The 144,179-nt window shown below is 38.2% G+C and overlaps 2 protein-coding genes across 2 annotated transcripts in view; both read right to left on the bottom strand.

Annotated features, from left to right (window-relative positions):
* Positions 1–40,959, bottom strand: part of LOC113446441 (macrophage mannose receptor 1-like) — a 47,578-nt gene extending 6,619 nt beyond the window's left edge. Inside the window, exons 1-24 of the mRNA XM_026716096.2 lie at positions 40,494–40,959; positions 39,587–39,760; positions 34,423–34,587; positions 32,178–32,291; positions 31,192–31,335; positions 29,508–29,690; positions 28,993–29,150; positions 27,166–27,279; positions 26,111–26,226; positions 24,784–24,932; positions 24,482–24,681; positions 23,058–23,179; positions 22,365–22,443; positions 20,822–20,960; positions 20,158–20,193; positions 18,677–18,846; positions 18,012–18,079; positions 16,334–16,434; positions 10,898–11,040; positions 9,052–9,166; positions 7,924–8,069; positions 5,632–5,734; positions 4,210–4,439; positions 134–299 (exon numbers count right to left, since the gene is read on the bottom strand). Coding sequence (XP_026571881.2) covers positions 134–299; positions 4,210–4,439; positions 5,632–5,734; positions 7,924–8,069; positions 9,052–9,166; positions 10,898–11,040; positions 16,334–16,434; positions 18,012–18,079; positions 18,677–18,846; positions 20,158–20,193; positions 20,822–20,960; positions 22,365–22,443; positions 23,058–23,179; positions 24,482–24,681; positions 24,784–24,932; positions 26,111–26,226; positions 27,166–27,279; positions 28,993–29,150; positions 29,508–29,690; positions 31,192–31,335; positions 32,178–32,291; positions 34,423–34,587; positions 39,587–39,760; positions 40,494–40,959 — 3,601 coding nt within the window. The remainder of the gene's footprint in view (positions 1–133; positions 300–4,209; positions 4,440–5,631; positions 5,735–7,923; positions 8,070–9,051; positions 9,167–10,897; positions 11,041–16,333; positions 16,435–18,011; positions 18,080–18,676; positions 18,847–20,157; positions 20,194–20,821; positions 20,961–22,364; positions 22,444–23,057; positions 23,180–24,481; positions 24,682–24,783; positions 24,933–26,110; positions 26,227–27,165; positions 27,280–28,992; positions 29,151–29,507; positions 29,691–31,191; positions 31,336–32,177; positions 32,292–34,422; positions 34,588–39,586; positions 39,761–40,493) is intronic.
* Positions 40,960–64,983: 24,024 nt separating this feature from the next.
* On the bottom strand, positions 64,984–125,826 carry LOC113446440 (macrophage mannose receptor 1-like). The gene is made up of 30 exons (XM_026716095.2): positions 125,703–125,826; positions 124,774–125,175; positions 124,249–124,422; positions 121,818–121,982; positions 120,662–120,775; positions 119,773–119,916; positions 118,283–118,465; positions 117,768–117,925; positions 109,740–109,853; positions 108,989–109,104; positions 107,305–107,453; positions 107,000–107,199; positions 100,387–100,508; positions 99,725–99,803; positions 97,222–97,354; positions 94,455–94,490; positions 93,461–93,630; positions 92,286–92,353; positions 81,579–81,679; positions 81,049–81,191; positions 79,282–79,396; positions 76,144–76,289; positions 74,909–75,011; positions 73,583–73,812; positions 72,405–72,570; positions 71,624–71,776; positions 69,967–70,077; positions 67,743–67,949; positions 66,644–66,682; positions 64,984–65,593 (listed from the first exon to the last, which is right to left on the bottom strand). The coding sequence occupies exons 1-30, from the start codon at positions 125,761–125,763 to the stop codon at positions 65,370–65,372; spliced, it is 4,326 nt and encodes a 1,441-aa protein (XP_026571880.1). The 5' UTR covers positions 125,764–125,826; the 3' UTR covers positions 64,984–65,369.
* Positions 125,827–144,179: the final 18,353 nt, after the last annotated feature.

Genomic DNA, 144,179 nt, shown 5'->3' with positions numbered 1-144,179 from the left:
AAAATTATTAGGCATGTATTATTTTTTAAAATTTAGCTTATCACTTTGTTGATACGTATAAATTTTTACTAATTTTGCACTAACTGAAATTAAAATATAAACTCTATTAAAACAGACATATTAATTTACTTACCATTATATCTCTCGCAAACAGAATAGTATTTTTCACTGCAGTTTCCTGTTTTCCAATAACCATCAATGTCTAGGTAGACACAGGCGGTGTTATGCCTTGGTTCTTCAGCAGCCCAGTTAGTGTACATTAGCCTCCAATTACTTACCCACTTGTACCCAGCATCACTCTAAAACCAAAAAGCATAAGGGAATTATTAGAGGAAGTGCAAGTAAAAGTATTATTTATTTAATCTAATAATTAAATTAATAATTAAATTAATTTTAATTAATTAAATAATTAATATAATTGATACTATTAATTAATTTGGCACCAAGGTAGTGCTGCAGATGGCAACCTTGGTGAAATGCTCTCTGATAGCTGTTTTTATCATTCTCTGTGATTTACTACAGATTTCATATTCGAGACCAACTGCTAAGCATCAACAAAGTTTCTTTGACGCACAGCTTTCTATGACATCAGTCTCCCTTGTCTTTACAAATGCAGAAGAATTTCTAACACAGGAAGAAGCAACTTCCTCTGAACAATGGATAAACAAAAACAAATGGAGGAAATGCCAGAAGCAAAGAGGCGAGCAAGAATTTTGAATAGATTAAGGAAAAGTGGGTTAAAATCCCCTCCCCCGTCACTCTTTCTGACTAATTTACATTCACTCACTAATAAGATGGATTAAATGCTTATTTTAAATAGATGCAACTGATTTTTACAACTCAGCAACTCTCAGACACACCAACAATAGCCAAGCCTCTTACAACTGACCCCATCCCATTGGCCCCACCACCTCTGGTGATTACAGAAAATGAGGTACAAAGTCTATTTCACATACAAAAGCCAGGAAAAGCATCAGGCTGAGACAAGATAACTCGTTCTTGCTTAAAAGCTTGTGCTGAACAACTGGCCCCCATCTTCACTTGAATCTTTAATAAATCACTAGAGATGTGCTATGTCCCTTCTTGCTTCAAATGCTCTACTATCATCCCAAGAAACCCTCCATCAAGGAACAGAATGACTTCAGATCAGTAGTAATGAAAACCATTGAAAGGCTAATGCTGGCCCATCTGAAAACCATCACAGATATGCTGTTAGACCCCTTACAATTTGCCTACTGAGCAAATAGATCGACAGATGAGACTGTTAACATGATTCTGCACAACATCTTGAATGTCCAAAGACCGATGCAAGAGTCCTCTTTTGTAGATTTGAGCTCAGCATTCAATTCCATCATTCCAGATATTCTTCCAACTAAACTAAATCAGCTAGTTGTACCTGACCACACTTGTAAATGGATCATAAGCTTCCTAATAGATAGGAAGCAGTAGGTGAACCTAGACAAATTAGATCAGATACCTATACAATTGGGTGGTGTGCTCTCTCCACTTCTCTCTATATACCAATGACTACATCTCAAAAGATCCCTCTGTTGAAGTACTGAAGTTTGCAGATAAAACAACAGTGATTGCTCTCATTCAAGACAATGATGAATCCGCATACAGATAGGTGGTTGAATAACTAGCCTTGTGGAACAATGATGAATCCGCAGACAGATGGGAGGTTGAACAACTAGCAACCAGAACAATCTTGAACTAAACTCACTCCAAACAGTAGAAATGGTGGTAGATTTTAGGAGAAACTCTCCTATACTACTGCCTCTTACAATACTAGACAACACAATATCAACAGTAGAGACATTCAAGTTTCTAGGTGCTATCATATTTCAAGACTAAAATGGACACCTAACATCAAAAATGTCATCAAAAAAGCACAACAAAGAATGTTCTTTCTGCATCAACTCAGAAAGCTTAAACTGCCCAAGGAGCTGCTGATTCAGTTCTACAGAGGAATTATTGAGTCTGTCATCTGCACCTCTATAACTGTCTGATTTGTCTCTGCCATCAAACAAGACAGACACAGATTTCAATGGGTAATTAGAACTGCAGAAAAAATAATTGCTACCAACCTGCCTTCAACTGAGGATTCTCTTCTTGTGTATACTGCACAAGTCAAAAAGAGAGCAGTGAAACTATTTACAGATCCCTCACATCCTGGACATAATTTTTTCAACTTCTACCCTCAAAATGACGCTATAGGGCACTGAACACCAGAACAACTAGACACAAGGACAGTTTCCCCCCGAATGCCATCACTCTGTAAACAACTAATTCCTACAACACTGTCAAACTATTTACTGACAGTATTGCTATTCTTCTTCTCATCCTTCTTATTACCTATTTCATCCCACTTATGACTATAACATTGTTGCCTGTATCTCTATGATTTATATTGTTTTATTTGTTTCCTAGTATAATTTGTTTGCTTATTTAGTAACCTATGACTGTCACTTTGTATTTTTTTCTTTTTATATACACTGAGAGCATATGCACCAAAGACAAATTCCTTGTATGTCCAGTCATACTTGGTCTATTCTATTCTATTCTATTCCATTCCGTTCCATCCCATTCTATTTTATTCTATTCTAATTTCACTACAGCTAGTCATAACTTAATAACTTTAATTGGGATAGGAGGTTGATATTGTTAAGCAAAGCACTTATTAGGTGAAAAGCATGTGAATTATTAGTACCACTTTATAAGGCATTGATAAGATCGCACTTGGAATATTGCATCCAGTTTTGGTCACCAAAATATAAAAAGATGTTGAGATTCTAGAAAGTGTGCAGAAAAGAGCAACAAAAATGATTAGGGGAGGAGACTGAAGGCTAAAATATATGAAGAATGGTTGCAGGAATTGAGTATGTCTACTCTAATGAAAAGAAGGACTAGGAGTAACATGATAGTAATGTTCCAATATTTGAGAGGCTGCCACAAAAAGAAGGGGGATTAAGCTATTCTCCAAAGCATCTAAAGGAAGGACAAGAAATATATGGAAAGTAACCAAAGAGAGAAACAATCTAGAAATAAGGAGAAATTTTCTGACAGTTGGAATAATTAATCAGTGGAAGTTCTGGAGGCTCCGTTGCTGGAGGTTTTTAAGAAAAGATTGAACAACCATTTGCCTGAAATGGTACAGAGTCTCCTGCTTGAGCAAGAGATGGACTAGAAGACCTTCCAACTCTGTTATTCTGTATACATTTGAAGACACCACTTAGAGCAGCAGTTCTGACAATCCTAGTTGCGAGACTGCATCATTGTAAGGCAGCAACCTCATATTTTTCCCATCCTGCCACATACACCTCTGCTTCTACTCCTCTCACACACACTCTCCCTTCATTCTACCCTTTTGACTACCCTGCACTCAACTCTTGTGCCATCAACTCCACAGAAGGCCAGCAGCTGGGCCTTGTCAGCAGTAGAATGAAGAAAAGGAAAGGTCAGCTGGGACAGTGAAGGGTGTCGGGGTAGATGTAGGCAGGGATGGAGTCAGGGCCAAAAGGGCAGGGGGAGATACAGAGGTAGGGGAAGTTGAAGCGCTTTCTGTCATCTGAAAGGATGGCAGGCTGCCAAGAACATGAAGTTTGATTATGTGACCATGGGGATACTGCAATGGACATAACTTTGAGGACCAGCCATCACTACCATTGAGACCTATTATAACTTCAAATGATCACTGAGTGAATCGTTGTTAAGTGGAAACTACTTGAACCCCTTTTTCATTGCCAACTGGTCTCCATGTCCTCTTCCTTAATTGTGAGAAAAAGCCAATCAGAGCTGCTTAAAATCGGAACAATATAAATCTTTTACAGAAATAAATCAATTCTGTGAAAGCATTTAGTCTTCAAGATCCATTTAGAAAATTGTCACATATTTGTCATGTCAGAGGCCTCATTTAGTGACCATGGGAACTTACAGCAGTAATGAAAAAGAAACTTTATCTGTCATCTTTGCATTTACAACCTTTGCCGATCAGTAAAAATAAAGAAAACCTGAAATAAGTTCATAAACAGTTTCAATTTCACTTAGTGGCCTCTTTGTTTAACAATAGAGTTGCCAGACCACCTCTACCCATAACACTTTCTACTCTTAGAAATCCCGTTCTTGAATTCTTTATGTATGTGATCATTTTTCCAAGTCTACAAATTTAAATATAGGGCTTCATTGTGAATGTATAGATTCTGTTCTTACCTCTTGGCTGCTTAGTCCAATCCATACAGGCTCCGTGTACTTGAGCACTTGCAGCCATATGAATGATTCTGCATAGGGGTCTAGAATGGCGGCCAGTTTTGAATTTTCAGATTCACATTTCTTCCTTGCTTCTTCCCAGGTCATCTTGGGACTAACCATAGAATAGCTGCTATTTCCATAACTGATATAGTGAGATGCTGGATCCGTTGGTTCAGAGTAAGGTTCAGGACCTTTGAAAAAAATCAGCCAAGATCACACATAGTGTAACTGATATTGTGAGATGCTTTTGGATCAGAGTAAAGTTCAGGACCTATTTTGTTTTTTAAAAAAAATCAGCCAAGATCATACATAGTTCTGCTATTTTCTAATTCTGAAAACCCTTAACATTTAATTTAATTTTAGTTATTTAATCTCTCAGATCCATACTATGACCAAACTTGATACAAAAAATGAAGAGCACATTAAACAAATAGGTATAGTGAGTCACTTTAAGGAGACCTTAAGGTATACATTTATAATATAAATGTATATCTTTAGTTACCCCAAATATGTGAACCTTTAAAGTCAGGACATCCGTTGAATACTTTTTGGCTAAATACCTGATTCAATGCTACTAAAAGCCTTTATATTGGGCTTCTAATATTTGGTATCATAATTATGTTTGTTAGTTCACTTTATTTAAATACTTCCTGAAATTGATGGTAATGTGATTTAAATTTACAATTTCTATACATTCCTTCACAATGTATTTTCTTGGTTACCATATCTGGCTTGTTGCAATCTTATTTGGCTCAATCATGCTTTTTCACCCAGGTTTTTCTTTTGATATGTATAATTTTTATTAAAACTTTTTAAAACGATAATAAGTCTAACACAAACATAAAATGGGAAAAATAAGAAAAGGAAAGAAATATTATATTATAAATAAATATTATATCGATGTAGTTATATGCTTAACCACGCCGATTATCCTAAGTTGCATCATGCTGCTAAGTTGCTTCCTAGAATCTATCCTATCTAATGATCAAAATCATAGTTCACAAATTCACTTTTTTCAAATTCTGATACTGATCTGTAGAAGATAATCTACATCAGAGTTCTCCAACATTTCCGGCTTTGCAGAGTGGGGCAGTCGGTGGTTTGTGCAAGCGCCACCAAGCACACATGTACACAGCTCCATTTGTGTGAGCAGCATGCATGTACACCTGCTGCTCATGCAAATGAGTATGCGCACCTACACTCACCTGCTGCTCACAAAAGTGAGGATGTGAACACACGTGCACATGCTCACTGGCCATTTCCAAAGCAAACCCCTTACAACCCACCAGTGGGCTGTGGCCCACAGGATGGGGTCCCCTGATATAAATTACACTTCCTTATTCTCTGAAACTAAATTATTTTCCAAGATATCTACAAACTTACCAGTATTTTTTTGGCAGATATAGGACATATTAGAAGAACAGACTCCAACTTTCCAATATCCTGCAAGCCTTTCAGGTTTTGTCAGCATAAAAACACAGTCACCCTATAATGTTTTTGCATAACAAGAAAGCCAAATACAGTCACTGGTATCATGATTGGTACAGTCTTTCTGGAACCCCTCTTTTATAATCTCAAAATAAAAGAAATGTGTTTTTCTCCTGTGAATTTGAAGGCTGAGCAAGTTTTATGTGTTAGGCATTCTAAATCTGGCAGGATCCTTACTTCTCTATACTTATTTTAATTTTATAGATCTTTTATTTTAAATTTCATTTTACTGGATTTTTATTTTCTTTAACCGAGTGTTGAAAATAGTAAAATTCTCCAAAACATAATATTCATGGCATATTTTTCATTTATAAGAAGAGCAAGAGGAGTAAGACTGATTTTTTTTTCAGTATGATATCACGCTCTATTGATGAGCCCAGCAGACTTTTTTTATTTAACAGACAGAAAAGTTATCATATCACCCTGAAGGGCTGGTTTCAAGAACCTCTTACTTTACATTTTAAATGTGTGTGTTTGCTTCTAAAAATCCTATAGAAGATTTCAGATAGGATGCTCCTAAGCTGCACATTCTGCCTCCTTTGCTAAGACAAGCTGAACACTTGTGACAACAGAGATTTAGTGTACACAGATGCAGGACAGTTGGGTTGGAGGGAGTTAACTCTGATACTTGATACAATATTCTCCCAGTGAAACTCTTACCCCAATGGCAATTTGGAAAAAAAAAGATAGAAAGGAAAACTTTGTACTGCAAGCACCTAGTTTTGATGCTTAGATCATATTTGAAACTCAAAGGTTTCAAATTCCTCCCCCCCACCCCAAATAAGGGTTCTTTATAATCCCTTCACAATCATAATGCTTGTTCCAGTTCCAGTTTATTCATTTGTGCAGATTTAACAGATAATCAGAGTTGGAAGGGATCTTGTAGGTCATCTAGTCCAACCTCCCAAATGGGAGACCCTACACCATTTCTGACAAATGGCAGTCCAATCTCTTCTTGAAAGTCTCAAGTGATGGCACTCCCATAACTTCCAAGGGCAAGCTGTTCCATTGATTGATTGTTCTCACTGTCAGAAAGTTTCTCCTTATTTCCAGGTTAAATATCTCCTTGTTCAGTTTCCATCCATTATTCCTTGTCTGGCCTTTGAGTGTCTTGGAAAATAGCTTGACCTCTTCCTCCCTGTGGCAGCCCCTCAAATAGTGGAAGACCGCTATCATGTCTCCCCTGGTCCTTCTCTTTACTAGACTAGCCAAGCCCAGTTCCTGCAACTGTTCATTGTATGTTTTAGCCTCCAGTCCCCTACTCATCCTGATTGCTCTTCTCTGTACTCTTTCTAGAGTCTCAACATCTTTTTTGTAATGTGGTGAACAAAACTGGATGCAGTACACTAGGTGTGGTCTTACTAAGGTTTTATAGAGTGGTATTAGTACCTCCCTTGATCTTGGTTGTATCCCTCTGTAAATACAACTTAGGATTGCATTAGCTTTCTTGGCTGCTGTTGCACATTGCTGGCTCATATTTAGCTGGTTGTCCACTAAGACTCCAAGATCCCTCTCACAGTTACTGCTGTTGAGCCTGGTTTCACCCAGTCTATAAGTGTACTTTTGGTTTTTCTGGCCTAAGTGTAGGACTTGACTTTTCTCTACATTGAATTTCATTTTGTTAGATATGGCCCAGTGTTCTAGTCTGTCAAGATCCATCTGGATCTTGAGCCTATCTTCTTGGGTGTTAGCTATTCCTGCCAGCTTAGTATCATCTGCAAATTTGGTAAGTTCCCCTTCTATTCCCTCATCTAAGTCGTTAATGAAGATATTGAAGAGTACTGGGCCTAAGACGGAACTTTGTGGCACCCCACTGCTTACTTCCCTCCATGTAGACTTAGACCCATTAAGGACTACTTGTTGAGTACAGTTTTCCAGTCAGTTGCAAGTCCATCTAGTGGTGGTGCTATCTATTCCACTTTTTTCTAGCTTACTAAGAAGTAGGTTGTGGTCTACTTTGTCGAATACCTTGCTGAAATCTAAATATATTATGTTCACAGTATTTTGCTGATCTACTAATTTAGTCACTGTGTTAAAGAATGAAATGCATTCATTCATTAAATTTATATGGCCAGCCATATCACAAAAAGAAAGATTTTGTATCATTGTAGGAATTCAACATCAAGCAGATTAATTCCACATTTGTGGGGAAATAGAACAGAAAAAAACCCAACAAATTGGACTTACTTTATATGAACGAGGTGACCCTTTAGCCCAATTTGTAAAATAGACTCCACTCCCATCAGTCCAGAGGAAACGTCCCCCCCAATTCACGTCAGTCAATCCAGTCCAAGTATTACCACTAACACTTTTCAACTGCACTGTGAGGAAAGCTGGGTGGAGAGAATATAGATATATTTTACAACCAAGTATTGTCAGGCTTATCACCAATTAAATTTTGTTTCAACTTTTCAAAAGTTCATTTTGATTATGTTAGATTTTAAAAAGTATCTCAGAATACCAGATCAAACTCTGCTCACATACAATATTTATGACAGCCATTTCTATGTTCCCATCTTAAGGTGATCATCTATAAAGCCTTTCATGGCATAGGGCTTGGCTATCAGAGGAACCCCCTCTATTCAATTGTTTCTGCCTGCCAGGTATATTCTGGCAGGAAGAGTCCTTCCTTTTGGATACTAGAAGGTACCAAGACCATTGACAGAACAGAACAGAATAAAAGGAGGATGGCAGAAGAAATTACACACAATTTAAACTGTTGCCATAAACTGAGTTATCCAGATTGCAGCTTCCATCTCTACATGGTGGCTCCTTCCCTCTGGAACATCATCACCTCCTTTTCATGATCCCATAATCCCTTGTGGGGTAGAGTCTGAGCAACTGAATGGAGCAGAATGTTTACTGGCCGGATGCCCTTCCTGTTACCAATGTGGAATTTTATTCAGCAGATACCCTCTGGAACATTATCTTTCCTGGAAATTAGACTGGGCCCCACTTTTGACACTGTTTCTTAAGGCCTGAATATGTGCTGGAGAGCTCAGAGTGGCATGGAGCTCATTAGATGGCTGATTTGAGTGTGTGCTGTCACTGAGAGTGGGTGGATGGAGTTGTTATTTTATTATTACTTTATTATTGTTATTTTTTTCTACATTGTGTTTTGATTGTCTATAAACTGCCTAAAGTAACTGTGAGTAAATAGGCAGCTATATAAATTTAAATAAATAAATAAATAAGTAAAAAATTAAATAACTTTTCCAACGGGCAAAAGATTATATAAACTGGAAGTTAGGAAAGAAAATTGGGCATAGACATTCTTATAATTAAAGTAAATATGGTTTAGAGAAATGATTGTACCTTGAACAGCTTTGTTTGGTATACTAGCCAGATTTCCTCCTAGGTTTCTGCAGTGATCACGCGCAGCGCTCCAGTTTTTCTTCTCCTCTTCTCTGAAGCCAAATATTTGAAAGCACTAAAAGGATGAAAAGAGATTAATTAATACCTTGGTTAATTGATTAATTAATAAATCAAGGAAGGATTAATTAAATAAAATAGAAACAACATATAATCGTCAATCATGAAATGAAATCGTAATTTTTTTAGCAGAACGTATTAAGCAATTCTGTACTAGTAACAATTAAATTCTCCACTTTCTTTTGGAAAAAATATGAGCAATAATAAGTTAGCATTTTTGTTAGCATAGTTATATGCATCCTTATCTATTCTTTGTTATGTAATTGACTTCTTAATATTTTTATATTAATGATAGTTATACAGCCAGATTTGTCCCTGCTATCCTAGTTCTGATAATATCCAGCAGAAAGGAACTGATGAAAAAAAAAAGTGCTGAAGTATTTCAAAATCTTGGTGGCCTGCCTTGGGGATACCATGCAAAGAAGAAAGATTCAAATTACATTGCTCAAGGATATGTACCACAACACTGTAAGTTACAGAGAGACTTCCACATATAATCTGTGACTTAGTCACTGTTATGAGTAGCTCCCCAAAAGGTAATTATGATCCAGATTTAATGTTCCAATATCTATCTTCCTCCCACAGCCATGTGATCACAATTTGAGCATTTGGCAATGAGCCTACACTTATGGACATTTGCAGTATCCCATAGTCACAAGGCCAAAATGTATTACTTTTTTTTTTTTTGCTGAAAACTGATGTTTATTTCTGTTTTCCATTAAAAAATTGCCCAATGCAGGCAGTGGGTTCATTTAATGACAATGGCATTTGCTGCATTCACTTTACAGCTGTCACATTTACTAAACGATTGCTACATTAAAAAAGTTGTAAAATCAAGTTGGTCGTATGATAACCAGCTTAATGATCAGCATGACTCACGATGGTAAGTTGTTGTTCAATTATAGTTGTAGGTTGAGGACTACTTATAATAATAACATAATATATTATTATTATATTGTATAAATAATATAAGAATTAATAAAGAGAAAACATTTAAAACACCATTTACATTTATGGAAACAAAGCAAAAGTCGCATTTAACTGAAATGTTAAATCTATTTCTAAGAAATGTGGCTGTTTTTGTACTGATAACATTCATATTTTTCATTTTTACTATTACAGACATTTCTGTTTTGTGGCATGATTACTGTGTTCAAATATTGTACCTAATACAGATGTGATGTACCTAGATGTGATGTAGCACCATGGAGTTATCTTTCTCTGAACTACCTATGTTTACTGAGAGGTCTAAAAAGACTACTGGCTACCTGTGGCAAAATTCAAGTATTTTGCATATGTACAGGGAGTCCTCAACTTGCAACAGTTCATTTAATGACTGTTCAAAGTTACAGCAGTACTGAAAAAGAACCATTTTTCATGCTTATGACTGTTGCAACATCCCCATGGTCACATGATTTATATTCAGATGACTCATATTTATGATGATTGCAGTGTCCCAGGGTCATGTGATCCCCTTTTGAAACCTTATGACAAGCAAAGTCAATGGGGAAACCAGATTCACTTAACAATTGTGTTACTAATTTAAGAACTGTAGTGATTCACTTAACAAATGTGTAAAAAAGTCGTAAAATGGGGCAAAACTCACTTTAACATTTAAAATTTCTCACTTAGCAACATAATTGTGCTCAATTGTGGTCGTAAATTAAGGACCACCTGTAACGCCTCTAGGATGTTTTCTTGGTATATTTGTAATTGCTATATTAGTTACCTTATCATTATACCAAAGCCAGCCTTCACTGCACCCTTTTGGAGTTGCAGGTAATGTGGGCGCTGCAGTTGTACGGATAGAGCTATTATGTCTTTTGCAGATGAAGCTTCTCTCAGCACCGCAGTTTATATCATTCCATACACCTGATAAAAAAAACATTGTCACCTGGGAAGATTAAATTATTCTTAAAGTAAATAGCAACAGTTCATATATATGCTGCAACTAAAATAATGAGGATGAGAACAATAACAGAAAGTGCAACAATGCATACTGGAATCTTACAGTATTTGTGAAACAATAGAAGCAGTTATCCCTTATTGACCATTCAGTAACCATTTAAAATTGCAATGGCATTAAAAAAAGAGATTTAGAACCAGTCCTCAAAGTAGCGGCCATTGCCATGTCTTGATGATCACATGATTGTGATGCAGGGACAGGGCAATTGACATACATTTAAGACTGTTTCAGTGTTCCATGGTCACTTGATTGTCATTTGTGACTTTCACAACCAACTTTCAACAAGTAAAATCAATGGGAAAGATTGTGGAAACCTGCAAGTCACAAATATGACATCATGATTAATGACTGCAGGCAACTGAATGAACAAGTGCAGCTGGAACCACCATCATAAGTCAGGTGCAGCCATGTGTGTTTCATCTTATGATTGTATGGCTTAGTGATGGAGTTGCCAGTCCCAGTTGTGGACAGTAAGTGAGGACAACTTGTTTCTTATTTTTGTAGTCTGTATGTTAATAATTCCAATATATGGTTCTATAGAAGATATTGATAGGTGATTTTCGATCTGTTTTGGAATACAATTGCTTTAATCCCTGACCATTAACAAGACTATTTGGTAATATAATTGAAAAGAGAAAAGAAAAGAAGTTTGAAAAGTGGAAAGTGATATATCGCCATCTAATGGTTAAAGACTGTTTTCCTTCAGAATTTTATGGAAAATCACTGGTCTTATAATTGTTATGAGATAAAAGACTAATAAAATAGCAAGAATCCCGGAAACTTAAAAAAGGTGGGAGAAGCTGTACTAAGAGGATACTTGAATGCAATTTCCTGGAACTGTTGGGTGCTGATTGTGATAAAGAGACAGAAGGATTAATAAGGGAAATAAAGACAAAAGGAGACTTTTGGCAAAGATCACAAAAAATGGTTTTGAATTTTAATAACTCAACTGATTAACAAAAAAAATGGAAGAAATAAGCAAAAACTTTAAGTAAGAATTGCAAATTTTGAGAGGAATGTTGAAAGAAAGAAGAGAATTATTGGACGTACTGGCAAAAAAATAATAATGGTGATGCAGTCCGTACAAGAACAAAGAAATTTCACAGAGGAGGAGTTAAAGGAAGAGGAAAGTGCCTCAGATGAACATGGAGAAAAAGAGATATTGCCAAAAGATATTAAAGGAACTAAAACTATGTCACTGATGATAGAGTTAATAAAGAAAAGAAAAAACACTCCCAGGATTAAACAACAGAAGAAGAAATTCTACAAGAAGAAACTTCAAAAAAGAAAACAGGAAAGGGTGGGGGAGAAGTAGGGGTGGGATTCAAATTTTTAAACAACTGGTTCTATGGGCATGGCTTAGGTGTTGGGCATGGCTTGATAGTCATGTGACTAGGTGGACGTGGCTTGTGGTCATGTTATTGACTGGGCGTGGCCAACTCAACATCACTCACATCGAGGCACGCATCTCCTCACCTGGCCTCTCATGACTGTGGGGATGCTGCAACAGTCGTAAGTGTGAAAAATGGTCATAAGTCACTTTTTTCAGTGCCATTCTAACTTTGAATGGTCACTCCACACAAGCAAAGTACCAACAAAGGAGGGGGGAAAAACTCCAGAGAAGTTCCTAAGACAGGAAGTCTAGTCCTGCCAAGAATGTAATAAGGGTTAACGGAGAGGCAGTTTCTGTAAGCAACACGAGAATGTTTCCTTCCTGCCTTCCTTACAGGATTAGGCCAGTAATTTCTTCTAACAACCATTTCTCTAAACTGCTTAGAATGTTAACAACCGGTTCTAATGAATAGGTGCGAACCGGTAGAATCCCACATTGGGGAGAAGATGGGTGACTGGCAGATGGAAATAAAAAGGAAAGATCAGGAAAATTTAGAAAAGGGAAACCTAGCTAAAACCAAAAGAAATGACAAGGCCGAGAGATTTAGAGATAAGGGTTAGATATGATATAAAAGGGCGATGCCACATGGAATGTATTTGGGTATTTTTTTTATTAGGAATTTAGAATGGGGAGATTTGAAACTCAAAATTGAATTAAGAGATGTTAAGAGGTTTTATTATTATTAATCCATTCACGTACACAGCCAACGACCCAGGAGATTACAGCACAAGGCCCAGGATGTCACAACAACAGAACTCAGAAGATCATCACACAGCCCATGACCCAGGTCATTACGACCCAGGAGATTACAGCACAAGACCCATGATGTCAAAACAATAGAACTCAGAAGGTCATCACACAGCCCATTACCCAGATCGTTACAACACAGGAGGCTGATAGACACACAGCCAATACCTCAGAACACATGTTCTTACGAAAAAAAACAGACAATCTGCAAACATCAACTCCATCAACAAATTAAGAAGTGACAACACAGCCAACCTCCCCACCAGTATATACAGGGAGATGGCAGCTCCGATCACGCTTTGCTCGCACAAGCACAAAGCTGAAAACACCAGCTGAAAATGGTGAGTGGGACCTCATCGAAACGTTGCCAAGATGCTCTCAACTTTACATGGGAAAAGACCCGAACACGCCAAGACCTTCATATGTGTGTGTGTGTGTGTGTGTGTGTGTGTGTATTTTTCTTAAGTTTTCGTGGGTATCTATATGTATGGTATTCAGCTTTGTTCGGGTATTTTCCCACGTCATTATAGTTGTGCTTTTAAAGTTGTACCGACGTCTCAGCAGAATCTCATCTGTCATCATCAGACTTCTGTATTGTGTTCGTCTGTGAGTCAGGCTTTCACAACTGTTTCTGTTTTAAATTTAAACTATTCACTTAAGTCCCGATAAAAGAAACCCTAGAAATCATCAAAAATAAATACCAACCACCCAAACACCTCATGGAACTAGCAGAACACTACTTAACCAACACATATTTCATATACAAAGGACAAAGATACAAGCAAATTGAAAGAGCCCCTATGGGATCACCACTGTCACCCATCATTGCAAACCTGTTCATGGAAGAATTCGAATCCAGAGCCCTAGCCAATGCCACCCACAAACCCAAACTATGGCTAAGATACATCGATGACACATTTGTCATTTGGCCCCATGGAAAAGAAAACCTAAACAATTTCCTAACACACCTAAACAGCACACACCCAAAAATCAAATTCACCATAGAAATGGAAATAAACAAACAACTATCATTCCTACATGTACTAATCTACAAAAAAACAGATGGCACACTAGGACACACCATATACCAGAAGAAAACACACACCTACCGCTACCTCAACGCCCAATCTCACCACCACCCAGCACAGATAAACTCCGTGGCCAAAACACTAGTTGCCAGAACCAAGCACCTGGCAGACAAGACACACATAAAGACTGAACTATGCACCCTGACTAAAGTACTGACAGCCAACGGCTTCCACAAAAGCAAAATCACAGGCCTGATCCACAAAAACACACTGAGACATAATGGAGACCTAGAAGATTAACAGACCTATGGAACAGCTGTCCTGCCCTACATAAGAGGTACTACAGACAAAATCAGTAAGATACTACACAGGCATCACATCAAGACTGCAGCCATCCTAAGAAACCCCAAAGATAAAATTGACCTGGAAAACCAAGGCATATATGAAGTCCCCTATGCATCATGCCCTGTCACATACATCAGACAGACCAATAGAAGAATAAGTACCCGCCTGGATGAACACAAAAAATGCAGTAAAAAAGCTGGAACACACTTCCTCATTAGTCCAACACATGAAAGCCACAGGTCATAGCATCAACTTCAGTGGCACCAAAACCCTAGCCACTATAGAAAACCCCAGCTACAGAATTATCAGAGAAGCCATAGAGATTGAAAGAAGACCTGAAAGCATGAATAGAAGAGATTACTCCACCAGACTGTTGATTATCTGGAAGCCTGCACTCACAAACAAAAAAATCTCCACACCACAAGCCAAGCAAACACCTGGGCACAAACAGACCCCCCTTGATATCTCCAGCTCAAACACACCCCAACCAGGTACCCAGATGAAACCTAGCTTCCTAATAAAGAACAGCCATCCGTTTACTCGAAGCCAAGCTGCACTAAAGGCCTCCGATATAGGAAACACAATGTTGCCAGCCAACCAAGACAACAACACTACAAAACAAACAGAAGATATTAGAAACACCAATCAAGCAGAACACAGCAAACTCCAAGACCAATAAACACAGACCAAGATTCCCAACCAATCAGCTTGAAGAAAAAAACAATGAGGAATATACCATGTGGATCCTAAATACATTGATTTTTTTTTTATTTTTTTTTTTAGTGTTTATTATATGTTGGTCTTGAGTTAATTAATGAAGATAATAATGTATAAGGCAAAACAAAATAGGTGTTAAGCTGAAAATGGAAATAATAGGGGATAAAGAATTGGAAATATATGTGAGGAAATTATTTTGATATTGAATTAATGAATTGAAATATGAAATAGAAATTTATTTAAAGGTCAGTGGAGTGGATAATAATTTGATGTGATATTAAATAAGAAAGTTGGAAATGTAAGTATGACTATGTATAAATGTAATCTGGAATCACGTTGCTCACGTGAAGAGATGTGTAAAATATAAAAATAAATAACTTTTTAATTTAAAAAACCAAGACTATTTGGGGTATCTGAGAATTGAAAATTGGTTTTCCCTGGGATAGTATAATACAGTAAATAAGTAAAGTAGAGTTGGATCTATGGATAAAACTATAAATTCTTGGTTGGAGAATATAGCACTTAGATTTATATACCACTTTATAGTGCTTTACAGCCCTCTCTAAGCAGTTTACAGAGTCAGCATGTTGCCCCCAATAATTTGGGTCCTCATTTTACCCACCTCAGAAGGATGGAAGGCTTAGTCAACATTGAGCCTGGTGGGATTTGAACTGCCAAATTACAGGTGGCTGGCTGCAGAAGTAGCTTGCAGTACCGCACTCTAACCACTGTGCCACAGAGGCTCTTCTAATATTATAATATGCTACAATATTATACTTTTGTTAATGTCAATATATCATAATGTAAAACATGCCAATTAGAGTTACAAAATAATGGTTTTCCGATATATATATATGGTAGAATCTATGAAAATGTGTGCTAGTTAGCCCAAATTAAACAATGCTGTACCTTATCCTGAACATATACATACTGGGAACTGTGAAAAACATGAAGTTTTTGTTTACTTGCCTGAATTATGATACATAACTACACAATTTTCATCATCATTTGAAAAGTTGGGTTCACCGGGGGCCCAGGCTTCATATGTCACGGGAGTTCCATCCATCCAACTGAAGAAAAATATTTGTCAGTCATCTACAATGCATGAATTTATTAAACTTACTTTTTTATTATTCCTTGTTTTGCCAAAGAGATAGCAGGATGAAGGGGAAAAAAGGTAGCTGTTGAAATATCTGAAAAATATTGGCCTGAAACTGTTTCTGACCATTCTAAGCTTTGGAAAAAGTCTGTTTCAATCCTGAAACTTCAAAATCCAAGCAAAACCATTTCCGAATCACACCACTTATGAAATGGTTTGTACAATGATAAAACATTCCTGTTGAGGTCCAAATAGTTGCTCTCAATGCACAAAAACCGCTGAAAGATTGAGAACGGATGCTGTGAGGCTAGAAGAATTAGAATTACAAATGGTTTATATACTTCCGTTATTCAATCTCTACATTATTTAAAGACAAAATAATCCTGCCAAGGACATTGTAAAACAAAAATAACTGAAATAATACAAGCAATTCATAACCTTCCTTGCTGGCTTCCCCGCTGACTTTTCTTGTGGAAAGCCTTCAGAAAAGTTTGGGTGATCACATGGCCAAAGGATGCTGCAACAAGTCATAAGCTGCTTGCCAGCTATTGTCCAAATGCTGTTCATGCAATCATGGCCAGAACTTTGAGGACCAGTTGAGGGTCCCTTCACTCAGTGCCACCCTAATTTTGACAGTCATTGAATCACAGGTTGATATGTATAAAAGCATACTATATTGTCAATTATCTAGATTTTTTTTAAAGAAATTCTGGGACTCTAATACAGGTAGTCCTTGACTTATAACAATTTATTTAGTGACCATTCAAAGTTATAGCGGCATTGAAAAAAGTGATTTATGACTATTGTTTATACTTATCACCATTGCACCATCCCCATGGTCACATGGTCAAAATTCAAATGCTTGATAACTGACTCATATTTGGGACAGGTACAGTCTTCTGGTGTCATGTGGCTTTTTGTGGCCTTTTGTGACTTTCTAATGAGCAAAGTAAAATGTTACTAACTTAACAACAGCAATGATTTACTTAACAACTGAGTTAAAATAAGTGGTAAAATGAAACAAAATCCACTTAATAAGTGTCTTGCTTAGCAACAAAAATTTTGGGCTCAGTCATGATTGTACCCTAATAATGTTCAAAAGGTTGAAATATCACATGGCAACATTCATTGTTGCACAGTTACATGTCTGTGCTTAGGTTTTTTATTATCAAATCTCTAATGGCATGTTCAGAGCTTGAGAGAGATTCACAGCCTGACTATTTGCACATTCTTTGGTGAACTGCTTCCTTGCTGGCTCATAGATTACTAAAAACTGAAGAAGTGCTTATCTTAAGAAACAGAGTGATAAATTGTGTTCCAAAATGAAAGCATTGTCATGAAAGCTGATTTTTTTTTAAAAAAAAATCATTTTGCTTTCCCTTCAATAAATCTTGTTTTTTTAAAAAAAACTTGTCAAAATCTTGGCAAGGGTTTTGCTAAGAGCTTAATAACATCTTTTAATCAAGTGTATTATTAAAAATAATTTAAAACAGAATTATATTGCACACTGCAACATTTGTTAATGTTTTATATACATTATTCACCTACCCGAACTTTTTGTCAAGACCCAAGGTTAAACCAATGTAAGAATCATAACCAATTCCATAATGGTAGTCCTAATACATAAAAGAAAGAATAGGAAATAAAAATAATTATTTAATGCTTTAATTTAAAGTAATGGTGATTTGCAAGTCATCTTGAATGGAAGCAACTAATCATAAAATAAATGATATAATTTTGAAATATGTTCTGCTTTTTAATATTGTAGTACTTTTGAATGTTCATTTGATTAAAACGGTAGCACCTACATTATTGTTTTTTAAATAATTTGCTTCCAACCAAGTTGACTGCATTAAACTTCCATTGATGTTAATTTAATGGGCCTCATCTTAATATATATTTTATCCAAGAATTAAAAAGAAATTCTTCAATTTCTGAAAACTTCTGGATGTCACATCACACACACATATATTACACACACACACACACGCACACACACACACGTACATTTTCTGAAACCATTTATTTTGAATAAGTAATTATTGCATACATTTCTTACATATTTACACAAAAATATTTTTTCTTCTTTAGTCTCAATGGTGGTAAGATCACCACCATGTTTTTTGCAGAACATACATACATATGCACCTACCACACATATACTTTATAAAGCTTGTTATTTTTCATAGGTAATTATTGTATATATTTCTTACATATTTCCACAAAAACTCTTTTTCTTGTTTACTCTCAATGGTGGTAAGATCACCATGATGTTGTTTGCAGAACTTCCGGGCTTTTTCTGCAGGCATTGTTGTATTACTGAAATAATACTCATTGTATTCAAATTGAATCCATCCATCTTCAATTCTTGTATAATTACTCTCTGCAAAATAAGTAGAAGAAATGACTTATATGTCTAGGATCCCTTCGCATCCATTTCACAAAATCACAAAGCAAACAGAGCCACTTGATGATTATGTGCTGTCCTTTTGGGCAAAGCTCTTCCTCCCAAGATCTTCTTAATAGGAACAAGCACACCCAAAAGACACATCCGTGTAACAGCTGGCAAACTGACCTCAACTAAGTGCTTCCAATAACTGGAAGAGGCTTCTACACAAATATTCCAGAATACTCAAATATCTCTTCTGTGTATTAGATATACTTGGATGAGACATAGGACAAAGCAGTGTAAAGCAAAGCAGTGAGGAGGCCTGTTAGGAATGATAGTCACCTAACAGTTGGGTTGGAAATATATAAACCAGGATAGTAATTTAATACTGTATCTTTAAGAGAATGCTGAAATTGTGATTGGCTGAGGTTCCTCCAATGGCCATAAGATGGGGCCAGAAACCTGGTTTCTTTCTCCTTGCAATTCCTGTTTTGCCATATTGCCTGATCGTCGTTCTACTTGGATTGCTGTGAGTCTTGCAACTGTTAGCAAACTCCATTTACTGAATTTTGTTTATGATACTTGACTTCATTTTTGGATTATCCCTGGACTGATACTAACTGATTTAACCATGTATGATTTGGACTGTTTGTTGGACTTTGTTTACCTGTTTACTGAAAGTAAAACCTACATTTTACTATTCAGTGTATCTGTATGCTGGTTGTGTGTTATTCAACATCATTCTCACTACATTTCCCTAAGTGCATTCATTCTCCTAATGGGGACTACCTCAACAAGGCCATTTTAATTTGCTTTCAGAACTAGCTGGAGAGAGAAATGGGTTGTTGCTTTAGCTCACTTGAGTCAATCAAATCACTATCACTTCATTAAAGCTTTGCATGTTTGGGAATGTTTTCTAAACATGTCCAATGATTTCTTATGGAAATGAAAAGTACCCTATTTTTTTTAGTAACATCTCTTTGGTTATATTTCTAAAAATACTAGGGAAATCCCTAGTCAATTAATGCCTATGAAGAGAACTATGACACCTTCCTTTCACATAAGGAAAATCACAATGTCTGTAGTTCTACATCATGCAGAGCTAATGTCTAGTTTTATTCAGTGGTCTGAGAAATTAGTCTGCTCACAAACTCAACCATCATGCATCACATTTTAGAAATGTTCCTTTATGTCATACAGCCAAATTTAACTCAAAGCAATCTGATTCAAATCAAACTAAAATACAATGCGTAGCCATAGCTTCTAATAAATATTATATTTCTGACATTAAATTGCCCAACATACCAAAGTTGTCATTTGGTTCTTCTTTTAAGGTTGAACCTGCAAAATTAAATATTTTAATTATAAGGAATTCAACTAAATTTATCACTCCATTTTGCAAAAGGCAATCCACAAAAAGTGAAATGTTGTACTAGCTTAATGTACTTCTGCATTTGCAAGGGAAAAAAATAATAGAAATCTAGATTCCAGTTTTCCCCAAAATCCAAATGGCCCCCATTTTTTAAAGAACTATAAAGCCCTGGCTCGTGAAGAATCAGATCCCTCACTTCTCTGCACTTAACATCCTTTATCTTTTTATTGGTTTTATTGTAATTTATGTGTTTGATTCTTATGAGCTCAGAATCATTGAAAGTCAGGCAGTGTATAAGTTTAACAGATTAATAACATTATTGCTATTATTATTACAAATTATTTTTTGTCATCAATAATACCATGTACTAAATACTTGAGCATCATATATATTTGACATTGTATTGCATTACTTAAGTTGTATATATGAATATAAAATCTGCAGTAAAAGTTAATTGTATTTAAGACTCCTAAATTTCTCCCTTAAAAGAAAGGGACCATCATGTGAATGCTAAAAAAAACAAGGTTTACAGCTGTACAATGAATAAATCTCTGTTGTTTATACTAATAAACTACATGAGAAAGAAAAACGTATTACCTCTTGTCATTTGGCAGATCCAATTATAGAACTCCGAGCATTTCTCTTCAGCCCAATATCTTTTACTTCCCCATATTGATCTGCATCTTTCATTATTTTCATTTTCTGAAAACCAATATAATGCTGGTTCATAGTTTACCTACAGTAAAATTAAAATATATTTACATATTCACTTTCTATAGCCATAAATTTTAACATTTGGAAAAAGAAACAAATGTACAATAACTACTTTTTAATAATGTGCACATGTTTGATGGACTATTAGCAAAATTTTACCGACATGGTTGAAGAAGTGGCAGCTGGCATGTACTTTTCATATTAGCATGATTCAGTGATCCAGTGTATTGATATACAACTTCACATATTTTAACACAAAATATGGTGTAATGCTAAAAGAGGAGCTAACAATAGTTGTAACTTTTCAAGATATCTGTATGGCTTTGTTCTTATGTTGTTCTAGAAGACCTGTGATAGAGTTATAAAACATTGAAGGTAGGGTAGGACAAGGAGACAGGACAAGGTTTTGAGGATAGGACAAGAATCAATAGGGGAATCTTCTATATAGTCTTTAAAAGCAGCCCCATGTACAGCATATTTCAGCAGTCCAAGTATGAAAGCAAGATAGGTGTGACTGTGAATAATGTCTCACATTCTAAGACAGGCTGTAAATGGCACAATAGATGAAGTTGTGCAAAAGTATCTCCTCCTCATAATTGCAGTATATCTCAAGGGAGCATCATTCTATCCATAACTAGAGATGGAATCTCACTGCAGCCAGTTTGCTTCTTAACTTCAAACTGCCTCATCTTGATGGGATTAAAATCCCTAAGGTATTATTTAAGTATTCTCAATTTCAACTGTTTCTATGTTTATCTTTTTACTATTTTGTAAGTCACTCAGAGTAGCCTTATGGGTATGATGAGCAGCATATAAATTTAATAAATTAATAAATTAGAATATTTATCCCCTCCAGAACCTAGTAAACTCCAGAAATCAGAAAAGGGGACTCAAATGAATCAATGGCTGAGGTATAAAGTTATATATCCCTCATTGATTATATTTAACCTCATATCAATGGATCATATTCCTGACCAGTTTTAGATAGATACTAAATAAAAGTGGGAAGGGTATCAGGCTCTGAGGACAAACCATAATTCATGGTTTAGAATTTGATAATCATGCCAATTGAAATCCTTCCTTCAGAAAGAAGGATCATGACAATAGTGTTCTTCTTTCCCAGTTCACAGAATTAATCCAGAAGGATACCATTGTTGATGGCAACGAAAAGTCACTGAGAAGTTTGGTTAGAACAATGCAATCAAACCGCTAGCAGCCACAGAAACTGTCAAAATAACCTGAATCAAATCAAATAGCAACATCTTGTTAGATTAAGATTTTAATACTTAAACTGTTAACTAGAATACTGCTTTATGCCTATGAAAATATCTACAAGAAATATTACTAATACTTTATTACATTAAATATTAAGAATACCAGAAATTCCAGTTAACATTTGCATTTTGCATGCTAATCATATACTTACAGGAGACCCGTCAGTCCAAGTGTATCCTGGGCTGGAATCCATGATTCTTAAACCAACCCAGCTGTATTGATATTGTAATCTAAAATATAATAATCAGCAAATATGTTAAAATATAATTTATGCACATGTCTTGATTAAATACAACACTGCAATTTTCTTTGTGTTTTTTTTCACACACAGAACATTAGCAAGTTAGCAAATGAATAATCCCAAGAAATGTCCAAAATCTTAAATATGGCATATGCCCTTACAGCTGAAATATACCTACTTGAATGGGAATAGATTCTGATGACTACTATAGAACTTATTTAAGTAATTGTGTATAGGATAATACTAATACTTTATTGATAATACTTTATTGATAATACTTTATTGAGATGATGGTAATTATGACTGAATCTGGATCTGAATTCTGTCCATTCAGTGTTATTTCTGTTGTAACCATTTAAGGAGTTGGATTTTTTTAATCGTGATGGGGAATTTATCCACTGATTATTGATATAAATTGGATCTTTAATTCTGAGGGCCCTGAGAGAAAACTATATGCAAAGTACTTCAGAATGAATATATGTAGGATTATGAAGTTTACACTAGTTATGTATTCCATGATGATGAATTCAGTGCTCCAATAAACCCTTTGCCAGGAGTGTTTCTGCCTTGAGATATAAAAAAAATAAAGTTTATTATACTCACGGTTCATTCAGTAAAAAAAACTCTCGGCTATTATGAAAAGAAGCCAGGTCTCCTCCAATTGATGTACAAAAGTCACGTGCCTCATACCAAGTTTTCTTTTCAGGTCTCTTCACTTGATATGCCTAAATGCATATAAATATATCTCATTACAAATGAGAATACTCACTGCAGTTGTCTACTTCCCTTCTTGGCCCATATTTAATTATCTTTTCAATTAATTATCCAAATTTTTGTGTTTGATACATTCTGTTTTTACTTTTTTCTAACCAATAGGATACCTATTGATCATCACCATCATCATCTTTCAATGACTCCCATAATCTCTTATGGGATGGAGTCTGGGCAACTGAATGGAGCTGAGTATTTTCTGGCTAGATGCCTTTCCTGTCGCCAATGTGGATTTTTGTTCAGTGGATATATTCTCACTGGGTCCCATTGAGAGAGAAATATCTGCCTCTACCTAGGATCGAATTCACAACCTCTTGATTGTGAGGTGTGAGCTCCATCTCTAGGCTACCACACAACTCCTAATAGAATACCTATTGATGTTAAAGAGAAAATGGAAGAAGTTAAATGGAGAGGTGTTTTTTGCTGCTGCCATGAATAGACCTATGCAAATTGGATGTAAAAGAACACTTGCTGGATTTTCTATACATATTCCCCACTCCTCTTTCCATGCAAGATGATGATAATGGTAATGATGATGATTTAGACATGTGTCTAAAAAACAGATAGGCAACCAGTTTGGTGTAGTGATTAAAGGCATCAGGTTAGAAAATTGGGGGAGTTAATCTCGCCTTAGACATAAAGCCAGGTGGGTAGCTTTGGACCTATCAGTCCAGTCCTAGGAAAGAGGCAATGACAAACTATTAATCAAAAAAAGTTGCCCACGTTTCTGAAGGGATTTCTCTAAGCAGTCTCTGAGAAACAAACACAACTGAATGGAAGAAAAAAATATTATGACAAATCCACACAAATGAAGTTACAAAGAGTTAAAAATATACAAAGCATTGATTGCAACAAAAATGCCAACTTGTAACCTTTCTATTAGTCCCATAACCGTCTTAGGCTAATTCAGTAATAATAGTTATCTTGATTGGATTGCTTAGATCAGGATTTCTTGGGACACAGTAGTTCAGTGTCTTAATATAATTAATGGGGTTTCAGAGAGTGGGCCAAAGATAGGCTGACTGAAAAGAAATGTGATCAGTTTCCATATTCTCTATGATTCTTTCTTTGTTCTTCCAATCACTGTATTGGCTTTTCAGAGGATTGTTAATAATGACTGAAGGGCACCACATTCTCCCTGGAAGGGAGAGGAGGAGAAGCTGGGAGGCTGCTGCAGTGTCTGGCTCTTGACCTGGCCTGTCTCAAAGGGCTGGTTGACCAAGCCAATGTTTCAACTCCAAAACAAGCTGACCCACCTTGAAGCACACATTCCTCGTTGGACTTGCAGTCCATCCTTCAGGACATGGGGGAGGGGGTGTTGCTCTTGGGATTGGAGGAGGCGTCACCCCTTCAGCCAAATGCTTGCAAAGAAAGGCAGCCCTCTCCTCACAATTGACAACATCCCACAGTCCAGCAGCTTCTCCCGTTTTCATGGCAACGCAGCCGGGATTTGGGCCTGGCAGAATGGAAGACCAGAGCCAGATTTAATGCATCTCCATAGACAAGCTAAACAAGATAAAAGCTTTCCTGCTAGGATGTATTTACTCAGACTCCATACCAGGCATTTTTGCATTCCAGTGAGTGAACTGAATGGTGTCTCCATTGGTCCAGTTGAAAGTTCCTGGATTCGCTACATCCGAAAGGCCAATCCAGAAATATTTTTCAGGACGGTGTCCAATTTGGCTAGTCAGGAAGGCCTGCTCAAATCTGTGGTAAAAATAATTCAAATCAGGATGGTCTCTGATTTTCTGTTTTCAGAATCTGCAGATGGTTAATCCTAAACCCAATTTATACTTTTATTAGTCAATCCACCTCAAAGGATTCTTGTGGGAGTCAGGAGTATTCAGTACATTTCTATATATTAAAAAGGTAGGATAAAATCAGCATTATCATTATTATCTTCTCAGATCGGAAAGTACAATACTAGATTTACAGATTCCTGAGCTAAAGAGTTTGCTCCCATAATATACATTGAGACTAGCAGGATTGGAGTTGAATCTTTCTTACAACAAAGACTATGGGGCAGTATTATTCTGAAGATTTAGGATAAGGACATAACTCCATCTTACTGAGGCCTGTTAGTAAATGCTTCCTGAGGCAACCATCCCCAACCATGGTAGAGCCTGCCCAATCCCAATCCCTGTTACAAATAAAAAAGCCACATGTGGCAGCTCTCTCTCTATCTGACTCTCTATCTGCATCATAATTTTCAACATTGTGGACTTCAACTCCCAGAATTCGCCAGCTGTCTGGGGAATTCTGGGAGCTGATGCACATATCTTAGGTTGCTGAGTTTGGGAAACACTCTATACACTCTGAAGCATCTTTTGGAAACTGGAAGAACTGAAGAGCTGAATTAACATTAAAATATATCCTGGAAAGCATTTATGGAAAGCATTTTGAAATATTAATTAATCATAACAATAATCAGCAATCCATAGAAAACTCAGGGAAATAAACCAAGCTTTAGATGATATGTCAAATGAACTCACATAAAATTAATATGAAAAATTAGGTATAATTCAGAAAAATGAATAATCCACAAACATCAGGATAAAATAATAAATGGACAGTTTAGAATTAAGAAATGAAATCAGTGAACATGATTGCCATGCCTACATGTTTTTCATATGTTACACTAGGTATCACAGCACAGTTTACTTTAAAGTAAATTAGTTTAAAAAGCAGATAAACAGAAAATCTGCTTTCTTTGCTAAGTAAAGTGAGAAAAAAGTGAATAATCTTCTGCAAATAGTTGGTCCAATTATCTTGAGTTCATTTATAGATGATAAATAGATAGATGATAAATAGATAGATGATAGATAGGTGATAGATATTTGATAGATAGATGGAATATTTTGTTCTGTCCCTTTCAACATATTTACCTATTCTCAACAGAGATCAGAAATCCATGGTTTGTTTCACAAGATGTCTTTGCTTCTGAAAATGTTCCAAGTGTCTTTCCAATTAAATAACAATAGAAGCCATATCTTTTCCAGCCCTGTTAACATAGCATACATACACACAGAATAATATTAGCCTAAATTTATTTATTTATTTTTTCACTTTCATCCTGCCCAAATCAAAGATTCACCGATTCACCAAGTTATCTTGATCAAAGAGTGACTTTTAATTATTTTAAGTTCATATTTTATATGGTACATAGTTATAGTCTCAGAATCCGTGTCAAGCTTCAGATTTGTTTAATTTTGTAAGAACATTGCTGAAATTTGGATGTCCATACAACTTACACCACAGTTTACTTTAAAGTAAATTTGTACTTGTGCCACTACAAATCAGCATTTTTCAGTTTCAGATTTAAAAATATGTATCAAAATGTGTTCCTTCAGTTTAACCATTATCTCAGGTGGTTTGTTTGTTTTTTTGTCATATGGAAATGTGAATAAATTGTTTTTTTATAATCTTGCAGAGAAAATCTTTCTATCTATGTGATTGCTAAGAGTCGACACCAATGTTAGGAGTGGAGGGGACCCGAGGTGGTAATCAGCTGGTTCTGACCAGTTCTGGAGAACTGGTAGTGGAAATTTTGAGTAGCTTGGAGAACCAGCAAATATCTCCTGTGACTGGCCCTGCCCCCATCTATTCTCTGCCTCCCAAGTCCCCTCTGATTAGCTGGGTCTTATTTTGTTGCCCTGCATAAGAGAACGGAGTTGGAAAGCAGTTTAATGGAGTGGGGGGGAATGGGATTTTGCAGTAATCTTCTCCTAGGAGTGGGGAGGCAATAGAGATTTTACAGTATCCTTCCCCTGCCATGACCAAGCCAGGTCCACAGAACTGGTAGTAAAAAAAAAATGAATCCCACCACTGGAGACTATTAATCTGAAGGCAAAAGTAGCTTTCTGGTTGATATTTCCAATACTTTATAAGAAAATGAATAACTATTATAAAAGATCAAGAGCTACACAATTCTTTAACTTACTTTTTGGCATTTTGGATCAGCAACTACTTCGGTTTCAGGAAGAAATTCTGAAGACTCTTTTTTACAGATGTATCCTAATTCATCTTCGCAGAAATGATCCGCCATGTATCCATTCTGAGGATGGAAGAATGAACAAACCTCACTGAAAAGGAATCCATTACTTTTACCCCTTCCTATTTTTTATGATTTATATTTTTGCTTTTTTTTCATGAGCGGGATTACTGCACAATACTTGTTATAGCTTAATTTGTCAAAAATCTGCAGACATACTAACATCTTGCAAAAAAAGGTATAAATATTTAAATTAAGTTGGGAATGGTAAACATAGTCTTTAGTCCACAAAAATTAAATTATTCCAAAATATAATTCATCAATATTACCTCAAGTTTCCAAAATATAAAATATAATTGCATTGGGGGTTTTTTTCCCACCAAATATACAGCCAGGAGCACACTTAAATCCAAATTTCGCACACCTAAATAAGCTTTTGTTTTTCAGTCAATGCAGATTAAAATTTTATACCCAGTCTTCTGAAAAAAATGCTCAATTGAACTCAGAATGTCTTTCTTAATTTACTTACTTATTACAATCTATTATACATTTTAAAGCAAAGTATTAATTACATAGTAGCAATTTATTTAAGTATGAATGGACAGTTAAAGGCTCCATGAGACTTCTAAATGTTTGTTCATTTAGCAGCTCCTAGAGCCCTCTGTAATTACCAAACCGTAGAATAAGCTAAAAAGTATGAATTATGTTGCTTTTATAAATGAAGATTTCCCCCCAAAATAATGTTTATGAGTGTGACTAATAATCACAATTACTTGACATAATTAATCACTTTATTACTAACGTCCTGTTCCCCCCTCCAAGTATTAAAGCCCAGCCTTTCTATATAGGGTTAAACACCCTTATGTATTCATTCCTGACTGTGATAAATAATAATGCCCTTATAAAAGAATATTGTTAAACAAAAATGCAATCATCATGATCAATAAAATTAGCTCAGTACTTAACAGCAACCCAGCAGGCAAATATTAACATTAAAAGAATGAACGCATCAAAAATATTTGAAAGCAATACACTCCAAAATATACACATCCATAATAATTTAAACCAGGCGTTAACCTAGAGCTGGCAGATAAATTAGAATGGGACAACTCTATACTAACCCGTTAATCAAATAAAATTATCTCCACCCTGTTTTGGAGGCTCTCAAGATGGGAACTATGGTAGTGCAGTGGTAAGAATGCAGTATTGCAGGCTAATTCTGCTGACTGCCAGCTGCCGGCAGTTTGATTTTCATTGGCTCAAGCTTGATTCAGCCTTCTATCCTTCCACGGTTGATAAAATGAAGACCCAGGTTGTTGGGAGCAATATACTTATGCTGTAAACCACTTAGAGAGGGCTGTAAAAGCACTGTGAAATGGTATATAAGTCTAAGTGCTATTGCTATTAGCAAAAACAGTGATTCTTAAAGTGTGGTCATAGGGCTCCTGGAACCATGAAGTTAGAATTATTTCCAGCCCACATTAAAAAAAAACACAATATTAAAACTCCATACAAACAATTGTAAGAAGAGATACTAGCAGCAAATATGTCAATTTCAATTTTTAATATGATAAATGTCAGAACAAAAACTCTTTCGGGTTGTTCATAATTTTAAAAGTGGAAAGAGGAAAAAATTAAGAAATGTATATCTGTGGAATATATTGTGTTATGGAAAATAGGTTGCATTAAACAAATTTTTAGACACAAATTTTATCCAAGCAGGAACGGAAGAGGAAAAAAAAACTCCACCAGACAATTAAAGGTCTTTATTGTTACCTTCCCACTCATGATAACACAGTCTTCCTGCACGTTGCTTATAAGTGTGGGTTCTCCTTTCTGCCATCTGATGAATCTCACTGTAGTACCATCACTCCATTCAAAATATGAAGAAGTCTTCTGGTCATTTAGGCCTATCCACAAATTATCTGTTGATTCTAAAAGATAAATTTATTTTATTCATTTGCTCTCAAATGTAATGAATGAAGTCCAGAGGTTGTATATAATCCTCCACTGATATAACTCTGTGCTATGTTGATCAGGATATAAGAGAGTCTATATGTGACATAACTTCCTGGAAAATGTCTGTGCTAAACTGCCACGGATGTATGCAGCAGTTGTTGTATCATTTAAACCACACAAGCTGAGTGGATTTTTTACAAATATTTTAAGGCCTAGATAAACACTTTTTTCCCCTTGTGATACCAACGTCAGTAGCTATTCCTTTCTTTTCCTGGAATCCATGTACCCACAGAGTATATGAAAGAGGAAATAAGCCTTCCAAATATACTTACTGTAACCAAGCTGAGAAAAAACAAAGCTGTATTCCTCAATGTCATGTATACTTAGTAAATGTCCACCATCCTTTTGGCAGGAGACTGAGGCATCCTTCCACGTTTTGCGATCTCTGTTCAGACGGTAACAGTGCTTTGCATATCCAACCCAGTCACCTGGACATTTAACTGGCTTAAGATCATCTAAAAAAGACAATAGTTATATGTACACCATCAAGAATTGGGAGTGGAAGTAGGGAGAAAATCTTGACCTTGTATTATGATGCAATTAATTCAATAAATAGAATTTAGCAGAAGCAAATCTGACAATTCTTATTAAAGATGAGAGTAATTTGTCCATTGTTATGAGGATATTTGCCAGAAGTGTGATCAAGATTTATTATAATCAAAACTGATTTTTGAAGTTACTTTTTCATGGATCAGGCAGATACTTTTTATGCCTTATATAATGCTTTTTTGCAGTGCATGTTAATTGGCATGACTATTTTTTAATCAGACTGTTGCTTTCCTTCAAAACTTTCATCTTAATTCATAGAAATTTATAGTGAATAAATTTTTTTGAAAATAAATTTGGCAGAAAACCTAAAACTACGCCAGTGAGTACAGAAATGTATATATAATTAATAGGGATAGTTGTTGATTTACAACTATGGTTGGGCCAGATTTTGTAACTATGGCACAAATCATGGTTTTTGATTGCAGGACATAACAACTGGTCTGAAAGGTAAGGTAGTTGCCAAGTCCTTGAAATGCAGTTACATGAACTCAGGAAGCAGGTGAGGAATGAGATGACATTTTATGATGGCTAGAGGTATTTTACAGCACCTGAATTCTGGGTCTATCTTAATTTTGAATGATTGTTAAGTATCTTGTCATAGGATGAGGACCATCTGCAATTTAAGATCTTTCCTATGCATAGATACATTTAGTTCTGCAAATCTTCAGGATCTAACTCATCGAAGAGGTGTGCTACATTTCATATTAAAATTTGACGGCCTGGCTGCAGAGGGGAACTGGGTTGTACGAACTTGCACATGCATGCAGCCCTTATGCAAATGGTAGGTTGGCATGCATGCATGGAGCTTGCACAATAGCACCCACTGGCCCTTCACTCATGTAAGTTGAGCTGTGCCTGTGCACACACTCCAGCCAGCCACTTACATGGCCCAATTCTGTATAGGCCACAGTCCAGTAGTGGCCAGCAACCCTCAGTAGGAAAAGAATTAAAAAAATGTTATCTGGAACACGAATGCCATTCATACCAACTAGGCATGACTAGTCTAGTGAAGAGAAGGACCAGGGGAGACATGATAGCAGCCTTCCATATTTGAGGGGCTGCCACAGAGAGGAAGGAGTCAAGCTATTTTTAACGCACCTGAAAGCCAGACAAGGAATAATGGATGGAAATTGAACAAGGAGAGATTTAACCTGGAGATAAGGAGAAGCTTTCTAACAGTGAGAACAATCAACCAATGGAACAGCTTGCCCTCGGAAGTTGTGGGAGTGCCATCACTTGAGACTTTCAAGAAGAGATTGGACTGCCATTTGTCAGAAATGGTGTAGGGTCTCCCACTTGGGTAGGGGTTGGACTAGGTGACCTATAAGGTCCCTTCCAATTCTGATTATCTGATTATTATTGAAACAATATTTATAAAGTTAACTGAATTTACAGTTTACAATTTACCTGGAGAAGGTCCAGATGCCTGTACTGAAGAGTTCACTCTTTTACAGATGTATCCATGCTTCTGTTCACACAGATTATTTGCCCATTTGCCAATCCTACCATGCATCAATCCACAGTTTTTTCCTGTTTCTGAAGAAGGGCTACCTGTAAGAGACAGTGAACTAGATTATCCTATCACTGTTTGATGTCCGAGATGATAACATTTTTATCTGTAAGCAAATCAACCTTATGACAGTTTTCCAATTGTTATAATGCTAAGTATTAGAACAGTGTAAAGCTTTGAAAGGATGCTTCATTTCAACAAAGCTTCAGTACAATCCCTCCGAACAAGACAGCCAGCCAAACTGGTATTCTCCTTCGATGAACTGGATTGTAGTGGTTGCCTACCTTCAATCAGTGACCCTTTTGATCAGATCAAAGGAGCCAGCCAGATCAAGTCTGTATTTGTGGCAGAACAAGTCAAGGCACAGCTTCCATCTCAACTGTCATGAGTGACAGAAATTAGGTGGCCCATTAGTGAGAAATGGAGTCACCTTGGACAGGCCTATGAACTTTACAAAAGAGGATTATTACCACATTCAGCTAAACACTTTTAAGAGTTTTCTGTCAGGATCAGGGGCATCTTCAGGGTGATGAAAATAGTGAAGGTGACAATACTGTAAGAATCAATGTTTATATAAGTCTTATATACTTCATATAAGAATGCTAGAGCACTTCTAGAGAAAGTGTCTATTAAATAAAAATATAATAAATATTTCATACAGACACAGACACAGACACAGGCACACACACACACACACATACACACACACGTAAAAGACTACAAAAATTTTAAATGCTAGCCGAACCTATTTAAAGAAGAAAAATAAAGAATAATTTTAGATAAGATAATAAGACTTTTATATATTCTAATTTTAATTTCCTTAAATGTTTACATTTTTCTTTATGAAATACCAATGGCCTTCTAATTATATATATTTACTCACCTGGAGCCCAATTTAAATATCTTAAAGGCTGTTCATTAGTCCACTGCCATCCATTGTCAAAATCCGGATTACTAAGACCAATCCAGTAGCTGGCATCTAAATTTTGCATTAATCCTATTTGAGAAAGAAAATTCACATATTGATCAACTCTGTAACTCTGAGGCTGAAGACAAAATAGACAAACCTGAACCTGAAGTACAACTATCATTCTCTTGGTCTGAAGCTATAACTTGTGTGTGTGTCAGTGATCGGATTAAAAATTTTTTGCTACCGGTTCTGTGGGCGTGGGTTGGAGGATGTGGCAGGAGGTTACTGCAAAATCTCAATTCCCTCCCCATCCCACTAACCTGATTTCCAGCTCTGTTCTCTTGTGCAGGGTAACAAAAAAAGACCCAGATGACCAGCTGGGCTCGGGAGGCAGAGAATAGATAGGGGCAGGGCCAATCAGAGGTGGTATTTGCCATTTCTCTGGACTACTCAAAGTTTCTGCTACCGGTTCTCTAGAGCTGGTCAGAACCTACTGAATACCATCTCGGGTGTGGGTGTGGGTGTGGGTGCACTGGAATTATTGAGTCTGTCATCTACACATCTATAACTGTCTGCTTTGGTTCTGCAACCCAACAAGACAGACACAGACTTCAGAGAGTGATTAGGACTGCAGAAAAAACAATTACTACCAACCTGCCTTCCATTGAAGACCTGTATACTGCACAAGTCAAAAAGAGGGCTGTGAAAATATTTACAGACCCTTCACATCCTGGACATAAACTGTTTCAACTCCTTCCCTCAAAATAACGCTATAGGGCACTACACACCAGAACAACTAGACACAAGAACAGTTTTTTCCCAAACGCCATCACTCTGCTAAACAAATAATTCCCTCAACATTGTCAAACTATTTACTAAGTCTGCATTACTATTACCATTACCATTAATCCTCCCATCTTTCCTTTCACTCTTCTCCTCCCACTTGTGACTGAATGACTATAACCTTGTTGCTTGCATCCTAATAATTTTTTTAGTGACTGTTTCCTTGTATGATTTGATTGCTTATTGTACCCTAAGACTATTATTAAGTGTTGTACCTTGTGATTCTTGATTCTTGATGAATGTATCTCTTCTTTTATGTACACTGAGAGTATATGCACCAAGACAAATTCCTTGCGTATCCAATCACACTTGGCCAATAAAGAATTCTATATACACACACACACACACACACATGTAAGTATGTATATTCATACAGACACACATACACACATGTATACTCATATACAACTTCACTGAATATGTTACCTAACCTGCATGAAAACAATCCAGCTCAAAGTGCACCAAGGAGTCTTCAATTTGACCATGACCTAATAATATTCTATTCTATTTGTACAATGAAAACTCCTTAACCTCACAATACATGGACAGATTTAACCATGACTTTTACTGGGAAACTATGAGTATCTTAGATCAAGTTAAATTTTAAAAATACTAGGGAACTTACGGAATATGGCACTCAGACATATCAGCATGGTGTTTTCTCCCTGTTCTTTGGTTAAAATATTGTTTTCTGCTTAATTATTTGGTGTTAATATTTTCTTATCTAGTTGTTAGGTAGTTGAAGGGGGGTTGTTCTGATTTTTTTTTCTTTCTTAGCTTTTTTATTGTCACATTTGAATGGTATGTAAATCTATATTGATATAGACACATAGAGGTAAACCATATTTACACACCATTCAAAAGTGACAATTAAAGGAAGCAAACAATCAGAACACATCCTCTTCAATCATCTAACACCAACATAAGGTGACATTAACACCAAATAATTAAGCAGAAAACAGATCAAAACAGTAATCTAACCAAAGAACAGGGAGAAAACAGCACACTTAGGATGTTGCCTAGTAATGAAACATGTGCAAGCAAAAACCAAGGTCAGATGGCACCAAGAACTCAACAATTCCACCTGAACTACAAATATTTTCTTCTACTGATATTTATGTGTTAATTTCAAATCAATCAGATAAATATTCATCTTTGGACTCCAAATTCAGTTATGTCAAAATATTGTTCCTTGAAAGTGGATAATTCAAAGAAAGACTGTTTCAAAGCCTCAAATATTTTTCAGAAGATAATTTCTCTGGAGGAAAAATGATGTTTCTTATACAAAGTTTTTAAAATTGCTAATTACAGATGAGATATTTCTTATCAGGAATGACTTTAGAAGCCTTTTAAGAAATGTTTTGTTATGTGATACCTGTCAAATATGCTTGTTCATGTAGTTCGTTGATGGTCAATAATTCTGAACTTTGTTGCAGACAGCTTTTTCTTGCTTCATCCCATGTTAAAGCTGAGTTGGAATTGATCTGGTAGAGATCTCCTGTCCAGTAATTTTTGGTCCAGAAAAAGTTATCATTTTTATCTGTAAAAATTATGAAAAGTAGAATCAGCTCATTAGTAGCAAAGCCCTGACAGAAATGTTATCATTTATATTTTCATTGCATTAATTTTTATTACATAGTTTAGTTAATAAGAACTGCCAAATGTTGGACAAGTGGTCTGCAGATTTTGAATGGTGTTTTGCTTCATCAAGCCACACAGTGAAGTAAGTCAAATCCCCACTTCTAAACAGCAACATTGTCATATAACTTCACTGGATAACAGCGACCTCTGTCCATGTATACCATTTTCCTTCTCATTCAAGAAGCTTCTTTAGTTCAAGAAGCTTCAGAACTGAATAAGCCTCTTGGATGAGAAGTGAAATGTTTTCAAAGAAAACAAATCAAGAAAGTCTAGTTGCCTTTCGGAAAAAGCATAATGGGACACATTTAGACTACTGCAACATGCTTGTATGGGGCTTTCTATGTAAATGGGTGGTAGCAATTGGTTGAAATTGCATTTATTTATTACTAATGGAGGGAAATGGTTTTAGTAGTGTTACATCTATACTGAGATTCCTCCATTGATTTCCAAAAGACTTCTGTCCCAGTCTAAGGTGCTGCTTTTAACTTTAAAGTCTTGGTTGGAACCCATATAGTTTTGTTTAAAATCTCTCTTAGGAACCCATAGGAATTCTTCTTGTGGTAGCTTCTCATTATGCCACCAAGTCATCACCCACTTTACTCACCCTTTGCAAAACTGTTAAAATCATTCTTTCTGATAGATTTTTGAAATGGATCCAGGGTGCATTTGTGACAGTAACACGACTTTATTATGTTCAACTAGCTTTTGTTTTGTTTCATTTTGTTTCATTTCATTTATTTTATTATTTTTATTTGATTTGATTTTCTTTTTACATTTTTGAGCCACACAATTCCCTCAGAGGTTTTTATGTTTCTTAATCATAATATGTACAATGATGTTACTACAAATACATAAAAACATAAAATAAATAATAAGACTCAGCCTAGGTCATTCTGTGAGAGGACATAAAGATAGCAGCATAAAGTACCACGTGCATTTAGAGGGCAAAAGGGCCACAAGACAACTAGTTTTCACAATTAGTTTCTCATAATGCCTGGGATAGCTGCTTTCATCACAGCCATTAAGACGATGACTAGCACTGATGATATTATCTAATTGGTCTGCAAGAAAGCAGCCAAGCTCAGAGAGCACCAAGGATCCCTCACTGTCTCTTTTAGCCTAGCTTGAAAGGAGAATAAAAATATAACTCTTATACCTCCAATTATGAGTATTTAAAAAATAATAATAAGGAAGTAGTTTTTAAGAACCTACTAATGAGGAACTTGTTGAGTGACTGTATGAATGTATGTATGACTGACTGTGGTTTCAGAAGTGTTGATTTTAGAAATGCTAGCTCCAGTTCCCATTTTATGAGTTAGCAAACCTGAAGAAACAAATAAACAAACCATCCAGTGAAGAGATCTTAAAGCAATTCAAGAAAATTCATTTGTAAAGGGCAAGGGGTTTTCATGCTTGCTGGCTTCTTCTGCCTGGCATGAGAATGATGCTGCTAGTAGTGCTGCTTATACTTTGCTTCAAAATCATACACAGGGGCTCCTCAACTTACAACAGTGCCTTTACTGACCATTCAAAGTTACAATGGCACTGAAAAAAGTGACTTATGATCACACTTATCACCATTGCAGCATCCCCAGTGGTCCCATGATCAAAATTCAAATAGTTGGTAATTGGTTTGTATTTATGATGTTGCAGTGTCCTAGTGTCATGTGATTTGGCAACCTTCTGACAAGCAAAGTAAATGGGGAATCCAGATCCACTTAACCATATTACTTATTTAACAATTGCAATGATTGTTGTTAACAATGGCAAGAAAAGTCATAAAATGGGCAAAACTCACTTAACATATATTTCATTTAGCAACATAAATTTTGGGCTCGATTGTGGTCGTAAGTTGAGGACTATCTGTATCAGTGGTGGAATTCAATTTTTTTTACTACAGGTTCTGTGGGTGTGGCTTATTTGGTGGGCATGGCTTGGTGGTCTTGTGGCTGGGTGGGTGTGGCTTAGTGGTCATGTGACTGGGTGGGCATGGCTTGGTGGTCATGTGACTGGGTGGGTGTGGCCAACTCAATGTCACTCACATCAAGGGGTGCCTCACCTGGTCCCTCCCCTCCCAGCCATTCCTTGTCACCCAGCCTCAACTTATCTATAATTCTGTAAAAATGTTGTTCACCTTTTTTGACTTTATTATCTGCATACTATAGATGTACTTTCATTGACCACTGAAAAGAGAAAATGGCTCACATGGTTTACTCAAGAGTGTGATATAGGCAACAGGCTTTTAAGGGGCTGCCACAAAGAAATGGGGGGGTATGTATTTTCCAAAGCACCAGGAGGCAAACAGGAAGCAATGGGTGGAAACTGAACAAAGAGAGAAGCAACCTAAAACTAAGGAGAAACTTTCTGACAGAGAGAACAGTTAACCAGTGGACCTGCTTGTCCCCAGAAGTTCTGGGTGATCAATCACTGGAAATTTTTAAAAGACTGGACAGCCATTTCTTTGAAATGGTATAGGGTTCCCCCAAAAGTCCTTTCTAAGTGTCATTCTGGCACCTTTCCCAGGACCTCTACTCAGAGTTTGGCATCCTCAGTTTTCCTGCCTGAGCAGGAGCTTGGACTAGAAGACCTCCAAGGTCCCTTTCAACTCTGTTAAACACACATGTAATTATGCTCTGAACTAGACGTTGAATGCATATAAACCCTGAAAAATATGTGGTAGCCCTGGGCAAAAGAAAGGCAGTAGAATCACTCTAGGTGTAGGGGCAGTGTAAAATATTAACACATGATAAATAATGGAACAATTAAAAATAATAACACAGAGTTTTATCTCTCCCTTCCTATTTCTTTTTCTTTCTTTCTCTTCCTTTGTCTCTTTCTGTCTTTCTCTCCCTTCCTTTCTTTTTCTCTCTCACACACACCACACACACTCTCTCCCTATTTCTCTTTCTTTCTTTCTTTCTTTCTTTCTTTCTTTCTTTCTTTCTTTCTTTCTTTCTTTCTTTCTTTCTTTCTTTCTCTCTCTCTCTCTCTCTCTCTCTCTCTCTCTCTCTCACACACACACACACACACACACACACACACACACACACCTGTCAGCCTTCATTCCCTCTCCTCCAGGCACTTTACTCACAAGGGAAAGTGAATCCAGCATTGGAGAAGTTCTGCAGGTAAACGGGCTTGCATTTGAAGCTCCTGCAAACTTCCCCATGGCTGGATTTCCCTTCGCCTCCCCCAGCCTTCATTCCCTCTCACTCCAGGCACTTTACTCATGAGGGGAAGTGAATTCAGCATTGGAGAAGTTCTGCAGGTAAATGGACTTGCATTTGCAGCTCCTGCAAATTTCCCCATGGCTGGATTCCACCACCACCCCGCCCCAGTTCTTTCCCTCTCGCTCCAGACACTTTACTCAGGAGGCGAAGCAATACTTCTAGTGTCCATGAAGAATCCAGCCTTGGAACACTTTTACAGGTTAACGGACCACTGCTCCACCCACAGTCATGTGTTTTCAAGTGGCTGCTTGAAAATGCATGGCTAGGGCAGGGGAGCAGTCCTCCTTTAAACTGGGGCAGCAAGCATCAAGTGAATGGAAACTGGGCGACCGGGTTGGGGGCGTGGCCAGCTAGATGTTGCTACCAGTTCGCTGACCCACACCAAATTGTTTCTACTGGTTCGCCCAAGTAGGTGCAAACCGGCTGAATAGCACCTCTGATCTGTATAAGTAATAAAACTATATATATAAAAAATTAAGGTTCCCTGAAGAAAAGTTTGGTCCTGATCACTGAAAACAGAACAAAAGTGCTTTGTGACTGACTTCTTTGGGGAATTTTCTAGCACCTTATTGTAGCCAACAACCCACAGATTTCCTGGTAGTGTCCTCCCTCCCCCACTACTAATGGTATTTGATCAACCAAGATCAGTGTAGCCCATTAATGCAGAAAAGGTAATATTGAAGTCAGTTTTATGTAACATTTTGATATAGTCTAAAAAAAGAGGGTTAGAGTCAACAAGTTCCCATTTTGTGGAAATACAAACTCATAGAATAAAACATTAATGAAATGCATAAGAGATAACTTTATGCCAAAATGACTCTGCTGACATTCTGATCCCTTTCCTTCTTTCCTTCCTTCCTTCCTTGCTTGCTTCCTTCTTTCCTCCTCCCTCCCTCCCTCCTTTCCTTCTTCCCTCCCTGTCTTTCTTCCTTCTTTTCTCCCTCCCTCCTTTCCTTCCTTCCTTTTCCTGGGCCTCAAGGTGGTACACAAAATGCTGTCTTCCCATTTCCACCAACAATCACAACCTTGTAAGATAGGTTGGACTAGGAGAAAGTTTTCAAAATCACTCAGCGACCTTCAGGAGCTATAGTGGAAGGGAACCCAGGTTTCCCCAGTAGCAGTCCAACCTCTTTTTTCACCAGAATCCACCCAAAGAAATGCACCCAATTTAACAAATGCAAACACATTCTCTTAAGCACCTTAACTGTGAACAAAATAGTTACTTCTAATTATATTGCAAAGGGTGATTTGAACAATTTAATTAATCTTATTTTAAAATGTACTACATTTTAATATAATTGAACACATTACCAAGATGTTATGACACCACCTATAGGCACAACTGCTTTAGAATAATGCAGTAGTGAACATGAAACAGTCTCTATTATAAAAGGCTTGTTTTTAAACATAGATATGCATATTCTATTGCATAAGAGCCAGTTAAAGCACTAGGCTAAAAAGGAGAGATTGTGAATTGAAATCCTGCCTTAGCCATGTAAGCCAGTTGGTGACTTTTAGCCAATCACTCTCTCTCAGTCCAACCCATCTCAGTGGGTTGTAGAGAAAATAGGAGGAAGAAGATATGTTGATATGTTTGTTGCCTTGAGTTGTTTGTAAAAATAATAAAGGTGGGATACAAAAAAAATGTATTATCAAATAAGAGTTTACCTTTTATGGGACAATATCCAGTTAAAGATTCTTTGTCCACATCCGAAGTTGTTCCACACCAAAGTCGTTTGTGTTCATCATCATCAACTATGCATTCAGCATACCATTTATTCGTATACTTGAAAGGAAACTTGCAAGGTGCTCCGAAGGCATTGCCGTCTATAGTAAATAGAGCTATAAAAAAGAAATCCAACAGATTTATCTTAGATTGAGAAGTACTAGTATGAGAGTAGAAATGCTGTACAAAAATATCTCTAGATTTAGTTCTAAGGAATGCATACAGTTTGTGTATATTACGTGTAACCATGTTTATATATTTTTCAGAATTTATATCTTAGAATATAGTAATCCTACATTCATTTAGTCATCCATTCGTTTAGTGACCATTCAAAATTACAACAGCATTGAAAAAAGTGACATGACTGTTTTTCCACTTATGACTGTTGCAACATCCCAATGGTCATGCGAGCAACATTTGGATGTTTGGCAACTGGTTCATATTTATGATGCTTTTAGTGACCTAGTGTCATATGATCATCTTCTGACAAAGTCAATGGAAAAGCCAGATTCACTTAATAACCATGTAACTAACTTAACAATTACAACTACTTTCTATGGCAAGAAAGGTTGTAAAATGAAGCAAAACACATTAAACAACTATCCTGCTTAGCAAAAGAAAATTTGGGCTCAATTGTGGTGATACATTAAAGACTACCTGTTCGATTTTTTCTCAGATAATGTAAAAGACAACAACACTAATATGTTAAAGGACAGCTAGGTAACAATATAACTTGAAATTATACCTTTAATATCCAATTTATTTAAATTTTCAGTTAAAGAGATTCAAAAAAGAAGGAAGAGAATTTAAGTAAGCAAATTCAACAACAATTAAAGTTCTAATATTTACCTTCATATTTCTGGTCACACAAGCTCTTCTTTGTTCCATAGATCTTCCAAACACTTTTTGTGGTGGGGTTATCTGATAATATAACCCTAGTCCCACGCTCATCAGCAGGATTTAAAAACAGATTTTGTTCTTGTTGTGGTGTTGGTGGTGCAAGGGCAAGCAGCGTGTCATTTCTGCATTCCCACTTTTGTAATTCAACAGTTTCATTACAAGGTGACAGTGTAAGTGGTATCATTTTTGTTTTTGAAGACACGCTCAAGCATAACTTCTTTGCCATATTCAATATCTGATATTCAGATACCCACTTAAAATTTTGGTGATCGTTGTGCTTGTTGCAGATCTCAAGGGAGAAGGAATAAAATTCTTGAAGATTTAGGCAAAGATCAAGTTTTTCATTGTGTATCAGAAAAGTGTCACTGTCTATAAAATGAACCAAACAATAATAATAAATATCAAGTAGCCACATTCATGCTCTGTGTCCATATGTGTATGTATATAATTTTTCCCATAAAAACATAAGAGTTTTATATGATCACTATGTTTTCCATCTTCTATACATTTTAAATATTGAAACAATGCTATTCTATTTCAGATTTCATCTATTTAATTTTAACATTTTCTATTATTAAACATTAAAATATAGCAAGCAGTAGAGAAAAAGAATTGTTTTTTTTAAAGATATAAAAAATTTAAAAAAGATAATTTCTAAAATATTATTTAGATACAATCAATAATTGTAGAGAATGCATCCATACATTAGTGGTGAAGAAAAAGCACAAAGAACTGAAGAACTGTGATTGAATAAAAATAAATAATAATTGAATATTTAAATAATTGAATTTAAATACATATATTTTAAAACAATATAAATAATTGAATAATTTTACCTGATATTTGAAAAGCTGGCTGAATGAGAAACAAAAAATTTAGGAACAAAAAAGTAGGCATTGTAAATAATAAAACATTCCAGAAAACTACCCTGAAATTAAAAACCAACTGAGATAGCTTCTTTTAAGGAACTCCTTTATATATGAGGGCAAAGAAGACAGAAGTGTTTAGTTCTTCCTTCAGTGTTATGAAATTTGTATTGTAATAACTAGGACTATAAATAATACTTGGCTTCTATGTAAAAGACCTATTTCTATAGAAATTTCCTCAGGAATTTAGTTAATCATTAAACAGTCATCATTCATATATCTATACATGCTTACTCTACATGCCTATTAAACTATTTCCTTTGAGAATAAGAAACAGTTTATATGAAATGAAATACTATTTATTCAGTCAGTGACTAGAAAAATTTGAAAACATATAACATAAAAAAAAAAAATCAAATGGATGAGATAAAAAAACCAGCATAACAAGGAGTCTCTATTATAAAAATATAATACACAGCTATGGTGATGTAAGTTATGGGTGCAAGTATAAATATAAAATACTATAATCAAGTAAAAATAAGGTGAAGGTAAAGGTTCCCCTCACCGCTGGGCCATCACGTCCCCAGGTAAAAACACATATCACCTAAAACAAAATAATTAACAGGTAGTAAATCTTTTTTCTATTTTAGTTTTTATTCAAAAAACTCAAAATATAAAATTGTCACAAACTGGATGCAGCATTCCAAATGAAGACTTACCAAGACATTATAGAGTGGTATTAACACTTCACGTGATCTTGATTCTATCCCTCTGTTAATGCAACTGAGTTGGCTTTTTTGGCTGTTACAGCACACTGCTGGCTCATAGTTAAATGGTTTTCCACTAGGACTCAGAGATCCCTCTCACAGTTACACTGTTGAGCAAGGTACCACATATATTGTACCTGTGCATTTGATTTTTCTTGCCTAAATGTTGAACCTTACTTTTTTCCCCGTTGAATTTCATTTTGTTAGATAGCACCCAATGTTCAAGTCTGTTGAGATCCTCCTGCATCTTAAGCCTATCTTCTGGAGTGTTGGCTATTCCTATCAGCTTGGTGTCATCTGCAAATCTGATGAGTTCCCCATCTACCCCCTTGTCCAAGTCATTGATGAAGATGTTGAAGAGTACTGGGCCTAAAACAGAGCCTTGGGGTATTTCACTGCATAGTTCCCTCCAGATAGATGCAGTTCCATTGAGGATTACACATTGAGTATGGTTGGTCAGCCGGTTATGAATCCATCTGGTGGTGATGCTATCTAACCCATAGTTTCTACTTTATCTAGTGGTAGGCTATGGTCTACTTTATCAAATACCTTATTGAATCCAATTAAATTATATTAACACATTCTTCTGGTCAACTAATTTTATCACTTTGTCAAAGAATGCAATAAGATTAATCTGGCATGATCTGTTTTTAACAACCCATGTTGGCTTTTGGTTATTGCTTTGTTTGCTTCTAGGTGTTCACTGATTCATTGCTTGATTATATTTTCCAGAATTTTCCCTGGTATTGAGGAACATCAGGGATGTCCTTTATTATTTATTCTGGTGTTTGGACTGTTAAACAGGAACATTAGAAACAAAAGGATAAAAGGATTGCAAACTAAAGTGCACAACTATACACAGGGCTGAGCTTCAAAAATTTTTAGCAAGGGGTTCTCTGTCCAGTTGTTGGTTGGGTGTGGCCATGGTGGACGTGGCCTAGTCAATCTCCTGCATAATGGTAGGGAGGGCATTTTTGGCTCCCTGGGCTCCAGAGTCTCTCTGGAAGCTGGAAGGCCCATTTCTGGCCTTCACGAACTTCTGGGAGGCCCGTTTTTCACCCTCCTCAAGCCTCCACACATGCCCTGCACTTACCTGTATCCAAAACGGGGTGTGTGGAGACTCCTGAGAGGAGAGGGGAGGGGTGGTAGGGCCAGCCAGGAGTGGGATTTGGGGGTTCTCCGAACTGCACAGAATCTTAGCTAGGGGCTCTCCCAAACCCCTGCAAACCCCCAGCAGTCCACCCCTGCAACTATAAAGTTCATGCTTTTTTAAAATAAACGTTGTCCTTTATATCTTTAAAAACCAAACCAAAAAAATATACATTATATGACATTAACATTTTGTGACATCTATCTCATAAACTTCTGTTTTGTGCTTATTTACAAATATACAATTTATGTGAATGTAAATCATTAATCTATAGGTTGCTTATAATTAATTGTAGAAATGGGAAGATATTTTCTGAATATTTCTTTATTTCTTTTTGTCAATTGCTCACAAAATAATAGGTATAAGTAAAAACATAGTTATGAATACATGGATACATATAAGAAAAATAAAAAAATAAAAGAAACAATAGGACAGGGATGGTAGGCACATTGGTGCACTTATGCATGCCCCCTACAGACTGCTTAGGAAAGGGGTGAGGACAATAGTAGACAGTCTCAAGTTAAAGTTTTGGGGTTTGGGGAAGAAACCACAGAGTCAGGTAGAGTATTCCAGACATTGACCACTCTGTTGCTGAAGTTGTATTTCCTGCAATCAAGCTTTGTGTGTTTAACCTTGAGTTTGTATCTTTTGTTTGCTCTTGTGTTATTATGGTTGAAGCTGAAGTATTCATTGACAGGTAGGACATTGCAATGTATGATTTTATATACTATACTTAGATTGGACCAAAGGTGGCGTAGTTCTAGGTTTTCTAGGTCTAGAATTTCGAGTCTGGTGGCATAAGGTATTCTGCAACAAGTAGAGGAGTGGAGAACTCTTCTTGTGAAATATTTCTGGACTTTCTCAACTGTGTTAATATCAGATACGTAATGTGTGTTCCAGACTGATGAGCTGTATTCAAGTATTGGTCTAGCAAATGTTTTGTATGCTCTAGTTTTTAGTGTAATATTACCAGATAAAAAGCTACTTAAGATTAGGTTAACAACTCAATGCCTTTTTGGCTATGTACTTACAGTGGGCTGTAGCACTTAGGTCACTAGAGATGAGTACTCCAAGATCCTTGACAGAGTTTGGATCATCAAAAAGGTCTTGACTATTCAGCCTGTATTTTATTTTCTGATTTTTTTTGCTAATATATAGGACAGAGCATTTATTTCTTGAGATTTGAAGTTGCCATTTGTTTGACCATTCTGATACATAGTCAAGGTCTTCTTGAAGGGTAACAGTATTGTCTGTGGTGTTGAATAGCTTTACACCATCAGCGAAGAGAACGCAGTTGCTCTTAATATGATCACAGAGGTCATTTATGTAGAGTATGAAGAGAGTTGGTCCTCGAACACTGCCTTGGGGGACACCACTATTGACAGGTACAGAATTTGATAGGACACTCCCAATTTTGACCATTTGTTGTCTGTTTGACAGGAATGCTATTATCCAGTTATGCAAGTGTCCAGAGATACTGTAAGATTTTAGTTTTAGGAATAGTTTGTCGTGTACCACTGAATCAAACGCTTTACAGAAGTCTATGTAGATTGTGTCTATTGCTTTGCAATAATCAAGTTGTGTAGTCCATATGTTTTTGCAGTGTAAGAGTTGCAGATTACATGATAGTTTTTTCCTGAAACCAAATTGTTTATAGAGAGTAGGTTGTTTGTTTCTAAGTGGAGGATAATGGATTGGTTAATAATTGATTCCATGACTTTACAGGTGACACAGCATAAAGAGATTGGTCTGTAATTTTCAACTAGGCTGGGGTCTCTCTTTTTGAAGATGGGGATGACCGTGGCTTGTGGCCATAGTTTTGGCAAGGAGCTGGTCCTGAAAGATTTTTCAAAGATTATGCTTACAGGTTCGACTATGGCAGTGGGTAGCTTTTTTAAGAAGTAGGCACATATTTTGTCCGGTCCAATAGGTAGAGATGATTTTAGATTGCGTAGTGCCTTTTCAAAATTGTCTTCTGTAAAATCAATATGTATTAGATCATTGTAGTTTTCTGTGGTTCGACTAGGAAATACTGGGCATGATCCATGGCTGTTTTCAAATACTGAGCCAAAGAATGTGTTAAAGAGGTTGGCTTTAATAGTGTCGACATTGCAGTCTTTACCATTAGGTCCTATCAGGGGTGGGATGGACCTTGAGTCTTTTAGTTTGTTGTTTACAAAATTGTAAAAAGCGTGGGTGGAATTGGTGCGTAGAAGGTTATCCTCTTGTTTAATGTAATAATTGGTGCATTCAGTCTTTATCTGGTGGCATAAATTTTTATATCGGCTTTTGAAGTTGTCACCCTTTTAGAATGCAATGTTTATCTACTTCTCTTTCCAACCAGATCTCTCACAGGCTTTCAAAGTCCAGGCTTCTATTTCTAATGGTCCATTCTCATTCATAAATACCAGCTTTAGAGCTTAAACTGTGAAATTCTACTCCTTCGGGTATTTACACATCTCATTCATTTTTGGGTGAATAGCATGTCCCCACTCAGAGACAAAATGAGGACTATTAAATACCACATATGGATGTTTATTTATGTATTATTTGTTGCCCATCTTTCTGTAGGGCTACTATGGTTGTTTACAACAGTAAGATGTAAAATGATATTTAAAAAAGATGTAAATACAACAATAGTAAAAACACAGTATCAGTTTAAATAATTATAAGAAGCGTGGAAGGGGGCAGGATGCACATGGAGGAAGTCTAATAGCCACCTCCAATACGGTATTTCCCCACTGGGTTCCTGAGTCAACCATCAGATCTGGTTGGAGAATACCATACTGAAGGTGGCTAGAACAGTCTTTGGGCTGTTACAGATGGACAGGTAGATGGGAGCAAACTTCCCCCAGGGGTCAGTTCCAAAGGATTGGATTCTCCTGGACTCTTCCTTGATCGACAGGATACATAACAAGTCTCCTATGTCAGCATGAGCCCTAGGGCCTGTCCTAGACAGATGAGATGGTTCTCCAGATAATCTGAGCACATGTAATGGAGGGCTTCAAGGATCATAACCAAAACCTTGAACTGCCCTGAGAAAAAAACCAACATATGATTTGCAGAGTAGCGCTCTAACAAGAGCTCTTCTAGGGGCCCTAAAAACTGCTCGTGCTGCCACACTTTATACAAGCTAAAACTTGCAAATGCATTTCAGGGTAGCCCATGTACAATGTGTTGTAGTTGTCTAGGAGATGATTAACCCTTGAGTAACTGAACACAGGGAAGACCTAATCCAGCAAAAGCTGCAGCATGTGCACAAACCAAAGTTGTGCAAAGGTTCTGCTAGTCATCACTGCCAATTGCTCTTTGAGCAGGAGTCACATTCCAGGAATTTGCCATTAAAAGTTTTGTCTGAAAATAGATCTGCTTAAGTTTAGGGCAGCCAGTTCATTGTTTCAAAACTACTCAAATTAAAGAACAAAAAACAAACTTTGCACAAAAAGTATTTTGTAATAGGATGTAGACACTTTCAACATTATGGGTGGAGTAGATTACAGCCAGAAGCATAACGTGCTTCCTTTTCTGTTTAAACTTCAGTGATGCTTTCTATCAAATGCAGATAGATGTAAAAGTCCTGAAAGGCATTGAAAGACCTTTATTATTTATACATTTTATTATTAAATACAATGAAGTGTATAATACACTACTATCTTGCTCCCAATTTTTAAACATGTTAATTTAATAGCATGAATTTAGAGACCTCTGGTGGTCTTGGTCTGCCTACAAGACATTCTGTAATGTGGGACAACCATACATTTACCAATTCTAGAACTTGGGGTTCCCAATACTGACAAAAATGGGTTTGTTTGTAATAATTGACTCTTGCTACTCATTTAAGCTTTCTGAGTCTGTAGTAAAATGGCAATAAGAGCAGCCATAAAGAATCTAATCAATCACTTTATTTCAGGTGGGAGGTTGAGGAGGTCCTTCCTTCCTTCCTTCCTTCCTTCCTTCCTTCCTTCCTTCCTTCCTTCCTTCCTTCCTTCCTTCCTCTCTCTCTCTCTCTCTCTCTCTCTCTCTCTCTCTCTCTCCCTTCCTTCCTTTCCTTCCTTCCTTCACTCTCTCTTCTCTTCTCTTTTCCTTTCTTTTCTTCTCTTTTTCATAACTGCCACCAGGAAAAGCCACCAGGCTGAGAAATTGCTACAATAGACAATTGGTGGTTGGGAAGAGATTTTACTTCTGTCTTCTTTAGCTGGACATCTAGGACCCAACAGAAGGACCCAACAGAAAATAAATTATTGTCTTTAGAATGCAGAATTGAATGGCTTTACACTCTGTCCTAAGACCTAAAGTCAACAGGATCTCAGCAATTGGAAGGCTGGCCTGAGACTATTACCGAAAAAAGGGCAGTGGCTAGGAAAACCACTCATCTCTAAGTGGTGTTATCCTGGGATTACAGACCTGAAAGAAAACATGTTTACCTTTGTTTTATCTGGCAATTAAGAGGACTGTATGTGTCAGTGTCATTGCTCTACTCTAGTTTTTTCATAAGTGTTGTTTTTTGCCCTCAAATTTCTTTAATGAAAACTAGCATGAAGTACTACAAGCAAGGGAGAGCCATGCACAAGCTAAGTAGTTCTGGTGGTGAATTGCCTTTATGTTGTATGCATCTGAAGGAAAAATGGGGGAAAATATTTTGAGGCATGTGGTCTGTCTATGGAATTTAAAATCCTAAAATGTACACTATAGGTTCTTAGTATCAGGCAATAGTGATCTGATGAAAGATAGGGGACCATGTCCGGAAGTTCCTCTAATAGTATATGAGCATTGAAGACTGAATGTTTATTCTATCTAGAATATAGACTCAAGTCTGAAATGCCAGATTTTAAAGAATTATTTCATAATCTGGAAGACAGATATAGAGTGAAATAATGGAAGTTACACTAAATATTTGGACAGAGTATTTATTTCTGTGGCCTCCAGGTGCTGCAACAACTCCCAACAGCATCAGTTAGAAAGGTCAGTATGGATGTTGCTGAAAATAAATGCTGAACAACCTTCAGAAGACCTCGGGTTCCCCATCCTGCTGGGAGAAAATTCCTGAAAGCAGGATCTCCTGGATAGTGGCACAGATGCTTTGGTGAAGTTGTAGGTTCACAGTTGGTAGAGAGGTTTCATCTAAATGTGGACCTGTTTTGGAATAATGGGGTGAAGGGGAGCAACATTTAGCTGCAGCACAGTTTTGCAGAAATTAGTGCTTCTGAAGGAATGCTTGTTTCCTACTTTCAGGATTTGAATCACAAAACAAAGATGAACAAACACAGAAAGAAAGAAGTAAAAATGTTATCAAAAAGCTTTCTGAAAAAAAAATGGAGTATTTATCCATTATGGCATGGGTAGCAATGCTTGTTTTTCAATGAGCGTCATAACTGGTCAAATAAGGAGCAAGTAATAGTTAGGACTAAGAGAGCCTTTGCACAGCTTCACATTGCATGCCAGTTGAACGCATCTCTGGATAGGAGGTTCTGCTTATAGCCACTCATGCCCTACCACTTCCAGGTTGGACTATTGTAATGCACTCTATATGATGCAGGCCTTGAAATATATTGGGAAGCCCCAGCTGATGCAGAATGCAGTGTCCCAAGCAGTTGTGTGTGTCCCTAGGACAGAATATAGTATAAATCTTCTCTGCAAGCTGCATTTGGTGCCAGTTTTCTTCCTCGTCCAGTTAAAGCTATTAGTTTTAAATGACAAATGCCCATGGAATGGGATCAGGTTAGCTGAGGGAGAGCATCTTCTACCAGCCTAGCCCATTAGATTTGGCATTATGTGGCTACAGTCTGCTAGGGACCTACATTTGGTCAATCCTAGGTAGCAGGCTTTCTCTCCCATGATGCCCACCTCATGGAACATTATTTCACTCCCCAACATTAGGTTAGCTCCATTCCTTTTAATGTTTCAGAAGTTGCTCCCATCCTTTCCATTGTTCCTACATTCTCCTCCCAGAGGTGAGGTAGGCCTCTGTTCTCCTGACTTTTCAGAAATCCCTGAAGATCTGGTTCTGCTAATTTGCTGACTGAGGGTCATGCAGCCGTTGGACTGCTTAGTGCCAGCTCCATCTTTTATTCTGAATTTTAAATATTTTATTACAGTTTTCATTTTTTATATTATGATATTTATATATTTTAATGTCTTATGTGTACACCACCTGGAGTCACTTTGTAAGGGTGATGGGTGGTTTCTAAATGTGTTCAATAAAGTCCATCAATATCTGATTATGTTATCAGCCTGGGGGTCTCAGGGAAATGGAGACTTATTTAAATGGCTCTGCTATTGATGTGGATGTACACATTGTCTGTCTGCTTTGTATATATTTTAGTTTTAATTAATCTCAGTTTTTACTGTTGATTTTTATATTTTATATGCCTGTTTTTATATAGGCATTATTTTTAATTGATTAGTGTACATTAACAAGAGTAATTTCTTCTGAGATAGCTGAATGTTGTGACTCAGAGGTTTGAACCTGCTCTGTCAGAAGACATCAAGTGATGAGGAAGATCTGGCATTAAGGTTTGAGCCTGCCTTGTTGAGTGACACAAATGGGAGTCAGGAGGAAGAGGAAGATAGGGCATTGGGGTTTGAACCTGCTTTGCTGGAAGTTTTTGAATCCTCATCCTCTCCAGGACCTTCCTCATTAGTTACACCTGTGTTGGCAGATAATCAGGAGAATGTGCCACAGTCATTGGATGAAGATCAAACCGAAGAATCTTGGTTTGATGCAAGGAACAGACCTAAGCAGAAACGTCAAGCACAAACTGGAACAGACGTAAGCAGAAACAGAAACAGACGTAAGCAGAAACGTCAAGCACAAACTGGAAGGAGACGTCGAATCAGGGACTGAGGAAGGAGACTGACACGCCCCTCAGGGGATATAAGGAGGCGTGTTAGCTTGGAATCCCCATTCAGGTCAAACTTTGTTATTTGCGTTTGCAGTTTGGAAAAAGTTTTCTGTTTGCCGATCGGCTCTGATTTATAGTTCTGCTCGTTATCTGAATTTGCAGACAGCTTCTGGGAAAACTGTCAACGATGAATTCAACCAAAGGAAAGTTAACTCTGTTGTTCCTGATATTGTCTGTTCGTGTTTTTTCCTTTGGACATTTGGATTCTCACCTCATGGCCACAGGTGAGACAGAACAGCTGAATATATATGAGAGGAGAGCAAGAGAAAGACAGAGAGACAGAGACAGAGAAAGAGGCACACACAGCAAGAGAGAGACAGACAGAGACAGAGAGAGAGGCAGAGAGATAGAGAGAGGGGAAGAATTCTAAAGGGGAAAAATAGAATAGGCACAAAGACAATAATTTCTAGATTAGTCAGAAGATTATTAAAAACTAGGAAGAATCTGGTAGTTCTTTTTAAGGCATAAACTTTTAGGGACTGCCATTTACTTCATCAGATATAAGTTCACAAAAATTTATGCCTTTTAATAAAATGTGTTAGTTGGAAAAGATGCTATCAGATTCTTCCTGATTTTTTGCAACTATAGAGGGTTTTTTTTTGTTTGTTATCTATACTTCAGATTTCAAGCTGAGATATACTTTTGAAATTAAGCCTGGGTCCACAGGGCTGGCTCATAGTACCACTTTATAAAACATTAGTAAGACCACACCAGGAATACTGCATTCAGTTTTGGTCACCACATTTCAAAAAAGATGTTGAGACTTTGGAAAAAGTGCAGAGAAGAACAACTGAAGTAATTAAAGGTCTGGAGACTAAAACATATGAAAAAATGGTTGCAAGATTTGGGTATGGCCAGTCTATAGAAAAGAAGGACTAGGGGGTGACATGACCCATCACCCAAGACTAGGCACGCACGCCCCTAACTACCTAATTTCCAACTACTGAGAATGAGAATGGACCATTAGAAATAGAAGCCTGGACTTTGAAAGCCTGTGAGAGATCTGGTTGGAAAGAGAAATAGATAAACATTGCATTCTAAAAGGGTGACAACTTCAAAAGCCGATATAAAAATTTATGCCACCAGATAAAGACTGAACGCACCAATTATCACATTAAACAAGAGGAAAACCTTCTACGCACCAATTCCACCCACGCTTTTTACAATTTTGTAAACAACAAACTAAAAGACTCAAGGTCCATCCCACCCCTGAAAGGACCTAATGGTAAAGACTGCAATGACGACACTATTAAAGCCAACCTCTTTAACACATTCTTTGGCTCGGTATTTGAAAACAGCCATGGATCATGCCCAGTATTTCCTAGTCGAACCACAGAAAACTACAATGATCTAATACATATTGATTTTACAGAAGACAATGTTGAAAAGGCACTACGCAATCTAAAACCATCTCTACCTATTGGACCGGACAAAATATGTGCCTACTTCTTAAAAAAGCTACCCACTGCCATAGTCGAACCTGTAAGCATAATCTTTGAAAAATCTTTCAGGACCAGCTCCTTACCAAAATTATGGCCACAAGCCACGGTCATCCCCATCTTCAAAAAGAGAGACCCCAGCCTAGTTGAAAATTACCGACCAATCTCCTTATGCTGCATCACCTGTAAAGTCATGGAATCAATTATTAACCAATCCATTATCCTCCACTTAGAGACAAACAAGCTACTCTCCAATAAAGAATTTAGTTTCAGAAAAAAACTATCATGTAATCTGCAACTCTTACCCTGCAGAAACATATGGACTACACAATTTGATCAGGGCAAAACAATAGACGCAATCTATATAGACTTCGGTAAAGCTTTTGATTCAACAAACTACTCCTAAAACTAAAATCTTATGGTATCTCTGGACAACTGCATAACTGGATAGTAGCATTCCTGTCAAACAGACAGCAAATGGTCAAAATTGGGAGTGTCCTATCAAATTCTGTACCTGTCAATAGTGGTGTCCCCCAAGGCAGTGTTCGAGGACCAACTCTCTTCATACTCTACATAAATGACCTCTGTGATCATATTAAGAGCAACTGCATTCTCTTCGCTGATGATGTAAAGCTGTTCAATACCACAGACAATACTGCTACCCTTCAAAAAGATCTCAACTAAGTATCAGAATGGTCAAACAAATGGCAACCTCAAATCTCAACAAATAAATGCTCTGTCTTACATATTGGCAAAAAAAATCAGAAAATAAAATGCAAGCTAAATAGTCAAGACCTTGATGATGATCCAAACTCTGTCAAGGACCTTGGAGTACTCATCTCAAATGATCTAAGTGCTAGAGCCCACTGTAACTACATAGCCAAAAAGGCATTAAGAGTTGTTAACCTAATCCTACGTAGCTTTTTCTCTGGTAATATCACACTACTAACTAGAGCATACAAAACATTTGCTAGTCCAATACTCAAATACAGCTCATCAGTCTGGAACCCACATTACGTATCTGATATTAACACAGTAGAGAAAGTCCAGAAATATTTCACAAGAAGAGTTCTCCACTCCTTTACTCGTTGTAGAATACCTTATGCCACCAGACTTGAAATTCTAGACCTAGAAAACCTTGAATTACACTGTCTTCAGTCTGATCTAAGTATAGTATATAAAATCATACATTGCAATGACTTACCTGTCAATGAATACTTCAGCTTCAACCATAACAACACAAGAGCACATAATAGATACAAACTCAAGATAAACCACACCAAACTTGATTGCAGGAAATACGACTTCAGCAACAGAGTGGTCAATGTCTGGAATACCCACCTGGTTCTGTGATTTCTTCCCCAGACCCCAAAAACTTTAACCTGAGACTGTCTACTATTGACCTCACCCCTTTCCTAAGCAGTCTGTAGGGGGCGTGCATAAGCGCACCAATGTGCCTACCGTCCCTGTCCTATTGTTTCTTTTATTTTTTCTTAAATGTACCCATTTCATGTATTCATAACTATGTATATACTTATACCTATTATCTTGTAAGCGATTGACAAATCAAATAAATAAATAAATAAATAAATAAAATGATAGCAGTATTCCAGTCTTTGAGAGGCTGCCACAAAGAGGAGGGGTCAATTTGCTTTCCAAAACACCAAAGGACAGGACAAGAAACAATGGATGGAAACTAATCAAGGAGAGAAGCTGTCAGCCTTCAAGATCTTCTACTACTGCTTTGCATCTTTTGGCTGCCATAAATAACGGGGGAGGAGGGGGCAATGTCTGGGGAAGGGAGCTAGAGGTATTACATTCTTGTGTTGTGTAAATGAGGAGAGGGGGAGTATAAATTCCTGCTCTTAGGTTTCTATTTCTCACTTAGCTTTCTTTTCTCTGTGCAGCTGCAAACCTTTATCAAAATATGCCAAGGTCAACAGACAGAGGCCTCATCACCACCTGAAGATGTCCACATGATCATATTCACAACTTTTAATTGGAAGAATCATTTGAACTATGGGGGGTGGGAGCATTTCCATCACTTTGTATATGTGATCTGCGTACCTAATTTCTCAGATTCAGAATTTTACTGATGTTACCACTTCATTTTCAGTAAAAGATATCTTTGCTCTAATCTAAAGAGTCTAAGTATTTCTTTCTTGAATTTTGAATGGAGCACCACCCGACATTAGCAACCTGGAATTAAGGAGAAACTTCCTAACAGTGAGTTCAATTAACCAGGAACAGCTTGCCTCCAGAAGTTGTTGGTGAGTCATCTCTGGAGATTTTTAAGAAGAGACTGGATAGTCACTTGTCTGAAATGATGTAAGGTTTTCTGCTGGAGCAGGAGGTTACTAGAGGACATCCAAGGTCCCTTTCAGATCTATCTGAATTAAACTAAATTGTTCAGTGTTTGCTTCTGAACTAGGTAACTTTAGTATATTTGTATTATGAATTCCAAGAGAAATAGAATAGAATTAACACTTTAAGTTATTGTTTTCAAGTTTTATTAGATTTTTATTTTTAATATACATCAATATCAATACATGAATAATGTGGCCCCTGGGTAAAATTCATTTTAATACAAACATCAATAATGATAATCATAATAGTTGTTATATTAATCAAACTTATATAATCCCAGTATTAATATACATGTTTTAAGTAGTTTTTCAACATTTCAATATTCCATTTTAATGTCAATGATATAAGTATATATGGTAATACCATCTTTCAACCTCTGATCTTTTCCATCAAATTATTACTTATATCTATTATATAAAAATTATATCTGCTAATATTCCCCCTATTTCTTATTTGTACCTCTACTCTAACTTCTAATCAAGTCACCATTGCTAATGCTAATATTAATACACATGTTTATATAAGGCATAACCCTTTATTATTTGGTTGTTCAAAGTCACAATATGCCATTAAAGTACCAATCTTCCTATTATTTAAACATGACTAATAATACCCTCTTTCAACCTCCAATCTTTCCATCTATTGTTTCACATAAAAGTGTGTATTCTTATTTTTACCTCTGTTCAAATTTTTAATTAGGCCATCATTATATTAGAAAAATCCTTTCTATCCATCATTTCTTGTTTGTTTTAATACTTCAATTCTTATTTGTTTTTTGGCTTGCCTCCCACATTCCTCTTTTGGATCTTTATCTCTATCAGCATCTGTATTTTCACCATTCAGACTGGATATTTCTCCCATCTCTATCCTCCTAAGCTGCCAGGTCTCCAGAGTATCCATCCAAACCCTTATCTCCCTTTCAAAAGTATCTTCCAAGTTATCCAATTCCATTTTTAAATCTCTTAAAGTTCTTTCCCTTGGTTTATTTCATCAGTCATTATTGTCTTTATCGTTTTCTCCTTCTCATCTTCTTGCTTTGTTTGCTGGTTTGTCGTTCTGTCTTTTCTTCTATTTGTTCTGCTATCTCCTCTCTTTCCAGGACTCTTTGATCTTCATTCATCGTAAGTTGTAACATATTTTCTGTTTTCCCATATATGCCTTGCATTAGGTACTTTATCTTTCTGTGATTCTTTTCCATAGTACCCCAAATGCTTTGAAACATCAACATCATTTCTCATGAAATCTCACCCATTCCCCCCTGATGGAGCATCTTGTCTTAATTTAATAAATCCCATTCTTAATCAAATCCAAAAACAATACATTCCAGACAGTCCAATGTTATTCCTTGGAAAGTTCAATAATCATAGTTCTTTACATTTTAGGATTATTAATCAATTCGATTTAAATAGTCCAGGAAGCTTCCACATTAGGGTTATTATGGAAAAGAATCACAGAGAGATAAAGTACCTAGTGTAAGGCATATATAGGAACATATAAAATACACTACAACTAATAATGAATGAAGATCAAAGAGGGCAGGAAAGAGAGGAGATAGCAGAAAGAACAGAATAAAAGACAGAATGGACAAACCAGAAAAGAAAGCAAGAACATGAGAAGGAGAAGTCGATAAAGACAATGATGATTAATGAAATAAACATTTTAAATTATTTTATATATTGTTATTGATGTTGTTATCTTATGTCATTGTATGATGTTATGTTATAGAGTTCCCCAAATAGAACTATCTCTGGATAGTTTCATCTTTATAAATTCAGATTAAAAAGTAAACAATTAAACACCAGCAAAATAAATAATAGCATAAAAATCAATAGAAGGAAAATAAAATAAAATTTTAAAATCCTGAGAATATTGCAGTCAATGGCCCAAATTAAAACAGTTTTATTGGCCTGATGGAACATTATGTTTAATGGATTTTCCAGAAGTAATTGTCTATGAGAAAGACCTTGGGAGATAGGAGGAAGAGCCAAAGACTAGACAACCATAATGCAAAATGCATAAAGCCCACAGAAAGAAAAGGAGCATGGACAATGTCTCTGAAAGGACCTTCCCTCATTTTCAGGAAAGTAAAAGTAAAGGAGGAGAGAAAGGCTTTTATCATTCAAGATTCTGTTACTGTAACCTTACAATAAAGATAATATTAGTACTCATGGTTTGTGCATCTTTTCTCAATTATCTTGAACAGTTTCCCCCTGTGAAGTTTGCAAAGAATTGCAACAGATTAATGTATTTACAATCTAAGGCATGGTACAGTGACAGATATGGAATAAAGATATTTAATTCTCAGTATCTGCTCTGGTACAAGACCATCAGAATTATGGAAAAGAAGATGAATAGTTTTAAATGCTCCAAGACCTGTCTGTCTGTCTGGCTAACATGACAGTTGTAAAATTGCTTTTCATTAAAGGAGGATGAATTGCTAGCCAGCCGTTGTGTCACCACTCTACCTGTTCCTAGGCAAAAGTGGAAGGAGAAACAAAGGTGCTTTTTGAAAATTAAGATCTGAACCTGCACATAAAGATCCCTCTGTTACTGAGAACAGATTAATTCAGTAAGAGTAGATCTTATTGTCAGATACAATAATCCCAAGCGGCAAGGAGCTAGAAGAAGGGTTCCACAGTTTTCTGACAGAATGGAGAGAATGGAGAGTGTAAGGAGAGTTGTGAACTAAGAAATATTCTGCATCTGCTGAGGACTATGTCTTGAAATATAGGGGACATCTTCAACTTATTACCATAATTGAAACAGAAACTTCCGTTGCTAAACAAAGCGGCTGCTGAGTTTCACTCTGTTTTACAATATTTTTTGTTAACAATCACAATGTGGTTGTTAAATGAATCTGGTTTCCCCTATTGACTTTGCTTGATGGAAGCCAGCTAAGAAAGTCACAAATGGTGAACGCATGACCCTGGGACACTGCATTTGTCATAAATACATGCCAGTTCACCACACCTGAGTTGTCATCTTCAATGATCATGTGAGAATCAGTTGCAAGTCACTTTTTTCAGTCCTGCTGCAACTTTGCCCAGTTACTAAATGAGTGAATGTATTAGGAATATCAGCAATAAATTAAAAAGTCAAAAGGAGTAAGTGAATCATGCCTATCTGATCTCTGGTGAGTAGTCTTCTAAGGAATCTGTAGTCTGTGTACTTTGGCAGTAATAATAAAGGAGAATATTTGTAGCTCAGCATTGAAATGAAGGTTCCTCGGCACTCTCTGAGCTTGGACATTTTCTAGAAGACACTGTATTACCCAACTATGTGACATTATCAGTGCTAGTAAAAAGTGGGATTTGATTTCAGTTTATATTCTAGTAACTGTCAAATTTGGTGGGGGTGGTCTTACATGTTCTTTGCTTAGGCTCTTGGTTGGCTTGTTTGACAGTTTCTAAATTGGGGTATAGTTTAGTTGATTTTTGGAGTTAATCTCTGCTCATCTGGGCACTGGTTGTTGGTGGGAAAGTGTTTTTAGTGTCTCTTTTGCATAGTGTATAGATTTTGCTATGTCAATGTGTCATTTGATGGCTAATTTGCCAGAATGCCAGGCTTCTGGAAATACACTTCGGTAGTGTAGTGCATATTATGGGTATGTAGGAGTAATAGCAAATTTGAAAGGCTTCTTTAATGGTCCAGACCTCTTTGTTAAAAATAGTTTTACAGACTATTACCAGATTCCCAAAAAGGAATGTATAGGACATGGGGTTATCTGAAAGCTATAACAATTCAAAAAACAAAGCATCCCAGCAAAATAAGCCCCAGACAGACAGTCAAGATAATGCAAAACGTATTGAAAAATGAATGAGTCCCACTTAAACGTTAGCAAAATAAATCAATGGTATGATCAGTGCTGCCAAAGTAGTAATCAACTTAAGTTAAAGATTGACATAGCCTAAGAAAAACCATTTATCTTTCAGAGAGTACTGTGGAGTACTCTTGAGACAAAATGGACTGTACTTTAGTTGAATCAAAAGGTACAAGTACTCTAATGCAGAAAAACAAAGGCACATATCTCAACCCCAGCAACTTTAAGATATGTTGATTTTAAGTCCCAGCACTCCACAGCTAGGCACTGAAGACTCCTCAAACTTGACTGATATGAACCAGTTCCTCAAAATAAATTAGAATTGCTTTTAAACAAATGATCAAGAACTTCTTCAGAAATTATGAAACTATGATTCATAACTATTTGAAAGATGAACATTTTCTAAAGCAGAACAGTATTATTCTATGATGCAAGTTCCTACATGAACAGTAAAAAATAATTAAATATATACCCCTCTTTCAAAAGAAACAGACTTCATGCACTTTCTTACTAGGACTAGTTTGGTAAAGACAGATGTCTTCAGCAATCATTCTCAGAATTCAGAAATGAACAGGAAGGGAAGTTATTATAAAGGTTTGGGAATGTGGAAACTGCCCATCATTAATTGTACATGTTCTGACCCAAACCTTGTTCCATGAAACAGAGGTAACAGCAAAACCTTTTAATGATTCTTTACGAATTCCGTCCCTTCACGTTTAAAAGGCTGTTTCAAACTAATTGTCTCTGATAAGAATGAGCCTTGCCAAGGTTGTACAAAGCTGCCAAAAATACTAGATAAAATTACTTAGAAATATTTCAAACACAACGAGTCTCCAGACACCAACCAAGATACTCTGAATGACCAGGCTTGAGTGCAAAAACTTCTTTGCTTCCTGGAAAGAACTCCGATTTCTCAGCTGGCTTTTATCTCTTGCAGCCTTACTCCCAAGTCACCCATGCTGCTGCCGCACTGGGCACAGGCTCCTCCTCTTTATCACTGCTGCCAGCCTCCACAATCTCCAAAGGCAGCATTCTACTCCCTGATGGTCCTGGCCCCATCCCTGCATGCAGGCCCCTCATCTGAGTCCTCACTCTCCAAGATCTCAGTCATTCACACCTGCTGCTGGCGAACCACAACAGTACAGTAGATATGGAATTATATTTTTTTTTACAAAAATAAATTACTGGTAAGAGTAATTACCAGAGAGGAGGAAGAACAGAACGTTCTTCTATAAGTTTTCATTCATATATTTGACATTGTGCAAATGAAACTTCACAAGCATTGACATTCAAACAATAAGACTTATCATCAAGTAGAAGATCAGCAGGGGACAAGATTTGTGCTTCCCCTTCCCAAATTCACCTGCATAATCTAAGGTGGCCAGGTTATCTAAAATATACCTGTAGCTATAAGTTGTCTTTCATTTAAAATCATTTGTTTAATGACTGTGTGAACTTATAATGGCACTAAAAAAAAGTGATTATGAGCAGGTTTCATTACTTACAACTGCTGCAACATCCCCATGGTCATGTGATCAAAATCAGATGCTTGGCAACTGGCATGTATTTATGATGTTGCACTGCCTGGGATCATGTGATCACCATTTGTAATCTTCAGAGCCATCCTCTGACAATGGATGTCAGATTCATTTAATGACCAAATGACTGATTTAACAACTGCTGGTGATTCACTTAACAACTGTGGCAAGAAAGATCATAAAATGGGACAAAATTTACTAAACAACTGTCTTGCTTAGCAACTGTAATTTTGGGCTCAGTTGTGCTTATAAATTGAGGATTACCTGTGTAGGCTTTCTGTGCAACAATACAACTTTTACTGAGCAATTCAGATGCATAAGTCCAGCTTCTGAATTCTTTTACATGCAGAGAGAAGAGGTGGAAAGAGGCTCAGAGCAAGTGCTGGGGTCTTCCTTCCCACCCATGTTTTTCTGCAATACCTTGAATAATTTCCAGTTGGTTCAAAATGCAGCAGCCTACATGGTTCTGTGCAGACTATGGTGTGCACATTGATCACCTCTCTTGTGGGAGCTACACTGATTGCCAGTTTGTTTCCGGGTGCAATTCAAAATGCTGGTTGTCACCTTTAAAGCCCTTCATGGCTCGGGTCCAGGTTATCTGAGGGATCTTTTGCTGATCACATCTACCTGACCCACTAGAGCAAGGAAGCAAGGGATGTTACTGGTCCCATCTGCACCTGATGGGACCCAGAAGAAGGGCCTTCTCCATGGTGGCTTTCTCTCTCTGGAACATCATTTCCCCAGAGATTAAAATGGCCTCCACTCTTTCAGAAGGTGCTGAAGACTTGGTTGTGTGCGCCTGGAGAATGCAGAGAAGGATGGATTATGTGATACTATCGGCAGAGCAGGGGGAGGGGGGTTATTTTATTATATTATTTTATTAATTTACTATATGATTCTCTCATTTATTAGTTTTATTTTTTTATATTGTTTTGAATATATATATATATCTTTGGTTGTTCGGGTTTTCTCCCGCGTAAGATTCGAAGTATCTAGGCAACGTTTCGATGAAGTCTCATTCATCATCTTCAGGCTTCTGTCTCCGGCTCTGTGCTTCTCAGAGTAATGTGAGATTGCAGCTGCTTCCTCCTTTTAACTGCCAGTGGGGGTGGGACTTGATTGGGTGGGGGCTTGGCTGTGTTCTGATTGGTTGGGGGTTAGCCGTGTTCTGATTGGTTGGAGGCGTGTTCTGTTCAGGTGGGGGCTTGGTTGTGCTCAGGTTAGTCTTAGTTGCTGGGGATTTGAGCTGGTGAGTTGTGATCTTGCTGTTTGGCTTCGAGTTCGTGGTCCTTCTGCATCTTCATAGTGGGTGTCGGTTTGCTTCATGTATGGCTCGGAGGGGTTTGAAGTGGGTAGTGATGCAGCTGCAGTGCAGCTTCTGGTCCATGGTCGTGTCTCATCTTCTGAGTGGGTGGGAGTCTGTTTTCTACATGGAAGTGTGGTGGTGGCATCTTGTGTGGCTCTCATGGGTGTGGGTCTGGTGTCCTTCTTCATGTTAGGTATTCGTCTGTTCATGAGGGCGGGTTTCCAAATGGCTGGAAGGCGGGAGGTGTCATCTCGTTTGTTCATGCTGTGTGGGCGTTTTTCTATCTCTATGGCTTCTGCTGTTGAAGTGTTTGGTTTTGGCGATAGTTCTGGTATTTTTAAAATCAATTTCATGTCCTGTGGCTTTGAGGTGTTGGACCAGGGAAGAGGTCGTTTCTTCTTTTTTGATTGAGTTCTTATGTTCTTCAATGCATGCACTTATTCTTCTGTTAGTTTGTCCAATGTATGTGGTAGGGCAGGCAGTGCAGGGGATTTCATATACTCCTTGGTTTTCTAATTCGATTTTGTCTTTGGGGTTTCTTAGGATGGTGGATATTTTTCTGTTTGTGCAGAATGCTGTTTTGATGTTGTGTTTTTGGAGGATCTTGCTAATTTTGTCTGTAGTGCCTTTTATATATGGGAGGAGGGCTTTGCCATTTTCTTGTTCTCTGTCTTGGATTTTGGTTGGGGTTTCTTTTTGGATTAGGTGGGTAATCTTCTTTCTTTGGAATCCATTGGCTGCAAGTACGTTGGTGAGAGTGTGTAGTTCGGTTTTTTGGTGTTGAAGATGCAGAAGGACCACGAACTCGAAGCCAAACAGCAAGATCACAACTCACCAGCTCAAATCCCCAGCAACTAAGACTAACCTGAGCACAACCAAGCCCCCCACCTGAACAGAACACGCCTCCAACCAATCAGAACACGGCTAACCCCCAACCAATCAGAACACAGCCAAACCCCTACCAATGAGAACACACCCCACCCAATCAGAACACAGCCAAGCCCCACCCAATCAAGTCCCACCCCACTGGCAGTTAAAAGGAGGAAGCAGCTGCAATCTCACATTACTCTGAGAAGCACAGAGCCGGAGACAGAAGCCTGAAGATGATGAATGAGACTTCATCGAAACGTTGCCTAGATACTTGAATCTTACGCGGGAGAAAACCCAACAACCAAAGATCCACATACAAATACCATGAGAACCTCAGAAAACAAATATATATATATATATATATATATATATATATATATATATATATATATATATATTTATATTCTTGTAAGCTGCCAAGTACAAATAGGCAACAAAATAAATTTCCAAAATAAATAAATAAATAATTTATTTATTAATTCTCCGACCTGAATTTTGAGTACTTTGACATACTTATTCATCTGGTATTTCTTCCACAGCCCATTGCTGAATATTGAGTTAATCCTTTCTCTTTACAGCCCAAATCCTGAATTAGTGGCTGAAACTATGTGAGATATTCCCACACCCAATGCTTAACCTGCTATAGATGCAAAGCTGAGAGTCACTTTCTTGACTGAATTCTCAAAATGGTGTGCCATAACATTCATGTAGATTAGCTTCATTAACAAGGCATGCCCATTGCACTACCTTCTTTCATTAGGCTGATGGGGAAGTTGCCTGATCTGAGGGAAATATCGTAAAACAAAGGCAATATATTTGTTTGGTTTACATCCTATTTGTTTACATCCTATTCCTCTGCAAAGACAATGAGAAAACAACTCTTGATGACTCCGGAAGCAACTATAGCGTCAATATGAACTGTGTTTGGAGATGAATTATCTTTGTTTCTCTGCCACCTATTGGGCTAGTCCTTTAATAGTCAGATATAGGTCCATATAGTAGACACTTGACTCCGAGCAGAATGCTGGTTTCTTAATTAACAGCAGAATCACTAGAAGGTCCATAGCCATCCTGCTAATTCTTAATTATATGCAGAAGATGGGTGTCTTCTCATAGCAATGGCAGTCAGTAAGGACAATCAATCTATCAGGCTCCCCTATACAAGACTTGATTGCAAAACACAGTCTGCTTTTTTATATCTTTATGGACAAATGACAAAGTCTTTCAGGCATTCAATCATATTAATAAATCTTTATTATAAATTAAAATGAAGTCATACAAATAGTTCGTTGTCCTCTGTATAAAAGAGCAATGTCCTCTTACATCATTTTTTTGGGTCCAACTTCATATATTTTTATTTTTTTTCATTGTTCAATGCTTCATAACCTTGATCAAGCGGTTATTGGCCTTCCTGACATCTTTGCCTAGATAACAACATTGCTGAATCTTTGCTGAATTTTTCACAGTAATGATAATGCTTGCTAGGCAATTCTAGAAGTTAATGTTCACACACTGGGAACATGTTAAAGTTGGAGAGAGCTGTGTTACATAAGCTTAAACTTTAAGAGAACACTGAGAACAAGATATTATACAACAGTCTTCATGAAGGCTGTCATAGAGAAGTCGTCTTAGGATGGTCAGAGTGAGGATTCCAAAGAGCTTAACTTGTCTTTATATTTCCAACAACTGGTAAACTTTAATCTTCTGATAGTAGGAGGGCAATAATTTTCAGCCAGTTTTCTTTTTTTTCTTTTCTTTTCAGTCAATTTTCTTATTTCTTAGAAATATATACGTAATGATGATGATTAAGCTGTTTCAACACATGAAGAAGCTAATATGCACATTTCATTCTAAAGGATGACTAGGAAGCAGGAACTTCCATGTTATTTTGAAATCTTTCTATTGCTTTGAATTATAATTTGTGTGGAATATAACATTTATTGGTAGACTTTATAAGAAACTAGAACACCAAACCTGGAAAAACCTTAGAGTTGCTTATTATAGGCTGTAAACAGTAGTGATCAAAAGCAAATATATGTGTCCCAGAATAATGTTGCAGGATATAATCTGAGTTGGTTATCAGGACCAGAGGTTTGTTCTTCCAAGCTTTCAGACTCATGTTGGAGCACATCCTCATGGAACTTTTCAATCTCACACATCCTGGAGTTTGAAAAGTTCCCTGAGGATGGGCTCCAATACAAGTCTGAAAACTTGGAAGAGCAAACCTCTAGTCCTGATGACTGACTCAGATTGGATCCTATAAAAAGTAAGTTACCTCAAGATTAGCTTTATTCTTGGTGACAAAAGAACACTTTCATCCAAGTTTCCTTGGCAATAATAGTGCATAGCAATGCCTTTGTCATCTTTCAGATTTCAAGATCCACTCTGGGTCAGTCACTGGGACCAAAGTTTTTGACTTCCAAGCTTTCAGACTTGTGCTGGAGCCCATCCTCAGGGAGCTTTTCCCTAGCAGAATGTGTGCCAAATGCATGATATTTATATGGTGCCTAGTTGTGTATGGCTTTTTAGTGGTTGATAGCCAGCTATAGCTACTAAGTCATTGGCTGATTCTTTGTGCTGCCAAGTTTAACAGTTTAACAACTGTTTGAAGTTTCAATAATGCTGAATGTGTTGTACTTATTCATTGATCTTCTAAGTTCTGGTCATTGTAGCACTCTACGCTCATTAGACTGCTATTTGGACATTTAGGAATCAATTTACAATTAACAATGATTGCAGAATACAACCCTCCCATGACTGCCATTTGTGACCTCCCCACAAGCAATCAATGAAGAAGCTAGGGGAGAAGGTCACAGGTTGCTCTAGTAAGTCCCTCCATCTTCTTGTGCACTGTGCCACTATATGATGGTATATTCATGCCAACTGGACACACAATTTCTCTGTCTGGATTTTCAGGTGCAATCCTTTTTGAAAGGTAAAGTATTTTTTCTCCTTCTTAAATATCAGTAACCTATACTCACTAAAAGTTTAGCTTTATTGAAGAGGATGAAAACATGAATCCAGAATTCCCTGGCATATGCTTTGTCCAAATGACAACGGGAATATTACTCGGAATTGTTTGAGATTTGGTGTAGCAAGGGTAACAGTCAGGGTCTAGAACCAAAAAGAAGGGGATGCTTCTCTTGAATAGTCTCTAGAAAAGGACATCACACCTTGCTGCACACTGAGAAGTGTATGAAGGGAAATCAGGGATAAATGGGGACATTGCTGGCTGTGAGACAGCAGATGGCTTTATCTGGGCATTGATGCAAGCTATTCTTGGAAATTTGTTGAGACTCTCATAAGGAAAAGGAAAAGATCATTTAAACATGCATGAAAGATGTAGAGGCTTTGGTTCCATACAGGAGAAACACTAATTAAATAGTAGAAACTTGTGATTTCATATCTCAAACGTTGGTTTAGGTGACATGTTTAATTTTTGAAACCCCATATAAAGTTGCTTTGAAGGGAGCAAGTAAAGGAATCAACTGATTTAATGAACTATGGTAGATGAATACAGAAACAATTTTTGCATGCTTTCTATGCAGTGTGCAAAAGAACCACTTCTAATTCTTCTTTAATTGAAATCTTTCATTTGAAAGTATACCATACAAAATATGTTTTTACTTAGTAACTAATAAATTCAGTCTTTTCATATCATGGGTTTGACCAATATATATTGTTAATATGGTCTAATTTTTTTCAAATACTTTAAAATATTAAATTATTAACAGTATAATTCAAATTTTGAATGTATTGCATCCAATAGATTTTATCCCTGGATAAGATACAGTTATTGGTTAATTTAATTCTTGATTGTCTACAAGAGATTGTGAATCCTTATGAAGAATAACCACATTGTCACTATACAAAGAATTGTCAAATCCAGCAGAGACTTGTGGTCTGTTTCTTCTTCTATAGAAAATATAGGCTGTGATTCCTGCACCAATGACTATGAAGATAATTGGGATAACTACCACCACTGCTGTGCCATGTGTTGATAGAAGTTCCTCTTCTTTCTGCACTAAAATACCAGAGAGAAGAAATGCACTGAATATAGTTATATTATCATAAAACTCTGATTTAACTTTTTTTTAATTAAGAAAGAAGCCAAAAGAGATTACATCCTATCTAGCAGTCTAATAAAGGCAGAGCTAACAAGAGTCAACTACCAATACCAGGAATTGGTGAACTGTAACTCAGTAAAAGGAAGTAACTGTAATGCACCGTATTTTCCTGTTCATTACAGATCTCAAAGGAAATTGATACGTGTTGCCTATGGAAGATAAGCGCTGAATTGACAGAGGTGTGGATTCTTCCACAGCAAATATAAATATAAATTGCTATGGCTATCACATAGTGCTAATTATTGATTTGGGAACTGAAAGTAATCACAATTATACAATCACACTAACTGAAGAAGGAGGATTTTCAAGTCTTGGTTTCATAAATATAAAAAGATAGCCCATGTGATCTCATCTATGGCAGGGTAAATTAGGAATACAATTTTGGACTGACATTGTGGGGAACAAAAATTCTTAGAGATTCAATTAGATTTGATATTACTTTTGGCTGGCTTATTTTTTTTAAAAAAATCTTTTTTCCTTTCTGTTCTGCAACAAAACATGTTACAGACCTCTCTTTTTATTTATTTTTCCCAAATGTATAAAGGTATAGTGATTTGATTCTGTATCTATAAAATATGCTGGTTTATGATTGACAACTGTGATATTTGGATAGCAGCTGCTAAAATCTCCAGATTGCCTACAATATTTCCAGTACATTCTAAGAAAAAAAAGTTAATAAAATGGCAAATGGCAGCCACCTCAAGGATTTTCATGGCTTCCATTTCATTAAAATAGGAAAAAATATGTAAAACAAAACTTAACTACTGTAACTTAACAACTTACTGGACATATAGTAAGTTTTCATAACAACTCTGAATACACGCTATTGTCATCTAAATCTTTTAATCTACAAACATAGGTTGCTCTATATTTGACCTATATTCATCTCACAGATATGGAAAACGTATTACTAACTTTAAAAATAATATTTAAAATTACTTTCTTACCTGATATTTTTGTAGGCTTTATAGTTGATTCTTCAGTAACTAGAAAATAATCAAAATGTTTTCAGTGTGTAATTACTGTTCATGAGTTACTGTATACTACTAAGATAGCAATGAAGAAGGATACGCAAAGTAATTTTAAAAAATCAATTTTTCTGAAATAACAGATTTTTATAGTAAAAAATGAGTTCAAAAGAAAGAATTATACATTTCAGGACAATGTCTGAAAAAATTGTTCACGGATATTTGTTTCCATTAAAAATTGATAATGTTTGGTATGACTCTGAATTCAATTCATTTCCTTAATTAAATTTTCTTGATTGTATTTAAAGTATCAGGAATAATTTAAAACACAAAAACTAGTATTATTTTAGTCTATGGGTAGAATAGCCAGGTAGAAATGCAACATTTGAGAATAAAACAATCCAAAGTTCCTTCTTTAGATAGATCTAAAATATTATGAAATAAAAATTGTATAGCATTATTCTTGTCTTTTGATATTCAGTTTATTCAGTTCCATGTCTTGGCAATAAAAGATTAGTTTATGGATGCCATAAAAAAGTTGAAATAATAATTAAAGGAAGCAAATGATGAAAAGTAAACTTTGTTTATTGAACATTTATCAAATGCTAATAATATAATTAATTATCAATATTAATATGTCATTCAATTATTGGTAGCAAAAATTAATATATTTTGCAATTGGTTCTATTTTTGCTCCTATTTTTTTTTTTATTTCAGATAATGTATTAATTGAAACAGAAAAAAATCTAAGGAGAAAGATGGCAAGACAAAACAAGACAAGACAGGGAGAGAAGGATGAAGGAAGGAAGGAAGGAAAGAGAGAAAGAAAGAGATGAAAAAAGATAAATTATAATTAACTATTTAGAAAGACTGTCATATGAACAACAAAGTACATTAAACATAAGTCACACTGTGGATTCTTAACATATATAAGTAGAAAAACCTGCTCAACAAGAAATTAGAAATAGGCAGAAATCAGAGGAATTAGAGTATTTTAGGAAACTGAATAATTTAATATTTATTCAATATTCAAATACTATTTTCAATCTAACATTATGATAATGATAATAAGGCTTACTTTTGTTTCGTTTACAAATAAATGCTCTTGATCGAAAATCTCCGCAGTGCCCCGTGAACCATTGTCCAGAATTAGTATTCACGTAAGCACACTTGTCAAAAAAGATCTCGATGCCCTCTTCAATATCAAGCTGCAGAGAAATTCTTGACTGCTGTTCATTCCAGTTGACAAAAGCAACTTCACTTTTATCTTCCCATATCCATTCTCCTATAGATAAAAAAAAAATTATAGCATTTAAAAAGGAAAATAACTGCCTGTGATGAAAAGGCAAATGCTATGGAAGTATATTAACACTCACTCTAATAATGATATCTAACATCTGCAAGCAAACAATGAAGTTCAGAGAGCACCATGGACTTCTCAGGTTTGGAGCTACAGACATTGTCTTCTCTAAGAACCACGTATTGTATAGGAATTAAATGTTTTAGAAAGTACACAAATGGGAGAGATTTGCATGTAAGCAAATCTTCACCAAGGAACAGCTATTCCTGCTTCATGAATGCATGACAGCATGACCTGTTCATCAGTGTCAAATACAAACCCCTCAATAAATTGCCCAGCTGGATGAAAAACAGCGCAAATAAATGATCACGGGTTGCTCAACTCAGACTGAACAAATACTAGCATAGCATAAGGTAAAGGTAAAGGTTTCCCTCATGCATATGTGTTAGTCATTTCTGGCTCTAGGGGGCGGTGCTCATGTCTGTTAAAACCAGAGACCCAGCATTGTCCGAAGACATCTCCGTGGTCATGTGCCCAGCATGACTAAATACCGAAAGCATACAGAACGCTGTTACATTCCCACCAAAGTAGTTCCTATTTTTCTACTTGCATTTTTATATGCTTTCGAACTGCTAGGTTGGCAGAAGCTGGGACAACTAACGGGAATTCATTCCGTCACATGGTGCTAGGGATTTGAATTGCCAAAGTGCTGACCTTTCTGATCGACAAGCTCAGTGTCTTTGCCACTGAGCCACTGCATCCCATAGATAACCTCAAAATTACAACAAAATTAGCACAGCATAGGTAATCTTAAAATTACCAGAATAACCATGACCCCAGAACAAACAAAAATGCTAACAACCACCATTTGCATTGTTGTTCCAATTCAATTTGCAAATCTTTGAGGTTTATGATTTTCTCCTGTCCTCTCCTCCTGTCCTCCTCCCTTTCCCTCCCCTCCCCTTGCCTTCCCTCCTCTCTTCTGTTCAACTTTCACCTATTCTAAAGCCAAAGAACATTTTAGCTTCTTAATTGTTTATTGCTTTATTTATTTTGTTTATTTTGTGGTCCCACCAATTCTTTCTTGTAAGCAAATAATATTTCTTGCAGATCTTTCAATCACCTTTTCTTATTATTTTGTCATGCTATTATTTGTAGAAAATCTGTGGGATAGCTTAACTGTTTGGTCCACAATTTCTTCAGCTTCTTCACAGATGCAACATTTGCTATCTGTTGATGCATTCTCAATTCTAGCTAAGAATGAATTTGTCCTTGTGCAATCTCTTTCTCTATCTCTTTCTTCAATTTTTCTGCTGTTGGCCATTATTGTTATCTGTTTTCCCTGCTGTATTTTTTTTTAATGTATTGGCCAATTAACATTTTGCTTTGACAGGTGTCTTATTTTTCATTTGATCTTTCTTGTAAGCCAGTTTGGTCTCTCCACTACTTGGTAAGCCTTCATGGTATATTAGCTTCATTATCCTTCAAATATTCTTCCAATGCCATTTTTTTTCTTCAACAGTCTGATGGACTTGAAAAATTCAAAACCCATCTATTTATGTATTTATTTATATCTTATGTTTCTAAATAGCCCATCTCCCTCAAAACGATCCTTGATAAATTATTTTCCTTGCTAAGCAGAGTCTGTCAACATTACTGTGTTGATAGGGCTTCTAGTTCAGCTTGAGTCCAGTTCATTATTCCAGCTGTGTATATGATTGTAATTATCCAGGTATTAGTAGACTTGATGTATTTAAGTTTGGACTTCAAGATTTTCTTCACTTTATTTATATATTCACTAGCACATTAGTTTCTGTAAGTTACATTTCATCATATTGTTTATAGGAGAAACACTCTTTGTCTGACGAGACCTAATCTAATATTGTTGAACTTCTGGCATAACTCTCACATTCCCCAGAATACAAGCCCCACAACCACATCAGGCAGAGTTTAACTGAGGATTATTATTATTTATATAGATAAATTTTATTTAAATAATTACCATCTATATTTTTGTATAAGCCTATCCAAAACTCATTAATATCAACACTTTCCATTTCTTTCTGTAAAAATTGTAATTCAATTGAGTCTTCGATTGAAGTCAAGGTACCACCTACAAAACATGAAGGAGATCAAAACTCATTAACAGATTCTATCCCTACCCCAAAACCAACAAAATAGTTACAGTAAGGTTCTTTTGAGTTCAGCTGAGTACTTTTGAACCATGTCCAGAAGATAATTCTACCAGGATAGCTAGTAAGATAAAGCCACTGCCACCTTGTTTTCTGAGCTGTCATGTGCAAATGTCTTCCAGGTATGTCCAGACTTTTTGAAAAGACTTCAGAAGGGCCTTAAGCAACCATATCAAGCCTTAATTGACCCAGTTGCTAGGTGGCTACATGTTCATATATAATAAGTAATTTTCTAGCTGTGTATCATCAAATCAAAAGAAAGTTATTGCATGGTGAAACTAGGTTGTTTTTCATCCCACCAAATGGTTTTACTCAGTTGAAACTTTTCTTTTAGTGATTATTTTCAGAGGACATGAAAAATACAAAAGTATTTATTTATCTTTATATTACCCATGTTTCCCTACAAATAAGACCCAATCTTATATTTTGCGGGCGGCTCTAAAATAAGCACTAGTCTTATTTTGGGGAAAATACGATTTAAGGGTGCTCAGCCCTCCTTAGCACCTTACCTCCTGGTATGTGCACAAGAGGCAGCAAGTGCATGGGGACTAACAACATCCATCAGCAGCTACAGCACACCAGTGCCTTGGACAGCACACTCTGGGGTTGCGCAGCCCATGCAGCGCAAGTGAGTTGATTCCCTGTCCAAGCAGTAGATGAAGGCAGATGCAGGGGGAAAGGCAGGTGATCCAGATGCACCATGTGGGCCATGTGAAAGCTGACAGTTGTTGGGCTGGAGTAGGCGAGAGGCTGCCGGAGGCTTGTCTTCATGCAGCAGCAGCGGCAGCAGACAGAGACAGAGGTGCAGAATAGGAGGTGATCCTGACCCATCATGTGGGCCACAAACCAAGAGACACAAAGATGAGCCTGCCCCAGCCAGCTGCCCATGTCAACCCACTGACTCTCAGCTTTCCTGCAGCCCACACAACATGTCCGGGTTGCCTGCCTTCTCCCCACGCCTCTGCCTCCATCTGCTGCTGGTGCCACCAAACAAAGATGAGCCTCCCACAGCCACCTACCATGCCAGCTCACCTACTTTCGGCTTTCTTGCAGCCCACACTATGCATCTGGATTTCATGCCTCTTCCTTCACCTACTGCTTGGGCAGGTAATCAACTCACCTGCACTATGTGGGCTAAGGTTGCTGCCGGACACCATCAGCCCACACACGCTCACCACCTCCTGTGTTGGCCATGCCCAGCCCCTTTCACTAGAGCTTATTTTTGGGGTAGAACTTATTTTCAGGGAAACACAGTATGCACATTCTATATAGCATTTTCCTACACTCTCAACAGCTGTTCTTTCAATAGCTTTATAGTGCAGAATATAATACAATAAAAGTTGGGTTTGCTGGCTGAATTTGACACAGATGTATTTATTCAAAATCACTATAAATGTAGAACCCAGCAAGATTTCCCTAAGCATAGAAAATTACTGTTATCATTAAGTATTTCAAAAGTATACTAACCTACATGAGAACACATCATAGATGCTGCTGGCCAAGTTTCCATTAAAAGGAAAATTTTATAGCAATGACCTCTAAAAGGAATCCAAGATATTTGGCTGTTTTTGGAGGTTTGGCATTTTCCTGGCAATTGTGGAATCTCAGTTGGAATTACACCTGTTATGAAACAAAAAGGTTTTCTTTATTAAAGAAAATGCATATGTAAGCAACTAGCCACTAAGGAAAGTATTAATAATAAGCAGTATAAATAATAACTATAATAAAATAATACAGTAAGACATAACATAAATTCATTATTTTCTATGTGAAACACTTTAGAGCCCTCCTGTTTTTAAAAGTTTAGCTTATGATTTTGTTGATATAGGTAGTCCTCAATTTATGAGAATTGAGCCTCATATTTATGTTGCTAAGTGAGACAGTTGTTAACTTAATGTGGCCCATTTTATGATCTTTCTTGCTACAGTTGTTAAGTAAATCATGGCAACTGTTAAGTTAGTTGTTACGTCCCCAATCACATGGCTTGTCAGAAGGTGAACACATGACCTGTGATACTACAGCATCATAAATATGAATGAGTTGCAAAGTATCCCAATTTTGATTACATGACTATGAGGATGCTGTAATGATCATGAGTGTGACACTTCATTTTATTCAACGCCGTTGTAACTTTGAATGGTTACTAAATGAACTGTTGTAAGTGGAGAATTACCTGTATATGCCACTTTTAGTAACTAGTCACTAACTGAAATTAAAATTAAAATGCAAACTCTATTATTTTGCTTACCATAATATCTCTCGCAAACAGAGTAGAATTTTTCACTGCAGTTTCCTGTTTTCCAATAACCCTCAGTGTCTAGGTAGACACAGGCTGTCTTATGCAATGGTTCTCCAGCAGCCCAGTTAGTGTACATTAGGCTCCAGTTACTTACCCACTTGTACCTAGCATCATTCTGAAACCAAAAAGCATAAGGGAATAATTACAGGAAGTGCAAGGAAAATAATTATTGATTTAATTTCACTATAGCCAGTCCTCACTTAATAACTCTAACTGGGGCAGGAATTTACATTGCTAAATAAAACACTCATTTAGTAAAATGTGGTTTGACAATATTACTTAGCAACAGCAGTTCTGGCAGTCCTGGTTGTGGTTATTAGGAGACAACTGTACACCATAATTAGGCAACAACTTTGCATTATTCTTATCCTGCCGCACTTCTGCTTCAACTCCCCATACATTCTCTCTCTCCTCTCTGCAACTTTGGCTATCTTCTACTCCACCACTGCCCCATCATCTAATCTGCCACCCCTCCATAATCGCCTTGCAGAAGACAAGCAGCTGCTTCAACCAGATGTGCCTTATCAGCAGGAGAATGAAAAAACAGGGAGGGTCAGTTTGGGGCAGTGAGGAATTTCAGGGTAGGCATGGGCAGGAATGCAGTCCAGGGCAAAAAAGGCAGGGAAGATACAGAGGCAGGGTAAGTTGAAGTACATACTGTCATCTGAAAAGAGGGAAGGCTGCCAAGACCATTAATTTTGATTGTGTGATCCCAGGAGCATTGCAATTTGAGAATCAGCCATAACTACCATTGAGCCCTATCATCACTTCAAATGGTCACTGAGTGAATCGTTTTTAAGTGGAAACTACTTGAACCCCTTTTTCATTGCCAACTGGTCTCCATGTCCTCTTCCTTAATTGTGAGAAAAAGCCAACCAGAGCTGCTTAAAATCGGAACAATATAAATCTTTTACAGAAATAAAATCAATTTTGTGAAAGCATTTAGTCTTCAAGATCCATTTAGAAAATTGTCACATATTTGTCACATCAGAGGCCTCATTTAGTGACCGTGGGCACTTACAGCAGGGATGAAAAAGAAACTTTATCTGTCATCTTTTTTAGAATTTTTCCAAGTCTACAAATTTAATTATAGGGCTTCATTGTGAATGTATAGATTCTGTTCTTACCTCTTGGCTGCTTAGTCCAATCCATACAGGCTCCTTGTATTTGAGCACTTGCAGCCATATGAATGATTCAGCATAGGGGTCTAGAATGGTGGCCATTTTTGAATTTTCAGATTCACATTTCTTCCTTGCTTCTTCCCAGGTCATCTTGGGACTAACCATAGAATAGCTGCTGTTTCCATAACTGATATAGTGAGATGCTGGATCCGTTGGTTCAGAGTAAGGTTCAGGACCTTTGAAAAAAATCAACCAAGATCACACATAGTTCTGCTATTTTTTAATTCTGAAAACCCTTAACATTTTATTTTATTTATTTAATCTTTTCTTAAAATATCCTCTCAGATCTATACCATGACCAAACTTGATACAAAAAAAATCAAGAGTACATTAAACAAATAGGTAAAATGAGTCATTTTAAGGAGACCTTGAGGTATAATATAAATGTATCTCTTTAGCTATCCCAACTCAGGACTTGAATACCTTTTGGCCAAATGCCCGATTCAATGCTACTAAAAGCCTTTATTCTGGGCTTCAAATAGTTGGTATCATAATTATGTTTGTTAGTTCACTTTATTTAAATACTTCCTGAAGATGATGGTACTGTGATTTAAATTTACAATTTCTATACATTCCTTCACAATGTATTATCTTGGTTACCGTATCTGGCTTGTTGCAATCTTATTTGGCTCAATCATGTTTGTTCACCCAGGTCTTTCTTTTTGTATGTATAATTTTTATTAAAACTTTTTAAAAATATAATCAAGTCTAACACAAACATAAAATGGGAAAGAAAAAAAAGGAAAGAAATCAAGCAAAAATAAAAATTCAAGAAAAGAAACAGGTTGAAGAATACTAGGAAAGAAAGAAAGAAAGATTCCAATGTTCTTCCTAGCAGTATAGTTAGATATATCAATGTAGTTATATGCTTAACGTCTCTGACTATCCTAAGTTGCATCATGTTGATCTTCTTCCTAGAATCTATCCTATCTAATGATCAAAATCATAGTTCACAAATTCACTTTTTTCAAATTCTGATACTGATCTGTAGAAGATAATCTACATCAGACTTCTCCAACGTTTCCGGCTTTGTGGATTGGAGTGGAGAAGGGAGTAGTTGCAAATGAGCCCACGCATCCATGCTTACCTGCTGCTCACACAAGTGAGGATGCGAACACACGTGCACCCGCTCACCAGCCATTTCCAGGACGCAGTTGCAAATCCCTCACAGCAACTAGTGGCCTGGGGCCCATAGGTTGGGAACTCCTGATGTAAACTAGATGTCCTTATTCTGTGAAATTGAATTAATTTCCAAGACTTCTAAAAACTTACCAGTATTTTTTTGGCAGATATAGGACATTTTAAAAGAACAGACTCCAACTCTCCAATATCCTGCAAGTCTCTCAGGTTTTGTCACCATAAAAACGCAATCACCCTACAATATTTATGCACAGCAAGAAAGCAAAATACAGTCACTGGTATCATGATTGGAATAATCTTTCTGGAACCCCTCCTTTATAATCTCAAAAGAGAAAAAATGTGTGTGTGTTTGTTCCTGATAACTATATAAGATGATCCCCATGTGAATATCTGTCATTTGTCATAATGTCCTATAGAATCTAGCACAGAAGCATCCTAAAGCATATTCAATAGAAGCATTTGAGCCTCCATCATCAAAGGAAAATGCTGCCACTGCCAATAGTATAGAACTGGAAGGAGGAAAAGGAAGTCAGTAGTCTCTAACAGGAGTCTTTAATGACTCTTTATTGTCGGGGCACTTCATGAAAATAACAGATTGTGCGGAACATGCTGCTTTAGGCAAAGGAACCATTTAGATATTCCTCTCTTCCCAAAAGCCCCAGTGTGCATGTACAGAGCCACGATAGTATGTTTCTTTGGCAAACCCATCAAAAGTGATATCTACACATACATGCTCATGGAGACAAATTAGAGAAGCCTTGAAACATACCGCAAAATGGGAAATGAATTATTTGCTCATATCACCAAGCTTTGCCCTTTGGAATACTGTGCGCAGCTCATTGCATACATTGAAGGTAAGCAGCCATGAGAATCAAATCACTTCTTTTGAATTTGAAGGCTGTAGCAAGGTTTATGTATCAGGCATTCTATACCTGGCAGGGTCCTTTCTTCTCCATACTTATTATATATTTTTATTTCTATAGATTTTTTATTTTAAATTTCATTTTACTGGATCCTTTTCTTTCTTTAAAGGAGTGTTGGCAATAGTAAAATTATCCAAAGCATATTTTTCATTCATAAAAAGAGCAACAGGAGTAAGACTGGTTTTTTTTCCCAGTGTTATATCACCCTCTATTGATGAGGAGAAAGCACAGCAGACTTTGCTTATTTAATAGACAGAAAAATCTGAAATATCACCCATTTTATACACGCATTTATTCATTAAATTTATATCGCCAGCCATATCACATAAAAAGGAACTCCTTTTCATAAAGATTTTGTATCATTGTAGGAATTCAACATCAAGGAAATTAATTCCACATTTGTGGGGAAATAGAACAGAAAAAAATCCAACAAATTGGACTTACATCGTGTGAACGAGGTGACCCTTTAGCCCAATTTGTAAAATAGACTCCACTCCCATCAGTCCAGAGAAAATATCCCCCCCAATTCGCATCAGTCAATCCAGTCCAAGTATTACCACTAGCACTTTTCAGCTGCACTGTGAGAAAAGCTGGGGGGACAGAATACAGATATATTTTACAACCAAGTATTGTCAGGCTCATCACCAATTAAATTTTGTTCCAACTTTCCAGAAGTTCGTTTTGGTTATGTTAGATTTTGAAAAGTATCTCAGAATATCAGACCAAACTCTACTCACATATAATATTTATGATTTATATTCCCATCTTAAGAACATCCCAGGTGATCATCTATAAAGCCTTTCATGGCATAGGGCTATCGGAGGAACCCCCTCTATTCAATTGTTTCTGCCTGCCAGGTATATTCTGGCAGGAAGAGTCCTTCCTTTTGGATACTAGAAGGTACCAAGACCATTGACAGAACAGAACAGAATAAAAGGAGAAGAAATGGCAGAAGAAATTACACACAATTTAAACTGTTGCCATAAATTGAGTTATCCAGATTGCAGCTTCTATCCCATGTTCCTGATATTTTAATAGCAAAAAAACATGCCTGTTCCTGTTGGTTGTCAGTATTTGGAGTAATGTTGCTCATTTGTTGATTAGCTATGGGATAAGTAATTTTTTTTTTCTGATTAGTTGGCAGGTCACTGGATATCTTTAGAAGAGTTACTAACTTTATTGCAATTGCTGCTGCCATCAGATGCCCAATTTTTAATACACTTGGCATGTTAGCTATGTTAGTCATGTTATGGTTGCCCACTCCAGCAGACTCTGGATGGCTTGGCAAATCCACCCCAAAAATAAAAACAGCACAGCACAGCGCATGAAATAGCACAGATATATCCACCCAAAACAATGAACAACATCAATAATATAAAACATAATACCTGCCCCACGAATTCATTAACCCAAGGCTTGGGATCAGAACTAGGTCTGAAGGGCTCTGACCTGAGTGTTGTCAGTAGCTCTGGCACGCTGCTGCTCCAGAGCAGGTAGGGAGAGGGAGGGGCTGCAATACAGAGAGCAAACTTCTTCAATCCTACTGGATGACAACATTTAATAGTAGGAACCTGGAGTGAATCCTCCCAACAGTATGTACTTGCAAATAGAAACCATTGGATTCAGGCAATTCCACAGATAGCCAAGCATAATGCCATGATGGGCTTTATAGATCACCAAGCACTTAAACCACACCTGGAAGCGGCCTGGCAACCTATTCAAAAATGTCTTTGATCAAGTGGGACCAAATAGCTAAACAGTCATAACTACTTAGTCATATCAGGATTGAACTGAAATCTGTTTTGCCCCACCCAGGCTCAACAGGCCTCCAGATACTGGTCATCAACAGCTTTTCCTACCTAAGGCAAGGTTGAACTATAAAACTGGCTATCAAAATGTGCTGATACTGAACCCTGAACCAACGAATGAGCTCACTTCATCGTATAATCCATACTTTTTATATAAATTTAAGTTTTTACTTTTCAGGTAACTATGGAAGAAGGTTGGTTCTTCATTAATTTGACCGTTAAAAGCAATAAATAAATACAGTGGAACCTTGGCTCACAAGTGCTTCTTATCACAGCCAAATCAAGTGCCGATCAGGTGCCAAAAATCCACAAAATGTTTGAATCTGGTTGTGAACACATTCTCAGGTGGCGATCAAATACAGCTGCTGCAATTTTCCCTGCCATGACGATTTCCCCTTCCATGTCAGGTTTTTGTTTTTTGCCTGCGCATGTGCAATCAATCTTGCTTCTGGTCATGAACAAATTGGCTTGCGGCCAAAGTTTTGGAATGGTTTACGGCCGTGACCTGAGGTTCCACTGTATATAAGTGCTGCTCCAAAAATGAATGTTTAATCAAACTCTGCTTTGAAACAATCCAGTTACACACTTGTAACCACTTTAAACTGATACTTAACTCATTTATTATTGCCAATGCACACTTTTTATATTATTGTAAAATTACTTTGAAATTTTATTGCCTTTCTATTTTCAGCATGACAACCTTTGAGTTGCAAATGGGCTAAGAATGGGCATGGGACCCTAGAGAAGGAGAATATCCTAAGAATTGGGACAACATTTTCATATCTCCAACAGCAAAAGTTTATATAAACTGGAGGTTTATGTATTTATTTAGTTAGTTAAGCGATTATAAGATAACAGGTATAAGTATAAACATAGTTATGAATACATGAAATAGATACATATAAGAAAAATAAAAAGAAACAACAGGACAGGGATGGTAGGCACATTGGTGCACTTATGCACGCCCCCTACAGACCCCTTAGGAAAGGGGTGAGATCAATAGTAGACAGTCTAAGGTTAAAGTTTTGGGGGTTTGGGGAAGAAACCACAGAGTCAGGTAGAGTATTCCAGACATTGACTACTCTATTGCTGAAGTCATATTTCCTGCAATCAAGTTTGGTGCGGTTTACCTTGAGTTTGTACCTATTGTGTGCTCTTGTACTGTTATGGCTGAAGCTGAAGTATTCATTGATAGGTAGAACATTGCAATATATAATTTTATGTACTAAACTTAGATCAGACCGAAGGCGGCGTAGTTCTAGGTTTTCTAGATCTAGAATTTCAAGTCTGGTAGCATAAGGTATTCTGCAATGAGTAGAGGAGTGGAGAACTCTTCTTGTGAAATATTTCTGGACTTTCTCAACTGTATTAATATAGATACGTAATGCGGTTTCCAAGCTGATGAGCTATATTCAAGTATTGGTCTAGCAAATGTTTTGTATGTTCTAGTTAGTAGTGTGATATTACCAAAGAAAAAGCTATGTAGGATTATGTTAACAACTCTTAATGCCTTTTTGGCTATGTAGTTACAGTGGGCTCTAGCACTTAGGTCATTAGAGATGAGTACTCCAAGGTCCTTGACAGGGTTTGGATCATCAACAAGGTCTTGACTATTCAGCTTGCATTTTATTTTCTGATTTTTTTTGCCAATATGTAAGACAGAGCATTTATTTGTTGAGATTTGAGGTTGCCATTTGTTTGACCATTCTGATACATAGTCAAGGTCTTTTTGAAGGGTAGCAGTATTGTCAGTGGTTTAAAGAAATGATTGTACCTTGAACAGCTTTGTTTGGTATACTAGCCAGATTTCCTCCTAGGTTTCTGCAGTGATCACGTGCAGCGCTCCAATTTTTCTTCTCCTCTTCTCTGAAGCCAAAGATTTGGAAGCACTAGAAGAATAAAAATCCCTCCAAAAATCCATCAATCAAGAAAGGGTTAATTAAATAAAAAGTAATAGAAACAATCAACATAGAATCATCAATCATGAAATGAAATCAGAATATTTAACATAATTTAGAATGCAATTCAGTCGTAATGAAATAGTAGTAATAAAATTGAATTCACCACTTTCTTTTGAGAAAAATATAAGCAGTAATAAAGTTAATCTTTTTATGATTTAACTATGTACAAACTTACTGTCTGCTTTTTGTGATATAATTGACCTTAGTAATTTTGTATTGATGATCTTTATACAGCCAGTTTATCACTGCCATCCTACTTCTGGAAGCACACAGGAGAGAGGGACTAATGAAAAAAAGAAAGTGCCCAAATCTTTCAAAATCTTGCTGGTCTTGGTTTTACCATTAAAGGAAGAAAGATGATGTTGCTTATAAATATGTCTATAGTCACTTAGTAAGTATTCATAGTTATGAGTTTTGATGATTCCTCCCTCCCATAGTTATATGATCACATTTTCAGCATGTGGCAATGAGCCAACACTTATAGACACTTGCTTTGTTCTGCAGTCATATTATGATTTATTCCTTTTTTTGTTGAAAACTAATGTTTATGTCCATTTTTTGGCAAAAAATGCCCATGAAGATATCTCTTGCTGAACTCCTTGTGTTCGTTGAGAGGTATAAAAATATCACTGGCTACCTATAGCAATCTCAATGTATTTATAATTGCCTTTAGGATGTTTGAACAGTGATGCTACCCCAAAATATTTATATATATATATATATATATATATATATATATATATATATATATATATATATATATATATATATATATATATATATATATATATATATATATAATGCCTCACCTGTATCCACAGGTGAGCAATCACAATTCAGAAGTTCCAAAAATATAAGGAACCAAAACAAACCCCAACCAAGATAACTGCTGAAGTTTTTCCAGTCCTCAGCAGCAATTCTGATATCTGTTTGGCAAACCTGAAGTGCCTAAAAATCACAATGCCTCAGAGAATCTTCACAAGACTTTCACTCTAACAAGACACTTTGCTTCTGGCAAATTTCTCAAGCCAATCCATTTCCTTTTATCCCCTAAGGGGGCTTGGCAGTCTGATCAATTAATTATCGGCTCGACGCCTCCTTCCCAATTGAGATTGACGTCTCAATCACCGTCTATTTCTCACATCAAGCCAGGATCCCTCCAAGTTCTCCTCCTCTCCTGAAACCTCTCGCCCATTTTCCTGATTATCTACCACCGGCTGCTGCATAATCAGAGAGGGAGACTCGGGAGAGGTAGAAGACTCTGACAGCTCTAATAAATTAAGTTCGTCTCTCATAGCCAAGTCCACTTCCTCATCCTGGCTGCCCTCAGAATCACTCATCAATGCAGGCTCAAATTTCACTGCCAGATCCTCTTCACTCGAGCTCACATCTGCCAATGGAACAGATTCCAATCCCAGAGTCAAAACATATATATATTTAAGTAAACTTTATTTACAAGAATTAAAAACATACAAATTTAAAAAATACAAAAACATTAGTATATAAATAACTCATTCCTCTTTACATTTGATATAGAATTTGATAAGTCCTACTAATCATACACTAACTATATCAATTACCTTGTCATTAAACCAAAGCCAGCCTTCACTGCACCCTTTTGGATTTGCAGGTAATGTGGGCCTTGCAGTTGTACGGACAGAGCTATTATGTCTTTCGCAGATGAAGCTTTTCTTAGTACCACAGTTTATATCATTCCATACACCTGATAAAAGAAATTATATTGTCACCTGGGAAGATTAAATGATTCTTAAAATAAATAAATGATTCTTAAAATAAAATAAATAGCAACAGGTTAGCTATATGTTGCAACCAAAATAATAATAGTGCAAAGTGTAATAGTACATAATAGAATCCTACAGTACATGTGAAAGAATAGACCAAGGCTGTCAAACTTGCAGCTCACACTGCCCACTCCCAGGTCTGGTTTAGTGAAGGGGGAAAAAGTCCTGATACATCACGTGACACTGTTGTGACGATGCAAGTCTGACATCCCTGGAATAGACGTAGTCCTCACTTACTGACCACTCATTTATATACTGATCATGCACACACAAAGAACTGTTGAAAACCTGAAGTTTATTTTACTTGCCTGAATCATAATACATAACTACACAGTGTTCATCTTCATTCGCAAAGTTGGGTTCACCGGGGGCCCAGGCTTCATATGTCACTGGAGTTCCATCCATCCATCTGAAGAAAAATATGTGACTGTCACCTGTTAGATATTTACATAAGCCCTGGCTGATTGTTTGGTCTGTGCAGCAGAAATTTAAAGAGCTGTCACTGCTTGTAGCCACGAACAGTTCTCATGTAAAAGGAGCTGCTGTGGCTACTGTTCTTTGTTCTGAACAATGAAATAAAGGAGTTAACCATTTGGAGTCTCCTGCGTATCACTCTCCCACAACCTAACACTGGCGACGAAGGTGGGATCCTGAGAGAAGTGGGAGTGCGCACACGTGGCTAACTGACAGGACAAAGAACTCAACATAGCCGGGAGCAATATGCCACCCACACCGTTCGTCCCGACAACTGAGGACTGGGAATCCTACATCGATCAATTCCAGATGTTCCTGGAAAGTAGTGACCTGATGAATATTACAGAACAGAGGAAATGAGCCACCTTCCTCACGCATTGTGCCCTGCCATCTTCAAAGTGGCTAAAGCTTCCACAGCCCCCAGTGATATAAAAACAATGGCTTGGCCAGATTTAGAGAGAATTCTGAGGGCCCATTACACACCACCGGTATCCAATCTGATCAAGAGACATGAGTTCCACCAGAGAGACCAGAAGGATGGAGAGAGCATCAACGATTTCATTGCGAGCCTGAGGGACCTTGCTGGGGCATGCGAATTCCTGAATGTGGATGAGGCAATGAGGGATCGCGTAGTCTTCGGACTCAGGGACCTGACACTACAGAGCCGTCTCCTAACCAAGCCTAAAATAACATTAAAGGAGACTATTGAAGAAGCATCAGCAACATCCCAGAAGTCCGCTGCAGCCATGAGGAAGATGAATAAGACTCCACAGCCCTCCCAGAAGGACGCCGCCACCATTCACCATGAGGACCTCAGGTCGGGATCACCCGGCGACAAGGAAGTGAACCAACTACACACAGAAAGGTGCCAGAAAAGCCGAGAAAAGAAGCGGAAGGAATTTTGGTGTGCGGGCTGCGAGGGAAATCATCTCCAATAGGAATGCTGGTTCAGAGATGCAGTCTGCCAATGATGTGAGCGGAGAGGACACATCGTGAGGGCCTGCTGAGCATTCAAGCCAAACAGCAGAAGGCCAAGACAAGGCACACCTCCCAGGAACCAAGAAAACCAGCCTGAGAACCACAGGAGCCAATTTAGCCAGAATCAACAGAACACTAAGTTGACCATAACGAGGAGTGAAATGCATCAGACTGTGATAGTGAGCCACTCCAGCACGGCAAACACCAGAAAAGTCCGTGTGCAAGTCACAATAGAAGCCAAACAATGTAGGATGGAAATGGATTCTGGATCTCTTCTGTCAATGGTGTCATGGGACACCATCAAAAGTCTAATTCCCAACCTAAAAAAGGAACAGCTGAGCAAACAAAGAATAATCCTAAAGGACTATCAAGGGAACAGGATTCCCATCATTGGCATAGGTGAATTCAGAGTGACCTTCCGGCACCATTCCAGAATCCTGCCATTAACCATGGTCGACCAGGACCAGCCAAGTCTTTTCGGACTCAAGTGGTTCTGACCATTGGGGATCAATTTCACCAGAATCTACAGCATCGAAGAAAGCGAATGGGAAGACAATCTGATGGAAGAGTTCTGAGAAATATTTAACAGATAATTGGGCAAGTACTTGGGACCCCCTATTTCATTTAACCTAGACCCAAACATAGCTCCAATCGGACTAAAAGCAAGGCTTGTTCCATTTGCGCTTAAACCAAAAATAGACGAGCAACTAGACAAGCTCATTTCCCAAGGAATCCTAAAACCTATAGACCATGCGAAATGGGAAACCTCCATCGTCCACCTATAAAGCCAGATGGATCTCTGTGCATCTGTGCTGACTACCGGACCACACTTGACCGGACCTTACAACAGAGTGCATACCCGATCCCAGTGGTACCGCACCTTTTACAATCCCTGGGGCTGGAAATTTTTTTTGCAAAACTTGATCTCGCACAAGCCTACCAGCAATTACAGGTAGATGCTGAGACAGCAGAAGTGCAGACAATTGTAACACACCGCGGAGCTTTCAAATGTAACCACCTACAATCTGGGGCTATTCCAGAGCCTCATGGAATGATTATTGCACAGAATAAAAAGGGTGGTGCCTTATTTCGATGATGTCCTCATATCAGCTGAGGACAAAGAACAATTACACGAAAGTTTAAGGGAAGTCTTAAGCTGTTTCAAAGAGGTGGGGCTTAAAGTAAAAAAGGCAAAATGCCAACTAGTAGCCGACAAGGTAGAATTCCTGGGCTATTTAATAGACAGTGAAGGAATCCACCCCACAGACAGTAAAATTAAAGCAATCAAAAAAGCCCCCAGGCCAACAAACAAAACAGACTTGCAAGCTTTCCTTGGTCTCATTAACTTTTACCATATATTCTTACCACAGAAGGCAACTGTGGTGGAGCCACTCCACAGACTGCTTGACAAAAAAGCAGCCTGGGTTTGAGGGCAGAAAGAAGAAGTAGCGTTCCAAGAGATAAAGAGACTAATTACATCAGACAGCGTACTAATCCAGTACAAAGAGACTTTACCATTAATATTAACTTGTGACGCATCACCACGTGGGGTCAGTGTGATCATCAGCCACATCTTACCAAATGGAAAAGAAGGTCAAATTGCCTTCTACTCAAAGACCTTATCCAAACAGGAACAGAATTATAGCCAACTTGACTTATAGCATTAATCGCAGTCACCGGAATCAAGCGATTCCATGAATACATATACAGAAGTTTACACTAGTCACAGATTACAAACCACTTTGGGGCATCATCGCGGGGGACAGAGCCACTCCGAACATCTTATCCCCCAGATTGACATATTGGATAAAATTCCTGGCTGCCTATGATTACAATTTAATTTACAGGCCAGGAAGAGACATTGACCATGCGAGACATTGACAATTGGACGCACTGAGCAGATGCCCACTACCTAGCCAGGACGAAGATCCAGTGCCAGTGACAACCACACTCCTGATAGAGACATTTGAGCAAACACCAGTAACAGCAACCGATATCGCGAGGGAAACAGCTAAAGACAGAACTCTGGCGTGTGTTTTGAACTGGGTAGGGAGAGGGGGGCCCAAAAGGGAAAAAGCCAATGAAACTAAACTATTCCAGAATAGATAGATGGAACTATCAATACTAAAAGTGTGCATTCTGATAGGGTAATAATTCCCAATAGTTTAAGAGACAATATAATGGAAATACTGCATGTGGGGCATCCGGGGATAATGAGAATGAAATCCCTGGCAAGGAGATATGTATGGAGGCCAGGGATGGATAAGGAAATAGAGGCATGGGTATCAGCATGCAGGATTTGCCAGGAAAACAGGCCAGCACCAACCACGGCACCTAATCATGAGTGGGAAACACCAAGGGGACTTAGGTCAAGGGTACATATGGATTTTGCGGGGCCAGTAAAGGGACACACATTTTTTATTGTAGTGGATGCATATTCTAAATGGCTGGAAGTCAGCATCATGCAGTCCACAACAACAGAGGCAGTCATTAGCATTCAAATAGAAAACTATTTGCCACACACAGCCTGCCGGACATAATTGTATCTGACAATGGGCCCCAGTTCACAGCCACTCAGTTTGAGGTTTTCTAGCACAGAATGGGATACAGCACGCCTTATTGGCACCTGGACATCTGTCAATGAATGGACAAGCGGAACGCATGGTCCGATACACAAAGGAGACCCTCCAGAAACTGGGGCCAGGGGACATGCAAGCGAAAATAGATAAATTATTAAGCATACAGCACATAACACCCAGCATGACAACAAATAAAAGCCATGCTGAACTACTCATGGGAAAAAAGTTGAGATCACCCTTAGACAAATTATACCCCACATACAATACAGACAGACCCCTAGATTCATCCAGCAAATGCCGGACGTTCCAAATGGGTGATCCAAAAACCTAACAGGGGAGCCTCTATGGGTACCAGCGAAGGTGACCCAAGTAACGGGGCCCCGATCTTACAGAGTTGACACGACAGATCGTTGAAGCTGGAGAAGACACATAGACCAACTAAGAACATGAGAGACAAGGGGGAACATGGACATAAATAGAGAGGAAGGGAGTGACCCTGTCAAAACAGGGTATAATATAGAACAGGCCCTAACGACTAATGAGTCACAATCTCAACAGCTAAGGATAGCACCGAAAGCACTGAAACAGATAATAATTCTGGAAATAGCAGAAATAGCAAACACTTACTGGACACACAAGGCAGGGACAGGCCTGGAGAGAAAGCGAAAGGGTGGCATCTAGTAGAGATAAAATGGCTGCCCCACTTAGAAGGTTCCAGGAGTTCCCATTGGAGGGAGCAAGAGAAACAACAGGTCCAACCGAACAACTCAGAGACCAGCCAATGACTGAACTGCACAGGTCCAGTTGCACCCATAAGAGTCCCGCCTATCTACATGATTACGTGTGCTAGGTGGGACAGAATTGGGTGGACTGGACCAGGTGGGAAGGGGTGTTAGATATTTACATAAGCCACCGCTGATTGGTTGGTCCGCCATGGTGGAAATTTAAAGAGCTGTCACTGGTTGTAGCCACAAGCAGTTCTTATGTAAAAGAACTGTTCTTGTTCTGAATGATGAAATAAAAGGAATTAACCATTTGGAGTCTCCTACGTATCTCTCACCCACAACCTAACATCTCCTATGATGCTCTGAGCTCAAAACAACTGTTGGAAGATCAAGAAGGGCTGTTTCAAGGCTAGGACACATTCCCACCAATACTGACAATGTAAAACAACAGTAACTGAAAGATTGTAACCAAAATGGTATGGTATGCTAACAAGAAGAAGAAAACCTCGGAAGGCTTAAATTAAGCCTTCCGAGGTTTTCTTCTTAGCCAGCTTTGCCACGAGGCCTTCTGCCATTTACAATGCAGGCTGTAAAACCTTCTCTGACCGGTTTTATTGGGGCTATAAATCAAATCTCCAGCACATAAGCTATGTGAACAAAAGCAATTTCCTTTCCCTCATGAAGCATGCAGTTTATCCATCTTATTTCTATGCTAGAAAAATTTTAAGCATAAAAAGGACTGCAAATAACTGTTGTACTTGTTTGATTAATTTCTCTTCCATCGAGTAAGGATTAAATACCTTTGAGACCCAACTACCCCTCTCCTAACGGGCAACACCACATCTTGGTAAATCAGCCTACATCCCCATCTGGTGGTCAAGAAGAAATTTCCCAAGCTTTGATTTTTTTAGCACAGTTTATCAAATATTGACCAGAGTGTTTTTCCAATGATAACTCCCTTCGAAACTATTGTGGACAATTTATTCAATTTGACCAGAGTGATTATTCAATGACAATCCCTTTTTTGAAACTATTGTGCACCATTTAATCGACTTAATTCAAAGGTCCCAAGAGTATCTGCAACCTAACATGGGCGTAGCAACAGTGTCTTACTGACCCTTTGCTGCCACCTTGTGAAGCAAGCGACCCTTATAGGCATATTTCTGCGTTCTGCCCTCAAGTCTTCAGACTACGCAACGCATATTTCTGCATTCAGCCCTCTAGTCTTCAGACTTTGCGATGCAACCTCTAGTGCCCCCTTCTGTCACAAGCTCACTACACACCCTGGAAGCAGCCATACTGTGTGCTGTGCTACCATTGCCCAGACTCTGCAGTGCCACCTACGTGCCCAAGTATTAAATCCAGCAGCAATTCTACTTTCTGCTACCTGCTTGCAGCGCCCCCTAGTACAAAAGGGGGTTGCATGGAAAACCAGTACATTTTTCCAAAGTCACCTTTTGCCAATTTGAAGCATGGCAACTTCCTCAGCCATGACAGATGTCTCTGAAGTATCAGAAGACCTGAATCCTCCACCCACCCTTGTTGTAAACATGGAGACTGGTTCCCAACAACCGCCTTTAGATGTCCAACCCTATGGAGAAGCCGTGATATCTCCAAAAGCCTACAACTTCAGAAAGAGTAAGAAGCTTACCGAATCCATGGAAGAACACTTGAAGAACGATTGGCAGCAGCAATATCGCCGCTACAAAGACTCATGGGTGAAGCTTGAGAAGATCTGTGATTCCCCAATACATAAGGTGCCCCCCGAGAAACTCCGTACATTGCTAGATGATCTAGATGCCCTTTTCTCATGTGGAGACACAGCAAAAACAACCTCAAGTCCATCCAGTCAAGACTGGATGAACCAAACTCCTAACACACATTCAATACTTCGAGGAGTTTCACAAGGAACGTGAAGATTGTGTTGAGGAAAGCAAGACAGCCATCCAGGTAGTGCTCCACAATGTGCTTTGGCAGGAAGTAGCATCAAGGGAGCAGGCCACATCCAATATAGCTCCTCGATCACATGTGTCTTCTTCCCACCATTCTAAGAAAGCCTCCTCCCTCCATTCCAAATTGGCTAGATCGCAATCAGGTTCTAGTGTCTGGTGCCAATTCTCTGGTGCTGGCTCTCACCATCTTTCCACAGCATCCTCCCATTGTAGTGGAGCATCTCAGGCCTCCAACGCAGCAAGTTATGCCAAACAGGCTGCAGAAGCTGAAGTAGAAGCTGCAGTAGCAGATGCAAAGCTATGCACCACAGAGGCGGTGACACAGCAGAAGGCAGAAATAGCCAGTCAACAGGCTGAAATAGCGGCTCAACAGGCTGAAATAGCAGCTCAACAGGCCAAAGCCCAGGCCAGACATCAGGCGGAAATGGCCAAAGCACAGGCCAAATTGGAATTGGCTGAACGGCAAAGACGCCGCAACAAAGATGGCACAGGCCACAGCATGGCGGAAGATGGCCAACAACACCTTCCTCCAATTCAACCTCGAAGAGTTGGGAGAAGAGAGCCCAGATACATGAGTCAAGGCCTACATGGATGAGCAGCACTTGCTACAAAATGAGCAGCTGGAACCACCTCAGTTGCCTAACAGTCTCCCACAACCAGAGATGAACAGGGATGAATCTCAACTACAGATTCTACACGTTAGTTACGCAACTGACATTGTACGACCTACATCAAATCAACATCAAACCTTCCCCAACATCAAACCTTCCCCAACTGATGTTGTACATAAGGTCCGAGACTCTCTTCCCAACACTAGAATTCCTACTTCAACGTCTCATGGTCTGCCAGATGAGCAAATTGGCCCAACAGTGCCGACAACGAATTCTAAATGAGTTGACATGCCATCAACGACAACTGCCACATTCAATCCAGAGGCAGCAGCATTCCTGCAACAACCTCAATACCAATCCGTCTCTCAGGCACCACAAGGTGACCAGCTTACACAGCAGAGTAACACTCAACCATCGTCCCCAGTATGGGAGGACGACATTCTCCATAAGTACTGGGAAGAAGATTACAACCCGTCATTGACTTACAACCCGAACCCACCCTACGAGAATTCAGGGGGAGAACCCTCTACGTAAATACCTCCCCCAACTCAGCAAATGCTAAAGATTACTGGAGAAACTTGGCTGTACAGAGTGGAAAGCTAAATTTGCACGCCAATGGAGTCCACAGATTCTCTGACAAGCCAGGCAGTGAATATCTAGCATGGAAGAAACTTTTCCTGCACCCCATTCAGGCGGCACGCCTGCACCCTGATGAAATAATCGGACACTTGATAGTATGGCTAGGGCCACAGTCTGTCGACATACCAAGAGCACTTTTGACATCCCATTTAGACAATCCGGCTGCTGCCCTATGGTTATCATGGAAAAGGTTTGATGAACTGTATGGTACTTCCAAGGACATAGAAACAACTGGATAGCCTCGACAGTTTTCCTAAAATTCCTATTGACAAACCTTGGTGAATCATAGACCTCACTAACATACTTGTCCAGCTGAGAACGGCACAACGGAATCCCAATTTACTGGCACTCACCTATCTCAATCACGTCGACATGCAGAACAAAATTGTTCAAAAACTTCCGCAGGTGCTAATTGAAAAATGGCTCCAGTTGACCGAAACCTTCATGGCCAAGGATCGCCACCACTTTGTACCCTTCACACTTCTCGAAGAATTCGTGTCCCACCAAGCGACAGTGTGCAACACACACTGAGCCTGTGGACTCAGAGCTGTTAGTCCTCCTAATAACAGAAGATACAACAGCAACCATATATCACCCTCAGGCCTTAGCACACTACCAGGGAAAGACCCTTCATGGTTGTCCATAATACCGAGATTGACTCCTCATCCACACACAGTTGGGGAGAGAACTCCTCAGATACAATCCAAGTTAGATCTCCGAACACAAGGAGAATACAGTTTTGTCCTATGCACAACACTCGTCACTCGCTGAACAGCTGCACTGGGTTTACAGCGAAATCACTGACCCAACGAAAAGAATTGCTAAGAGAGTACCAATACTACTACAAGTGTTGTGAATCCAAACATTTGTCGAATTACTGCACAACCAAAATGCAATGTCACATCTGCAAAAGTGACCAGCACCCCACCACACTGCATCCAGACACCGAGCCACCATGGCAGATATCTCGCAATGCTCCTTTGAACAAGGAGCCTTACTGTACCACAGAAGCACACAGGACTCCTCGGCAGACTGACAAACTTCAACCAAAACCAAGCATGAGTGTCAACTGCACAGCACTGTGTGCCGACTCACCACACCCTTGTTCATGTCTTCCCATTTGCTTAGCCAAAATGTACCCTGAAGGACACCCCGAAGATGCCATGAAAATGTATGTGCAGATAGACACTCAAAGCACCTGCACCCTGGCCAGACCTGCATTCTTTGACCTTTTTGAGGTGCAACAGGCCAAACTTCCCTTCACTGTATCAACATGCCATACACCAAGAAGCACGGTGGGGAGGAGAGCTACTGGACTTTGCATATAGTCATTGGATGGAAGTACCCGATTCCCACTACTGCCCGTGTTTGAGTGTGACGGGGTACTGAACGACTGCAGTCAGATCGTGACATCTGAGGTCATAAGTACCATGCTTCACCTACAGCACCTGGCTCATCACTTTCCCGCTCTAGATCCAGAGGCTGATATGCTACTCTTGCTAGGGAATAATGTCCCATGCACCTTTCTCTTTTCTGAATCAGTCAGTGGCCCCGTAGATGGTCCAGTGGTCATCAAATCTCCACTAGGATGGGGGATTGTAGGAATTGTCAGTGATGCTCAGAGGCAGACTCCAACCCAGGCAAATGCCTTAGCACCATCCAGTCCAACAGCCTTCCGATGCCCTTTAGCACCATCGAAAACAAGAATGACATTTCAGCATAAAAGGCCGCTACTGATCAGTACACATTTGCTAGGACACCCTGAACCGCTGGATACAGTTAAATGTTTGTGAAAATGTACAGCCCCTGAAGCTAATATTAATTTTGTTTACTAATGGCTGGAATTTTTATTGTCAAATCTTGTAATGGTCTGTTGAGAGCATGGAAGATTCACAACCTGCCTACATACACATTCCTTGGTGAACCACTTCCTTGGTTCATGGCTGGCTTAGGAATTCTGGGAGTTGAAGTTCACAAGTAATAAAAGGGCCATTGTTCCCTACCCCTGCCTATACCATTTCAAACAAATAGTTGTCCAATCTCTTCTTAAAAACTCCAGTGTTGGAGCATCCACAACTTTTAGAGGCAAGTCATTCAACTGATTAATTGTTCTAATTATGATAAATTATGTTCCACAATAAAAGCATTGCAAACAGAGATCCCTGTCAAACTCTTGTTTTCAACAAATGTTGGCTAGGAACTTAACAAAATCTTCCTTATTCATATTTATTCCATTTTACTGTAAAAATAATTTCATTTTTATATATCTTGTGCACCTGATGATGATGTTATCAATGACGATGATAATCAAGAAAATCAAATAAGAAAGTGAGAATTTTGGATCTCTTTCTGAACATCAAAAAGACCAAGCTCATGACTGCAAAGAATGGAAATATCAAAATAGAAATTGATGGTGAAGAGATAGAATGCTTGAAAAAAACAAATTGCTTTCCTAGGGTCACAGATCACTCAGAGCAATGGATGAGGCCCAGAAATAAAATGTTGGTTTGAACTGGCTCACACAGCAATGATGAACATGAGTCAAATATGCAAAAGCAATCAGCCTGGCAATCAAATGTAGGTTAGTCCATTTTATTATGTTCTCCATAGCTACCTATGTTTGTGAAAGTTGGACCTTAAAAAAGCAAGACAGGAAGAAAATTGGCTATGAGCCCTTGTGCTGGAAAAGGCACAATTCTCCATATTCCAAAGCAAGTACTCAAGTACATAACACCAGACATCTCCAGAATGCCAAATCACAAACTTCATCTCACTTATTTTGGTCATTTCATGCAGGGAAATTCACTAGAGGAACCAAGAGTGTTTGGAAGAGTTAATGGTTAAAGGAAACCAGCCTGCCAAAGAACACAGCAGCTGGACACCATCAAAACTGACACCAGCCAGAGTGCAGAACAACTGAAAGTAGTGTAAGATTGGAAGACATGGAGAGACCCAGCCCGTAGAATAGCCTGTTGGACATTATTGAATGGACATCATCATCATCATCATCATCATCATCATCATCATCATCATCATTTATATATTTTGTTCACCTACCCAAACTTTTTGTCAAGACTCAAAATTAAACCAATATAGGAATCGTAATAAATTCCATAGTTGATAGCCTAAAATGTAAAAGAAGAAAAGGTAATAAAATAGTTATTTTCTGCTTTAATATAAAATAATAACATAGCATATCTATGAATCTAATTCATCTATTGTTTAGAGCAGGGGTGTCAAATTCACAGCCTGCAGATGTGTCATGTGCTGGCCATACCTACCCCAGTTTAACAAAGGGGAAAAGTCACTATACGTCACATGATGCCACAAGTTTGACAGCCCTGGTTTAGAGCAGCAGAACCAATAATCCAAAATATGATAGAATCTTTCCTAGCACTGGTAAGTTTGTCAAACACTATGTATAATTTAAAATATTAGTTGCAAATCATGTTGGATAGATGCAACTAAACCCAAAATAAATGACATAATTTTGAAATATGTTCTGCTTTTTAATAATGTAGTACTTGAAAATTCATTTGAATAAAAAGATAACATTTAACCTATCATATTCTTGAAATAATTGGTTTCCAACTAAGTTGACTGCACTAAACATCCAGTTTTGTTAATTTAATGGCCACCATAATACACACTTTATACAAAAGTTTAAAAGAAATTCTTTAGTTTCTGAAAAGTTCTGGATGTCATATCATACACACACTGTCAACTTTGAAGCTGGTCTGGCTGAGCTCATTTTCAGGCTCCAGTGTTGCCACAATGGAGATGAGGGATAGGGAGGGAGAATAGTGATAGCTGGGCTTTGTAGCCAAAACAAAATAGTTTCCCATGTGAGCCAAGGACATTCCCACAAGTGGCTGAAGAAAGGAGGAGTGCTGTAACCAAGCAACCAGATTGCACTCTGATTGGACCATGTGACTGATTGGGGAAAGGGGAAAAAACTTTTACTTTTAATTAGGTGAAAACCATGGGAACATTTAGAGTCAGTTTTCACCAGCCTGTGCCAATATGATATATCCAATAAAACTATTATTTGAGGAACCTACCCGCCTGGAGTTCTGCTTGCTATGAATATATTACTTGGAACCCCCACACACAAATGCACGCGCGCGCGCATGCACACACACACACATACATAAACACAGATATACATCCACACACATAAATGTTTTGAAGCCACTTATTTTTCGTAGGTAATTATTGCACATATTTCTTACATATTTCCACAAAAATATTTTTTCCTTTTGACTCTCAATGGTAGTAAGATCCCCATGATGTTGTTTGCAGAAACTCCGGGCTTTTTCTGCAGGCATTGTTGTATTACTGAAATAATACTCATTGTTTTCAAATTCAATCCAGCCATCCTCAATTTTTTTATAACTATAATCTACAAAAGAAGAAATAGAAGAAATATATATATATATATATATCTGAGCAGTCCTTTTGCATCTATTTCACAATACCATAAAGCAAACAGTAACTTGAAGCAGTCACTTGAAGTTTCTATGTTGTACTTTGGTCAAAGTTCTCCCTCCAAGGTCTTTGAATATGAACCTCCATACCCCAAAAACACATCCATATTACAGCTAGCAAACTGACTTCAAACTGAGTGCTTCCAATAGTTGGAAGAGGCTTCTATGCAAATGTTCCAGAAAACACAGAAGCCAACCCAAGAAGTTGAGACTGCAAGACAAAGCAATGTAAAACAATTGAGACTGCAAGACAAACTAATGTAAAGGCCATTTTAATTTACTTTCAGAACTATCTGGAGAAAGAAGTAGGTTGTTGTCTTATGCAATTGCTCAGATCACTTGATTCAATCAAATCATTATCAAATGCAATCAAAGCTTAGTATATTTGGGAAAGTTTTATAAAAATTTCCAATAATTTTTAAAGATATAAAAATGCCCTACTTTTTAGTCATTCCCCTTTGGTTATAGCCATATTTCTACATATGCTTTTCATTTAAAGGGAATCACAATGTCTGTAGTTTTAAAGCCATTCAGAGCCAATATCTGTCTTTCTTCGGTGCTCTTAGAAATTGGTTTGCTTACAAATTTAACCATCATAAATCATTTTAGGAATGCTTCTTTACATCATATAACCAGATTTTGCTCAAAGCAGCCAGATTCAAATCAAACGAAGTAAAATGTACAGGAATGTACATATACATATGTTATAATATTTTTGACATTAAATTGTCCAACGTACCAAATCTGTTGCTTGGTTCTGGATTTAAAGCTGTACCTACAAAAACAAATATTTTTATTACAAAAAAATTGAAGCAGAATCATATCATATTACATTATTCCATAATGCAGAAGGCAATTCTCCAAAAGTAAAATGTACCAATTAATGTATTTCTACATTACAAACAACCATAGATATCTGGATCCCAGTTTATCTAAAATCCAGATGACCCACTTTTGAAAGAACCATGAAGACCTGTATAAATACCATTCAATCGCACTCGTTTCACATGCTAACAAGTCATGATCAAAATCCTACAAGCTAGATTTCAGCAATATGTGATTTGAGAATTACCAGAAGTACAATCTGGATTTTGAAAAGGTAGAGGAACTGGAGATCAAATTGCCAACATTCGTGGGATTATGGAGAAAGCAAAGGAGTTTCAGAAAAACATTGGTTTTTGCTTCATTGACTATGTAAAGCCTTTAACTGTGTAGATCACAACAAATTGTGGCAAGAGATGAAAGCAGATCACCTAATCTGTCTCTTGAGAAACCTGTACCCCTGATTCCTCGTCGGAGCAGAATCCGCAATTGTGCATGCTTTCACCCAAGCTCACTTGCTGGAGGGACCTGATCAAGACCAGACCCACCCTGGTGGGGTGGTGAAGAAGGGGGAAATTGCCTGGAGGGTTGAGGGGAGTCCAACTCCCCTCCCTGATAGGAAAATCCCTCCCAAAGGCAAGCTGCAGCAGTGGTCCTAAAATGGCTACCATGAAGACAAAAAACACTCTGGGAAACTAAGTTTTGTGCTGGAGCAGAGAAGTAGTGAGCAGAGTGTGAACCAGGCAAAGGACATCGCTTTTGAGGTACCCCAGTCTTAAAATAAAGGGCTATCTTGGAGGGAAATGTGTGGAAGCAGCAAGCAGAGAAAGTGAGAAAGAAATTGGATCTTATAAAACTTGGATTGGATTAATTTGGAGGAGAAAATTTAAAAGAAAATACTTTAATACAACAAAGGTTTAGAAATTAAACTGGATAACTATTGAATTATGGACACTTAAAGGGCATAATTAAATGCTGAAATGTGTGTTGAAAAGAAAAATAATAATAGCTAATGATTGAAATTAGAGAACTTAATAAAAGTATTATGTTCAATAAAGAAAGTTAAAGATATGAAAAATCAAAAGAGGGAGAGAGAAAAGTTTAATAACTGGAATGAGAAATGGAGAGGAATAAGAATGGGAAAAAAGGGAATTAAGAGAAAGGACCAGAAAACAAAGAGGAATAGGAAACAAACAAGGATGAAAAGAAAGTACATTGTCCAAAGAGTGAGAGATAATGGGCGGGGGGAAAAGGATAAGGAAGGAGATTCCGCAAGGTAATATGTTGTGATGTATAAGAATATATTGAAAATAGTATTTTGTAATGTATAGATGATTCATAAGGTGTTTGAGAAAATATAATGCGGAATCTGAGAAAAATGTATATATACTTGTGTTATATATTAGGTAGAGAGATTGATATTAAGGTAGAATGAAGGTGGTTAACTCGAATTATTAACCAGAAAGGACAATTATATTTACAAATAAGGATTGATAAAATGACAAATGTGACAGAAAAAAATAATATGAGATATGACAACAGAAATGAGATGAGAATTTTAGATAACATTGTAAAATAAGATATGAGAATGTATTAATATAACATGAATTGGAATTTGATAAGTTAAGCTTAATATTTAACAATAATAAGGATGATGCAATATGAAACTAAACAAATATAATGAACAGGTAACTATGGTCATGTTTGTATTGAGATGTGAAACCTGGAAACACACTGCTTGCCAAATGAGAATTTTTTATTTTAAAAAATAAAATAAAATCAGGGAGAAAATTGAATAATGGAATTACTAGGTATGTTTAACTGATATGATGGTAGGCATTTGGAGAGAGTTTTGAAAGGTTGAAAATAAGCATTGAGGATTATGAATTAATGTGAAATAAAAGCATTGAGAGATATGATTGATATTATTAATTTTGCCTATACTAAAATGTATGATATATTGATGCCACACTATTAATGTATTGTTGTGCATATGCAGATTGAAATAAAAAAAATTGGAAAGAAAAGAGAAACCTGTACCAAGTCAAGAACCAGTTAGAATCAGACAAAGAATAACTGATTGATTTAAAACAGGAAAAGGAAGATGACAAGACTGTATATTGTCACCCTGATTATTTAACTTAAATGCAGAGTATATCATGCAAAATGGCAGGGTGAATGAATCAGAAGCCAAAATTAAGATTGCTGAGAGAAATATTAACAACCTCAGGTATGCAGACAATACCACTCTAATGGCAAAAAAATGAAGAGGAATTAAAGAACTTCTTGATGGGGGATGAAAGAGGAGAAGGAAAATTTGAATTGAAATTAAAAATTAAAAAATCTAAGATTATGGCATCCAGTCCCATTACTTTTTGGCAAATATAGGAGAAGCTATGGAAGAAGTGACAGATTAATTTTGTGGGGCTTCAAGAGAATTGCAGACAGTGTCTATAGTCATGAAATTAAAATATGTTTGTTCTTTGGGAGAAAAGCTATTGCAAACCTAGAGAGCAAATTAAAAAACAGAGACAAAAGTCCATAAAGTCAGTGGTATGGTTTCCCAGTTATAAAGTATGGCTGTGAGTTGGGCAATACAGAAGGGAGTTTGAACAGGCAACCTCTAAGATCTCTTCAAACCCTGTTATTCTGAATAAATTACTTGAGAATAAAAAGCATATTACCTCTTGTAATTTGACAAAACCAATCAAAAACCCGATCACATAGTGCGGCTTTCCAGGATCCAATATGTCCCCATATCGCTCTACATTTTTTACTTTCATCGGAAAACAAAGTAAAAACTGGTTCATAGTTTACCTATAGTAAAAATTAAAATATACTTACATATTTACTGTCTAAAAGCCATCAGTTTTAACATTTGGAAAATAGAACAAATGACACACTCATTACTCCCCAAGATGCTGCATCTTGGATCAAGTCCTCTGTGTGGTCTTTAAAGGCAGTCCCATGTACAGCACACTTCAGTAATCCAAATGAGAGATCAGGATGTGCGTGACTGTGAATACTGTATAATGTCTCCCATTCTAAGAAAGCTGTAAATGACACACTAGGCGGAGTTGTGCAAAAGTCCCTCCTTGTTATAATTGCCTCATGTATCTCAATCAATATCCATGAGCCAAGAAGGACAATAGTATGAAACAAGGGAGTATGATTCCATCTATAACTAGATAGTAAGCTCTGCACTCAATTGGCTTAACTCCAAACTGCTCCATTGTTCTGGGATTAAGATCCCTAAAATCTTATTTAAGTCTTCTCAGTTAAAAATTTTATATTAATCTTTTTACCATTTTGTAAGTCACTCAGAGTAGTTGATCATTAAGATGAGTGGCATATAAACTTAATAAATAAATTGGATGTTCATCCCCTGCCAGAACATTATAACCTCCAGACTTCTGGAAAATGTGCTATTCAATCAAAGGCTGGGATGTAAAATTGTGTGTAACTTACTCATGATATTTAACCCTGTGTCGATGGATCACATCCTCCACCAATTGCAGATAGATGCTAAATAGAAGTGGGGAAGGTATCAGACCCTAATCCAGGGCTTAGAGTTTAAACTTCCACACACACACATGCACACACATACACCAGCTGGAATAACTCCTTCAGAAAGAAGGATCATGGCAATAGAGTATTCTTAATTTGAGTCCTCCAAGAATGATGCAGAAAGATATCTTAGTTGATGGTAATTAAAGACCACAGAGAAATCAAATAATATCAACAAGATTGCAATTCCCCATTATGGCCTTGCCAAAATCATGCATAAATATATCTAATATGTCTCAGTTTCAGACCAAAAGCTGCACTGAAATTGTTCCATGTAATTAATTTGTTCCAAAGTTCCGTACCTTGTAACAAAGAACTAAATAAGGAAAGTTAGAGATAGGTCAATAATTGCCTAATATTTTTGAATCGAACTATTCTTCTCTCCCTCAAAGCATGTGGCACTGGCCCATCACCCAATAATGCATTCATCATCTCCCCTACACAAACGCACACACGCACATGTACACACACAGAATCTTTGTCAACTCTGTCACCTCTCTTTTATCCTGCAGACCGATAGAGGATTTTCTCCTAGGAGAAAGAAGGAGTGGAATCAGGGTAAATCATTATTTAGAAATGTTGCTTGCTCAGTTCACTCCTTCTTCCCTAATATGGATCCATTATCCTTGTATTGTTCCTCCTTCTGGGCACCACAACAATAAGCTCTTTGTTTTCTGTGGATCTGTTTTGCTTCTCAATTATTTTGGAGGTTTTCAGCCTTTTCTCCAGGGACTCAGACATGATAGTGATACTTAGTCAGCCAGCATGCCCTCTGCTTTTGCTGCTCTTTAGTTGCAATGCAAGACTATCTGCTTCATTTGGCATCACTTCATCTGGCACCACCAGTATTAAGTGGCTTAAAATTTAAATGATGAACAATAACGGTAGCCACAAACCTAACACACAAATGCCTATGAATCGATGTATTATATCTTAGCATCTCCCACTTGCCCTTTTATGACATTAAGAATACATCCCATATTTGACCTTCAGCTCAAAGTTGTGTTAGCCCATAACCAAACATGGTGCTTAAGGAAAGGACCACTCAATTGTTCTTAATTAGCTGAAGTCTTGTCATTCCAGCAAAAATAGATAAAGGAAAAATTAGCAGTATGTGGGATAAAAGATTTCAGGTAGTTCATTAATTTCTGTATGAACAATGCAATCAAAACTTTTTTCAACAGCAGTCTGAGGTAACTCAGAGAAACTGTCAGAGTAATCTGAATTGGGTCAAATATCAACAGCTTATTGTATTAACATTTTTTATACTTGTTTCTACCCTTGGTTTAACACTTAGAATATTGTTAGATCACTGCAAGAAATATTATTAATATCTGTGTTCCACCAGTCCCAAACCTTTCCGGCTCTGCGGAACAGTAGTAGCAGCGACAGAGTCAGTGATGGTGGTTGAGGTGGGGAGGGAAGGGCATAAATAAAGTTTCATGTACTCACCCACTCACCTGTCACTTTTACCGCCTGGTTCCAAGCAGGCCATGGCCAGTAGCAGGCCACGGCCTGAGGGGTGCTGAGCATCCCTGCAGTACTCCATAAATATTAAGAATGCCAGAAATTTCAAATAACAATTGTAGTATAAAGCATGCATGTTAATCATTTACTTACAGGAGACCCATCAGTCCAAGTGTATCCTGTGCTAGAGTCTGAAATTTGCAAACCAATCCAGACATAATTTGATTTTGATCTAAAATGTAACAATCAGCAAATACATTAAAATATATTTTATGCATATGTCTTGTTGAAATACAACACTGCAATTTTCTGTCTGTGTTTTCTTTTTCACAACAAGGAATAACCCCCAGAAACAAGCAGGCTCTTAAATATGACATATGCTCTTACAGCTGTAATATGATAGATACCTACTTAAGAGGGAATACATTCTTAGGATTACAATGGAATTTATTTAAGTAGTTATGTACAGGATAATACCAGAAGCCTTATTACTTTATTGGGATAATGATGATGGTTATGACATTTGTGACCATTCTTTCTTATTTTTGTTATACCCACTGGAGTTTCTGTTCTATTTTTTGTAACCATGATGATGATCAGCAAAATCATGATCTTTTTCTTCCTCACTGAGTTGGAGCTCTCACTAGAGTGCTCTGAGAGAAATCTTAACTACATGCAAAATACCTTGGAATGAAAATATGTAGCTTTATGAAATTTATATTAGTTATATATTCCATTATGATGAATTCAGTGCTCCAATATACTTTTGCCAGGAGTGTTTCTGCCTTAAGATATAAGCAGTTTATTATACTCACAGTTTGTTTAATAATTTTTCCTCTAGTTTAGTATGAAAAGAAGCCAGGTGTCCTCCAACTGTTTTGCAAAAGTCATATGCCTCATACCAAGTTTTCCTTTCAACTTTGTTCTCTATATAGGCCTAAATGTATAGAAATATATCTCATTACAAAGAAGCATTAACACTATATAGTTTCGACTTATGACCACAATTTAATTCAAAATTTCTGTTGCTAAATCAGACATGTTAAGTGAGTTTTGCCTCATTTTATGACCTGTTTCCCAAAGTGAATCACCACAATTGTTAAGTTAGAAACATGATTGTTTAGTGAATCTAGCTTCCCCATTGACTTTGCTTGTCAGAAGATTGCAAAAGGTGATCAGATGACCCCAGGATACTGCAAGCATATAAAAATTGTCAAATGTCTGAATTTTGATCATATCATCATAGAGATGCTGCAAAGTTTGGAGCAGGGAAAATAGTCATGTCATGTTTTTGAACGGGATCATTAAGTGAATTGTTGTAAGACAAGAACTACATGTAGTTGTTTGTTTCCCCTTATGGCTCTTATTATTTATCTTTTCAAATAACCCTTTAACTCTTACATTTGATATTTTCACTTTTACATATTAACATAAGCCTTAACACTGAAGTTTATTGAAAACAGCTGTTATGTCTTGGGAACCGGTTGGGGCTCCAACCGGGTCCGTTCTTTAAGTAGGTTCAACAACCGTTCCTATTGGCTGGCGCCGTTTGACAGCCGGCTATATAAAGCCGGCTGTCAAGCCAAGCCAGCCGTTGTTCGCTAGCTAGTCTGCCCGTTGGCTGGCAGACGCGACAACCACTGTTCCTTCAATAAACTTGTTAATTGCATGCCCTGGTCTACGCCTCTCCTTCCTTGCGAAATATAACACTGGCGATGAGGATGGGATGTGAAGGCTAGCCAGGAGCATTTTCCCAAGGAACAGGAGCCTGTCATCGGAAGCCGCAGCCCCTTGCCGTTTTGCTTACTGAGCCTCGGACTCAGCAGCCTGTCATCGCGAAGTGAAAGTGTTAGAGCCGCTCAGGTTAGATCTGCAGCGGTTAGAGAGGCGGGCGCTGTCAGTGAAAGTCGCGGCGGTTAGAGCACCACGGATAGTGAAAGTCGGGCGCTGAAGCTGCAGCCGCCAGCGCGAGAAAAAAAAAGCGGCGAAAATTCTAACGGCTGTCACTGAACTGCAGCCTCTAGAGCAAGCTATGGCGCTGAGAGCCTCAGCCGCCTCGATCACAAAGGGCACTAATTACAGTAGCTGTCACTAAGTGAAGTCTCCAAGTGAAATGCAGGCGCCTCAGCCGCCTCGCCAAAAAAAAAAAAAAATTATAATAAGAAAAAGGGCTCGAATTTTAAAGCGCTGTCAGTACTGCACCACAGCCACAGCCGCCTAACGCTGCTAAAAAGAGCACGAAAATTCAAGCGCCTCAGAAAAGCCGAAGTCCTTGGTGAGAATAGGGCACTGTAGCCACAGCCGCCAGCGCCCTCAAGCAGCATCAATCCAAGACAACGAGCTCCCAGTGAGGTAGACCAGTCTACAAAGAGACTGAGGGGTCCAAAATGAATGTCAATTCAGTATTCCCCCTTTCAAACCTGATGAGGAAAGTGGGATTCGTATAAGAATCGCTTCAACCACTTTATCGATGCCATTGGACTGGCTGAAGCTTGAACAGAGGAAGAAATCCTACTTCCTCAGCTACTGTGGGGCTGTAGTATACGACACCGCCACAGCACTCCTGGCCCCACGAGAAATCGGGAATGTCCCATGGGCAGAGTTGGTGGAAAGCACTATCCAACCACTACTCACCAAAACCGTCTCAGATTGCTAGGCGCTTCGCCTTTAGGATGAGGAAGCAAGCCGAGGGGGAATCCATAAATCAATATATGGCAGCCCTGAGGACAGCAGCTCTACAATGTGAGTTCAAAAACTATTTGGACGACATGCTGCTCGACCAACTCGTCTGTGGGGTGAGGGATCTAAAACTCCAGAGGCGTTTGCTGGCTAGAAGAGACCTCAACCTCCCCCAGGCAGTTGAAGAAGCCTTAGCTGCAGAACTTGCAGCACAGTCCGCAGCTGAGATCCAGGGCACCGCTCCCAGACCCAGCACTTCCTCCGTACACTCTGAAGAAGCGGTTAGTGAGGATGACCCTGCAGAATACTCTGATGTGCATCGCCTCAAACCAACGAGACAGCGCAGGTAGGAGCGAGGCCAAGAAACAACAGTGGCCCAAAACAAACTCTTTTATGCCTGACCTGTGGAGGTTCCCATTCCCGGGCATCTTGCAGGTTCAGAAACGCCACCTGCCACAACTGCCACAAGAAAGGTCACCTCGCAAGAGTCTGCCAGGCAGCGCGCACCTCTCCACAAAGATCTCTTTCCTCTCCTGTTCCCCGAAGGCAAGTAGAAAAATGCCATACTTGTTACCAAGCCAACCACACACTTTACACCCCCAATAAAATTACACTTTCTGTCTTACTAGAAGGTAATCCCTGCCGCATGGAGGTAGACACGGGGTCAGCGCTCTCAATCATATCTTGGGACACGCTTAAGAAGATCCAGCCCAGACTGACAAAGAACCAGCTTCAAAAGTGCCATCTCACCTTGAGAGACTACCAAGGAAAGAACATCCCGTCCTCGGGAAAGGCAAGTTTCTCGTGAAATTCCAAACCTTTAAAGGCCATTTGCCTTTAGTGGTTGTTAATAGTGCCCTCCCTAGTCTTTTGGGGTTGGATTGGTTCCCCTCTCTCGGCCTTAGTATAAAAGGAGTCCATGCTGTCTCAACTTCTGATGTTGACTCCTTATTTACAGACTACTCTGACGTTTTTAGTAGTGAGTTAGGCTGCTATAAGGCACTCCCATCTCCTTCTCAGTAGACCCACAGGCAGTCCCGTTAAGCAAAACCACGTAGAGTACCTTTTGCCATCCGCCCCAAATTGGATGCAGAACTAGACAAACTACTAAAACAAGGGGTGATAGAACCCACAGATTTCGCTAAGTGGGAGACCCCAATAGTCACCCCGCTAAAAAAAGACGGTAATCTAAGAATTTGTGCTGACTACAAGGCGTCAATCAACCGTTATCTACAGGTTAGCGCATATCCAGTCCCAGTCATTCAGCACCTGTTACACACATTCGAACCTGGCACCATTTTCGCCAAACTGGACATGTCACAGGCATACCAACAGTTCCCGTGGATAACCAAACAGCTGACTTACAGACCATAGTTACACACAGAGGGGGCATTCAGATGTAGCGTCTCCAGTTTGGCGTAGTGTAGCCCCAGGTATTTTCCAATCACTGATGGAGCGAATCCTCCAAGGTCTCCCCGGCGTAGTGCCATATTTCGATGACATCTTAGTCACAGCCAGGGACAGACCCCAACTCATCCAGAGAGTCAGGGCAGTATTAGAAGTTCAGGCAGCATGGCCTCAAACTAAAACGGGAGAAGTGTACCATCGCCACTAGACAGGTGGACTTTCTAGGCTACAGGCTAGACGCCTCAGGCATCCACCGGTGGAATCGAAAGTCAAGGCCATCCACGGCGCCCACGCCTACCAACAAAACCGAGTTACAAGCCTTCCTGGGGTTATTGAACTTCTACGCTTCATTTCTCCCACACAAGGCGTCAGTTGCTGAGCCATTGCACAGACTCTTAGACAGAAACACACCATGGCACTGGGGACCCAAAGAAAACCAAGCATTTGTGGCAGTCAAATCTCTACTCACCTCTGAGACTGTCTTAATACAATTTGACCAACGCCTTCCTTTGGTCCTAGCCGCATGACGCATCCCCTTTTGGGATAGGAGCTGTCTTAAGTCACAGGCTCCCCAATGGCTCCGAGGCACCAATTGCCTTCTTTTCAAGAACCCTTTCAGCAACTGGCGTAATTACAGCCAGGTTGATAAGGAGGCCTTGGCTGCAGTAGCAGCAGTCAAAAAATTCCACGCAATTTCTATTCGGACACCAATTCGAACTTATTACTGATCACAAGCCAGCTTTTAGGATTATTATCAGGGAAAAGCAAACCCCGCAGATATTGTCGCCTAGAATGACCAGATGGACCTTATTCCTGGCGGCTTACTCGCATAAACTGGTCTATCGTCCCGGAAAAAATCTAAACCACGCGGATGCCCTCAGCCGCTGCCCTTGCCAGCCCAGTCGAGGACCCAGCTCCTGTGCATGCCATTTTGATGTAAATCGAACTCAAGCTGCCGGTGACTGCAGATGACATAGCATCACATTCCAAGAAGGACAGAACAATCGCCCAGGTTCTGGACTGGGTAGGGAGAGGTGGCCGGAAACTAACTATTCAGTTGATTTCGGCCCATTTAAAACTCGCCAGCTAGAGCTCTCTAAGTTGCAGGGATGCCTATTGTGGGGTACCAGAGTGGTCATACCAACCACCCTTCGCATACCCGTCTTGAAGATGCTGCACGAGGGCCATCCAGGAATTGTGCAGATGAAGGCGTTAGCTCGAGTTACGTCTGGTGGCCGGGATGGACGATCAGATCGCCAAGTGGGTAGCTCGTGTCGACCCTGTCAGGAATCTAGGGCAGCCCCGCCAACCGCCACACCCACAAAGTGGGAAAGTGCCAATGCCCGTGGTCACGGCTTCACATCGACCTGGCCGGGCCAATGCACGGCAAGACCTTCTTGGTGGTCGTGGACGCCTATTCAAAATGGATAGATGTGGCCTTACTTCCCGACCACCACACAGGCAGTTGTTAAAGCCCTGACTCACCTTTTCGTAACTCACGGACTCCCTGACACACTGGTCTCCGATAATGGCCCCAGTTCACCTCGAGCGAATTTAGTAGGTATGTCACCAATCTAGGCATCAGAACCGTCTTCACGGCCCCCTTCCACCCGCCAGCAACGGGTTGGCTGAGCGGGCAGTCAGATCAGCCAAGGCGTTAGCCAGGTTCGGCCAAGTGGATTGGCATTCTAAACTGTCTCAATTCCTCCTAAGCCAGCATACCACACCGTGCACAGTTACGAACAAATCCCGGCTGAGCTGCTGATGGGGAGACGCCTGAGGACTACCTTAGACAGGCTGCACCCCACTACTGTCCAGACTCCCCTTTGGGGTCTGACAGTCTGGCCAGGAATTTCGCAGTTCAGGACCTAGTGTTTGCTAGGAACTACGGCGGGGACCCACTGTGGGTGGCCGGAAAGTCATGGCTGTCACAGGTCCGAGATCTTATCGGGTCCAACTTGAAGACGGTGTGTGTGGCGAAGACACCTGGACCAGCTGCGGAGACGCGGAGCAGCCTGACCGCCCAGACCCGTCTCCACCAGATGAGTCGCGGGCGCCACTCCAGGTCCAGCTAGTGATCCCCAGAGTGATCACCCTTCACCAACGGAGACAGAGGGAGCAGGCAGTGAGACCGGGCTGCCAGCCGGGAGCACCACCGTTTATCCCCAGTGAAGGCAGAGACTTTTCCTGGCTCCAGTTCCTGCGCCGAGCCCTGTTCGCCCCCTGCGTGCCCTGACCAGGGGTCCGCGAACTTGTCTTGCCCAATGACTCTCCTGAGTTATGTCGCTCGGTGCCAACACAGACCACCGGCGTATCTCAAAGACTATATGTGTTCCCATCTAGGGGAAGGGTGTTATGTCTTGGGAACCGGTTGGGGCTCCAGCCGGTCCGTTCTTTAAATAGGTTCAACAACCGTTCCTATTGGCTGGCGCCGTTTGACAGCTGGCTATATAAAGCCGGCTGTCAAGCCAAGCTCAACCGTTGTTCGCTAACTAGTCTGCCCGTTGGCTGGCAGAGCGCGACAACCACTGTTCCTTCAATAAACTTGTTAATTGCATGCCCTGGTCTACGCCTCTCCTTCCTTGCGAAATATAACAACAGCCACACAGAGATCAATGTTTACATTTTGATTCTCACCACCCATTGAACACAAAATGGGACTTATCAGAGCCCTACACCACTGAACTGAAGGCCTGCTTAACAGCAAAGATGGGAAAGAAAAAGAACAAAAAAAACATCAAGGAAGTGCTCAAAACGTGTGACTATCCCAAGTGGGCTAGTCATCAAATCCCCAAAAAGACCCAACAGTTGCTCCTCCATAAGAGACAAAGAAAAAACAATAAACAAAGCAATGTTGTCATTCTATATGTTGCAGGAATATCAGGAAAGCTCAGGAGGATCTTCAGCCAACACAACCTAAAATACACTAACTAGCAGAAGCTTATCCACCCCAAAGATAAAACACTGAGAAACAAACTTAGCTATGTGGGAAAAGCAGTACAACGGACTGAGCCATTTGCAGATCTGCATATTGGGGAAACAAAACAACTACTTCATAAACGCATGGCCAACATAGGAGAACAATCCCATCAGGATAAAATGGCCAAAGATATGCTGGCTGCAAAGGAACATGACCAGTTTCCATGTTCTCCATTATTCCTTCCTTGATCTTCCTATCACTCTATTTCCTTTTCAGAGGAGGGTTAATCATGGCTGAATAGCACCAAATTCACCCTGGAGGAAAAGCTGGGAGGCTGCTGCAGTGTCTGGCTCTTGACCTGGCCTGTCTCAAAGGGCTGGTTGACCAAGCCAATGTTTCAACTCCAAAACAAGCTGACCCACCTTGAAGCAGACATTCCTCGTTGGACTTGCAGTCCATCCTTCAGGACATGGGGGAGGGGGCGTTGTTCTCGGGATTGGAGGAGGCGTCACCCCTTCAGCCAAATGCTTGCAAAGGAAGGCAGCCCTCTCCTCACAACTGACAACATCCCACAGTCCAGCAGCTTCTCCTGTTCTCATGGCAACGCAGCCAGGATTTGGGCCTGGCAGAATGGAAGACCAGAGCCAGTTTAATGCATCTTCATAGACAAGCTAAACAGGATAAAAGCTTTCCTACTAGGATGTATTTGCTCTGACAGACTCCATACCAGGCATTTTTGCATTCCAGTGAGTGAACTGAATTGTGTCTCCATTGGTCCAGTTGAAAGTTCCTGGATTCGCTACATCTGAAAGGCCAATCCAGAAATATTTTTCAGGACGGTATCCAATTTGGCTAGTCAGGAAGGCCTGCTCAAATCTATGGAAAAATAATTCAAATCAGGATGGTCTCTGATTTTCTTCGTTTTCAGATTCTGCAGATGGTTAACCTTAGGCCCAATTTACACTTTTACTAGTCAATCCATTTCAAAGGATTATTGTGGGGAAAATAGGAGGCAGGAGGATTCAGTACATTTGTATATTTTAAAAAGGTAGGATAAAATCAGCATTATCATCATCATCACCTCAGATCTGAAAGTACAACACTAGATTTACAGATTCCTGATCAGAGCTAAGGAGTCTGCTCCCATAACATACATTAAGGCTAGCAGGACTGGAGTTGAATCTTTCTTACAGCAAAGACTACAGTGCAGTATTCTGAAGATTTAGAATAAGGACAAGCCTCCATCTTACTAAGGCCTTTTAGTAAAGGCTGCCTGAGGCAACCATCCCAAAACATGGCCAATGGTAGAGCCTGCCCAATCTCTGCTACAAGTAAAAAAAGCTACATGCGGTGACTCTCTTGATCTAGTTGTCTGACCAAGACTGCAATTGCATTATAACATTCTCTTCAGCAGTATTTCCCAATTTTGGTAGTTTTAAGGTTGTGACTTCAACTCCCAGAATTACCTGTCTGCTTGCAGAATTCTGAGAGTTGAAGTGCACATATCTTAAGGTTGCTGAGGTTGGGAAACACTATTCACAGCAGTGGTTTCCATATTTTTCACACTTCCTTATTAGTTGAAAAATTAAATATGTACCTCAATATATACGTTTATTTGTAAATTATATTTGTGTACTGTGTTACTAGTGTATCAAATGCCTTATAAAACATAAATGTATATTATACTTTCTATATTCTGCATATTAAATTTTAGTTGCTAATTTATTTATTTTTAAGAAACAATAGTCATCCGAAAAATAGATCAAGTATATGCATCCGAAATTGGAGAACACTACTCCAAAGACTTCTTCATAATATATTAATATATCTTGAACACTATAAATGAATTTGGAGCAGGTGTTGCAGAAAGGTGCTACATTTTTATTCCTAAACATCCTGAACCCTTTTTAGAAATTGAAGCACTGCAGTGCTGAATTAAATATTAAAATGCATCCTGGGAAATATTTATTTTGAGATATTCATTAATAACAATAACAATTAATAAATCAATAAACCCATATAAAATTCAAGTAAACCAAACTTTAGATACTATCTCAGATGAACTCATGTAAAATTAAAGTGAAAAATTAGGAATAATTAAGAAAAATGAATAATTAACAAACATCAAAATAAAATAATACAGTACTTTTGTAAGTAGGCAGCTATATAAATTTTTATATATAAATAAATAATAAATAATTTAGAATACAGGAATAAAATATCTGAAAATATTTTATTTATGTCCAGATAAAATGTTCTTTTCATGTCTATCACCAGGTCTCACAGCACAGTTTATGTTAAAGGAAATGAATTTAAAAAGGAGGTAGACATAGGAAATATGTTTAGTGTTTTCTTTGCTAATATAGATGCATAATATAATATTTTGTTCTGTCTCTTTCACCATATTTTACCTATTCTCCACAGAGATCAGAAATCCTTGATTTGTTTCACAAGATGTCTTTGCTTCTGAAAATGTTGCAGGTGTCTTTCCAATTAAGTAACAATAGAAACCATACCTTTTCCAGCCCTGTTGACATAGCATATATACACATACAGAACAATATTAGCCTGAATTTATTGATTTATTTCTCACATTTTTATCCTATCCCAATCTATAGACACTCAGATTCACTAAGTTATCCTGATAAAAAGGCAATTTTTAATTAATTTAAGTTCTTATTTTATGTGGGGAAAAGTATAGTCTTACTATTCTATAGTATCGTTTGAACCCCAAATCTAAAAAGTGCTATGAAATAAATGCTAATAGACATAAATTTATAGCATTCAACTTCTGTGTCAATAGCTTCAGATTTGTTTAATTTTATAAGAACATTGCTGCAATTTGGATGTCCAATTACTATGGCAAGTACAAATCAACATTTTTCAGTTTCAGTTTTCGCCCAATCCAAATACATTTCTATTCAGCAAAAAAAACAAAACAAAATGTGTTCCTTCTGTTTATCCATTATCTCAAGTAGCTTTTCTTTTTCGTCATATGGTAAAGACAATAACTTGTGTTATTCTAATATTGCAGAAAAAAATCTTTCTATCTATGTGGTTCCTAAGAGTCAACACCAGTGTTAGGATGATATTCCCAAAATTTCATAAGAGGCTGAATAAGTATTATAAAAGATCAACAGCTTCACAATTCTTGAGGCTTACTTTTTGGCACTTTGGATCAGCAACTTCATCTATTCCAGGTAGAAATTCTAAAGGCTCTTTTTTACAGATGTATCCTAATTCCTCTTCACAAAAATGATCTGCCCAGTATCCATTCTGAGGGTGGAAAGGTAAACAAACTTTATTGAAAAGAATCTACTACTTATAGCCTGTCCTATTTTTTTAATGGTTTGTATTGTCATTTTTGCTTTTATCTTCTTTTTTTCATGAGCTGGATTACTGCATATTACTTGTTATAGCTTCATTTGTCTAAAATCTGCAGCCATACTAACACGTCTTGCAAAAAGATGTGTATAAAATAAGTGGGAAATTGTAAACATAATTTTTCACCTATAAAAATTAAATTATTTCAAAATATAATTCATAGATATTACCTCAAGTTTCTAATATGTAAAATATAATTGTAATTTTTCATAAATAAACAGCCAGTAAAAAGGTTTATTTAAATTTAGCATGCCTAAGCTTTTGTTCTTTAGTCAATGCAGGTTAAAAGTTTATTCCCAATCTTGATAAAGAAATTTGGTTAATATCTATAAATATAAATAGGCTAAACTCCCCAGCTAAAAGAAAACAAATACTTAAAAGATTGATCAAAGAAAAATTAGATTTTGTTTGCCTACAGGAGGTACACATAAAAGATCAGCACAGGGTTTGTCTAGAATACTCCAGGTTAGGAAAACTATATACTGCTCTAGCAAAAAATAAACAAAGAGGGATAGCCGTTTACATAAATGCAAGTTTAGAAGCAAAGCTAAAATACACAGATGGGAATGGAAGGATCCTGATAATTGAATTACGGATTGGACAAAAAGTATGATATTGGTAGTAATTTATGCCCCAAATGAGAATTAAAATTTTTTTTATAAGACACTACATGAAAAAATTGTAGAAATAGAATATGATAATATATGTGCTGTAGAAGTTTATTACGCGGTGGTAGACCTAAGGAAAGATTATATAGGTAAATTGGCAAAAAAAGGAAAGAAAAAGAAAACACTACCAACCACATTTTTTGAAATAATGCAGGAATTAAATTTGGATCAATGGAGGAAGATAAATCCTAAACGATGGTAATACACTTTCTACTCAACCCCACACAAATCATGGTCCCATCTGGATATGGCCTGGATGAATTGAGAATTAGGAAACAAGGTGGATAAGATAGAAATCATGGCAAATACATGGGCTGACCACAACCCACTAATAATAATTTGGAAATGAGACGATGGACATTAAATTCCCAAATTTTAAATGAAAAAACATATATTTTGAGGACAAAAAGGGAAATGGAAATGTTATTTGAGGAAAATTTAAATCAACACACTTCACTTCAGACAGTATGGGATATAGCAAAAGCAGCCCCTAGGGGTATTACCATAGCGTATATGGCAAAAAGAAATAAAGAAAGGAGGCAAGGGCAGGAAAAATTAACAAGAGAGTTTAGAGAATTAGAATATAAGCTACAAAGGGAACCTCAAAATGAAGGGAGTGAAAAATGATATGGTTTTAGCTAAACATAAATTAAGTATGGTGAACCAAGAGGAGAGGGTGAAAGACTTAAAAGGAGCAAAACAAAATTTCTTTGAACATGCTAATAAATCAGGAGGGTGATTAGCCCATAAATTAAAAAAAAAGAAAGGAAAAGAAGCTGATTCAGGAACTGGAGGATGAAAATGGAGAGATACAGTATAAAATGACAGGGAAAAAGAGACTAATTCAAAATTACTTTGAAAGACTATATGACGAAGATAACATGGACATAAATAATATAGAACAATATCTATAAAAAACTAGTCTGGCAGAATTAAGAGAAGACCAAAGAGAAATACTAAATAGAAAGATAACAGCCAAAGAGTGGTAAAAAAATAGAAGAGTAATAAAACCGCAGGGCCAGATGGAATTCTGGCAGAGGTATATAAATGTTTGTATGAATGCTTTGGAGATATATTGTTGGAAGTGTACAATGATGTATCGGAGCTATCAAAAATTCCAGATTCATGGATTGAAGCTTACATTTCCCTTATCCCAAAAGAGAGTACAGACAAATACATCAAAAATTACAGACCAATCTCCCTGTTAAATGCCAACTATAAAATCTTTACCACAGTAATGGCAGAAAGGCTGAAGATAGTGCTAAATGAAATAATATGTCCAGACCAGAATGGTTTTTTTTGCCAGCAAGACAAATTAGAAATAATGTAAGACATTTTAGAATATTATGAACCACATCCTGGGAAACAGGCAGCACTAATCTTTCTGGATGCTCAGATAGCATTTGATAACCTTAATTGGCAGTTCTTGATCCAACAAATTAAAAGTATGAAATTTGGAATAAAATATGAAAAACTAATTAGGTCAATATATGCCAGGCAAAAAGCTAGAGTGATGGTAAATGGAGATTGCACTGAAACATTTAAAATTTTAAAAAGAGTATGACAAGGTTGTCCTATGTCACCTCTCCTTATCATATTAATGATAGAAGTATTCTAACCAAAATAAGGCAAAATGAGGAAATAACAGGATTAAAGATCAAAAATCAGGGATATAAAACCCAAACATTCATGGACGATTTAGTGTTTGCCATTGAGAAACCGATGGAAACAGGGATAAATTTGTTAAGGGAAATTGAAAAATATGGACTAGTGGCAGGACTAAAAATTAATAATCTTATAGCATTTTTCCGTTAATTCATGCTTTCTTTCTCAACCAAATAAATTTAAGCACCATTCTATTCAATTGTTCAAAGAATTTTCAATCTAATTTTATGGGGATTGTCTGAAATAAGTATAACAATTTTGGTATGTTCATTTTTATCATGGCAATTCTACCTGATAAATGATAAAAACAAAAATGTTAGTAAAGAACTCAACAGAAAAACAAAAGAAGGGATTAGAAAGAGAATTGAGACTAAAAGTGGGGAAAACATGAAATATTTGGGGATTTGGCTTACAGGATAATGTTCGACCATAAAATTATAAGAAATTGATGTAACAATGCAAAAAAGATTTAGAGAACTGGAAAAAGCTGCAATTATTGTTGATGGGTAGAATTGCCACATAAAAATGAACATACTACCAAAATTTTTATACTTATTTCAGACAATCCCCATAAAATTAGATTGAAAAGTCTTTGAAGAATTGAATAGAATGGTGCTTAAATTTACTTGGTTGGGAAAGAAAGCACGAATTAACATAAAAATGCTATAAGATAGCAGAAGTGGAGGTGGCCTAGGACTTCTAAAATGGGAACTATATTATCAGGCAGCGGGATTACTCTGGATTAAAGATTGGATAAACTTTGATAATAAGAGAGTATTAATAATTGAAGGGAATGATCTTAACACAGGATGGCATGCCTTCCTGTGGAGTAAATGAGAAAAGATACATTCATATTTCATATTCATTCATATTTAGGGACTCATTAATAACAATATGGGAAAAGATAAGGAAGAAGCACTATAATAAATTACCGGATTGAGTGTCGCCAATGGAAACAGTGATCTACCCAAAAACAATGGAGAAGAAAAAGAAGATTAGATATAAGGAATTATTAGATAATCAGGGGAATTTAAAAACAACTGAAGAACTAAAAAAACAAGGTATAGTTATGGATTGGTGCCCATATTTTTAGATAAAAACGGGGCATAAAAAAAATATGGAGGAATTTGGAATAGAAAGGGAACCCCAACATCAAGACCAAATTTTGATTGGTAAAGAAGAAAAATTTATCACTAGAACATATAATTATTCACTTAAAGTAGAAATGGAAGAAGTAGTTAAAGGCCCAATGATCGCTTGGTCACAAAATGTAGGACACAGTATACAGTTAGAGGACTGGGAGAGAATTTGGATCAAGAACTGCAAATTAACCTTATCAATAGCATATAAAAATTTTTAATCAAGATGTTTTACAGATGGCATTTGACACTGGCAAGATTGGCCAGAATATATTTGAATATGAAACCGCAATTCTGGAAATGTAAGCTTACAGAGGGAACATATTATGGTGGCAATGACAATGCTCCAAAGCTAAAAAAAAGTACTGGGAAAAATTGAGGAAATTACAAGAAATTACAGGGTATGATATTGGATTTAAACCAGAAAGATTTTTTTGTGGGAGGGATAATGGAAGGAAATTTAAAGAAACATATCCAATATGTCGCATAACACATAATAACAGCTGCAAGAATTGCTTATGCCCAGAGCTGGAAAGTAGATAGGGTACCTTCTGAGAATATGGGAATAAACAAAATACTTGATTGTGCTGAGATGGATAGGCTTACCAGGAAATTGAAAGATAAAGAGGAGTCTGAGTTTTATGAGATATGGGAAATGTTGTATATATGATTAGAGAATTGAATTGTAAATATAAATAATGCTTGGCACAGTACTGTTAAAATGTAAATGAATATGTATTTTGAAAATAAAAAAATAAAAGTTTATTCCCAATCTTCTGAAAAAAATAGTCAGTTGAACTCAGAATTTGTTTCTTTGTTTACTTATTTATTAGAATGTAATATACTTTAAAGCAGGGGTGGGATTCTACCGGTTAGAACCCCTTGTTAACTTTCTAAGTATTTCGGAGAACTGGTAGTTAGAAGCAATCTCTGTTTGTATTTTTCCATCCTTATTAGAGTCTTGGCAGAAAGCCTAGACTTCCTGTCTCTGGAGCTTCTGAGGCTTTCTTAAAGGGGAAGGGTTGTTTTAAGATTTTTACATGCTGTTGGGAGGAAATACTTCCCTGGACAATCAGCACTTTGAAGAAATAATTGAATAATGAAGCAAAGCTTTTAGTGACAGGGAACCAAGATGAGTGACATTCTGCAAGGCTTCTTGGCTAGCTATAAAGATTAACATTCAAATGTGAGTTTACATTCTCTTTCTGAATTTTGGTCTAAAACTGATTTTTGGTTAAGGTTAATTCTGTGCTTGGTGCTGTTTAATCCTGTGTTTATTGATGGGATCATTTTCCCTATTCAGCTTCAACAAGCAACAGTTACTGTTGTGATTTAATTATTTGTATTGTGTTTGAATTTTTTCTTGCCTCATGGTTTTTTTTTCTATTTGGGGAGGGGGTCTTCCTTCACTGCTTTAATATTATCTGGCACTGTCTTTTTGGGGTATACTTCTAAGAGGCAGAATGCAAGCGTGGCACTGATTTTTTTTACTGCCTTTCTGGGGGGCATGTGACCTTTTCATAAATCTGGGTGATTTCCTTAGGATATCTTGTGAGGTGAGTGAGATCAGCTGGTATTTTTAAGTGTTCAAATGGATCTAAGGATTGCTTCTTCTGGAGAGCTTAAATGACCTCTCTGCTAAAGGATTTCACTTTATGAGGAAGAGCTGGCTGCTTTATAGTTATCACTGCATTTTAAATATTTTCATTCCTCAAGATGCTCTGGCACCCTGCCTGATTTGTAACTCCAGCTTGCAGGTGTTTTTAATCTAATGATTGGTATTTAGGGCAGCTTTTTGCAAGCAAAGAAGCTTTTTGTATTTTTGTATAGGTAATCGTTGAGTTACAACAGTTCATTTAGTGACCATTCAAAGTTACAATGGCATTGAAAAAAGTGACTTATGACCATTATTCACACTTATGACCATTGCAGCATCTCCACTGTCATGAGAGGTCAGGCGAGGAAAAGTGCACCTTGACATGAGTGATGTCGAATTGGCCATGCCCAGCCCTCTGTAGCCCTCCCCGTACCGCCTTGTAGCTGCCTGGGCCTCGCCCTGCTCTCTCCAAGGTGCTCCAGGCCTTGGAAACTGGCAAAAAGCACTTGCTAAGCAACTGGCCATTAAGTGAGGACCTGGTCATTAAGCGAGGACCATTTGCATTTGGTTTGCCAGTTGCATGGCCACCTGCCTGGTCCTCACCCTGCCCTTTCCAGGGCTCCCCAGGCTTTGGAAACTGGCAAAAAACACTTGCTAAGTAACTGGCCATTAAACGAGGACCTGATCATTAAGTGAGGACCGCTTGCATTTAGTTTTCCAGTCACATGCCCATACCCACTCCAGTCACCTGACCACCTTGCCATGCCCACCACAGTCACATGACCACCTAGCTACTCCCAGTCAGCAAGACACTCCCACCCCAATCACATGACCACCAAGCCACACCCACAAATTAGGCCATGCCTACAGAACTGGTTGTTAAGAAATTTGAATCCCACCCCTGCTTTAAAGTAAAGTATTAGTTACATAGTAGCAATACTACAAAATATGAATGGACAGTTAAAGGATCTCAGGGTCAATGAGGCTTCCGAATGTTTGTTTAGCAATTTCCAGAGCCTTCTCGAATTACAAAACTGTAGAATAAACTAAAAAGTAGGATTTATGTTTCTTTTTTAAGTCAAGATTTTTAATCCAAACACAGTTCATGAGTATGATTAATCCTGCTTACTTTACGTAATTAATCTATTTATTACTATCCCACCAAACCATTATATTTACTAGTATCTCCTCAAGCCATTATGTGATATCCTTAAACACAAAAGACCATCCTTTCTTTTTAGACTTAAATACCCTTAAGTATTCATTCCTAACTCTGATGAATAATATTTTTACCAAAACACATTATTAAACAAAAATGCAATAATTATCATCAATAGAATCAGTTCAATACTCACAGAAACAAAATAAGCTAATATTAATACTAAAAAATCAACACAACAATATATTTAAAACAATATTCTGGGATGAGCTCCAGAATATACACATCCACAATTATTTAGAATAGGAATTAATTCAGAACTGTCAGATAAATTTAAGTGGAACCACCAAACTTTATTTTAACTCACTAAACTAAATTTAAAAAGTCTCTAATCCCCTTTTAAAGACTTGAAAATATGATAAGAAAATTTCTTATCATATGTGATGGCCTTGTAAGTAGCTAAATCATATCGGATAAATATGACAATGCAGAAAATATTTAAAATACAAATATTAATGAAATCTGAAGCCTTTCTTCCAGATATTATGGATAAATGGATAGAAAATCGCTTTGGGACATTATTTTTCTACATAGTGATCACTGCTACTATTGTTTATGCTAAGCATTTGAAGGAAATGGGATGCCAACTATTAAAGAGTAGACTTTAAAACTGATTGTACTTGAAGAAATGGCAAAATTAACTGTATTGATTAGAGTCAATAGATTAGAAAGTTTATAAGAGATGCAAGCCATTTGTGAATTTTCTCTGTGTCAAATACAATAACAAATGGTTAACAGAAGATTTTGAAGATTAGTTCTACCTTTGGAGTTACCTGTTGACTGTTTTTATTTATATTGTGAACAGAGGTTGGGTCAATTGGATTGCTAGATAAATAGATTCCCACATCAGAGACTTAAAAAAATGTAACATAGTATTTTTATCAAATATAGATGGGAAAGTTTATAATTATTTGTAGATTTGTTATGTAAGGGTAGGCAAACACATTAGGTACTTTTGATATATTTGTCAACATTCAGCCAGGATGGACTTTCTATGTTTGATGTCAGTGGGAATTATGTATTTGTTATTTTTTTTATACAAATGTGTTATTTTTAATTTTTATCATTCATGTCTGATGCTTGGTAGTTTCTTCTTCTTTGTTTGTATTTTAACTTTGGAAAATATTTTTTTAAAGAAAGCAGGGTTTCTTCAATCATAGAACTCCTGGATCCATTATATTAGAATTATTTGCCAACCCATATTGAAAAATAATACAATACTAAAATCCTATCCAACAATTGTGAGAAGGCTAGTTGCAGCATATACATCAATTTTAATTTTTAGTAAGATAAATATCAATAACTCATAAAACAAAAGTTCTTTAGGAGTTCTCCATAACTTTTAAATATGGAAAAGATTCTGGAAAAGAAAACATTTAAGAACCATTGATTTATAGAATCAATTATGTTATGGAATAAGAGATTGTATCAAATAAATTTCTAGACACAAATTTTATCCAAGAGAAAACTGAAGAGAAAAAATATCTCCACCAGGCAATTAAGGGTCTTTATTGTTACCTTCCCACTCATGATAACACAGTCTTCCTGCACATTGCTTATAAGTGTGGGTTCTCCTTTCTGCCATCTGATGAAGCTCACTGTAGTACCATCACTCCATTCAAAATATGAAGAAGTCTTCTGGTCATTTAGGCCTATCCACAAATTATCTGTTGATTCTAAAAGATAAATTTATTTTATTCATTTGCTCTCAAATGTAATGAATGAAGTCAAGAGGTTGTATATAATCCTCCACTGATATAACTCTGTGCTATGTTGATCAGGATATAAGAGAGTCTATATGTGACATAACTGCCTGGAAACTGCCTGTGCTAAACTGCCACGGATATATGCAGCAGTTGTTGCATCATTTAAACCACACAAGCTGAGTAGATTTTTTACAAATATTTTAAGGCCTAAATAAACACTTTTTTCCCCTTGTGATACCAACGTCAGCAGCTATTCCTTTCTTTTCCTGGAATCCATGTACCCACAGAGTATATGAAACAGGAAATAACCCTTCTAAATATACTTACTGTAGCCAAGCTGAGAAAAAACAAAGCTGTATTCCTCAATGTCATGTATACTTAGTAAATGTCCACCATCCTTTTGGCAGGAGACTGAGGCATCCTTCCACGTTTTGCGATCTCTGTTCAGACGGTAACAATGCTTTGCATATCCAACCCAGTCACCTGAACATTTAACTGGCTTAAGATCATCTAAAAAAGACAATAGTTATATGTACACCATCAAGAACTGGGAATGGAGGGGGGGAATCTTGATCTTGTATTATGATATAATTAATTCAATAAATAAAATTTAGTTAAAGTAAACCTGAAAATCCATCTTAAAGATAAAGGTAATTTGTCCATTGTCGTGAGGACATTTTCTAGAAGTGTCATTAGAATCTACTATAATCAAACCTAATTTAAGCCTAATTTTTCACGAATTAGATGTATTAAAGTAGCAATTTTTGTGTCCTACGTCATTATTAAAATATTCTAAAATTATTAATGCTTTATAGTACATGTTAATTGGAATAAGTATTTTTTACTAGATCGTTGCTTTCCTTCAAACTTTCATTTTACTTTATAGAAACTCATAGACACTTTCTTGAAAATAAATTTGGAAACAAATCTAAAGTAAAACTACCCCACTGTTTGGAGAAACATATATATAATTAGTACAGGCAGTTTGGGCCAAATTTCTGGTCATTAAGTTTTTATAGTTGAGGCATCTGCCTGACGGGACCTCATTTTATAATAGTTTTTGCAGAGTCATTAAGCAAATAACTTTAGTCATTAAGCAAATGTGCAGTTATAAGTGTTAACCCATTCTTCCAGCAAAAAAAGGCATAAAAAATAGTTATGTGACTATCGGATTCCACAACTGGTCATAAAGGCAAACTGGTTGGCAAGCATCCAAAGTTCAATCACATGACTGTCGGCATGTGTGTGACATTTTATGAAAACCAGAAGTGCTTTACAGGATCCATTCTGGTCTTGTCTTAATTTAAATTATTATCAAGCAAGTGATTGTAAATCAATGACTACCTGCAAATTAGGACATTTCCTATGTATGCATACCTTTAGCCCTGCAAATCTTCAGGCTTTAATTCATCTAAGAAGAGTGCTACATTTTATATTAAAATGTTCTGAAATAAAACTGATGCAAAATGCATTTTTAAAAAATTCCTCAGGATATTAGATAATCAAACTAATGATGAAAATTCAGCATTTCCCCCACCCCCAGCTATAACAGTAGGCATATATATATAAGAGTTTTAGGTTGCCTTGTTTCCTGCCACTGGGTGGACCACCTTGGCCCAAACAAAATTATTTCTGCATAAGGTGCATTCAGAATCTGAATCTCTGCTTGTTCTCTGCCTCAGATAGATCTATTCTATCACATTACTCTGGGACCCAAAACCATCACTTGGAAAAAAATGTTATCTGGGACACGTGTGCCTTGCATATTAGCGAAATAATATTTATTCAGTTAACTTAATTTCCAGTTTGCAATCTACCTGAAGAAGGTCCAGGTGCCTGTATTGAAGAGTTCATTCTTTTACAGATGTATCCATGCTTCTTTTCACACTGACTATTTTCCCATTTGCCAATCCTACCATGCATCAATCCACAGTTTTTTCCTGTTTCAGAAGAGGGGCTACCTGTAAGAGAGTGATTGTCCTATCACTGTTTGATGTCCAAGATGATAATATTTTTATCTGTAAACAAATCAAAACTGCTTTTTTTCCTTATCTTTAATTGCTTTTCAAGAACACGGTATCCACTTTCCAATATGTACTGTAGGAAGTCTCCATTTCTGTAGTAGCTACCTACCTTCAATCAGTGGCCCATTTTGATCAAATCACAGCCAGATCAAGTCTGTATTGAGGCAGAACAATTTTTCAAGTCAAGGACATCTTCTATCTCAACTATTATGAGTGACAGGAGTTAGGTGGCACATTAGTTAGAAATGAAGCCACCTTGCATAGGCCTACGAACTCTACACAAGAGAATTATTACAACATTCAACTAAACACAGCTACCGAGTCTCTTTTCAGAGTTTTCTGTCAGGGTTAGGGCATCTTCAGGGTGCTCAAAAAATGAAGATAACAATATTGTAAGAATCAATGTTTATATATAATATACATAACACAAACATGCCAGCACACTTCTAGAGAAAGTGTCAGTTAACTCAAATACATAATATATATTTCAATATTTTATATGTGCATTAATTATTAGAAGAAGAGTATGCAAAGTATTATTTTTAATTCTACCTCATCTATTTAAGAACTATTTTGGAAAGGACGATAAGAATTTCCAAATATTTTAATCTTAATATCTTTAAATGTTTACAGTTCTCTTTAGGATATAAAAAAGGCTTTATAACTGTACACAATTACCCACCTGGAGCCCAGTTGAAATATCTTAACAGTTGGTGATTAGTCCACTGCCATCCACTGTCAAAATCTGGGTTATTCAAACCAATCCAGTATTTAGTTTCAAAATCATGTGTTAATCCTATTTGAGAAAGAACATTCACATATTGATCAATTCTGTAGATCTGAGTCTGAAGACAGACAGTCAGGCAGGCATAGTACAATTCAATCTAAAGTACAACTATCATCTTTCTCTTGATCGTTAGCCATACCTTTAACATTATATGTAGTACAAGGAACATAACAACCACTATATAGTATGACTTCAAAGCAAAAGACACACAGAGTGCAACCAAAGACATCAACTAGCAGTTAGAAGACACAAAGAAAATTTCACTGAAGATGTTACCCAATCTGCATGAAAATAAACAAAGCGCAAAGTGCATTAAGGAGTTCCTGGTTCAACCCTGAGCTACATATATTCTCTTCTATTTATACAATGAAAATTCCTTAATCTCACAACACATGGACATACACAGCCACAGTTTCCATTGGGGAACAATGAAAATTTTAGATTAAACTAAATAATAAAAAAAAATGCCAGGGAACTCTTGAAATTTTGGCACTCAGACACATCAGCCATCAATAGGCACACAGAAATAAATTATATTTCCACATGATTCAAAAGAGACATTTAAAAGTTAAGAAGGAAACAAAAAGACTAGAACACATCCTCTTCAGCCTTAACATCCCAAAAAGAAGAAATTAAAACCAAACAATCAAACAGAAAATAATACCCTAATGTAGGAACAATCAAGGAGAAATCAGAGTTCCAGCAACATTTGCAGAGCAAAGTACAGTTATAAAAAGGGAACAAGCAGCACTGAGGCTATTACATAGTCAGGTAAGCAAACAACCAAGCTCAAAAAGCATTAAAGATTCCACTGTTCAGCCTGAGCTATTGTTAGTTATATATTAATGACTATATATTAATGACAAATCAATCAGATAAACTTTCATCTTGCAACATGTGTTTGAAAGAGTCAAATATTTTTCAGAAGGTAATTCCTCTGGAAGAAAAATGATGTTTCTTATATGAAACATTTGAAATTGCTTATTACAGATGAGAAAATATTTATTATCAGGAATGTTTTAGAAGCCTTTTAAGAAATGTTTTGTTATACCTGTCAAATATGCTTGTTCATATAGTTCGCTGATGCTCAATAATTCTGAATATTGTTGCTGACAGCTTTTTCTTGCTTCATCCCATGTTAGAGCTGAGAAGGAATTTATCTGGTAGAGATGTCCTGTCCAGTGATTTTTGACCCAGAAAAAGTCATCGTTTTCATCTGTAAGTAGAATCAGCTCATTAGTAACAAAGCCCTGTGAGAATTTAAACATGTTTATTTATATTTGTATTAATTTTTATTGCATAGTTTAGTTAAGAAAAATTGCCAAAAATTGGACAAAGGCCCAGATTTTGAATGGTGCTTTGCTTCATCAAGCTAAACAGTGAAGCAAATCAAGTCCCTATTCTTTGCCATATAACTTCAGTGGAGAACAGAAATCTCTGTCTATGATGGATGATAAGGAAACCCAAGCACTCTTTAAATTTTCTCCTTCAGACCATCCTTGCACAACACTGAACCATCTATCTCATGTTTTGACTACTCCAACATGCTTGCATTTGCATTTTTTACTTGAAAATAGGTGATAGTAATTGTAGGGAGTAATCTATTGGTCCTTCTATGAATTCCTTGTTGTAATGGAAACCAGTTGGATTTTCTTCTTTTTATTTTATTTTATTTATTTATTTTATTTTATTTTATCTATTTATTTTGTCAAGCATGCATTTGATATATATAAGTATAAACATGATTATTAATACATGAAATAGATATGAATAAAATGAAACATTAAGACAGGGATGGTAAGCACATTGGTGCGCTTATGCACATTGCTTACAGACCTCTTAGCAACGGGGTGAGGTCAACAGTAGACAGTCTGAGGTTAAAGTGTTTGGGGTTAGAGGAAGAAACCACAGAGTCAGGTAGAGTATTCCAGGCATTGACCACTCTGTTGCTGAAATCGTATTTCCTGAAATCTAGTTTTGTGTGGTTTACCCTGTTTGTATCTATTGTGTTGTCTATTGTTGAGGTTGAAGCTGAAATAATCATGAATGGTAGGACATTGTAATGGATAATTTTATATACTACACTTAGGTCAGATGGAAGGTGGTGTAGTTCTAAGTTACCTAAGTCTAAAATTTCAAGTCTGAAGGTAAAGGTTATTCTGTTGTGAGTAGAGGAGTGGAGGACTCTTCTTGTGAAATATTTCTGGACTCTCTCGATTGTATTAATGTCCGATATGCAGTGCGGATTCCAGACAGATGAGCTGTATTCAAGAATTGGTCTAGAAAATGTTTTGTATGCTCTAGTTAGTAGTACAATATTACCAGAGAAAAAGCTTCACTAGATTAGATTAACAACTCTTAACACCTTTTTGGCAATGTTGTTACAGTGGGCTCTAGCACTTAGATTATCAGAGTTGAGAACTCCAAGGTCCTTGACAGTAGCCTACAAGGTCTTGTCCATCCAGATTGTATTTTATTTTTTGATTTGTTTATTGAAATTTGAAGTTGCCACTTGTTTGACTTAGTGCTGTCCTATCCTATTTTTGTTTATTGTGAAACAAACCTGGCTGGTGGAACTTACTCCAATCCACATATTGGGATTGAAAAACAACTCAAAATTATTCAATGAAATGAAATAAAGTTATATTTAATCACACAAGAGAATAACATCTGACCCAGGTTCAAATATTCCTCCAACCAATTAATCTCTCTTTTTAGCCTAGCTTCAAAAAAAAACAATGTAATCCTTACACCTCCAATTATGGTGTGTGTGTGTGTGTGTGTGTGTGTGTGTGTGTGTGTGTGTGTGTAAGGAAGGATGTTACAATTTTTAAGAAAGTACTAACAAGGAACTTGCTGAGTGAATGTAACACTGAATGTTTGTATGATTGACCAATGTAGCACTGATTTTAGAAATGCTAGCGTCCTTTCCCCCTTCTTGTTCTGTGAGCTAGCAAATTAGGACAAACAAATAAACAAGTGGAGAGCTCTTAAAGCAATAAGATAAAATTCATTTGTCCTGGCAAGGGGTTCTTTGGGGATTTTTTTCCAACATCCCAGTGTCACCTATAGCCCTGAGATCTCCTGGTTGTCTCCTCCCACCCATTGCTAATGCTATCTGGCCAGCCAATATATATATGCAACCGGCTATAGCATATAACACATCTGTAGCTACTTTAAAATAATGTACTAGTGAACATGAAATAGTCTATTGTACAATACTTGTTTTTAAATATGTATGCTCCCAGTTTGGTCTAGTGGTTGAAGCGCAGTCCAGAAAGGGAGATTGTAAGTTCAAATCCTGCCTTTGCAATGAAAACCAGTTGGATGACTTTGAGCCAGTTACTCTCTCTCAGTCCAACTATTGCAGAAAAAAATAGGGGGAGGAAGTTACGTTGATATGTTTTCTGCCTTGAGTTGATTATAAAAATAATAAGGGTGGAATGAAAAATAAATAAATGTATCATCAAATAAGAGTTTACCTTTTACAGGACAATATCCAGTTAAAGAGTCTTTGTCCACATCTGGAGTTGTTCCACACCAAAACCGTTTGTGTTCATCATCATCAACTATGCATTCAGCATACCATTTATTCATATACTTGAAAGGAAATACGCAGGGTGCTCCCAAGGCATTGCCTTCTATAGTGAATAGAGCTATTAAAAAAAACATAGATTGAGAAGTACTGAATTGAGAGTAGAAATGCTATAGAAAAATATCTCAGCATTTAGTTCTAAGACATGCAAACTGTTTGTGTACAATACATGCAACCATGTTTACTTCATTCAAGGAACAATTTTCAGAATTTAGGACTTAGAATAAATACATGCCATTTTTTTCTCAGATGATATAAAAGATAAGAATGCTACTATATTAGAGAAATACTAGGTAATCGTATCATTTGAGATTATATCTTTAGAATCAAATTTATTTAAATTTTCAGTTAAACAGATTCAAAAAAGAAGAAAGGATTTAAGTAAGCAAATTCAGCAAGAAGGATTAATTACCTTCAAATTTCTGGGCACACAAGCTCTTCTTTGTTTCATAGATCTTCCAGACACTTTTGGTGGAGGGGTTTTCTGATAGTATAACCCCATTCTCATGCCCATTAGCAGGATTTAAAAACAGATCTTGTTGTGCAAGGGCAAGCAGAGTGTCATTTCTGCATTCCCACTTTTGTAATGCAAGGGTTTCATTGCATGGTGACAGTGTAACTGAAACCATGTTTGATTTTGAAGGCACACTCAGGCATAATTTCACTGCCATATTCAATAATTGATAATCAGATACCCACTTAAAATTTTGCCACTCATTAAACTTGTTGCAGACATCGAAGGTGAAGGAACGAGATTCTTGAAGTTTTAGGCAAAAATGAAGATTTTCATTGTATATCAAAAAAGTGTCACTATCTATAAATGAACCAAATAATAGTAATAATACAGATTAATCAATATAAATATATATATATAAATATATATGTATATGTATATATGTATACACAGACAGATGGACATAATTTTTTTTATGAATAAAATATGGTTTAATATGATTGTCTTCTTACTGTATTTTCCTATACAATTTAGACATTGAAGCAATTCTCTCAGATGTTATCTATTTAAATTTAGTCCTTTCTATTATTTATTTTTATTATAGTATACAAGCACTAGTATAGGTTTTTTAAAATAAAAGGTATAAAAAAGAGAAAAAGACTGTATAATGTTAACTTTAAATTGTTATTTTACATGAAATCAATAAATATAAAGATACATACTTTATTGCTAAGAAAATAACACAAGCATAACTAGAACTGTGACATTCTTTTTAACAGAATAAAAAGTATAAACAATAATAAAAAGAAAAAACAATTGAATATTTTAATTATTGGAATATAAGTGCATATATTTAAAAACAATTTAAATAATTGAATAAATATTACCTGACATTTGAATATCTGGGTGAATGAGAAATAAAAAAATTAGGAACAAAAAAGTAGGCATTGTAAATGATAAAACATTCCAGAAAACTACCTGGAAATTAAGAACCAACTGAGATAGCTTCTTTTGAGGAACTCCTTTATATATAAGAGCAAAGAAGAAATAAGTATTTACTTCTGCCTTCAATCTTACGAAATGTGTATTGTAATAAGGAGTACTATAAATAGTATTTGGCTTCTATGTAAAAGACTTATTTCCACAGAAATTTCTTCAGGAATTTATAACTAACATTAAACACTAACTACGTTTATATCTACATGCATACAGTACATGACTATTAAACTACTCTCTTTGAGAATGAGAAACATTATATAAGAAATGAAATAGAGAAATACGAGAGAGAGAGGGAGGGAGAGAGAGAGAGAGAGAGAGAGAGAAGGGATAACTTTATTGTCATTTTGAATGTACACTAATCAGCATATATTAAAATGAAATTTCATTGCATACACTTCTCAATGGATTACCACCTTCAATATACACTATGTAAACATGACAAAATAAATAAATGCAAAATTATGCACATACCCACATATATTATATGACACAAACAACACAGTCTTGTTCAGATGTGCACATGTATATAGCAAGAAAAAAGAATCTTGCAAGTTTAAAAGATGGATGGCTTAAGGAACAAAGCTGTTACATGATCTGGTAGTTCTGCTAGAAATACTTTGAAACCTCCTTCCAGAAGGGAGCAACAGACAGAAACAGACTGTGAAATCGGTGTGTTGGGTCTCTGACAATGCTTTGAGCTCTAAGCATAGCGCCTATAAGCAGTATCCTAAACAACAGGAGGTGAGCTTCCTACAATCTTCTCAGCTGTCCTTACCACTCTCTGTATGGACTTTCTATCTGAGGCACTGTTGCCACCAAACTAACAGTGTTGCAGTTTGTTAAAATGCTCTCAATCATGCCTCTATAAAAAGTGGCACCAGATACTTAACATTGTTGACCATCTCTACAGTTGCATCCAGGATACTGAGTAGAGTATGACCATGCCAGCTCTTTCTAAAATCTATAATAATCTCCCTTGTTTTATTAATATTTAGAATCAGGTTACTTTTATTGCATTAGTCTTCACCTCTTCCCTATAGACATCTTCAATGTCATTCTGGATAAAACCCACCACTGCTGTGTCATCTACATACTTTACAATGTAATTCATAGCAGATTTTGCACAGCAGTCATGGGTCATCAAGGTGAACAGTAGCAAACTCAAGATACAGCCCTGTGAGGAACCAGTACTTAAGGAGATGAAAACTTTTCTTCCAACTTGCACAAACTGGGGCCTATCAATGAGGAAATTACATAAAGGAGTACTAAAACCTAATAGGCCCAGTTTGTTTACCAAATGCTAAGGAATGGTTGTGTTGAACACTAAACTAAAATTAACAAACAGCATTCACGCATGAGAATTCTTCTTCTACAGGTATGCCAAGCTAAGATGAAGTACACAGGAAAGTGCATCATGTATAGAGCAGTTCTTCTGATAGGCAAACTGTAATGAGTTAAATGTAGGGGGAAGGTATGAAACCATATACTATTTATTCAGTCAATTACTGGCAAAATCTGACAATATATGACATAAAAGTAAAATCAAATGGATATAAAATAGTAACATAACAAAGATTTTCTATTACAAAAAATATAAAATACTATCATGATAATATTAATTACATGTGCAAATATAAATCTATAAATACTATACTCTTATCAGGTAAAATATATATATCACCTAAAACAAATTACCTAATGTTATAAATTTGAAGTACTGATTTTTTTTCATATTATTATCCATAAATATATGAAATAAGCAGAAAGCTATTATAAATCCTTATTTCACTTTTTAGTGATGATCCTTTTCTTTATTATCCCACACTTACATTGTATGCTGCTTTTACCTCATTCAACCACCAACTTTCTATAATGCAAATTCATTTCTCATCTCCATACCATTCTTTGTCATATGCCAAAGAGGAAAACTTTGGTTTTATTACTCCTTTCCAAATCTCATTCATTCAATTTATATGCTATTCCTTTTTCAAGAAGTTTATCAATTAATATCATAAATACATAAATATTAACAAAGATTCAAAATGGAACAATGAATGAAAATTTAAATGCAATCAACACAATAAACCACTCCTTACAAACTCTTCATTTCAAACTCCTGAAGAGTGATATATTTCCTGTTTGGTCGGATATAAAAAACAATATTTTGGCTTGAAATGTGTTTTCTGGATTTAAGAGTTTAGCTCGCATAGAAAAATTTGGATATACTGGCCAAAATGTGTCCAAACCCCTCGTTGTTGTTACTATAACCGTAAATGAGTCATGCATATAGTGACAATTAAGGCTAAAAACCTGGTCTGCTCTTCCCCCCCCCTTTTTTTTTTTACTAAAAAGCATTGTATTATAGTCATCCTCAATAGAAAGACAGGAGCCAGTGTCTCCATTGTGCTTTTGAGCTGTACTGAATTAAGATCCTCCTCATATAAACTGTTTTGATAATCTCTCTATTCTGGACATCCCTTGGGACATCTAAAGCATTGAAGGAGCTTTAAAACTTTGCTTTTGTTGTGGTTCGCCAGCAGCCTGTGCAGATGGCAGCAGAATCAGACAGTGAGGAAGAAAGGGGACCAGTCCGGCAGTCTGGAGAGGACTCAGACAAGGGTCCTGCGTCTGATGCAGAGATGGGGCCAGGACCATCTGGGAGTGGTGTGCTGACTCCAGAGGCTCCTTAGTCTGGCAGCACCAAGGCAGAGGAACAAGGGGATCCTATTCCCAGTGCACATGTGAGCAGAGCTGCTAAAAGGTAAGAGCAGCTGAGACAAAAGGGGCGACTTGGAAGTAAGGCTTGGAGGTGATTGCCCCTCCCATAAGGTATAAAGGAAATGCAAAGGTAGGAAAACCTTTGAAGGAAGCAATGTCGTTCAGTCTGTTCAGATTAATCTTTGAAGTTCTGTGTGCACTTTTGTACTTCAGTTGGTTTTTTATAGTTCATTTGGCACTTTACTTGTTGACAGCAGTTCAAAGAAGAGAAAGATGGGTGCTTATCTCGAGGGACTGTTTGAGATTCATTATAGGCTGAGAATGAACATAATTCCCAGCATTGAAATAAAAAAGAGTTGTTTTAACTAAGCATATGCTTAATTATGGTCTCAGAAACCTTGGTCAGAACAGCTTTCAACTTTATTCTCCCTCCTTCTTTCTTAGATTAGCACATGTAATTCGGTGAGTCTTTTTTGTTATGGAGAAGCAAAATTAATTTCGTTGTATATATGTACAATGACAATAAAGGTTATTATGATTATCTCTTTTATTCATTAAACATGAAACTCAGTCAACTGAATATTTAAAAATGTATCACAAATATCAGCTGCCAGCCTCCTAGGTATCAACCAAGTATTTTCTTAAATATATGATGTTAGCACAGTTTTTTGCAGTTCGGCTGGTGTTGTTGCAGGAAGATGCAATTTTTTGATGCATTTTGTAAAATTTCTGGACATGGTACCAAGTGCCCCGATGATAATGAGTATCACTGTTATATGTTTCATCCATAACTGTGACGTTTCGATGGCCAGGTTTTGATGGACATATTTCATCATTTTTTCCAGTTCTTTTTCTTCGACTCTGACATCTCCTGGTACAGCATTATCAATAAATTGTATGCTTCGGCTCTCAATAACCGTAATATCTGGTGTGTTGTGTTCCAAATGGTGATCCATCTGTATTCAAAAGTCCCACAAGATCTTCACCGTCTCATTTTTGACAACTTTTTCCAGTTTATGTTTGACAACTTTTTCCACTTTATGTAACTTTTGGATGCGGGTAGGGCATATTTTTTACATAATAACTTAGCAACTCGATCATGTTTAGCATTGTAGTTAGTTTGCGTGATTTTGCTGCACTCACATATTAAATGTGAAAGAGTTTCAACTTTGTCATTTCAAAGTCAGCAATTTGGATTGTCAGTAGATTTTTGTATCTTCACTTTCATGGCATTAGTTTGTGGTGCTTGTTCTTAAGCAACAAGTATTAAACCTTCCATTTCTTTCTTGATGATTCCCATATTAAGCCATGCCAATGTCAATTTATAACATTTTCCTTCAGGGTTTTTCAAGTGCTGTCCATGCAAAAGCTTTTTTTCATCCATTTAATCTGTCATCCAGCTGTTTCTCCTTATATTCTGCCTTTGTTTCTGTTGTTTTTACAATGTTCACCATTTTCACAGCCTGCAGCAATTTTTCTGTACTTTGGTTCACATAATCATTCAAACTTCATTTTTCTTCTTCTACAGTTTGATGGATTTGCAATAGCCCTCTGTCCCTTATTCTTCTTGGCAGGTATAACCTGTCAATGTCACTTCATGGATGTAAAGCGTGGTTACATAATCAAAAGCTTATGGTCCAGGTTTTCCAGTTCAGCCACAGTCCAGTTAAAGATTCCAGCTGCAACTGCCCATATATTAATGGCTTTAATTATTATGTTTCCAGCATTCTACTTTGATTTTAATATCTTGGGGACCCTCGTGATGTATTCCTTTTGTATTGACTCTTTGACTTTTCCATTCAAGATATTATCTGTTTCCAATATGCCATGGTATTTGTAACCGTCATCCTTTCCTAATGTTTTCACATTTCCTAGTTCTATTCCATTTCCCAGTTCAATTTCTTCTATTTTTTCCAATTTTCCTTGCTGCCTGGATAGTATAGCACATTTTTCATGTCCAAAGTTCATTTTGATGTTGTTGATGAACAGTTGAACTGTGTTGAGTATTAATTCAAGTTCAGCGTGGCTTTTCGCATACAGTTTTAAGTCATCCATGTATAGTAGATGGTTTATCTTGCCATGTTGGTTTGAGATTTGATAACCTAGTTTTGTGATTCGTAGGATTATTGTAAAATGGAATTAATGTGATGTTGAACAGTAGTGGCGAAAATAAGCACCTTGGAAGATTCCTCATCTGATGTTGACTTCACCAATGTTCCCCCCATTTGTTGTTAGAACTGTTTTCTATTTTGTATATTTGCTTTCAAAAATGTACAAATATTTTTGCTGAGTTTTCAGACCGGGGTTAATCCAGCTGTGGAGTAATGTGTCAAATGCCTTCTTGTAATCTATCCATGCTATAATTTGTTCTTTGTTTTGCATTTCTTTTAGTAGCGTTTGTCAATGAGCAGCTGATCTTTTGTTCCTCTTTGTTGTAATTTCCTTTTTGTACTATTGGGTACAAATTGTTTTTCATCAGATGATTGAATACTGAATTTGCCAGTACTATTGTAAAAAGTTTAAACATTGTTGGCAGACAAGTAATTGAGCTTGGTTTTGTGTCCTTTTCTGGATTGTCATTATCAAGTATGTTCGGCCACTTTTAAACCATTCTTCACTTGTTACATTTTGAAGGATTTCATCAAATTGAGTGACCATGTGGTGACAGAGGCTGGTCAGGTGTTTTAACCAGTATCCATGCAGTTCATCCAGGCCAGATGCCCTCCAGTTCTTGACCTTTACTTGTTGTGCAACCATATCAGTTGTTATTACAATATTTTTGATTTTGTTTTGTGTTGTTTGTTTTTAAATATCTTTGATCCAGGAGTTTTATCATTTTCCACTGGGTTTTCCCACAGTTGTTTCCAAAAGTCTGCAACGACAACATTGTTAAAGCCAACCTCTTTAACACATTCTTTGGCTCAGTATTTGTAAACAGCAATGGATCAACCCCAGTATTTCCTAGTAGAACCACAGACAACTACAATGATCTAATACATATCGATTTTACAGAAGACAACGTTGAAAAAGTATTCCGCAATCTAAAACCATCTCTATCTATCGGACCGGACAGAATATGTGCCTACTTCTTAAAAAAGCTATCCACTGCCATAGCCAAACCTCTAAGCATAATCTTTGAAAAATCTTTCAGGACCAGCTCCTTGCCAAAACTATGGTCACAAGCCACAGTCATCCCCATCTTCAAAAAGGGAGACCCCAGCCTAGGTGAAAACGACAGACTTTATGCTGCATCACCTGCAAAGTCATGGAATCAATTATTAACCAATCCATCATCCTTCACCTAGAAACAAACAACCTACTCTCTAATAAACAATTTGGTTTCAGGAAAAAACTATCATGAAATCTGCAACTCTTACACTGCAAAAACATATGGACTACACAACTTGATCAGGGCAAAGCAATAGACACAATTTACATGGACTTCTGTAAAGCCTTTGATTCAGTGGTACACGACAAACTACTCCTAAAACGAAAATCTTATGTATCTCTGGACACCTGCATAACTGGATAGAAGCATTCCTGTCAAACAGACAACAAATGGTCAAAATTGGGAGCGTCCTATCAAATTCTGTACCTGTCAACAGTGGTGTCCCTCAAGGCATTGTTCTAGGACCAACTCTTTTCATACTCTACATAAATGACCTCTGTGATCATATCAAGAGCAACTGCATTCTCTTCACTGATGATGTAAAGCTATTCAACACCACAGACAATACTGCTACCCTTCAAAAAGACCTATCAGGATGGTCAAACAAATGGCAACTTCAAATCTCAACAAATAAATGCTCTGTCCTATATATTGACAAATATATATATATATATATATATATATATATATCAGAAAATAAAATACAGGCTGAATAGTCATGACCTTGTTGATGATCCAAACTCTATCAAGGATCTTGGAATACTCATCTTTAATGATCTAAGTGTTAGAGCCCACTGTAACTACATAGCCAAAAAGGCGATAAGAGTTGTTAACCTAATCTTATGTGGCTTTTTCTCTGGTAATATTACACTATTAACTAAAGCATACAAACATTTCCTGGACCAATACTCAAATACAGCTCGTCAGTCTAGAACCCACATTACATATCTGATATTAACACAGTTGAAAAAGTCCAGAAATATTTCACAAGAAGAGTTCTCCACTCCTCTACTCGTTGCAGAATACCTTATGCCACCAGACTCAAAATCTAGACCTAGAAAACCTAGAACTACACCGCCTTCGGTCTGATCTACGTATAGTATATAAAATCATGCATTGCAATGTCCTACCTGTCAATCAATACTTCAGCTTCAACCATAACAACACAAGAGCAAACAATAGATACAAACTCAAGGTTAACCGCACCAAACTTGATTGCAGAAAATACGACTTCAGCAACAGAGTGGTCAATGTCTGGGATACTCTACCTGACTCTGTGTTTTTTTTTCCCCAAACCCCCAAAACTTTAACCTTAGACTGTCTATTATTGACCTCACCCCTTTCCTAAGAGGTCTGTAAGGGGCATGCACCAATATGCCTACTATCCCTGTCCTATTGTTTCTTTTTTTTTCTTTCTTATATGTATTCATGTATTTATAACTATGTTTTTACTTATACCTATTATCTTGTAAGCAATTGACACAAATAAATAAATTAAATAAATAAATAAATAAATAAAGTCCAATGTTTTTTCTTTACATGGGTGAACATTTGTATGGACTTGACTTTCATCAAGTGACTGGTAGAAGAGGTGTTGGTTTCTTCTGAACTGGATTTTTTCATGATATTGTTTTATTTGTCCTTCATATCTTTCAATTTTCTTTGCTATTGCTATTACATGCTGTTTTAGTTCTTCCATAATTTCTATCATTTTTTTTTCTTCCAGATTGCATTTTTTGTGTAAACTATTTTTCAACTTTTTATTCTTTAGCTTTTCTTCTTTCAAGTATTTCAAATTGCTGGCATCTCCTCATAGTTTTTTAATTTTATTTTCAAGTTGAATTTTCCTCTTTGGTGTTCCAGTGGGTTTCTTTTTTGGCATTTCTTCCACTGGAAGAAAAACTGGCTGGTCAGTTTGTTCAGATGTTGGGGCAATTTCTTCAGCCTGTTCATCATTATTTGTTGTTTTTTTTCTAGACAATGTTTCTATATGTTGCATTTCCATGTCTGTAAAAACTTTATTACAGATAAAAAAGCATTGTATGATAGTCATCCATAGACAGTAATATCTACTACCTTGGATTTCTATTCCTCCTACTGACTCAATAGAAAAACAGGGTGCCAGTTGTCTCCATTGTGCTGTTGAGCTCTACTGAACTAAGATCCTCCTCATATAAACCATTTTGATCATCTCTCCATTCTGGACATCCCTTGGAACATCTAAAGCAGCGGTTGCTGAGGCCCACTGGTGATCCGTGAGAAAATTTTATTTATTTATTTATTTGATTTGTCAATCGCTTACAAGATAATAGGTAAAAGTAAAAAACATGAGTAAGAATAACAGGAAATAGGTACAAATAAATGGGAACAATACGATAGGGACGGTAGGCATGATGGTACACTTATGTACTTATGCACACACCACCTTGGTGGTCTGCAGAGAAATGTCCCCCTGAAAGCACCCCCAAAGCAATTAATGCAGACTGTGCAGGATCACAAGGCTGCATCACCTACATGGCCTGCCCACCTGCTGGCCCCCACCCTTCGGCTAAGCACAAAAAGCAATGCATCCCTCGCCAGCCAGGATGAGATAATGGTGCTATTGCAGCAAGAGGAGGCTGGTGGCACAGGTGGGCTGAAGCGGCAATGGAGATGGCTGGAAGGTGCAGGAATGCCATGCTACTTGCATTTGCACAGCACTCCTGCACTTTCCAGCTTGCCTCTCCTAGCCTGGGCTCTTCCTTGATGGCCACAGGCTGTAGGGACAGCCCAGGGCAGGAAAAGTATCAACTGGTGGTGGTGGAAGGGGACAGAGTGGTCAAGTTTGCATTCACCATCCAGTTCAGAGGTCTGAAATGGGGTTTCGGTGTCAGCATCAGTTTTCTTGTCCCTTTTGGTGCTCTGCTCTGCTGCACCAGCCATAGCTGCCCAGGAAGACACAGACAAAGCAAGAGAAACATAGTGTTATGTCCTGAGAACTCTAGGAGTTCTCACTCAGGTCCACTCACTTTGCGTGGGCGTTCTTCCCTTCACCCATTGGTTGGTTCTCCCCAGCAGCCAGCTATAAAAGCAGGCTGCGGGGTCCCACCAGTTGCTGATTGCTGCGAGCCAGTTCCAGGCGTGGCAAGCACGGTCAGCCCTTTATTGTTTCAATAAAGTATTCGTTGCATTCATGCTCTGGTTCAGCCTCTCTTTTCCCAAACTTAACACTGGCGACGAGGATGGGATGGCTACCAGAAGCACCATGCAACCGCTGAGTCACTAGCCGCCGATCCGCAGCCAGAGAGAGCGATCGGCCGGCGATAGAGCAACACTGATCCGCAGCCAGAGAGAGCGGTCAGTAAACAAAAAGAGCAAACAAAAAGAGCAAACGCTGATCCGCTGACAGAGAAAGCGGCCAGCAAGCGATAAGAAGCGAACGCTGATCCGCAGCCAGAGAGAGCGGTCAGAATCGAAAGTTAGAAGCATCTGTAGCCGCTTGTTAGCCCAGCTACAGGGAAAGTGAAGCGCTGCGAGCCGCAGCCGCTCAGTATTAGGCGCGAAATTCAAACGGCTGTCATTTGAATTTCAAACCTAGAAGGCACAGCACAGCGCTGTAGTCCAGTCACTGACGCCCACACAGGCGCGAATCTAGACGCCGCCAACGGCTAACAGCCAAACGTGGTTAACCCAGAGAGAAAGAGAGGATTGCGAAAAGCCTCTCCTGAGCTGAAATCACTCGCCTACCACAGGCACTAAAACATTGTCTGCTGCCCCAGAGAGATTTTTTCCACAGGTAGTTCAACCGGCCAGAGAGATTTTTTCCACAGGTAGTTCAACCGGCCCCAGCACCATGAGTTCCAACCCAGTCTTCCCGGCGTTCAAACCAGACGAGGAGAAGTGGGAATCGTATAAGAACCGCTTTAATCATTATATCGATGCAGTCGGCCTGGCGGATGCGGGAGAGCATCGAAAAAAATCCTATTTCCTAATCTACTGTGGAGCCACCGTCTACGATACTGCCACAGCACTCGTGGCTCCTCGTGAGCTGAAAAACGTTCCGTGGTCTGAGTTACTTGAAATCCTCACGAACCACTATTCTCCCAGGCCCTCACAGATTGCCAGGAGATTCACCTTCCGTATGAGGAAGCAATCGAGCAAGGAGACCATCAATCAATATATGGCCGCTCTCAGAACAGCAGCATTGCATTGTGGGTTTGGAACCTCCTGGAGGACATGCTCCTTGATCAACTAGTCTGCGGGGTCAAGGATCTCCACCTGCAAAGGCGCCTTCTCGCCAAAAAAGACCTCAACCTCGCACAAGCAGTCGAGGAGGCCTTGGCAGCTGAGTTGGCAACGAACTCAGCCACCGAAATCCAGGGCCCAAGTGCCAAGCTGACATCACTTCCAGTCCACTCCGAGGAGGTGGTAGCAGAGGAAGCCATCAGTGATGAAAACGACGTCCACCGCCTCTCCAACAACAGACGGCCACAGGTAGGAGCCAAACAAGAAAACATCGGTCCACCCAAGCACATCACCCTGTGCTTAGCCTGTGGGGATCTCATCAGAGGGCCACCTGCAAGTTTAAGGGAGCCACCTGCAATAACTGCCATAAAGGGGACACATCGCGAGAGTCTGCCAAGCCCCTCAAAGCGCAGCACAAAGACACCCCCCCTCGCACTCGGGACCACAGAGGCAAGTATTGAACTGTCGCATGCACCACCTTGCCAATCACACTTGCCACACTGTTAGTAAAATTTCTCTCTCCGTTTCCCTAGAAGGTAAACCGTGCCGCATGGAGGTTGACACAGGGTCAGCGCTCTCAATTATCTCGTGGAACACCCTCAAGAGGCTCCAACCCAGCCTATCCACTAGCCGGCTCCAGAGATGCCAGTTTAGCCTGAAGGACTACCAGGGGAAGACCATTCCTGTAATCGGCAGAGGCAAGTTCCTTGTCAGTTTTAGAGCTTTTAAAGGTCACCTACCTCTAATGGTAGTTAACGGCAATCTACCCACCTTATTGGGGCTCGATTGGTTTCCCCATCTCGGCCTAGGGCTAACAGGAGTCCATGCTGTCTCAACCTCAGACACTGACTCCTTATTCGCTGATTACTCAGATGTGTTCAGCGAAGAGCTGGGGTGTTATAACGGTACCCCCATCTCATTCTCAGTTGACCCCCAGGCAGTCCCAATCAGGCTAAAACCGGAGGGTCCCATTTGCTATTCGGCCAAAACTAGATGCAGAATTGGATAAACTGTTAAAACAAGGGGTCATTGAGCCAACAGATTTCGCCAAATGGGAGACGGCCATTGTCACACCCTCAAAAAGACGGTAGCCTGAGAATTTGCTCGGACTACAAGACGACAATCAATAAATTTTTGCAAGTTAGCGCTTATCCTGTGCCCGTCATTCAGCATTTATTACACATATTCGAACCAGGCAGCATTTTTGCTAAATTGGACATGTCTCAAGCATATCAGCAGTTCCCTGTTGATAACCAAACAGCGGAACTCCAGACCATTGTCACGCACAGGGTGCTTTCCGATGCAAGCGTCTCCAATTTGGCGTAAGTGTTGCCCCAGGTATTTTTCAATCCCTCATGGAGCGGATTTTGCAGGGCCTCCCTGGTGTAGTACCCTACTTCCGACGACATCTTAGTCTCGGCCAGGGACAGACCCCAACTCTTCCAGAGAGTTTGAGCAGTGTTAGAGAGGTTCAGACAGCATGGCCTCAGGTTGAAAAAAGAAAAATGTGCCATTGCCACTAGACAGGTGGACTTTTTGGGTTATAAAATTGACGCCTCTGGCATCCACCCCCTGGAGTCCAAGGTTAAGGCAATCCACGAGGCACCCACTCCAACCTCCAAAACTGAACTGCAGGCTTTCTTGGGGCTATTGAACTTTTATGCATCCTTCTTGCCCCATAAGGCATCAGTAGCCGAACCCCTACACAGATTACTGGATAAAAAGTCACCGTGGCACTGGGGGCACAAAGAAGATCAGGCTTTCCACGCCGTCAAATCACTACTCACGTCAGAGGCGGTACTTATTCAATTCGACCCTAACCTTCCTTTAGTGCTGGCAGCAGACGCATCCCCTTTTGGAATTGGGGCGGTACTAAGTCACAGGCTCCCCAATGGTGCCGAGGCTCCCATCGCCTTTTTCTCAAGGACGCTCTCTGCAACGGAGCGCAATTACAGCCAGATCGATAAGGAAGCCCTAGCAGCTGTTGCAGCCGTGAAAAAATTTCACGAATTTCTTTTTGGCCATTTTTTCGAGCTGGTCACGGACCACAAGCCCCTCCTGGGCCTGCTAGCCGGAGACAAACAGACCCCTCAAGTCCTTTCCCCTAGGATGACAAGGTGGACCCTCTTCCTAGCAGCCTACTCCTACAGACTTATACACCGCCCGGGTAATACACTGTCCCACGCTGATGCTCTCAGTCGCTGCCCCTTGCCGGCTCCGGCTGAAGACCCTGCTCCTGTCCACGCGATTTTCGAGATCACCCAGTTGGACCTACCCATCACGGCCCTTGATATTGCGGCTAAAACCAAGGCAGATCAAACGCTCGCCCAGGTGCTCGACTGGGTGAGGAGGGGGTGGCCAGGGGCAATGTTGAAAACAAATTCACACCCTTCAAGACTCGCATGCAGGAGTTGTCCAGTTTGCAGGGCTGTCTACTATGGGGCACTTGAGTGGTCATCCCGACCTCGCTGCACCCGAGTTCTGGGCGTTGCACGAGGGACACCCTGGCATCGTGAGAATGAAGGCATTAGCACGCAGCTACGTGTGGTGGCTGGGTCTCGGCGAGGACGTTGTCAATTGGGTAAGTTCCTGCAGCATTTGCCAGGAATCCCGTCCTGCTCCCCCATTGCCACCCCTACTAGATGGGAAAGCGCCAGCGCTCTTGGTCCAGAATTCACATCGACTTGGCCGGCCCCTTGCATGGGAAGATGTTCCTAGTGGTCGTGGGCGCCCTATTCTAAATGGATTGACGAGCACAGCTATCCACGACCACCACACTAGCAATCACCAACGTATTAACACGCCTGTTCGTAACGCTGCGGGCTACCCGGCGCCATTGTCTCCGACAATGGCCCACAGTTCGCATCGACCGAGTTCAGCCGTTTCGTGGCCAACCTGGGCATCCGCCACATTTTCACAGCCCCATTTCATCCTGCCAGTAACGGATTGGCTGAAAGGGCCGTCAGGACCACTAAAGAAGCCCTGGCTAGGTTCAGCAGGGATGACTGGCACCACAAACTCTCGCGGTTCCTGATGAGCCAGCACTCAACTCCTTGCTCAGCCACCAATAAGTCTCCAGCCGAACTCCTGATGGGCAGGCGCCTGAGGACTGTATTGGACAGACTCCACCCACAATATTGCCTGACTCTCCCTCGCTTCCACATCGGGGTTAGACATTTTATCTTACAGGAGCCAGTATTCGCGAGGAACTTCGCTGGAGACCCCCTGTGGATCCCGGGCGAGATCGTAGCCATCACCAGACCGCGGTCGTATCGGGTCAGACTAGAGGATGGCCGCGTCTGGAGAAGGCACATAGACCAACTGCGGAGGCGCCTCAGCACCCTCGCCAGCAGGGATCCAGAGTCACACGATGAAGGGAGACCTCATCAGCAGCCCCACATCCACATCATGCCCAGCGACCAGTTCACACCAACAGCCGATCCCAAAAGCCCAAACACGGACAGCGGCACCCAGACGGCTGACCAACCCGATCCTGTCTACGGGAGCGCATCCCCAGAGACCAACCCTACGAGCCCCGGGCATGCCCGAACCGAGGGGCATACTGATGACACCTTGCCGGCCCTGCCTTCCCAGGCAGACCCCGAACGGACAGACAGTGTTCCAGAGCTGCGCCGTTCCGGGCGCCAACATAAACCTCCGGCCTACCTCAGAGACTATGCGTGTTCGCATCTGGGGGGAAGGGGTGTTATGTCCTGAGAACTCTAGGAGTTCTCACTCAGGTCCACTCACTTTGCATGGGCGTTCTTCCCTTCACCCATTGGTTGGTTCTCCCCAGCAGCCAGCTATAAAAGCAGGCTGCGGGGTCCCACCAGTTGCTGATTGCTGCGAGCCAGTTCCAGGCGTGGCAAGCACGGTCAGCCCTTTATTGTTTCAATAAAGTATTCGTTGCATTCATGCTCTGGTTCAGCCTCTCTTTTCCCAAACTTAACACATAGCTTTCGCTGGGGCAGAAGAGCTGAGATAGAGGAAAGCACAGGCAACAGAAGACGCAAGCTGCCGCCTTTGAAAAGTGCCACTTTCTGCTGCCTGTGCCTTCCACAATCTCTGCTCTTTCACCCCAGTGTGAGCTATATTTCTGCTTGCTTTCTTTTTCTGTTTGCTTTCTTTTTCTGTGCCTTCCTTGGGCAGCAATGACTGGGGCCGTAGGGGTGGTAGTAGAGACATCAGGGCTGCTCTGCCCCCTCAGCAACCCAGGCCTGGAGGAACACAAAGAATTGTGGGCAAGCGCCAGAGAAATGCATGCTGGAAATGCCAACATACGTTTCCAGCTTGCTCTCCTCTGTCCCAAAGTAGGATTGAGTGGGGGGAAGGGATCAGGGGGAAGGGTAGGAGGGTAGGAAATGCCTGGCTGGCTTTCCTTTGGCATGCACCAGGGGGGCGGGGTAGACCAAATTCCCAGACCCAAAAGAGGGCTGAGAAAGACTCCTAATAACCAGCCTGTTTGTGCAGGCAAGAGCTTGAGCTTTTCCAGGCTCAACACCCTCCCCCTTCGGCCTCCACACAGGGAGGCACCCTTCTCTGCTTGGAAAGGGCGAGAGAAACCTGGAGCTTAGCCTCGGGGAGTCCTTGTGTATAGAGGCGAAGGGGGAGTGTTGTCTGATTATTAGGAGCCCATCTTCCTCAGCGCTTCCAGCCCAGACCTCCTTCCCTCCCCCAACTCCAGGCAGCCACACCTGGCAAAGGAGGGAGAAGTTTCCTTTGACTTGGGGAGATATGAAATGACAGGAGACCAGATTGGGGGGGCTCTGCTTTTCTTCCGTTTGAGAGGAAGCCTGTTCCTCTCTGTCCAGATCTTCCCAGCCTCCAGGCACCATGTGGCTTCTTTTGAATCCCAGCAGTATTAAATCTTCCCTCTTTTCCCCCAAAGGATGAGCAGTCAGAGGAGGATCCAGGCCCATCCCGTATCCATCCTAGGTCACGCAGGGAGGAGAGGATCGGGGAAAAGTGAGGTCTACTCAAGAGGAGATTACCATGATCCTCCTCGTGGCTTGTAGCTGGGAGCTATGTATATAAGTTTGTAACTGTGCAGTCAGAATTGCTGGAGTCAAAGTTTAGTGTTTACTTTGAAAGAGATTTAACTTTGCTGGCATTCTTCCCATGGATTCTCCTCGGTTATTTTCCTGGAGTTTATGATTAGTTATCTTGGCTTGCTTCAGAACTCTTGTCAATGCGGTTTGTTTTGCTTTTCTTTTTGCCTCATTATTTACTTCTGTGACTTTAAACTGTGCCTAATAAAACAATGAAGTTAAGTTGAAGGCCTTACCGGACTTTAATGTATATTTTAGGTTTTGAGTTATTTTGAGAGACTACGGGTCACCACAGTGACTTGGCGTTATGTTCTGTGTGTCTGAAGGAGAAATGGGAAATACTATTTTGAAAAAATGTAGATTGTGTGTGCAATTTAAAATTCTAATATGTATAGTGTCATGATATCAGGCAACAGTAATTTGACTGAAGATAGGGGAGCAAGGATATTTCCAGGCTGTCTTTCAATAGGTTGAGAGCATTAAAGACTGAACATTTCTTGTACTATCTAGAACAGGGATGGCCAATCTTTTGGACCTCAAGGACCACCAAACTCATAACTTTAAATCTCATAGACCAGAGACCCTGGGAAAATCCCCCCAAAAAAGTCTGCAGGAAAATTCCCCACCCCGTTTTCCTACTGATCGATCATTTTTTATTTGAGATTGCAGGATACCGTCTCCAGCTCAGCGGGAGAGAGAGAGAGAGAGAGACTTTTGGCTTCATGCAAGCAAAGCAACAGAAGCAGCAGAAGTGTTTCTTTCTCTCCCCCAAACTCCACCAGAAATGAGTCTTTGTTGGCACAGCCTCTTGGAGCAAAGATGCCTTGCAGGGTCCCAAAGACTCATTTCTGGTGGAGTTTGTGGGAGGGAAAGAAAGACTTTTGCTGCTTTCCTTGTGTGCAGCCAAAAGCAGAAGAAGAAAGAAGTGGAAAGAAACAGCCCGGTGGCCAGGTGAGGCGCATGGGGTGAGTGAGGCAAATTCCCCCCTCCACCCTTTCCCCCCTCCCCTCACTACCTCATGTTGTTTGCAATGCAAGCAACGCAAGCCTTGTGTTCCCATGCAGCCTGGATTCATTGCTTTGTGGGTGATATTTCTCTGCAGACTACCAAAAAAATTTCACAGATCACCAGTGATCCCTGGCCCACTGATTGGCAATCACTGATCTAAAATATAGTTTCAGGTCTGAAATGCCAGATTTTAAAGAAGAGTTCTTTGCAGTAGTTTGGAAAAAATTGAATGGACACCTTCTTTCTTAACTGGAAGACAGACCTGGAGTAAAAAAGAAAGAAAGTTAAATAACATGTTACACTAAACATTTAGGCAGAGTATTTATTTCTGTGGCCTCTAGTAACAATTCCCTCTAAACAATAGCCTCTAGCTACAATTCCCAACAGCACCAGTACAAATTATCAGTATTGGTAGAAATTAATGTTTGGCAACTCCCAGAGGGCCTCAGGTTCCCCATCATACTGGGAGAAAATTCCTGAAAGTAGAAGCTCTTGGATAATGGCACAGATACTTTGGTGAAGTGTTTCTCACTTGATGGAGATGTTTCATCTAAATATGGACCTGTTTTGGAGTAGTGGGGCAAGGAAGGACAACATTTAGCTGTAGCATAATTTTGCAGAAATTGGAGTTTCTGAAGGAATGCCTATTTCCTGCCTTCAGAATCTGAACCACAAGAAAGAGAGAAGTGAAAGTGGCATCAAAAAGCTTCCTGAAAAAATGCAAGAGGTTATTCAATATGGCATGAGTGACAATGTTTGTGTTTCAGTGAGCGTTGTAACAGATCAAATTATTATCTGAGTTGGGGGTGGGGGCTGCATGTTCTAGGACTATGCCATTTTTGGTGCTGGATGGAACTGCACAGACCTAGTGCACAAACTATGGGTCCTCCTAGATTCACAAATTATTTTTGTGTAGCAGTTGGTAGTTGTGATTAGAATGTTCTTTGCACCACTTGGAGTTGTGTGCCAGTTGCACTCATTCCTGGATGCTTGCAATCACAAATGCTCTAGTTACCTTCAGTTTGGTGGTAACTGGTGGTATTTTAAGGCATTCTACATTCAGAAGCTGATGCAGAATATAGTGGCATAGGCAGTAATGAGTATCCAAAGACAGACATATCTTACGCATACTACATTGATGCCAGTTTTCTTCCAGGTCCAATTAAAATTGCTGGTTTTAACTGTAAAATCCTTCATGGTATAGGGCCAGGTTACTTGAGAGGGAGCCTTTCCTTGATTATATCTCTCTGATCCATTAGATTCATCACAGAGGGCATGATGTGAAAATAATCTTCTAGGAACCTATATTTGGCAAATCCCAAGAAATGGGGCTTTTCTGCTATGGTGCCCAACTTATGGAACTTTCTCTCTCCCTCCCCACCCCTAACGTTATGTTAGCTCCATCTCTTTTGATGTTCTGGAAGTCCTTTAAGACCTGGGTGTGCCAGATATCAATCAGGATGACAAGGGCAAGTATGATATAGCTGCCATCACAGAAATTTGGTTGACATGAAACTCATGACTGGAATGTACTGGTAGAAGGATACTAACTATTCAAAAGAAACAGACCTAATAAAAAAGGAGGTGGAATTGCATTAGGAAACATTTCCTCTTTACAGAGATGTACACAGTAAAGGATGAAAGCCTTCTAGGAGTCGTATGGGTCAACATAAAAAGAAACAAGAATAACATTGCCATAGGTGTATACTACAGAGCCCCAGGGGTCACAGTGGCTCACATGGTAAGATGCTGGGCCTGTGCACTGCTGAGGTCAGCAGTTTGGCAGTTCGATTCCCATGAGCAAATAAACCATGGAAGGACAAGAAAGGAACCTCCCCCAATTGCCTATTCAGGTATCCCGCAGGTAAAGATAAAACTGCCCCCCCAAAATTCCTTTCACAGAGGCAGCCAGCCACCTCAGTGATCCCTGGCTAACATGTGCCATATGCTAAATAAATAATAGATAGCCTGTCAACCAAGCAGAAGAAATAAACGAACTTTTTGCTAATTAGTTAACCAATATAAGTAGGAAACACAACACATTAGTAATGAGGAACTTTAACTTATATCAATTGGGAGACAAATTCTGCAGCAAATGAGACATTGAACAGATTTCTGACCAGCCTATCAAACAACTTCATCACCCAAAAGATAAAGGAGACAATTAGAGGGACAGCTATATTGCATCTTATTCTTAC

Source organism: Pseudonaja textilis, chromosome Z (assembly GCF_049901715.1).
Source record: "Pseudonaja textilis isolate UNSWEBS1 chromosome Z, rPseTex1.2, whole genome shotgun sequence".
NCBI classification, from domain to species: domain Eukaryota; kingdom Metazoa; phylum Chordata; class Lepidosauria; order Squamata; family Elapidae; genus Pseudonaja; species Pseudonaja textilis.
The sequence above is the reverse complement of the archived record's forward strand: the minus strand, read 5'-3'. Positions and strand labels throughout refer to the sequence as shown.

Coding starts and splice junctions, on each gene's coding strand:
- LOC113446440 (XM_026716095.2), bottom strand. CDS start 125,763: ATGCCTACTTTTTTGTTCCTAATTTTTTTATTTCTCATTCACCCAGAT. Junction 117,926..118,282: donor TTTTTCTCAGCTTGGCTACA/GTAAGTATATTT, acceptor TTTATCTTTTAG/AATCAACAGATAATTTGTGG. Junction 92,354..93,460: donor AAATATTTTTGTGGAAATAT/GTAAGAAATATG, acceptor TTTACATTTTAG/GCTATCAACTATGGAATTTA.